We start from the raw sequence: 124,373 nt of genomic DNA, 5'->3' as shown, positions 1-124,373 counted from the left end.
CCTGGTGTTTATTTATACTTCTGCATTCGGGGCCAGGAATCCTGTCCCCCATTTTTTTCATGTTACAAGTCCTTTAGGGTGCCGTGAACACAGTCATGTTTTTTCCCTCCATCACATGGCCTTCAGTGACAGACGCTGGCATGTCTCCTCCGTTTTTTGCTGATCCATTTCCTCTACCACGTTGCCGATTCTCTGAGAAATGCACATTGGGCGTTTAAGGGATAATATAGCCAGGCATAGAAGCCACTATGATGTCCATCGACGACGATATGCATAAGAAAGCTGTTACATATACACAATGGAAATAGTTCAGTTCAATTCAGTCCTCAGTCGTGTCCGAATCTTCGAACCCAATTGATTCCCGGCATTCCCCCAGCTTTTCCCTGTCCATCACCAACATCCCGGCGAGTTTACTCAAACTCATGGCCATGGAGTCGGTGATTGCAATCCAGCCATCTCATCCTCTGTCGTCCCTTCTCCCCTGCCACAATTCCCTCCGAGCATTAGGTCTTTTCCAATGAGTCAGCTCTTCACATCAGGTGGCCGAAAGTATTGGAGTTTCAGCATTCAGCATCAGTCCTTCCAATGAACACCCAGGACTGATACTCCTTTAGAATGGACTGGTTGGATCTCATTGCAGTCCAAGGGACTCTCAGGAGTCTTCTCCAACACCAACGTTCAAAAGCATCAATTCTTTGGTGCTCAGCTTTCTTCACAGTCCAACTGTCGCATACATACATGACTACAGGAAAAACCATATCCTTGACTACACAGACCTTTGTTGGCAAAGTAATGTTTCTGCTTTTTCAATATGCTATCTAGGTTGGTCATAACTTTCCTTTCAAGGAGTAAGCATCTCTTTAATTTCATGGCTGTACATCACCATCTGCAGTGATTTTTGGAGCCCCAAAAATAAAGTCTGACACTGTTTCCACTGTTTCCCCATCTATTTCCCATGAAGTGATGGACCAGATACCGTGATCTTCGTTTTCTGAATGTTGAGCTTTAAACCACCTTTTCACTCTCCTTTTTCACTTTCATCAAGAGGCTTTTTAGTTCCTCTTCACTTTCTGCCATAAGGGGTGGTGTCATCTACATATCTGAGGTTATAGGTATTTCTCCCAGCAATCTTGATTCCAGCTTGTGCTTCTTCCAGCCCAGCATTTATCATGATGTACTCTGCATAGAAGTTAAATAAGCAGGGTGTCAATATCCAGCCTTGACGTAACTCCTTCTCCTATTTGGAACCAGTCTGTTGTTCCATGTCCAGTTCTAACTGTTGCTTCCTGACCTGCATACAGATTTCTCAAGAGGCAGGTCAGGTGGTCTGGTATTCCCATCTCTTTCAGAATTTTCCACAGTTTATTGTGATCCACACAGTCAAAGGCTTTGGCATAGTCAATAAAGCAGAAGTAGATGTTTTTCTGGAACTCTCTTGCTTTGTCCATGATCCAGCAGATGTTGGCAATTTGGTCTCTGGTTCCTCTGCCTTTTCTAAAACCAGCTTGAACATCAGGGAGTTCACGGTTCACGTATTGCTGAAGCCTGGCTTGGAGAATTTTGAGCATTACTTTACTAGCATGTGAGATGAGTGCAATTGTGTAGTAGTTTGAGCATTTCTCTGGCATTGCGTTTCTTTGGGCTTGGAATGAAAACTGACCTTTTCCAGTCCTGTGGCCACTGCTGAGTTTTCCGAATTTGCTGGCATATTGAGTGCAGCACTTCCACAGCATCATCTTTCAGGATTTGAAATAGCTCAACTGGAATTCCATCACCTCCACTAGCTTTGTTCATAGTGATGCTTTCTAAGGTCCACTTGACTTCATATTCCAGGATGTCTGGCTCTAGGTGATTGATCACACCATCGTGATTATCTGGGTCATGAATATCTTTTTTCTACAGTTCTTCTGTGTATTCTTGCCACCTCTTCTTAATATCTTCTGCTTCTGTTAGGTCCATACCATTTCTGTCCTTTATCGAGCCCATCTTTGCATGAAATGTTCCCTTGGTATCTCTAAATTTCTTGAAGAGATCTCTAGTCTTTCCCATTCTGTTGTTTTCCTCTATTTCTTTGAATTGATCGCTGAGGGAGGCTTCTTATCTCTTCTTGCTATTCTTTGGAACTCTGCATTCAGATGCTTATATCTTTCCTTTTCTCCTTGCTTTTTGCTTCTCTTCTTTTCACAGCTATTTGTAAGGCCTCCTCAGACAGCCATTTTGCTTTTTGGCATTACTTTCTCTTGGGGATGGTCTTGATCCCTGTCTCCTGTACAATGTCATGAACCTCTGTCCATAGTTATCAGGCATGCTGTCTATCAGATCTAGTTCCTTAAATCTATTTCTCACTTCCACTGTATAGTCATAAGGGATTTGATTTAGGTCATACCTGAATGGTCTAGTGGTTTTCCCTAATTCCTTCAATTTAAGTCTGAATTTGGCAATAAGGAGTTCATGATCTGAGCCACAGTCAGCTCCCGGTCTTGTTTTTGCTGACTGTATAGAGCTGCTCCATTTTTGGCTGCAAAGAATATAATCAATCTGATTTTGGTGTTGACCATCTGGTGATGTCCATGTGTAGAGTCTTCTCTTGTGTTGTTGGAAGACGGTGTTTGCTATGACCAGTGCGTTCTCTTGGCAAAACTATTAGCCTTTGCCCTGCTTCATTCTGTATTCCAAGGCCAAATTTGCCTGTTACTCCAGGTGTTTCTTGACTTCCTACTTTTGCATTCCAGTCCCTTATAGTGAAAAGGACATCTTTTTTGGGTGTTAGTTCTAAAAGGTCTTGGAGGTCTTCATAGAACTGTTCAACTTCAGTTTCTTCAGTGTTACTGGTTGGGGCATAGGGTTGGATCACTATGATATTGAATGGTTTGCCTTGGAAATGAACAGAGATCATTCTGTCGTTTTGGGGATTGCATCCAAGTACTACATTTCGGACTCTTGTTGACCATGATGGCTACTCCATTTCTTCTGAGGGATTCCTGCCTGCAGTAGTAGATATAATGGTCATCTGAGTTAAATTCACCCATTCCAGCCCATTTTAGTTCGCTGATTCCTAGAATGTCGACGTTCACTCTTGCCATCTCCTGTTTGACCACTTCCAATTTGCCTTGATTCATGGATCTAACATTCCAGGTTCCTATGCAATATTGCTCTTTACAGCATCAGACCTTGCTTCTGTCACCAGTCACATCCACAACTGGGTATTGTTTTTGCTTTGGCTCCATCCCTTCATTCTTTCTGGAGTTATTTCTCCACTGATCTCCAGTAGCATATTGGGCACCTACCGACCTAGGGAGTTCCTTTTTCAGTATCCTATGATTTTGCCTTTTCATACTGTTCATGGGGTTCTCAAGGCAAGAATACTGAAGTAGTTTGCCATTCCCTTCTCCAGTGGACCACATTCTGTCAGACCTCTCCACCATGACCCATGTGTCTTGGGTGGCCCCAGCACAGCATGGCTTAGTCTCATTGAGTTAGACAAGGCTGTGGTCCATGTGATCACATTGGCTAGTTTTCTGTGATTATGGTTTCAGTGTGTCTGCCCTCTGATGTCCTCTTGCAACACCTACCGTCTTACTTGGTTTTCTCTTACCTTGGACATGGGATATCTCTTCATGGCTGACCGTCTTACTTGGTTTTCTCTTACCTTGGACATGGGATATCTTTTCATGGCTGATCTGCTGCTCCTTACCTTGGACAAGGGTATCTCCTCAAGGCCACCCCTCTTGACCTTGAACGTGGAATAGCTCTTCTCGGCCCTACTGTGCCTCAGCCATTAAAAAGAATACATTTGAGTCAGTTCTAATAGGTGGATGAAACTGGAGCCTATTATACAGAATGAAGTAAGTCAGAAAGAAAAACACCAGTACAGTATATTAACACATATATATAGAATTTAGAAAGATGGTAAGGATCACTCTATATGCGAGACAGCAAAAGAGACAGATGTAAAGAACAGTCTTTTGGACTCTGTGTGAGAAGGCAAGGGTGGGAGGATTGAGAGAATAGCATTGAAACATGAATATTATATGCGAAATAGATCGCCAGTCCAGGTTCGATGCATGAGACAGGGTGCTCAGGGCTGGTGCACTGGGATGACCCAAAAGGATGGGATGGGGAGGGAGGTTCAGAATGGGCAACAGATGTATACCCATGGCTGATTCATGTAAATGTATGGCAGAAAACACTACAATATTGTTAAGTAATTAGCCTCCAATTAAAATTAAAAAAAATTTTTTTTAAGAAATAAAATAAAGGTATTTGCTCAAGACCGCAGAATGAAGTAGGTAGAGCCAATATCTCAGTCTGGGTCTTCCTGAGTTCCAAATCTCTGCCGTTTCCTCCCTCTGGAGGGGACTGGCTGTATGTCCTATGCAGCAGGAAGTTGGCTCGATCGTCCCAAGGTAAGACGTGAATGTTGTCAGAAGTCCACATGTGTGCTTCTCTGACAGCTGGTCCCTTTGTTTTTTGTAGGTGCACAGGTTTCATATTCCAGAAGGTTGGAAAACTGGCTGCAACGGCTGTGGGAGGTGGATTTTTTCTGCTTCAGGTCTGTACGGAAAATGTTCCTGGATGCTTGGCTGTAGCTGGGGGAGGTGCAATCTAGCCCTGGCTCTGTAACACTGAATAGTTTCATGTAATTTTTGAAAGGATGATGGCCTTTTGAGTCCAACTTATCAAGTATCATGAGATGGATTCTTTTGTCATTTATAACATGGGAACATGAGTATGTATTTCTTATCATCTCTCCCTTCCAGGGTTTTTAAGACTGCTTGAAAGATGAAGCAGGTGTGGTTTCAAAAATCCCCAGTGTGATGCAAGCGCCCTGTGATCTGACTTATTCTTAGACACTAAGCTGGTGAGACATGAGGGCTAAATGACCCTATGGTCAGATGGTCTGTGCTGTCCCTTGGCCTGGAGTTTGTATTTGAATAATTGCCTGCTGGTTCCCTGAGGCCACCCCTGTTTACTTGGTTTGCAAACCTGACTCCACATTGGAATAACCTGGGCGTTTGACACAACACCGAGGCTTGGGGCCTGGCCTACCCACCTCCATCTGATTTCAGAGCCTGTGGGCTTCCCTGGAGGCTCAGCTGGTAAAGAATCTGCCTGCAGTGCAGGAGCCTGGGTTCAGTTTTGAGTTGGGAAGATCTAGGGGAGGGCAGGGCAACCTGCTTTGGTGTTCTGGCCTGGAGAATCCCCATGGACAGAGGAGCCTGGTGGGCCACAGTCCGCGGGGTTGCAAAGAGTCGGACGGGACTGTGCAACTCAGCCCAGCACCAGCATGCTGGTCTATTGGAATATTTTCCAGCTTCTGAGGTACAGCTGAGCTGGCGAATGCCTGCTCTGTAGGAGCCATAGTTCGTAGACTTGTGCTGGGATCCCATTTTAGCAGGTAGTCCCATGTGAGATTCGCAATTTGAGTGACTTCTCCCAGTGGGTCAGGGTTCACCAGGGATTCAGCTGTCATTGTCCTGGTGTCGAAAGGGGTGAGAGTAAGGAAGGATGGTGACAACCCGGAAGGAAACAAGGAGTGAGGAGGTGCTCGTCATTATCTTTCCTGGGTGATCACAGACCGTGTGGCAGGTGGGACACAAGGGTCTGTCAACAGGGTAGTCACAGTGTGGGGAGAACAGGGCTTGTCATTTGACATAAGGATCCAGTTTCCTCTCATCTCTGGATGGCTGTCCTAGCTGCCTTTCGCGAATGTCTTCCTTTATTTGCACCACTGCCTCTATCATACGTGCAGATTCATCTATGGGTGGATTGGACTCTGTGTGCTTTGCTGGTCCTTGATAGTTAGCAAGACAGGTTCCTGCACGTATTCTTCAGGGTCATTGTGGCAGCCTCTGTACCTTCACTTCTCCCATTTAAACGTTAGGACAGTTTCCTTGGTGTGTATGCCCAGAAGTGCGATTGCTGGGTCATATGGCAGTTCTCGTGTACCCCAATGTACATTGCAGCACTGTTTATAATAGCCAGGATATGGAAGCAACCTAGATGTCCATGAGCAGACGAATGGATAAGAAAGCTGTGGTACATCCACTCAGTGGAGTATTACTCAGCCATTAAAAAGAATACATTTGAATCAGTTCTAATGAGGTGGATGAAACTGGAGCCTATTATACAGAGTGAAGTAAGCCAGAAAGAAAAACACCAATACAGTATACTAATGCATATATATGGAATTTAGAAAAGATGGTAACGATAACCCTGTATGTGAGACAGCAAAAGAGACACAGGTGTATAGAAGAGTCTTTTGGACTCTGTGGGAGAGGGCGAGGGTGGGATGATTTGGGAGAATGACATTGAAACATGTATATTATCATATGTGAAACGAATCACCAGTCCAGTTCTGATGCATGATACAGGGTGCTCGGGGCTGGTGCACTAGGATGACCCAGAGGGATGAGATGGCGTGGGAGGTGGGAGGGGGGTTCAGGATGGGGAACACATGTACATCCATGGTGGATTCTTGTCAATGTATGGCAAAACCAATACAATATTATAAAGTAAAATAAATAAATAAAAAATTTAAAAAATATATTAAAATTAAGTCACAGGCTTGTGAATTCCTTTCAGAGACTTTGTTTCCATTTTGATTGGAATTGCATGGGAACCATGTAGATAATTTGGGGAAGAATTAAAATCCTTTATGAGACTGCATCATCTAGGTGTGAACACAGACTGTCTCTCCATTTTTTTCGGTCTTTTGTAGCGTCTTTGCCTAGAATTTTATTTTTTCCGTATAAATCTTGTCCATCTGTGGCTCAGTTTTATTCCTTATAAGAGCTTGCCTTGCTCTTATGCCTTTCCTCAGCCACTCACCCTTAGTCCTAAAGCTCTCTCGGTTGGACTCAGAATGATACAACTCCTGATGTTGGACATCATCTTATGTGTTTATCTGCTGTCCAGAGCTCCTTTTTGGTGAAGTATCTATTCAGGTCTCTTGCCTGTTTTTTGATTATGTTTTCTGTTACTGTTCTTTTTATTCTGGCCTGTTACTCTCTGTGTCCATCTCTTCTGTGTGTCTTCTCCAATATCCCACTGTCTTGATTGCTGTGAAATCAGGTAGGGTGATTTGGCTGTTCTAATTTCTTTGTCTTCTCATACAGATTGAGAAGCAGCTTGTTTAGATAGCTTTAAAACAGCTTGCTGGGGTTGGGTTTGCAGTAACTCTGGCCTAATCTGGGGCTTCCCTGGTAGCTCAGTTGGCAGAGAATCCACCTGCAGTGTGGGAGACCTGGGTTTGACCCCTGGGTTGGGAAGATCCCCTGGAGAAGGGAATGGCTACCCACTCCAGTATTCTGGCCTGGAGAATTCCATGGACTTTATAGTCCATGGGGTCGCAAAAGTAGGACACGACTGAGCGACTTTTACTTTCTTTCACTGGCCTGATCACTTCTATTTTGAGTCTTCCATTCTGTGTACATGGCCTGCCCCTCCATTTATCTTGGTCATCTTTGAGTTCTTTCGTCAACATTTTGTCGTTTTTAGCATAGATATATCCTCTATGATTTTTGTGTAGATTTGCACCTAGCATTCAGTTATTTTGCAACTCTTGTAAAATCTTAACTTTTATTTTCCATTTCCAGTTCATATTGCTAACATTAACATTGCTAATACAGTTGATTTTGTGTATTCATCTTAATAGTGTAGATCCTGGCTACATTCACTTTTGGAGGTGTAGGAATTTGGGGGTTTTGTTGGACTCTTTGAAATTATATAGAGAAACATGTCAACAAATAGTGACAGTTTTTTTTTTTCCTTTCTCACCTGGATGCCTCTTATCTCTGGATATAACCAAACCACTCTCTTACAAAGCTGCCACTTAACCCTCTCAGGAAGAGTGTGGTAGGAGTGTCCATTGCCCTATCTCCTTCCCAGCACTGCATTTTCAGTAGTTTATCTATCTCCAATCTGATAAAAAGTTATGGTACCTTGTTAACTGTAATGTTAATTTCCTTGATTACTTACGAAGTTGAACTTCTCCCTTATGTTGGCCACTGTCTTCTGTGAGTTGCCTTTTATCTGTTTTTCAAGTGGGTTTCTTTCTTACTGATCTCTAAAAGAATCTTACTTTTTATCAGTATTAATGTTTGTTTTTTTTTTTTTTATTGATGTGTACTGCAAATACTTTCTCCAGCCTGGTTTGGGTGATGGATTAGTTGGTGGTGCCATTAACTAGAAGACTTAAGGGCGAGCAGCAGTGCAGGAGAAGACTAAGACAGTGGAGAAAAATTTCAGTATCAGATATTTTGAGCTATCCAGAGAGGTACAATCATCCAAAATTGGAAGGAGAGAAGTCTTATGTTTGGAGGGTTGGCTGTTTCTTTGTTCCCTGGGTAACACTAGTCCATCAGGAAAAGTCACGCCTGAATCAGTCTTATCCTTTTCTCACATTCGTGATGAAATGCGTCTCACTAAGTCTGTGTGTGTGCCTGTCTTGAGTAAGGGAAGTAGTCATATTCTGTAGGTATATTTGGATGGCTTCTCTCTGTGCCGCTTAAAAGAAATCACTCATGAGGAGTCTCTTTGGGGCCAGGTTCTAGAAGATTTCTGAGCAGAAGTGATTACTACCTAACAGCCTTGCTCTGTTCACATGGTCAAGAAAATCTAGCTTATGTTGGCTTTAAGGTTTCTTTACCTTATCTCTCTACTTACAGTTCTGATTTTCATTTACCATTGTATTTTTTAAGCTAACTTAAAACTTTATCGAGGTGGGTAAGAGTTAAGGTAAAAGAATTGCCAGTAGTCATTGAAGGCCTGTCAATTTCAGGTGCCAGGGATTGGGCCTTGCACATTGGACAGATGATGAGGAGCTGTGGAGCGAATATCATGGTTGTACCAAAAACTGGATGGCATATGTCTCCAAAAAATAGAAACTCAGAAGGGTTTTTGATAAAGGAGTTAAGTAATTTATCCTGAACAAGAGAAATAACCAGCCTGTGTTTCTCCTCTCTTGCGGTCATTTTTGACACTAAAGCTTGCAAACCATACTGGCTACATCAAAGTGGACTGGCAGCGTGTAGAGAAGGACATGAAGAAGGCCAAGGAACAGCTGAAGATCCGCAAGAGCAACCAGATACCTACAGAGGTCAAGAGCAAAGCAGAGGAGGTGAGGCTTCATTTTATTTCTGTGCAGCCTAAGGGTGTAGACAACTTTGTCTGTACAAAAATGGAGAAGACATACCCGTATGTCAGCCTGGGATGGAATATCTTTACCTCAGAGGCATTTTCAAAGGGACCAGTAGAAGGTTTGGTGACTTATTGGGGATGCAGGCACACATGTGGGTTGATCATCCCTTGAACTAGTTCTTGTCAGGAAGTGAGGAGGATGAGGATGTATGTTTTACTGTATGTTTTACTCTGATCATTTTTATGGGTTTCCCTGGTGGTTCAGATGGTATAGCATCTGCCTGCAATGCAGGAGACCCAGGTTCGATCCCTGGGTTGGGAAGAGCCCCTGGAGAAGGAAATGGCAACCCACTTCAGTACTTTTGCCTGGAAAATTCCATGGACAGGAGCCTGGTAGGCTACAGTCCATGGGGTCGCAAAAAGTCGGACATAACTGAGCAACTTGACCTTTCTGATCATTTTGAGTTATATTTTTGGGTCCATACCCATCTCTGAAGTGTCCAGAGTATGTAGCCCAGGGGTTGGTAAGCTTTTTTGTAAAGAGTCAGATGATACGTATTGTCAGCTCTGTACGCTGGGTGGTCTCTGTCACAACTATTGAATTCCAGGGTGTAGATAAAAATAGCCAGAGACGATGGGTAAGCAGGTGGGTGTGGCTGTGTTGCACCGAAATTATATTAATAAAATTTGGCCCTTGGGCTGTAGTTTGCTAATCCCTGATCTGGTGTACAAAATCAGGTCAGATTATATTGGCTGGTACTGGAGGGACAGGAGAAGACTGTCTCTTTTGAAAGATGTATTATATTTTGTTAGGTCTTTATGATCTTTAGAAAATTCTCAAATACTGCAAATAAGTAAAGGCACTTAACTGGAGGAAGTAGACCAGGATCAAGATGTTAAGAAGGCGCCTGATTAATTCTGCAAGGACCCAAGAGACCAGGAATACATCAGCAAATGTTTGCAAGTTGGAAAGCAGTTAGACGAGGCATAGATGACTTAGCAGAATATGAAAATACTGGACAGCTCTGTGTGGTGGTAAGTGCTTGGCCAAAGCTGTCCATTGCTGCCATGCTACTCAGATATAAAAGATAATGACATTTGGCCATTTGCAGCTACACGGATGGACCTGGAGATGATCATACTGAGGGAAGTAAGTCAGAAAGAGAAAAATCCCCTATGATAGCACTTATCAGTGGAATCTGAGATATGACACAAAGGAATATCTCTATGAATAGAGAACAGACTGGTGGGGGAGGGAAGGGGAGTGTGGGATTAGCAGCTACAGATTATTAAAAACTATTGGTTTCTTTGGATGGGTACCAGCCCGGGCCTATTGTATAGTACAGGGAACTGCATCCAGTCTTCTGGGATAAACCGTAATGGAAAAGAATATTTTAAAAAAGAATATATGTGCACAACTGAGTAACTTTGCTGTGTCTAACTTTGCCCAACATTGTAGAAAACCTGTACTTTGGTAAAATGAAAAACCAAAACAACGAAGCTATCCATTGCCCAGAGTGGCAGGTGGCCTTTGTAGGGGGCTCACATACTTAGATAGTCCTTCCCCCTTCCATCCCCCTCAAAGTCAAGGTTACAAAAGTTGCACTTTTTTCACCTCTAAATTATTTTTTATTCGGACATGTACAAAAATAATGCATGGTTATCAAAAGCTTCTTTAATGATACAGGAATGTAAACAATAAAAAATAATATTGTTCATATTTGATTAGAACCTCCTGGTGACTTAACAGTGAACACTTGTAAACTAATGAGAAGGTTTGGAATCGGTTCATTCATTCTCTGAGTTTTTGCTTTCCTCTTCTGAGGGAGGGTGGCTGTTCTTGCAGCAAGTCTATTGTCAGTGTGTAGCAACCAGGAGGCCATCAGGGATTTCAGCGTGAACAGTTGCAGTCAGATGGTGGGATTCAGAGCCAAGGTGTAACAAGTTGAGGCTCATTAGTAAAAAGCATGAATGCAAGCAGGTGTTTCAGAAAATGGTATGATTGTTTTCATCCCCCCCCCCCAGGGCAGATGGCAAGAGACAGTGCCTCTAATAAGGAGGCCAGGGAGGGGGTACTTAGGTTCAGGAAATAAGTAAGCTAGGCTGCAGGGTGTGTTCCCGGTAAGCACTTTTCTAAGGTGGTGTTTGCGTGTGGGAGAAGAGGGTGTCCGTCTGCCCTGCTCAGCCAAGTGCAGTTTCGGATGGAGGTTGATTGTGGGCATATGCGGGAGCAGTAGGGCTCCGAGTCTCAAACAGGCGGGACCTTTCACTGGAGGCAGGAAGCTGTGGGAATCAGAGAAAAAATCTGATTTCAGAGGAGGGTGTCTGGCTAGACCCGGCAGATCGTGGGTGGGAGGAATGCGTGGACGGGTTGGGAGGAGAGATCTCTGCCAGCAGCTTAGCCTAAGACCCGTCAGTTCACCTTCAGATCCCCATCCTCCCCAATAACAGCGTCCTCAGCTGAGTAATCCACTGTGCTGTCTTCTGTTCCTAGGTGGTGTCGTTTGTGAAGAAGAACGTTCTAGTGACTGGTGGCTTTTTCGGAGGCTTTCTGCTGGGCATGGCATCCTAGAGGGGATGACTTCACCACCAAGAGTCCTACATTTGCCAACCAGCAGCCTCTCCCCTCCACCCTAGTACAGAAAACTCCTCCTCTTCCTCCTCCCTGTCATGGTGTATCTGAGTGGCTTTGTAGGCATCTGGTGGTTCAAGTTGAGAACGGCCCCACTGTGAGCTTGACGGCAATGGAAGAGACCATAGATGTTAGCGCTTATCTAGCACACTCCCCTGGGACTAATCTGTAGGTCAGCAAGTATATTCCTTTCTCGCGTAAGATACTTACCAGAACATAGGACAAGATGACACACCGAGTGGATCTTCAAAGGTTGCCCCACACTTGATTTGGAAAAGACTTTGCAAGCAGATAAGATACCTCGTTAAGTTTTGCATGGAAAGGAACTGAATACACTGGCCTTTAAGCTTGAAAGATTTGCAATTGTGGTGTCTACTTTCTCTTTTAGTAGATTTGAGATTACAGAAAGAGAACTACTCTTAGTGTGTGACAGTTGAAAAATCCGAATATGGAATGAACTTGTCCTAAAGTGACATACGATGAGCTGAAGCTGTGTTTGGTGGGAAGGCCTTTGGGGAAACCAAGCAGTCGATAACATTTAGGATGGTCAGACTTAGTGAATCATTTAAAGGCATTCAGATATTATCTAGGGATGTTTTCCACCACACAGGGTAATGCATCTCATGGCTGTTTCCAAAGGGTTTATTGATGGTAAAATAAGTGACTTTAGGTGTAATAGGGAAGAAGCTCTTGGGTTTTTATTTAATAGAAAGGGTTTGAAGCTTTGAAATGTGAACTTTTCTTTACTTCCAGTCAAAACGTCAGGGGTAACCCATAGCTCCTCTGTGTCAATTCTGTTTCTTTATTCAGAGTTTTAAAATGGTGGCATTGCCAAGCATTAAAAATTTAGAACAGTAGCATCAGAGGTATCTACTGTCTCATGATGACCCCAACTCTTCGAATTTATCTTTAGAATTCAAGTTTATACACACACCCATCCTTAGAAACAAGACATTTTTCTGTAATGACCTTTTACCGTCTGGAATATGCAGTGCAGAAAGGCAAGGCTGTGTCTTCACTTGTATACATGGAGTCAAGCACTTAGTAGATACTCAGTCTGTTGAATATATGAGTAATGAGGTCATAGAAAAGTAGGTGGAAAATGGGGTGATCAGCAGGATTTTTGAGACTTGATGAGTTCTGAGAATGCTGAAAACTCGGAATTACTTCTTAAACTTGCAGGTGATCCCTTGCAAAATGTATGTTTTCAATGCCTTCCTTTTAAAATATTTGCCTTGTAACTTGAATTTGGAAATTGTAGCTACTAGCGAATGTGTGGAATTTTTTAGAATTCATCCGTTTGCATTTTTCTCCTTATTGTAATATTTTAAGACAACATTAAGTAGTTTTGCTTGTAACATATGTGGATTATATACAAATCATAATGGTATGAGCCACAGTGTCCTATATTTTTGTATAAGAACTCAAAAATTTTTCACTTTTTCTTATGCTTAGACATATGTAAACATATAAATGTTCAAATATATATGAAAGTACAGTGACTCCCATGGACCCACCTATAATGATCATCAAAATACAGTTTTATCAGTGGCTTTGAAACAAATAGCAGATGTGTCCCTTTATTATATTTTCATATGTGTCTTAAACGGTAAGAACTCTTCTTAAAAATCATAAATACATGGATCCACTATTAGATTCATGTGACCCCACCCACACCAATGGAATACTGGGGCTGCAAAAACTGAAGTGCCCTGTGCCCCTTTGGGTTACAGGTGGGGGTGGGTGGCCTGTCTCTGGTTTCCCTGTCATCCCTGGTATGGTTGAGGTCAGTATTACAAGTTGCTCTCATCATAGTACAGTGAGAATGGCCTGGCCTTCTGCCTACTGTGTGGGGCTACCACTGGTAGCTGTGCCAAGTGGGTGCTGACGTTGGAGAGTGGTAGGGCTCTGGTGCACAGCACTGGTGGCACTTAGTGGAATCCCCGCAGGCCTTTAGGGGTGCCTCTAAATGGATGCTTTTGAACTGTGGTGTTGGAGAAGACTCTTGAGAGTCCCTTGGACTGTAAGGAGATCCAACCAGTCCATCCTAAAGGACATCAGTCCTGAATATTCATTGGAAGGACTGAGGCTGAAGCTGAAACTCCAATACTTTGGCCACCTGATGGGAAGAGCTGACTAATTGGCAAAGACCTTGATGCTGAGAAAGATGGAAGGTGGGAGGAGAAGGGGACGACAGAGGATGAGATGGTGGGATGGCATCACCAACTCGATGGACATGAGCTTGAGCAAGCTCTGGGAGTTGGTGATGGACAGGGAGGCCTGGTGTGCTGCGGTCCATGGGGTCTCAAAGAGTCGGACACGACTGAGTGACTGAACTGAGCTGAACTAAATGGAGGCCTTGTTGCCAGCAGCTTGGTTTCAGATGGTGAAGTGAGGGTGGTTTTCCCCCAGAGCAGCTTGCCGCCCCTTCCTGCGAAACATGCCAGGACTAGGCAGCTGCACCCATTGATGCTGTGTTTGCCCGTGACTGGCAAGGCCTGTTTAACAAGGCATGTGTTTTCCTCCAGGGCCCAGAATCCAGTATTGTGCTGGGCCTCCTTTTTAGTGATGGGGGCTGAAGAGACGGCAACTTCTCTTGAAGCCTTTCCAGTTGTCCCTTTGACCAGGTTTGGGCATCTGCTCCCCATTGCTCAGAGCTTCCTTCCCTCTGTCCTGGCCTGGCCACCTCTGACAGCTGCCGGCTTTTCTCCCTTTTCACTCCTCACCCCTGAGCCCCCTTGTGCGCCTGCTGTTCCTGCCACTCTTGGGGTACCCTGGGACCAGCTTGGATGAGGAGCTGTTCACAGAGGAGGGGAAGAGGGGTCCAGGGTTCACTTTCTGGCTACTGCCTGCTCAGGGCTGACAGATAAGACTCCTGTGTCTTCATTCTTGCTAAGGCTCTGTATCCTCATGGCCGGCATGGCTGAAATTGGAGCAACCTGACTGTGATGCACATCGCTGTGATTATTATAACATGCAGATAAAGATCCCTCCCACCTCCCGTCTGGGTCACGTGTCTGCTCCCACATCCCGACACTTGGCCTCAGGGACATTGATCAGTAGGACGGGGTGGGAGATTCACTCTCACGTGTGGCCTGTCACCTGGGTAAGAGCCCTGCCTAATGGACCTGCCAGGACCCAGAACATGATGAATGACTTCCATAATTCTAGCTTACATGGTTTTGAAAACACTTAACTATTGTCAAAGTGTCCCCTCCATCATCCTTCTGGTTTTAAGACTGGGCTCTTACTTTGAACATCTACTTTTTTGTAGTTTGGGAAATGCCATCCATTGGATTTTAAAAATTGTCTTAGGGATAGATTGGCAAGATCTGAGTATCATTGGTATTCCATGATGATCTCAGTTTCTTCTCTGAGGGAAACTTTCTTAAGGCCAGTTTTGGACCCTACAGACAAAATTTGAGTCCTCCCCTTTCTGGGGAGGTCTCCACCAAGTTACCAGCTTCATTTCTTTGTCATGGTTCCAAGTCTGGGGCTTGCTTGATCACGTATGCAATAGTGGTGTGATCTCTTGGAGAGATGGGCAGAAAATCAAATCATACAGTGTGGCGTATGTCTGTGATGTTTGATACTTCTTAAGCATCTTACTGTGAAAGTGCTGTACTCAATATGCCAGCAAATTTGGAAAGCTTAGCAGTGGCCACAGGACTGGAAAAGGTCAGTTCTCATTCCAATCCCAAAGAAAGGCAATGCCAAAGAATGCTCAAACTACTGCACAATTGCACTCATCTCACACTCATCTCACATGCTAGTAAAGTATTGCTCAAAATTCTCCAAGCCAGGCTTCAGCAATACATGAACTATGAACTTCCAGTTATTCAAACTGGGTTTAGAAAAGGCAAAGGAACCAGAGACCAAATTGTCAACATCTGCTGGATCATTGAAAAAGCAAGAGAGTTCCAGAAAAACACCTATTTCTGCTTTATTGACTATGCCAAAGCCTTTGACTGGATCACAATAAACTGGAAAATTCTGAAAGAGATGGGGATACCAGACCACCTGACCTGTCTCTTGAGAAACATATATGCAGGTCAGGAAGCAACAGTTAGAACTGGACATGAAACAGATTGGTTCCAAATAGGAAAAGGAGTACATCAAGGCTGTATATTGTCACCCTGCTTATATGCAGAGTATATCATGAGAAACACTGGGCTGGAGGAAGCACAAGCTAGAATCAAGATTTCTGGGAGAAATATCAATAACCTCAGATATGCAAATGACAACACCCTTATGGCAGAAAGTGAAGAAGAACTAAAGAGCCTCTTGAAAGAGGAGAGTGAAAAAGTTAGCTTAAAGCTTAACATTCAGAAAACCAAGATCATGGCATCCAGTCCCATCTCTTCGTGGCAAATAGATGGGGAAACAGTGGCTGACTTTATTTTTCTGGGCTCCAAAATCACTGCAGATGGTGATTGCAGCCATGAAATTAAAAGATGCTTACTCCTTGGAAGTAAAGTTATGACCAACCTAGATAGCATATTAAAAAGCAGAGACATTACTTTGCCAACAAAGGTCCGTCTTGTCAAGGCTATGGGTTTTCCAGTGGTCATGTGTGGATGTGAGAATTGGACTGTAAAGAAAGCTGAGCATCAAAGAATTGATGCTTTTGAACTGTGGTGTTGCAGAAGACTCCTGAGAGTCCCTTGGACTGCAAGGAGATCCAACCAGTCCACACTAAAGGAGATCAATCCTGGATGTTCATTGGTAGGACTGATTCTGAAGCTGAAACTCTAATACTTTGGCCACCTGATGCGAAGAGCTGACTCATTTGAGAAGACACTGATGCTGGGAAAGATTGAGGGCAGGAGGAGAAGGGGATGACCGAGGATGAGATGGCTGGATGGCATCACCAACTCAGTGGACATGAGTTTGGGTAAACTTTGGGAGTTGGTGATGGACAGGGAGACCTGGTATGCTGCGATTCATGGGGTCACAAAGAGTCGGACACGACTGAGCGACTGAACTGAACTGAAATGTAGTAAAATGTTTCATTAAATTGTTTTATTATTAACACAAGACATTGAAATGATTTTATGAGAATGTAGCCCTATTTTCCGGGTCTCTTAAGGCATCATTTCTCCAAAGGAGAATGTTCGCCTCCTTAAGAGATACTATCTGCAAAATGGGGTTTGCTGGTAGAGTTGGCAAGTATTACATATAATTGTCCTTTCCAGGGAATCATACTTCACATGAGCATATGAGAAGCTTTAGCCTTGCAGGAGAGAATCTTGTTGATTTTTGTGGAACTTGGTATTCCCCAAATTTAGCTTACCAGGCAAGCATTTTTTATCCATTACAGCAATTCTTAGAAATGCTGATTTAAAGAACACTTGGTCTCAAACAATAGTGGTGTTTCAATATCAGGGACTATCTGTTCACAGCAGTGTAGACTCTAGCATACTAAAAAAGGAGAGGAAGGATCCTCCCTGTTTTGGCTTGAAATCCTAATCCCTTAATACCCAAGGTGATGGCATTTGGAGGTGGGGCCTTTGGAGGTGATTAAGTCATGAGCGGAAGGTCCTCATGAGTGGAATTAGTGCTCTTATAAAATAGACTCCAGAGAGCTCCCTTGTCCCTTCACGTGAGGATATGGTGAGAAGGCTGCCATCTATGAATCAGGCAGAGGGCCATCACCAGACGCTGAATCTCAGCACCTTTATCTTGTATTTTCTGCCTCCAGAACTTGGAGAAATAAATGTAAATAAATGTTGTTTAAGCCACCCAGTTTATGGTCTTTTGTTACAGCAGCCTGAATGGACTAATCTTTTGCTTAAAAAGTCATTGTTTTCCTTTTGGGGGGTGGGTGGTAGAGGGATGATGTTTCTAGCACCTGAGGAAAGCAAATGGCCTGTTCAATACTGCTCCCCCTTCAACCACTGCATGAAGTCAGACAATTGTCAACAGGCTTCCTTCAATAGCCTTATGTTAACACCATCAGTATCCACTGGAATATGTTTTGATTATAAGGCCATAGAGTGTAGGTAAACCACTTAAGACTTCTAGTTTGGTCTGCCCGGTTTCCAATGCACTGTTCCCTCCAGTTCTCTCAGAAGACTCACTGAACAAATTTGAAGTGGCTTCTTCTGACTAGGCACTTAAAATGGGGGAACGCAGAAGTGGAAAGAGGTGTTCTGATTGGCATCTGGAAGGACACATGGCTCAATTATTGGCCATGGAGTCACACAGGTGATGGGCTCAATCCCACAAAACTGCACCCACTTGTTCAGATGCCTATTCCAAACCCCGGTTGTCACCCTCTGCTTCTGATCAACTAGCTGCACATCTGAGGTTCCCAACAATGCCTCCTTGGGTTCAACAGATTTATAGAGCAGCTCACAGAGCTTGGAGGATATTTCACTTCAGTGTTTACCAGTTTATTATAAAGGATATAGATGGACAAGCAGCCAGGTGAAGAGGTACCAGGGTGAGGTCCAGCTGGCTCTGACACACAAGAGCTTCTGTCCCCACAGAACTGCAGTGTGTTCCCTCCCAGCATGTGGATGCATTCTTGTTCAACAAGGAAGCTCTCAACCCCATCCTTTTGAGTTTTTAAGGAGGCTTCATTACACAGTGTTAAAAAACACATGGACTTCCCTGGTGGTCCAGGGGATAGGAATCTACCTGCCAATGCGGAGGCCACAGGTTTGATCCCTGGTCCAAGAAGGTTTGACATGCTGCTGAGCAACAAAGCCTATGGGCCTTAACTACTGAGCCTGCACTCTGGAGCCCAAGAGCTGCAACTATGGAGCCTGCATACTACATCTGCTGAAACCCATGCGACTAGAGCCGGTGCTCTGCAGTAAGAGAAGCCATAGCAATGAGAATCCCATGTACCACAATGAAAAGCAGCCCCTGCTCACAGCAACTAGAAAAAGCCTATGTGCAGTAATGAAGACTCAGCACAATTAAAAATAAATACATAAATTATTTACAAACTTATATATACCCAATATCAGTCAGTTTAGTCTCCCAGTTGTGTCTGACTCTTTGTGACCCCATGGACTGCAGCACGCCAGGCTTCCCTGTCCATCACCAGCTCCCAGAGCTTGCTCAACCTCATGTCCATGGAGTTGGTGATCCATCCAACCATCTTATCCTTTGTCGTCCCCTTCTCTTCCTGCCTTCAATCTTTTCCAGCATCAGGGTCTTTTCTAATGAGTCAGTTCTTTGCATCAGGTGGTCAAAGTATTGAAACTTCAGTTTCAGCATCAGTCTTTCCAATGAATATTCAGGACTGATTTCCTTTAGGAAAAGAAAAGCTATGGTCAACCTAAATAGCATATTAAAAAGCAGATACATTGCCAACAAAGGTCAGTCTAGTCACAGTGACTAAACTGACTGATATTGGGTATATATAGGAGTTTTAAAATAATTTATGTATTTATTTTTAGTTGTGCTGAGTCTTCATTATTGCACATGGGCTTTCTCTAATTGCTGTGAGCAGGGGCTACTCTTCATTGTGGTGCACAGACTTCTCATTGCTATGATAGTAGGAGACTTTAACACCCCACTCATATCAATGGGCATATGTTTGAGACAGAAAATCAATAAGGCAACAGAGATTCCTAAATGATAACAACAGAACAGTCACAGTCAATTTATATTTTCAGGACATTACATCCAAAAAAATCCCAGAATACACATTCTTTTCAAGTGCACATGGAACATTCTCTAGGACTGACAAAAAACTAGGGCACAAAACAAGCCTCAATAAATTTAAGAGTATAGAAATTATCTTTTCTAACCACAATGACATGAAACTAGAAATCAACCACAGAAAAGGAAATGAGTAAAAAAATGATTACATGGAGGCTAAACAACATGATAACTAAAAAACCAATGGGTCAACAATGAAATCAAAAAAGAAATTAAAAATTCCTTGAGGCAAAGAACCATGAAAACATAGCCATACAAAATCTATGGGATATAGCCAAAGCATTCCTACAGGGAAGTTCATAGCAGTACAGGCCTTCTTTAAAAACAAGTAAAATCTCAAACAACCAAACTCACCACCTAAAAGATTTAGAAAAAGAAAAAACAAAACCTAAAAGCATAAGGAAGGAGATAATAAAGATCAGAGAGGAAATAAAGATTTCAAAATTTAAAAAGTCAATAAAACCAAGAATTGGTTCTTTGAAAGGGTATAGGAAATTGACAAACCTCTGACTAAGCTCATCAAGAAGAAAAGAGAGAAAATAAATAGACAAAATAAGAAATGAAAGAGGAAAAACTATATAACTCATACTGCAGAAATACAAAAAATCCATAGAAGACTATGAGCAATTATATGCCAATGAATTTGACAACCTAGATGAAATGGACAATTTTTTAGAAACATACAGCCCACCAAAACTGAATCAAGAAGAAATAGAAAAAGAAAAAGACAACTTGAAAAGACCAAGCATCAGAAATGAAATAGAATCTATAATAAAAACAAATCCAAAACACTCCCTACAAACAAAAGTCCAGGACCAGATGGCTTCATAGGTGAGTTCTACCAAATATCCAAAGAAGCTCTTATACTGATCCTTCTCAAAGTTTTCCAAAAGACAAGAGGATGGGACACTTCCAAAATCATTTTATGAAGCCACCATCACCTGATGCTGAAACTAGGCAAAGACACTACCAAAAAAGAAACAGTCCAATATCTTTGCTGAATGTATATGCAAAAATTCTCAACGAAGTATTAGCTAACTGAATCCAGCAACACAAAAAGAAAAATCATACACCATGACCAAGTTGGATTCATCCCAGGGTCACAAAGATGGTTCAGTATGCACAAATCAATCAATGTGACACACCGCATCAACAAAGAGCAAAAACCATATGATCATCTCAATAGATGCAGAAGAAAATGAAATAAAATTCAGCATCCATTTATGATTAAAACTCTTACCAATGTGGGTATAGAGGGAACATACCTCAACATAATAAAAGCTATTTGTGACAAACCCATAGCTAATCTAATACTCAATGGTAGAAAGCTGAAAGCCTTCCCACTAAAATTTGAAACAAGACAAGGAAACCCTCTTCTCTTAACATTATATTTGAATTCCTAGCCATAGCAATCAGATAAGAGGAAAAAAAAAAGTATTCAGATTGGTAGGGAAATGGGTAAAACTGCCACTGTATACAGGTGACATGATATATACACGCAGAAAACCCTAAAGACTCCACACAAAACCTACTAGAACTGATCAACAAATTCAGTAAGGTAGCAGGATATGGAGAAGGAAATGGCAACCCACTCCAGTGTTCTTGCCTGGAGAATCCCAGGGATGGTGGAGCCTGGTGGGCTGCTGTCTATGGGGTTGCACAGAGTCAGACACCACTGAAGCGACTTAGCAGCAGCAGCAGGATTTAAGATTAACATACAGAAATCAGTTGCAGGGAGTGGAGGAGGGAGCAGGGCAGGGTGGGGTGAGGGGGAGAAATTGTTTGTATTTCTTTACACTAACAATGAAATATCAGAAAAGGAAGGTAAACAATCTGTTTTAAAATTACATTAAAAAATACTTAGGAATAAACCTAACCAAGGAGGTGAAAGACATATGCTGAGAACTAAAAGAACATTCTTTTAGTTCCACTTCCCTGGTGGCTCAGTGATAAAGAATTCCCCTGCAATGCAGGAGCCATAGGAGACGTGGGTTCGATCCCTGGGTCCAGAAGTTCCCCTGGAGGAGGGTGTGGCAACCAACTCGAGTACTCTTGCCTGGAGAATCCCATGGACAGAAGAGTCTGGTGGGCTACAGTTCATAGGGTCACAAAGAGTTGGACACGACTGAAGTAACTTAGCACAAAAAAATTTTAATAGAGGAAATTGAAGATGATTCAAGGAAATGGAAAGATATCCCATGCTCTTGGATTGAAAGAATTAATATTGTTAAAATGGCCATACTACCCAAAGGAATCTACAGATTTAATGTGATCACTATCAAACAAATTACCCATTATATTCTTCACAGAACTAGAACAAATAATCTTAAAATTCATTTGGAACCATAAAAGACCCAGAATTGCCAAAGCAATCCTAAAGAAAAAAAAAAAAAAAGTAGGAGGCATAGCCCTCCCAAACTTGAGAAGTATTACAAAGCTACAGTAGTCAAAACAGCATGATATTGACATAAAAACAGACATATAGATCAATGGAACAGAATAGAGAGCCCATAAATAAACCCACACACCTATGGTCAATTGTGTAAAATGTGTACTCAGTCACTCAGTCGTGTCTGACTCTTTGGGACCCCATGGACTACACAGCCTGCCAGGCTCCTCTGTCCGTGGGATTCTCCAGGCAAGCATACTGGAGTAGGTTGCCATTTCCTTCTCCAAGGGATCTTCCCAACCCAGGGGTCGAACCCAGGTCTCCTGTGTCTCTTGCATTGGCAGGTGGATTCTTTACCACTCAGCCACCTGAGAAGCCCTAATGGTTAGTTCATCTTCAACAAAGGAGGTAAGAATACACAATGTGGAAAAGACAGTTTCTTCAGGAAGTGGTGCTGGGAAAGCTGAACAGCCACATGTAAATCAATGAAGTTGGAACACACCCTCTCACCATATATAAAAATAAACTCAATGGCTTAAGGACTTAAAGATAAAACGTGACACCATAGAACTCCTCAAAGAGATCATAGGCAAAGCATTCTCTGACATTAATTATTTCAATGTTTTCTTAGGTCAGTCTCCCAAGGCAATAGAAATAAAAGCAAAAATAAACAATGGGACCTAATGAAACTTATAAGGTTTTGCACAGCAAAGGAAACCACAAACAAAATGAAAACACAAGCTACAGACTGGGAGAAAATATGTGAAAATGGTGCAACCAACAAGGGCTTAATTTCCAGAATAAACAAACAGTTCATACAACTCAATAAGAAAAAACAAATGTCCCAGTTGAAAAATGGGGAGAAGATCTAAATAGACATTTCTCCAAAGAAGACATACAGATGGGCAATAGGCACATGAAAACATGATAAAAAAGATGATCAACATTGCTAATTATTAGAGAAATGCAAATCAAAACTACCATAAGGTACCACCTCACATCAGTCAGAGTGGCCATCATTAAAAAGCCTACAAATAACAGGGAATTCCCTGGCATCCCAGTGGTTAGGACTCCACACTTAAGGGAATGGGTTCAACCCCTGGTTGGGGAACTAAGATCCTGTAAGTCATACAGTGTGGCCAAAAAAAAAAAAAAAAAGTCACAAATAACAAATGCTGGAGAGCGTGTGTAGAAAAGGGAGCGAGAGCCCTCCTGTACTGTTGGTGGAATGAAAGTTGGTACAGCTGCTATGGAAAACAGTATGGCAGTTCCTCAAAAAACTAACAATAGAGCTACTATATGATCCAGCAACACTCTTGGGCATATATCCAAAAAATATGACAACTCTAATTTGAAAATATACATGTACCCCTATGTTCATAGCAGTGCTATTCATAATAGCCAAGACGTGGAAACAATCTAAACATCCACTGAATCGATAAAGATGTGATACTTACGCAGTGGACTACTACTCAGCAATAAAAAGAAATGGAATTTTGCCATTTGTAGCAACATGGATGAACCTAGAGATTATCATACTAAGTGAAGAAAGTCAGGAAAAGACAACCACCATATGATATCACTTATATGTAGAATCTACAATATGGCACAGAGGAACCTATCTGCAAAGCAAGAGACTCATGGACACACAGAACAGACCTGAGGTTGCCAAGGGTTGGGGATGAGACTGGGAGTTTGGGATTCGGTAGATGCAAAACTATTATATTTATGATGGATAAACAACAAGGTCCTAATGTATAGCACAGGGAACTATATTCAGTATCCTGTGATAAACCATAAAGGAAAAGAATATGAAAAAGAATGTATATATGTGTATATCTGAATCAGTTTGCTGTACCACAGAAATTAACACATTGTAAATCAACCATACTTCAATAAAAATTAAAGAAATAAGGAAAAACTGAGACTAGCCTTGAAAACTCCTTGAGCAGATAAAACCTGTTAGTCACACAAGCAAGGCTTAATTTAACTTTGGGAGACTAACCTGACCTAGGTCATTTCTTGATTATGCTTCTGAAAATCGTAAGACAAAGTTGAACTGTTTTTCAAGGCTGATATGAGGTAACCACTGACCAATTCCCTACCGTTTAGGAAAATTCTAATAACATAAGCAATCACTGTGAAGCAAAAACAGTCACTGCTCTCATGCTATGTAAACTACTTTATAACAGTACACCCCTGGGCCTCATTCCATGTTTTGGTTTAAGTGCTCTGTGTTTACAAACTGTCTTTTTGGTGTGTGTGCAATAAACATTCATTAATTACTATAGTGATAGTGAAGTCGCTCAGTCATGTCCGACTCTTTGCAACCCCATGGACTGTAGCCTGCCAGGCTCCTCTGTCCATAGGATTTTCCAGGCAATAGTCCTGGAGTGGATTGCCATTTCCTTCTCCAGGGGATCTTCCCAACCCAGGGATTGAACCCGGGTCTCCTGCATTATAGACAGACGCTTTATCCTCTGAGCCACCAGGGGTCATTAATTACTGCTTTGATGATTAATTGACTTTATTTTTCTGTGATTTTTTGGGTAAATTATTTATTCATTTATTTAAGTTGTGCTGGGTCTTCACTGTTGCGTGGGCTTTTCTCTAGCTGCGGCAAGCAGGGGCTACTCTCTAGCTGCAGTGCACGAGTTTCTCATTGTGTTGGCTTCTCTCATGGAACACAGGCTCTAGGGCACTCAGGCTTCAGCAGCTGTGGTACATGGACTTAGTTGCTCCTCAGCAAGTGGGATCTTCCTGAATCAGGGCTTGAATCTGCATCTCTTGCATTGGCAGGTGGATTCTTATCCACTTCGCCACCAGGGAAGTCTTTCTGTGATCTTTTAATAAGTCACAAAGATCACCATTGATTGTGACATGTCACAAATGATTAAATCATTGGTCATTGGTGATTGAACTTAGTCTTATTCAGCCTCTCACCCATCTTCCCTCCTCAGAGGTCAGGGTGGGGGTGGAAACTGAAAGTTCCAACCCTCTAACATTGCAGTTTGGTTCCCCTGGCAACCAGCCTCTATCTGAAAGTTATCTAGGGGATTTCAAAAGTATCCTCATTAACATAACCAAAGACACTTTGATTGCACTTGTTCTGTCGCTAAGTCCTGTCTGATTCTCTGTGACCCCATGAACTGCAGCACACCAAGATTCCCTGGTGTGTGTCTTCCAGAGTTTGCTGAAACTCATGTTCATTGAGTCGGTGATGGCATCCAACTATCTCATCCTCTGTTGCCCTCATCTCCTCCTGCCCTCAGTCTTTCCAATGAGTCAGCTCTTTGCATCAGATGGCCACAGTATTGGAGCTTCAGCATCAGTCCTTCCAATGCATATTCAGGGTTGATTTCCTTTAGGATGGACTGATTTGATCTCTTTGCAGTCCAAGGGACTCTCAGGAGTCTTCTCCAGCACCACAGTATGAAAGCATCAATTCTTCAGTGCTCAGCCTTCTCTATGGTCCAACTCTCATATCTGTACATGATTACTGGAAAAACCATAGCTTTGACTATACGCAGTTTTGTCGGCAAAGTGACATCCCTGCTTTTTGATACACTGTCTAGGTTTGTCATAGCTTTTCTTGCAAAGAGCAAGTGTCCTTTAATTTCATGGCCGCAGTACTGTCCTCAGTGACTTTGGAGCCCAAGAAAAGAAAATCTGTAACTGTTTCCACTTTTTCCCCATCTCTTTGCCATGAAATGTTGGGTCTGGATACCATGATTTTAGTTTTTTGAATGTTGAGTTTTAAGCCAGCCTTTTCATTCTCCTCTTTCACTCTCATCAAGAGGCTCCTTAGTTCCTCTTTGCTTTCCCTGATTGCACTTATCACTTAGGAAATTCTAAGAGTTTTAGGAGCACAGTGCCAGGAATGGAGATAAAGACCAAATATATATTTTGTTATAAAGAAAGAAGCTCTTTTGCCCTTTCCTATTTGCCCATTTCTGGTTCCCTTGTAACTTTAAAAGAACCTGATCATAGGAATGAGATCACCAGGCAATTTAAGCAAACTCCTGACTTATGTTCTCCTGAATGGACACCATGCCTCGCCTAACTTGTTGATTCTTTTCCTAGACAGAAGTAGGTAGGCCCCCGCCCCCAGTAGCCCCCATAAGTAATCCTGCCAGCAAGATAACATCTGAAGAGTCAGCTAGTCTGCACACAAATGAGAAGGATGCAGAAGCCAACCTCCTGCTTCAGTGATTCCCTGAGATACTTCCCCCTTTTCCCTTTAAAAACTGTCATGGCTGATCATAATCTTCAGAATTGGAGTGAGGACAAGAGTCCACCTCCTCGCCAGCTTGCCTGCTTTTCTACTGACACTTGACCCTCCATTATCACCTTTCAAACAAGCAGTCAAGTCTGCCTCTAGTAACAAGAAAGCAAAATATCACATATATCAAACCAAAAATGTTCACTGAAAAGATTTATTTTAGCAGCTCAAGTTTATCCCATTCTACACATTTGTTCAATATATTTATATTTGTTCTGCATAGATGGCATATTAACTTTTATAGTTGACTTTTTCATTGGATATTTGCTGCTACCTGGCCTGAAGAAAGAGTCAGGCGGATAAATAAAACCCGCATGGTGGAAACGTAGAGCAGTGTTTCGGTTCTCGGTAGAACTTTACTGTGGTGTGCACTTCAGTGTCTGCTTTTCTTCCTCTTCTTTCTCAAATCCTGAGCAGATGAGAGATCTTCCCTTGGGATATCGAGCACAACACTTACGCAGTTCTTCGATGACAGCCTGACACTTAGATTCCATGTAGTTGTTGGCTGAAAAACAGACAGGCAGACCCTAGTCATGATCTCATAGGACTCAGGCACAGGGACATTGAGACCTGAACTTCCCAGTCCTTTTCACCTTAATGTACCTACAGACATGGAAGAAAGAGGATGTAATCATATCCACTGAATTCTTTCTGATTTAGAGACCCATCGACAGCTTAATAAGGAAGAAAAGTATGCTTTACAAAGAGCTCAGAAGATATTTTCACATCTAATTTCCTTTTCTTTAAGGCTGATTACTTATGTGTCTTTTTCTAGGGCAGCAGTTTCTAACCTCCTCTTTTTTTTAGGGTAGAGTCACTAATCCCTTGCACATTAGTTTGCACTCAGTTTAAGGTGGCTGCTGGATGTTCCCAAACAACCTTTGCATTAGGGGTTGAGAAACTGCAGACTCAGCCTTTTTAACAGCTGAGCTAAGAATAAGTTTATTTGGGGGCTTCCCAGGTGGTACTAGTGGTAAAGAACCCACCAGCCAATGCGGGAGACATAAGAGATGCAGGTTCGATCCCTGGGTTGGGAAGATCCCCTGGGGAAGGGCATGGCAACCCACTCCAGTATTCTTGCCTGGAGAACCCCATGGACAGAGGATCCTGGTGGGCTATAGTCCATTGGGTCGCACAGAGTCAGACATGACTGAAGCAACTTCCCATGCATGAGCTAAGAATGGTTTTTATAGAAGGTTGTAAACACACACCCACGCTCACCCACACCCACAGCCACATACACCCACCCAAAGACCTCCTGACCTCCAAAGCCTAAAATGTTTCCTGTTAGGTCCTTTATATAAAATATTTGCATATCCCTGCCAAAGATAGACCCTAAGTCTAGGAGGACTTGATCTAAAGGTTCTAGGTAAGCTGTAGTTGATTTGAGTCCCCTACTACTAAAATGGGGTGCATGGGAGTTAGTCTGGGATAGGAAAGACAATTCTGATTAGCAAGAGTATGGTTGGGTGGCTAAGTCCAGGTTTGGACCCAGACCAAAGGAGTTCCAATCATCACTGTGCCCCTTTTAGTTCTGTGACCCTGGACAAGTTACAAAGCTTATATCCATCTCGGGTGAAAGGATTAAGTCAATGTTATTTAAAGCCCTTTCAATTGCAATTGTCATACACTATTTAATGGTCTCTATTTCAGTCCTTCCAGCTCTCACTGTAGCAAGCGGGTGTTGCTGCTGCTGCTAAGTTGCTTCAGTCATGTCCGACTCTGTGCGACCCCATAGATGGCAGCCCACCAAGCTCCCCCGTCCCTGGGATTCTCCAGGCAAGAACACTGGAGTGGGTCGCCATTCCCTTCTCCAATGCATGAAAGTGAAAAGTGAAAGTGAAGTCACTCAGTCGTGTCCGACTCCTAGAAACCCCATGGACTGCAGCCCACCAGGCTTCTCCATCCATGGGATTTTCCAGGCAAGAGTACTGGAGTGGGTGTAAGCAGCTTTAATTTGATGTGTGTTCTCCTTTAGCCATATGATGCTAATTCAAATCAGGAAAGAATCAGAATCACCTAAGAATTTATCTGGGAGAAGAAATTGTGAAGAGCATTCTTCGCGGGCAGGCGGTGGATGACCTGGGCCCGTGGTAGTGAAAGCATGGAGTTCTAACCACTGGACTGCCGGGGAATTCCCCTTCCTTTTACGTCAATTTGGAGAAAGGAAAGAAAAGGATGAATAATATGGCATTCTTATTTTCCATTAACATTTCAGATTAAAAGATTTAAAAAATATTGCTTGCATCATAAATGGAAAAGTCCAAGAATCAAAGTTAAAGGTCAATGGAAATACACAAACAAGGGTTTTCTTTGGTGGTGAGTCTTTGGGTGAATTCTGAACATTTTCTGTTCTTTCATTTTTATGTTTTCATGGGCATCCATGTCTATTACTTTAATAATGGGAAAAAAATGATCAAAAAAATCAGTTTTCAAATTCAGATAGCCTTGTAGCTTTCTGCTAGTAATCACTGGCTGATTTAAAAAACTAAAATCCTCTAGCATTTGGTCCAACAAAATGGACAAATCGTATCAAATATGCTTTAGCTGGTGGCTCAGAGGTTAAAGCATCTGCCTCCAATGCGGGAGACTGGGGTTCGATCACTGGGTCGGGAAGATCCCCTGGAGAAGTAAATGGCAATCCACTCCAGTATTCTTGCCTGGAGAATCCCATGGACAGAGAAGCCTAGTAGGTTACAGTCCACGGGGTCGCAAAGAGTCAGACACGACTGAGCGACTTCACCTCACCTTACCTCATGCTTTAGCTGAAATCAACTTTTGCCTTTAAGAGTTAGTTGCTGAATCCCAATTGTATTTTCACCCCACACCTTCTAACCTGATTGCTCTTAAAAAGTGAGTTGTCGGCCACCAAAGTGAGTTGGTAAAGTATGACCAACCCATTTAGAACTGCTGCTGCTGCAAAGTCGCTTCAGTCATGTCCGACTCTGTGCAACCCCATAGACAGCAGCCCATCAGGCTCCCCCATCCCTGGGATTCTCCAGGCAAGAACACTGGAGTGGGTTGCCATTTCCTTCTCCAATGCATGAAAGTGAAAACGAAAGTGAAGTCGCTCAGTCGTGTCCGACTCTGTGAGACCCCATGGACTGCAGCCTACCAGGCTCCTCCACCCATGGGATTTTCCAGGCAAGAGTACTGGAGTGGGTTGCCATTGCCTTCTCCACATTTAAAACTAGTCTTTTTTAAAAAGGACTTTGCTCATCTTAGTGATTCTCAACTCTGGCTGTGTATTAAAATCACCTGGTTAACTATTTCGATTGAGTCCTACCCAGACCCCAGTTGCAGAGAGTGTGATTTAATTGTTCTAGGCAAGTTTTTGAAGTTCTCCAGGTGATTCTAAATGTACAACCAGGATTTGTTAACCCTAAGCTTCGGTCACATTGCTTTATTTTCTGCCATCTTTGGTGATATAATGAGGAAAATCTTGAGGATAAATTACAGAAATATTATATTCTGAGTGGAGTTAGTATTGTCTGATGATAAAAAGAACACTTGGTCTCTTGTTAGTTCACAGATAAAGTGGAAACATAGAAAAAGCATTTAACGTACTACCTTGTAAACATTTCTGTATTTCACAGGCTTGTTTCTGGCACGGATCCTTCTGCGGCATATCCAGAAAACTAAAATAAGAAAAATGATTTTTATTTTGTTTTTTATACATAAAGACTTTAAAGCCCCTCTAGATGGAATTTTCTTCTGAGACAAGCAGTATGCTCTTACAATTGCTGGAAAACAATTACACTAAAATGTTCTCGTTCAGAGGATGAATATGCTGTATTTGTATAATATTCCATTTGGTTTGGAAGATTATAAATAGCTTGGGAAAAAAACCCTGAATACAACTCATTTTGACCACTGTTAACCAACATTGGGCTAGAGAAGCCAGAGCTGCAACCTGATGGCTCTATGACTTACAGAACCACCTTCAGAAATGACTTAACTCCTTGAGCCTTTTCCCTTATTATTGATGTGTAAAATAGGGATCATACCTACCTGAAAGCATTGATGGAAGGATTAAATGTCATAAAGGCAATAAACTGCATAGAAGGCAGTAAGGACTGAACACATGATAGCTATTATTCCTGAGATTTTTTATCAAGTAAAACCTTACTTTTAATGTACATAAAGTGCTATGAGTATTTTAACTCAGGAAATGTCTTTATCGGGTAGTGAATCAGCAATATTCGGTGCTATTACTTCCTGAGAAAGGTGCTAGGTAAGCAGTTAAAATTTTTCATGGAGTTCTTACAGAAACCAACTTCAAATATTTGAAACCAGAGAATAAACTTAAGTGCCCCTGATTCTGATCAACAATTTCTAATAATGTGAAGACACCATTTCAGAAAGGAAAAAGGCCCAGGAGCCTTGGTAGCTATTTCATGAATGCAAATAATCTCCTTTTTCTCTTTTTTTCCCCTCAGAGCCCCCTAAGTTCTCAGTAGATCTGAGTTAGGTCAGTACTGGGATGGGAAACACTGGCGCAAAATCTAGGATATTTACAGGATGGGAGAAGGAAAGGCAGGTGAATTGCTGCAGGGCAAATTAGCGACAAAGAGATGCTGATGCTGCTAGCAGTTGCTCTCTTCTCTCTAAATCAGTACCAAGTCCTTGGTGATCGGGGCATCTGTTCTGTAGCAGGTGCTGACTTTTGTGGGATTCATCAGATCCCAGGTCCAGCAGATGATGTCCATTAACAGGTCTATGGCAATTTCCAAAGGAGTCAATGGCAAGTTACGTATCCTAACTACATGCTTGTGTTGGCTTGCTTTCTACCTGCATAACCCTTCCTCTGCAGTTCCACTTTCCGTGTTCTTCATGGCCCTTTCTAAACTTCTGTGTTCTTGAGCAGTTTTTCACCCCACACCCCCCCACCCCAGGCCCACAGGTGGGTGCACTGCAGTGGTGAATGTCGTGATTGTCATTTACTGAACAGAACAGTGGAGCATCTCTTCCTAGAATCCCAGCACCTGGCGGGGGGGGGGTGGAAAAGAAAAGATCATTAACATCACCACAATCAGAGCGAAAAAGAAGCAGCAGGGTAGGGACGGGGGAGAGAGAGAAAATACGTACCCGGTTAATCATCAGGCAAAAGCTTAAGCAACAGTTCCTGTACGCCCCTGACCTGCCAGAAAAAGAAAAGTTTATAGAGTACTCTGTAATAAGAGGCCCAGGACAATGAAAAAAAAAAAAACCATGATTAAGCAACAGGCCTACCATTAAATGATGCTGGATTTGCCACAAGCGAGAGTTGTTGTCCATGTAGCGCTCCTCGGGGTAGAGTTGCCACATGAGAGGTAGCTGGGAGGTGAGAAGGTGGCTTGGCCTGGCTGCGTCACCTAAAGGAACCTGAACTTGCTGAACTCGGGCCCTTAGGAAGCTCGTCTCCTGGTGGAGAGAAGCGATCACACAGAAAACCAGAGACTTCAGGATGGTGCGACGGATGTACTTGAAAGCAAAAAATCGATCAAGAAATCCGCAAAGGAGAAACAATTACCTCTTCCAGGACGGCCACCCATGTGCGCTGGTACTCGTCGCGGTAGACACCCTCTTGGTGAACCCAGAGGCGATCGGGTGGGGCCCCCACATCCTGTCCTGCCATCCTGGGCTTTGGGGTCCAATGCTAGCCCTGCTTTTCTCCACCTAAGCCTGCAGCACCCGTGCACAGGACACAGGTGTGACTTTGGGCCTTGGATTGAACACACCCATGAGCCAGGGGACCTGGTACTAGCAACCACCAACTAGAAGCCAACCTCTTTGACGCCTACTTGCGCCATCTACACTGAACCCGGGGCATCTGAAGCTCGTGGCTGGTTTGGAACTCGGGGCGGAACCTTGGGTGAGGCTGCTGATGGCGAAGCACTCAAGAACTCGGGGAGGGAAGGGGTTCTGGGGGCATGTAGGAACAGTGCTACAGGAAGCCAGGGGTGGGGGGGTTGGTCTCGCAGTCTTTGCATTCCACAAACAGCATCGGGCAAAATGTAGTGAGCCATGGAGTATGCACAGCAGTGCACAGAAGGACACATTTATTGGGGCAGGAAAGCAGTAGAACAGACGCATGCATGCCATCCGTCCCCAAGTAAAAGCCCTTTCCAAGCAGTTTCCATCTTAAAAGGTAAGACTGTGCAGGTCAAATCATGTAATCATGTGTGTGGCTTTCTAAATGGCAATCAGAATTTTGTTTTAGAAGGCAAATGAGCTATTAAGCAGTTTTCTTAGAAAGCTTACTTATAGGGGCTAGGCATTTCCAAAAGGCAGTTTTCTTTTTAGGGAAAATACATAAGGTCATATCATGGAATGTTTCAGTTCCAAGAGACTCTGGGATCATGATGGTTAAGAGTTGAGAGACAGCAAACGAGAGTTACCCATCTCGTTTCATTTTAATGCTTCGGGGTGTCACAGGAGCCCATTTCCCCACAGACGGGTGGCTTTACATTCTGTTTTCCCAAGTTAGAAAAGCAGAAAAGCTCACCTGCTCTTTGAGAGGTGTAAGCGAAGCACACCTTTGGGGCCAAATCTTCCATAACACAAACTCAGCTCTACTGTAAGGATCCTCTGCCCACTTCTGGATCAGATTTCAAGGTCTCACAATAACTCGACCTGCACTTTGCAGGAATGAACCTTTGGGGGCCAGATTACAGCATCATGGGGTGGCTTCCCTGGATGTCTACATTGGGCAGGGTGCAGATATGCCATTGGGGGATCCACTACAAAAAAAACAGAGGCCTTCTATTCCCTCTGGGTGACCATTAGGTAGGAGAGGGACTGCAATATGGCTTGGGAGGTTGCTAAACCCTCAAAATGAGACTGTCAAGAGCAAACAAGAAGCCAGAACACAGGGTGAAGTCTGAGAGGAGAACTAACTGAGCTGAACCCAGCCTTTGCCAGAACAAGCTGAGTCTGATTTGTTGTTTTTCCTTAACATTGTTGGTTTACGTTCACTGAAAGGTAGGTGGAAATATGTTTCAGAGAGGGAGGAAATGGTTTGAGTGGCGTGAATGATTTAAGAGCATCACAGTTGCTTTGCCCATTGTACCCTGAGTGGGCCTGACTCTGAGCCTATCATATCTTTTGTCTTATAAGTAAGTGTTAGTTGCTCAGTCGTGCCTGACTCTTTGCGACCCCATGGATTGCAGCCCATCAGGCTCCTCTGTCCATGAGATTTTCCAGAGAATCTTCCCAACCCAGGGATTGAACCCAGGTCTCCTGCATTGCAGGCAGATTCTTTACCGACTGAGATACAAGGAAAGCCCTTTGTCTTATATGGCTCTCTTATTTTAAACTCATCAAAGGCAGAATGCCTTCTCCTTAACCAAATCCCGATTTCTCTCAGTGGCAACACAGCCTCTCCGGATCCTGCAGACTCAAAACTTATGACTTATCCTGGACTTCCTCCTCTTCTTCAGTGGGTACATCCCACCTGTCACCAATGCCAACCAGCGCCACTACCACTATTATTTGAGACCAACTTCACCCCGATACCAGACTCATTGTGTCTAGTGCTGTATCCATGTTCTCCCTGTCCAGTTCAGTTCAGTGGCTCAGTCGTGTCCGACTCTTTGTGACCCCATGGACGGCAGCACACCAGGCCTGCCTGTCCATCACCAACTCCCGGAGTTTACCCAAACTCATGTCCATTGAGTTGGTGATGCCATCCAACCATCTCATCCTCTGTTGTCCCCTTCTCCTCCTGCCCTCAATCTTTCCCAGCATCAGGATCTTTTCCAATGAGTCAGCTCTTCGCTTCAGGTGGCCAAAGTATTGGAGTTTCAGCTTCAACATAAGTCCTTCCAGTGAACACCCAGGACTGATCTCTGTTAGGATGGACTGGTTGGATCTCCTTGCAGTCTCCCTGTCCACTCACCTATAATATGCCTTCCCAGGCCTCTCTGCCTATCTCAGCGCTATGACCACAGAGGGTACATGTCTGCCTCCTTGATGAAAACATCTTGCCTCTGATGACTACTGAACATTTATGTCTAAAATTCACATTTTGGCCACTAATTATAAATCGCTTTGCATTTCGCTCTGCTTATTTCACAAGTCCTGTCCCCGCCCCACCCTGATACAGTATTATAAACACCTAGAGAGAAGGAATAACACAGTACCGGGGCACTGTGAGCCTCAAATACTAGTCAGTGTTCCTGGGAGTGGATGGACATGGTTTGCTGAGTAGACAGACAAAAGGCCATATAAACATGGGTAGAGCATGGTTCATTCTCTGGGTTGATTAGATAGCTGTTTGTTATTTTGTTCAAAGCCTTTTTTTTTTCCATTTCGCAGACACAACTATTCTGCCTCTCTTCCCTATCCCCCACCCCACAGCTTTGGAAAGGAGTGATCCAAGAAAAGAAAAACAGTAAACAGGAATGTCAAAAAGAGAGTCAAGTCAGAATTTTGATACAGAAGAAATCGGCGTGTTCCCCTGCCCCCCCTTAAAGTAGAAACCCAGTGTTGAGGGTTTTAAGGCCATCTCAACTTCACAGGTAGGTCCTGGCAACAACTAACAGATTGCCACACTGACATTTACATGTTTTGAAGGAAAAGCAAACATTTACTGGTTACCTTGACTTTGAAAGGAGATACTTCCAGCAGAATAGAGGGCCAACCAATTGGATGGGCTAAGTTAGGAAGAATCACTACCAAGAGGCCTGTGAACCTCTGCAAAATATTCTGAGAGGAAAGGCACCACATGTACTGCTGTGACCCACAGGACAACATGCTTGGCATCGGTGGGGTGAGCCTGGGGACAAGCCCCAGCACAGAGCCCTGGACTCCCACTCAGAGACATGTGACGGCCCAGTGGAAGGCAACTGCAGGGATCAAGGGACTGAGAAGCTGCCCTGTGAATGCAAATCAACAAGAACCTCAGCTGGGAAACACAAAGTCTCAGTGAGAGGGATTAAGAGCAAAGCCCCCAGAATCACCAGAGAAGCCAATGGCACCCCACTCCAGTACTCTTGCCTAGAAAATCCCATGGACGGAGGAGCCTGGTAGGCTGCAGTCCATGGGGTTGCAGAGTCAGACATGACTGAGCGACTTTCCTTTCATTTTCACTTTCATGCATTAGAGAACAAATGGCAACCCACTCCAGTGTTCTTGCCTGGAGAATCCCAGGGATGGGGGAGCCTGGTGGGCTGCCATCTATGGGGTCGCACAGAGTCGGACACAACTGAAGCAATTTAGTAGCCCCAGAATCACAGGTTGTATGAATGGAACACAGTCTCCCTAGAGGTGATCCTTGGAATGCTGGCCCCTAATTTTTTCTTGGTCAAGTAAGTTTGGGAATCTTAGGGAAGCATAAAGCACCTAAGGATAATAAAAGCTCTGGCAAGTTATGCAGTCACGAAACTTTAACATTTCCCCCAATTTATCTGACTAGAGAACATTCTTCTCTGTATGACACTTGTGCATAAACTTCAGGGCCCTGTGAACTAAGATGAATCTCTGAAAACCTCAAGATAAACTTAGGTACAAAGTGCAATACAATACATGGACCATAACCCTGTTCCATTCAACTCAAGGAATACTACCAGATACAAATTCAAGTGGACTCAAACAAGTGTTTACAGGGACTTCCCTGGCAGTCCAGTGGTTAAGAGTCTGTGCTCCCAATTCAGGGCTCACGGGTTCCATCCCTGGTTGGGGAACAAAGGTTCCTGCATGCCTCACGGTGTGGCCAAAAAAAAGTGTTTATATTCCTTTATTACCCATGAATGTAGGGCTTCCCTGGTGGCACTTGTGGTAAAGAATTCACCTGCCAATGCAGGAGATACAAGAGACATGGGTTCGATCCCTGGGTGGGGAAGATCTCCTGGAGGAGGAAATGGCAACCCACTCTGGAATTCTTGCCTTGAAAACTCCATGGGCTGAGGAGCCTGCCAGGGGCTCCATGGGGTCGCAAAGAGTCAGACATGACTGAACGACTGAGCATACCCATGAATACACTAAAAAAGATTGCCCCCATGGGGGTTACCTTGATGGTAACCTGAATATGACCAGGGACCACACTGGCCTAGATAGAATATTTCTTAGTAAGGTGGTTTGTAAACTAAATAGATGATAGATCACAAAGAAGGACTTCCTTAGGTATGTAAGTAAAACCATTATTTTTCATGTATAGAATGAATTATTGTGTCTTTTTAAAAATTTACAATTTGGTTTAACTTCCAGGTGTTTGAACAGCTTTCAAACATGAATCAGTCGAATACACTTATTTTATTTGAAGTGAATTAATAAACTCATCTAATTACAATGAGTGAAGTTATTAATATCAAGAATGCCAGCCCTGGAGTCAGCCTGGTCTGTATATGAATGCTGGTTTTGCAACTTACTAGCTCTGTGACCTTGGATAAGTTAAGCTCTCTACACTCCAGCTTTCTAAAATGTTAAATGATAAAAGAACATATTGATCATGATTGTCAGCACTTACTTAGCAGTTTCTACATGTCTTATATATATTGACCCTTGCCATCTTCACAATCACTCATTAGATACTACGATTACCTTCACTTAAAGATGACGGAAGTAAGGCACAGGGAAGTTAGCTAACTTGTATGAGGTAACACAGCTAGGAAGTTGCAGACGCCGGTTCCAACTGGGGCAGTTTACACATATGAGACAGAGATGCTTTGTAGTTTAGCACATAATAAACTTTGATATAAATATCGGTAGGTTTTTTTTTTCTACTCCAATTAAACTTTAGAGCTGTCTAATGTACCCATGAGCATTATAAAAGAGAATGTCAATGTTGAATGTGAGATTGAGGAACACCAACCATAGACAAAAGGAGTTTTTCTTCTCTTTTAGTGCTGCCTAAAAGTGGTTGTAAACGGAAGAAGTCCCATCAGAAAACAATAATAACAGCCATTCGTGCACCATCAGCGCAGGGCACACTAGCCGCGAAGAGCAATTGAAAAGAATATATGCTGTAAAATCGAAGCTTAAAAGCAAAATCGGATAGGTCGAATGTAATTGCACACTTGAAATGTCGCCCCTGCTTCACCATGAGCAAAATGAATAGTGGAAGGATCTGCAATATGATTCTTAAACTTTAGGTAAACAATAGAGGTTGCTGGCATATATGTTCCTGATAGTTCCACGGGACGTTGGCCCTATTTGTGGGGAGATTGGGGTTGGAACTGACTTGGGAGAAGAGCAAAGCATCAACACGTCCTCCAGCAGCACCCTGGGCGTGTTCCCTTTCCAGTACTGGCCTGTTCGCCTGGCTCCCACACTACACACGAAACCGGTCAAACCAACAGGCACTGACCGGCCGTAGCGGCAGCACAGCATAGATTGTCTTTGATTTAGACTCGTTCAAGAACCCGCGTGTAATTTCTAGCCTTGGCAGGTGGGAGATGCATACTTTCCCTTATGGCGTGTTTATCACACCTCCAAAGAAAATGACTTTTACGTATAATTTCACCGGGTCTGATATCACCGAGACAAGGCGAGCTGAGGAAACTCGTGAGTATCTGTGGCGATCTGAGACACATCTGACCTCGAATCGAAACTTGAAATCCCCTTTCCCTTTCCCTGTATCGAACACAGAGATACCTAAAAGCCTTCGGAGAAAGTAGCAGCCACCAAGCTTAGGAGTGATACTTTTCAGATACAGTGTAGCACTGTTTCTGCCAAGAGGTTACTCACATGAATATAGTGTTTCTTGGGCTAATTAATCCGCCTCAAGAGCAGCGAGGCTACAACTTCAGGTCACCCACCCCGGGCCACTCAAGCCGAGATCGGGACGTGAGCCCGGGGCGAGCCGAGGCGCATTCCGAGCCGAGGTCACCGAACCGAAGTTACCGGCCGGTTACCGGAAGTGGTCCAGTGAAAGAGTGGTCCCAAATTCAAGGCCCCTAACTTGGAAACAAAATAAAAGAAAACCTTAACTCGGGACCCAATTTCCAAAGAGCGTCCCCTGGGCGCGAGAAGGCCGGCGGGGGCAGCGATGCCGCTGGCGGGAGGTCCCCGGAGCGTGTAGGCCGCGCACGGCTCTTCTCGGCGGGAGGGCAAAATGGGCGCCGGCGAGCAGGAGGCGCTGGCCCGGTCGTCCGCCCGTTCCTCACACACCACGTCCGCCCGCGGCCCGACAGCGCCGCCTCCCTGCCGCCCCCGAGCCCGGCCCCACGTCCTGCCGGCGGCCGGCCACCGCCCTCCGCCCCAACGGCCACGCCTGCCTCAACCGGCGCGGGCGTTTCCCAGGTGCCGCTGGGCCGGCCCCGCCCCCGCGCCCCAAGCTCCGCCCCCGCGCGCCCGCCCGCCCCGCGCCCCAGGCCCGCCCCAAGCCCTGCCCCCACTCGCCCGCCCGCCCACCCACCCCGCACCCCAGGCCCCGCTCCCACGTCCCAAGCTCCGCCCCGCGCGCCCTCCCGCCCCGCCCCGCCCCGCGCTCCAGGCCCAGCCCTCCACTGAACCCGCCCGGCCCGGCTGAGCGGCGGGGTGGCCAGGGCCGAGCTGGCCGGAGGCGGACGTGAGCGGGCCGGGCCAAGATGGCGGTGCAGGTGGTGCAGGCGGTGCAAGCGGTCCATCTGGAGTCAGACGCCTTCCTTGTGTGCCTCAACCACGCTCTGAGCACGGAGAAGGAAGAGGTGATGGGGCTGTGCATTGGGGAGGTAAGTCAGCCGACCAGCCTAGCCAGGACCCTGCCGAGCGGTCCCCCCACGTCCCCGGGCGGCTGCTGGCCGCGCCCAGGGCTCTGGAGGCCACAGGCCCCCTCGGCTCATCCTTGGATAGGTCCTCCCCCTTGCCTCTGCTCGCTGAAAGCTTCTGGAGCCTTCCACTAGCCCCCAGCGGTCCCCATCCAGCCTTTGGGAGCGGCGGGGGCGGGGGAGGGAAGATTTGCATTTTCTCCTGGGTGTGCTCAGTCCTGGCCGACTCTTTGCGACCCGGTGTATTGTAGCCCGCCAGGCTCCTCCGTCCGTGGCATTCTCCAGGCAAGAATACTGGAGTGGCTTGCCATTTCCTCCTCCAGGGGATCTTCCCCACCCAGGGCTCGAACCTGGCTCTCCTGCATCTCCTACATTGGTAGGCGGGTTGTACTGTGTGGCTTTTCTTTAGATCTGGAGTTACCACCCCAGTGACCAAACCCGCGAGTCAGACCAGAAAGAATCTGTTATAATGAGATGTATTAGGAAGCATGCGTCCACGATTAGGGCCTTCACTGTTCCCTCTAGGAGTCATTTTGAGGGCATCAAACAACCTAAGACAGGTGAGGCTTTCCAAGACTCCCAAATTTCCGCTGTGTTAAATATTGCAGAGGGCGAAAGAGACCAAGCTTACTTGTTGATAATCCAAAGAGTTGTCCAGGCTTTCATGCTGATGTACAGGAACCTATCACCCGATTTTCATTTTATCTGCATCATGTACCTCTAATACAGTTAATGTGATCAATAATCTTTTCTGCTCTTTCCCACTCTAGTTAAATGATGACTTAAGGTAAGACTCTATTTGTTTATTCCTATCTTTTGATCTCTCTGTTACTGTTAACGCCAAATTATTACAGCTTTCCCAGTATTTTGGACTGGTTGTATTCTAACTTACCGTGATGACTCTGGAGCTCCCTCAATAACCCAGTTTCAATTCCACCCCACCTCTGAAAGTTGTTTTCCACCTGACTTTCTAGTTAGGAGGATTGGCAGTTGAGATATGGATGTGAAAAATATGGTTGCGGGAACCAAGATCCTAAGTGAAAGTTCTTTGGGGCAGATGGCTTGCATGGGAAGGGGCTGTGTCCCTCTATTAATCCATTTCTCTGTCTACATTGTCAGTGGCTTTCTGCCTCCCCCTGGTGGACCCTACAGTGATCTCCAAGATCTCCAGCAGCTTGAATGCTTTTGGCGGTGAAAGCTTTGGGTTACCTTTATTGAAATGTCAAAGCATAGCAGAATTTCTCCTCGGCAAACTCAAGTGCTTAATATCCAACATTATAGGACTTTAGCTTTGATCATGAAAACTATGTGCTTGCCACTTAAGCATGTGTCTCAGACTCCTCCTAACAGTCATGAGCACAGCTCTATTCTCAGTTTATTTCCCTCCTCTTCCACTGTCTTTACTGTTTCATTGCAAAAACTGCTAATCCTGTTACTTTGCTTTGAGACCTTTTTTTTTATATTCCCAAGCTCAGTTCCTTTTTTTCTAATTTATCCCCAAAAGGAATGACCCCAAATTTACATATACTGGAACTGAAATGCGCACAGTTGCTGAAAAGGTACGTGTGCTCTCATTTTGCATGATGCAAACTTGCACTCGGGGATGGATTTCTGTCTGTTTGATGGTCTCAGCCAGGGATGAACCTGCTTCCTGCAGACCTTCATTTGTGGCTGGCAGTGGGGGGTGGGTGGGTGTTCTCTCTAGTAAAGTCAGATGAAGAATCTCCTCACTAGGAATGGGACCTATTCTTCACAGGAAATTTTTCCTACTCCATCGAAATGAGTAACTGCCGTCAGCTCTCCTCCTCGCTGGCCTCTGCTGGGTTTGTGGCCCTTCTCCCATCTTCCTTGAGACTTTGGCTGGTTCGCATCCCTGTTATCTTTTTATCCCAAGTCCCAACAGTCACTCAGGCAACCCCTCTCTGCTTACAGGAAACCTGTCTGTACTTCTGCCCCACCTTTTCTGTTATTCTCCATTTTTTGTGGTCGAGTATCATGCTTCTCAACCTAATTGTGCTCTTCAGTTCAGTTCAGTTCAGTTCTCAGTCGTGTCCGACTCTTTGCGACCCCATGAACTGCAGCACGCCAGGCCTCCCTGTCCATCACCAACTCCCGGAGTTTACCCAAACTCATGTCCATTGAGTTGGTGATGCCATCCAACCGTCTCATCCTCTGTTGTCCCCTTCTCCTCCTGCCCTCAGTCTTTCCCAGCATCAGGGTCTTTTTCCAATGAGTCAGCTCTTCACATCAGGTGGCCAAAGTATTGGAGTTTCAGCTTTAGCATCAGTCCTTCCAGTGAACACCCAGGACTGATCTCCTTTAGCTCTAGGACCAGTTAATTTCCCCCCCAAGTGTGTTGCAGACCACCACTTCTGTAAAATACAATAAAAGTGAATTCTGTCCTCCCATGAAGCAGATGATGAAGGTGATAAAAGCTATCAGGCAACAACTCCATCTAATTATTATCTGCACGTACAGTCCTCTCCATGTTAAACCACTTTGCCTTGCTTCTTCCCATAATTAGGAAAGAAATCTACACCTGTCTAAAGCTGTAGCTTCTTCACAGACCTTGCTTCTCAAATAGCCTTTCTCTCTTTTGAGTCTTCAGCCTATTCCTGTGATCTGGCTTTTTTCCCTTAGAATACAGCTGTGCTTCAATTACTGTCTTTTTCAGAAAGGATGGAAAAATAACATCTCAATTCTGTCTGTTCCTGTAGTTAGCTGCTTTTGTGTCCTTCCTTTAATAGCTGTGTCCACCTATTCCTTCCTTCTCTCCCTCTCATCATTTATGGAGTTTTCCTCCTCTGCCTCAAATATGGTATTCTCCAAGTTTCTGCCTTTACCTCCTCTTCCCAGAATGTCTTCTTGGCCAACATGAACTTCCCTATGGCTTTACCTTCAGCAGACATTGAGGTTAGACAGATCTGTCTGCAAACACTTTCTCTGATACTTATGGTGTGACTTTGGGCATGTGACTTCACATCTGTGAGCTTTGCTTTCCTTATCTCTAAAACAGGGATAATAATAGCTGCCAGCTTCCTAGAATTGAGAGAGTTGGATCTACGTAATAATGTGTGTAAAACATCGTCTGCAGAATGGGTATTCCAGTAGTACCAACCTCCCTGGGTTATGGGGAGGGTTCAATTAAGTTAATCCATGAAAAGCACTTTTCCAAATGCCTGACACGTGGTGGGTAGCCAGTAAATGTTGGCCATTCTGACTGGTTGCTAATGCTTGGTAGATGCTAGTTAGTATAAATTACCCCATGCTCCAGAACTTCATAGTCCACTGCCTTCTGGACATCCATGTTTAGTGTTCAAAACTTTCCTCTTCCCCAAACCCTCTCCTCCAACATTCCTCCTACCATAGTTCCCATACCTAGCCGCATCTTGGAATTACGCAATAGTCGCTACAGAATCCCAATTCCGACTCGGTTTTTGGTGAGACCTGTGTTGCGGCTGTCTGCAAAGCTCCCCAGGTGATTCTCACGTGCAGCCACGTTTGGGAACCACAGCGTCTCCACGGTCTCCTTGCTGGGAGTCTGTCCTCCCTGTAGGCTTTTCTTGTGACTGCTTAGGATGTGATCTTTTGAGAACAGCACTCTGCTACAAGTCTGCTGAAAAGGCAGTGGGTTTTCTATTTTTTTTTTTTTTTTAGGATGAAGGCTTCTTAGTGAATCAGTCAGGATCTTTCCTGACCTCATATCTGTTTCTCTCCCTACGTGTCTCTAGGTGGGTTCAAGTTCTAACCATGGCAAGTGATGTCAGTTTCCAGATGATGCTGTGCTGTTTCACTTCTTCTGTCTGCTGGGTATTATGTCTGGACTGCTTGCTTATCCTTCTCTGTTTGGCTGACTCCCTTTCCCTTGTGGTTCAGTGCAGATGCCTTAAAGGAACCTTCCCTGATTGTAGCATATCGATTAGGGTATATCAGGGATGTTGTCTTCGAGTTGTTGCCCTGCCTGTCTCTCTTCCTGGATGTGACTATTGTATCCTGTTTATCTTTGTATACTTTAGCCCTCATGCAGTGCCTCACATGTCGTACAGACTTGATAAACACATTTTGTTTGAATTAGCATACCTCCCCTGCAGTAGGAAATTAGGGTTACCTGCCCAGGATCCCTGGAGTGCCATGCAGGGGTGCAGACTTGCTGGAAAGGGCCAGATAGTAAATATGTTAAGCGCTGAGGGCCATACAGTTTCTGCTGTAGTTCCTCAGCTCTGCCAGTGTGGTGCAGAAGCAGCTACTGGAAGATAAATGAATGAACATGGCCAGATTTGGCCCGAGGGAGACCAGGCCAGCCATAGTTTGCTGACCTTTGATCTGTACGAAGGCAGAAGCGCAGAAGGAACTGGAAAAGGGTAGGGGCTGATCTAGTCCAGCTGGAATATCTTCTTTCCTGTGTGACTATGACCATAACAGTCTGTTCCTCAATCCCTTCAGCTCCTTGTGACTTTCGGAGACGTCTGTCAGTCCTCTGTGACCTCTGTGCTTATTTTGTTTTCTTTTTGAGACCTGGGCTGGTCTCACCACCCTATGCTAAACTTCTTTTTTTCGTTCCTCTTAGGCACTAAACCTTTCTCTTAGTAGAGAAAGAGAGAAAATTCACCCTGGGCAGCAACTCCTGTTAAAATAGTTTAATGATGTAATTTGATTTTTTCAGAGTCCATTTCCTCATCTTGAATTCTCTGTCAGTTTGTACCATGCACATTTGATATGAAACTTCATGAGTTGAGCAACCTTGTCTGTCTAGTTTTGTTGGCATGGAATATCTTTTTTCCATCCATTTATTTTTAGCCTTTCTGTGTACTAATATTTGAAAGTGTGTCTCTTACTGGCAGCCTGTAGTTTTTTTTTTTTTTTAAATCTAATCTGATAATCATTTGAACTATACTGTTTAGTCCAAATACATTTAATGTAATTATATATATATATAACATGCACACCAGACAGATCTATAGATATATATGTTATAACTGTCATATTTTTGCTTTCTATTTGACCGTCTTTCTTTTTTTTTTCTTTCTCACCTTCCTTGCCTTCTTTTGGATTCATCAGTATATTATTTCCCTGGGATCCTCCATTAATTAGATATAACAGTTTTTACTCTTTTTGTTGTTATTATCCTACATATTGCAATAGGCATTCTTGATTTGTTAATATGATACAAATTGCTGTTCTTAATATTTCCATGATAACAGTATAACTTTGAATATTGAAATTTCATTTACATCTTCCCACCTTTTGGATTACTATTTGTGTGGATTTTATTGATATGCTATTTAAGCCCCACATGACATTGTCATGCTGTTCTGTACAGTTAGCTGTATTTGTATTTACTCATATTTTACCCTTTACACTGTTCTTTACTTTGTCATACCTGAGATTTTCTTTTTCTTTTTAGCGTTTCTGGGCTGATAATGATCTCTCAGTTTTTTTGCACATGAAAATGTCACCCATTCTCTTTATACTTGGTTGTTTCTGTTCCAAAGTCAGCTCTTGCCTTGTTGCTCCTTGGAAGGTTAAATTTATTTCTGTCTCTAGTTTGATTTTCTTTTCTTTTTTGTGTTAAACGTAACATTGGTTTATTTGGCTGCACTGGGTCTTAGTTGTGGCATGTGGGATCTTTAGTTGTGGCCCACTGGATGTTTTTCATTGTGGCATGTGGAATCTTTAGTTGCACCATGTGAACTCTTAAGTTGCAGCATGTGGTATCTAGTTCCGCAACCTGGGATTGAACCCAGGCCCCCTTTATTGGGAGTGCAGAGTCCTAGCCCCTGGACCACCAGGGAAATTCCCTGATTTTCTTTATTGTATACTTTGTGCCTGCCAGATACTGTACGGTGGCTGGGGTTAGAAATAACTAAAACATGTTGCTTGCCCTTAAGGAGCTTGTGTTCTAGTAGTTGTTGTTGTTCATTTGCTAAGTTGTGTCCAACTCTTTGTGATCCTTTGGACTGCAGAATGCCAGGCTCCTTTGTCCTCCACTGCCTCCTAGCATTTGCTCAAATTTCATGTCTCTTGAAACTCCAATACTTTGGCCACCTGATGCGAAAAGCTGACTCATTGGAAAAGACCCTGATGCTGGGAAAGACGGAAGGTGGGAGAAGGCAAAGACAGAGGATGTGATTTTCTGGTAGTTCAGCTCAGTCACTCAGTCATGTCCAACTCTTTGTGACCCCATGGACCGTAGCACGCCAGGCTTCCTTGTCCATCTCCCAGAGTTTACTCAAACTCATGTCCACTGAGTCAGTGATGCCATCCAGCCATCTCATCCTCTGTCGTTGCCTTCTCCTGCCTTCCATCTGTCTCAGCATCAGGGTCTTTTCCAATGAGTCAGCTCTTCGCATCAGGTGGCCACTGTATTGGAGTTTCAGCTTCAGCATCAGTTCCTCCAATGAATATTCAGGACTGATTTCCTTTAGGATAGCTTGGTTGAATCTCCTTGCAGTCCAAGGAACTCTCAAGATTCTTCTCCAACACCACAGTTCAAATGCATCCATTCTTCACTGGTCAGCCTTCTTTATGGTCCAACTCTAGTAGAGGAGGAGATTGTCAACAAATAGAACACATGTAAGCTCTAATAGATATGTGTGTGCAATAAGCGAAGTTGTGTGGGAGGGGAGAGGGACTCATTTTTTATAGGATGAGCAGAGAATTTAAAGTCTATGAAAGAGTTCATGAGGTGAAAAAAAAAAGGCATGAAAAGGAACCACAGGTGAAGCACAGTAGCCACACATGCCTTAAGGCAGCTTTGCTGCACAGTATAGGGTCTATCACTTACTTCAAATGTCTCAGATTTCACCCTCGTCCTTGCAGTGTCTGGCAATTCCATACCCACCTGTTCTCCTGAAACTGTTCAACCATTTCATCGTTCTGCTTTTGACCCCTCTGTCTTCCTTCCTCAATCCTTTTACTGTACCCCATCCTAAACCATGGGTACACCCCGGGATTCACCCTGGACCTCTGTTCCCTGTCCTCAAATAATTCCTTGCCTTGATTTCCAGACTCTCATCTGAGTTCAGCTCATCTGAAAACGCTCTCATCTTCCCTCTCCTAGACCCTTTCTAAGCTTAGATGTGCCTCCTCTGTTCTGAGTTTCAACCTTGACAGTTTCCTGGCCTGCATCACTTAGGCTGCATAATCTCCAGAATCTTGCAGATTCTTCTTAATGATTCTCCAGTCTGTTTCTTCCATCTTGGACATACACACAGGCTGGTACTTTACGGTCAAGCGATCTGAAATAGTCTCCTTCCTTGGATGTCATCCTGCAGACCACGGCTTGCTACCTGAGACCTTGTATATTTCCATCTAACATTTCTCAGCCTGTCTGCCATTCCACCTCAAGTTCTTGATTTCAATCAGTTGGCCAGTTTGTCTCCCAAACATCTTACTGACATTGATTTGGCATCTATGGAAATTCTGTCTATTTGTGTGCATACACACAACAATTAGGAGATAAGATACACTTGGCTGCCTTTTCTGGAAAGCTTTCTTTTCTTTCTTTCTTTTTTTTTTTTCAATATAAATGACTCGTTTTCTCTGCACTTCTGTAGCATTTATTTACTGCATTATTTTAATGTAGTTTCATGTATGATTCTTGCTGTGAAACCGCATGTTAGGTGGTCGGCGCTCAGCCTTGTATTTTTGAACATAGTTGGAAATCAAATGATTATTACTTGATTGTTGCAAAAGTCCTCCCTTGATGTAAATCTCACATTTTGTTTGGAAATGTGTATATTGAGTTTGGATATATTTGAAACATTCCATCATGCATGAGAAAAATCCCAGTTTTCTAAGATGGCAACTTTTTAACCTGATAGTGTAATACAACGTGTCCTCTAGTTGCAGGAGGAGATAATTATTGGAGAGAGACAGAAGTAAACATTTCTGTGGATTTTCCTGTAGGTTGACACCGTCAGAATTGTTCATATTCATTCTGTCATCATCCTACGACGTTCTGATAAGAGGAAGGATCGCGTAGAAATTTCTCCAGAGCAGCTGTCTGCGGCCTCAACAGAGGCAGAGATATCCTTATTGGTCAGTAAGAAGCGTTTATGTGCTCTGAGGCTTCCAGGTTCCTCTGTTTGCTCCTTTTCTGCCTGAGGACTGTTTCCTAGTTCTCACATTTACCCCTTAGATCCAGTTACTTGGTTAAGTGATCAGATGGGGCATTTGCTTCCCACAATTGTGGATTCCACAGGTCAACCATAACAAGTCAAATTTGCATTGGTGGTTTTAGTAATTTATCATTCCTTTGGAATAAGTTAATCTTCTAGTCAATTGAAAAGTAATTTTGAAAACTAGAAAACATGCATGGTAGAAACTTTTAAAAGGTATAATAGTGTATACAAAATAAGTATTTCACTGCAGCTTCCATGCCCCATTTCCCCAAGCATTCCTCCCTGGACATAACCAGGACTATCACATCTTCATGTGTCTTTATGGTTGAATTCTTTGCATACAGAAACATATAAGAATGTTTTCTTTTTTTACAAAGTTTTGAATACATATGGTAGCTGTAATGATACATAACAGTGTACCTAGAGAATTGTCCACCGATATAGAGATACCTCACTCTTAAGCCTGCATAACACAGCCCTGGATGGTTGGGGTGACCTCATGAAGATGTTGAGGTTATTTTCAGCCTTTTACTGATGGTGCTGCAGTAGAAGCATGGATTCCTAACCACCAGACCACCAGGGAATTCCCTAAAAAGTCATCTTAGACTTAGTTATGTAGAAAGGTCTGTTGGGTTTCAGTGTAAGACATTTGCAGGAAAATGAACCAGCAACAGAAGGGGACAGCTTTTTCTTTTCAGCTGAGTTCTTATCTCAAGTTAGAGCCTCAGATAGTTACAGCATGTGGGCTTAGTTGCTCAATGGCATGTGTGATCTTCCCGGATCAGGGATCGATTCTGTGTCTCCTGCACTGGCAGCCAGATTCTTCACCACTGAGCCACCAGGGAAGCCCCCACATGACTTTTTCAAAATTTTGCACTTCTTAAGAGAATGAGGATAGGTTGGACCAGAGAGAGAATAGAGGATTACTTAAGTTAATCATGTGATATCCAAATACATAGCTAAACTGGATTAAGAGGCTATAACTGTATCCAAGAATGGAAACCAAATGATTTCTGCTTTTTTTTAAAAAAAGGAAACACGTTCGTCTTTAGATGAAAAGTGTGGGAAATTTTGGTATTGACCTTTGACCTTTTTAGACTTGTTGACATTAAATTGTAATGGGTTTATTTGAAACTTTAAGATGCTGTCTGAGCCCTTATTAACAGCATGGATTTTGTTTCCACAAGTTGAAAATACCTTGACAGACACACAGGTTGGCTGAACTGACGGGTCGCCCCATGAGAGTTGTGGGTTGGTATCACTCCCATCCCCATATAACTGTTTGGCCTTCACATGTTGGTAAGTATTCTGGGGTTGCAGTGTTTATTGTTTTTAGAAATGAATATCATTTTTCCTTCTCCGCTACATGGCTTATGGTTTCTCCAGGGGATCTTCCCGATGCAGGGATCAAACCCTGGTCTCTAGCATTGCAGGCAGACTCTTTACCATCTGAGCTACCAGGGAAGTCCTCTCTTTAAGCAGATGTCCTTATTTTCATTTTGCAATTTTTAAAAGTACTGATTTATGTCATATCAATTTGTTGTTCACAGAGATAAAATTTCAGCGCTCCATTTTGATACTGTTCAGGAAATCAGGACTAAAACCTGATAACTGGCTGATATCCAAATATAATCTTATCACTAATAATAAATAAACTGTAACTGAAAATTGCTGATTGTGCCTGTCCAGTACACTCCCATTCGGAAGAATCAAAGATGTGAAGGGGGACATTTACAAACTTGATGTTTACCTTTTCTTTTCAACGTATATATCATCCTAGCTCTTGGTACTCTGAACCTACCTTCTCACCCCTATGATTAGTATAATTTAACAAAATTGTTTTCTCTCCTTTGATTTTTATCCCTTGTCTCTAATCGTGGTCATCTTTTGTCTGTACCTGACTCTTTGGAAAGATGTAGAATAACTTAACTTGCAGAAATGAATGTTTTCTCCTCTACCCGGTGAGTTAGAGGTCTCCCCCCTCACGTCAGTTAGGAGTAAGCAGAGCTGAGGTTTGAACCAGATCTGTCTCCTAGGTCTGTGGTCTCTCCACTGTGAGGTTCTCGTCCTAGCCATAGCCATCAGTGGATTAGAACACTTCTGTGTTCATCTACCCCGTGACATGAATTCCCCCAAATTAGGAGTCGTGGTTCTTCATGTCATGAAGGCTACCTCTCAGTCACCTGGAAGAGCTTTTCTAAAATGTACCTGCTCTAAATTTATCTTTCCTCACCCTGTTTGTTATTGCCGCAATACCAGAGAGTGGATCGAAACAGTTTGTTCAATGGAAGAGAAAAAGTTGGAAGCTGGAACCTGTGGCAACAAGAATAGTGCTATTTTTAACTTTGATTTTGACATAATTTCAGACTTGAAGTTGATAAAATAGTACACAGAATTCCTGAATACTCTTCCTCTAGATTTGCCAAATGTTAACATTTTGAAACGTTTGCTGTATCACTGTCTACATACATGTATGTATATGCATGTGTATGTGAGAGTAAGTTGCAGACCCTAATCCCTCTTTACCCCTAAGTACTCTTTTGGTGTGACTCTCTTAAATACAAAGAATTCTCTTACATAGTCACAGTGTGCATTTATCAAAATTGATAAATTAATATTGATATCCTACAATTATTGAAATTACTGACATCGTTCAAATTTTTTCATTGGCTTATCGAACTGAGCATCTGGAATTTGCTGCATGCTGGCAACTGTTACAGTATTTGCAACTATTTACGTTGTATTAGGTATTATATTAGAAGAAAACTGCAACCCACTCCAGTATTCTTGCCTAGAGAATCCCAGGGAGAAAGAGGCCTGGTGAGCTGCCATCTGTGCAGTCACACAGAGTCAGACACGAGTGAAGCAACTTAGCAACAGCAGCAGAAACAGGTATTATATTAATAATAGATAATTTAAAGTATATGGGAGAATGTGCCTAGGTTATATGCAAATATTGCACCATTTTATTGAAGAGACTTGAGCCTCTGCAGATTTTGGTATCTGCCCTGGGAGTTGAGTGTCCTGAAACAAATCCCCTGCAAATACTGAGGGATGACTCTATATTGCATTTTTGTCGCATGCTTATTACAATACTGAAAAAAGATGCCACAGTATTCATCAGTAAAACTCTTTTAAGGACAAAAAGAGAGTACAATTGAATATCTAAAGTTGCAGGGTGGACACCATTTGAATGATTAACAAGAAGAATCCATTAGGTCTCTCAACTGCCATCTCAAATGGGTTTGTGTGGTCGAACTGTGAGTAGAAGTAAAGAAAAAATCATCTCCCAGCTAAACTGCTGTATACAGCTTATCTGCAAACAGCCATTTCAGAATTGAGTCAAACAGTGGCCCTGTATTAGCAGGCCTTGGAAAAAAAATGAGTGATGAATTTTTAAAAAAGGTTGATTTAAAGTATGTACAGTACATACATTTCATAGGGAAAGAATCCTTAGCTATGTTAACAAATGAAAAGAGTAAATGACATTTTTTTTTCCATTCAAGAAAAGGAAGAGAGAGAGAAGGCTGTGAGAATGGGGTGTGTTTGTGTGTAACAAGAATTGTAATGCTGTCACGCCTACTCCTCACCCCATTGTAGTATGGCTCCTAGCCTATTACTGTTGAAGTGGATCGTAGGTACCAAAATCACCAGAGACATCCAAGTTGAAAATCTAGGCAACATTCTAAGTCTCCATATTATGTAACAACCACTCTCTACTTCTTGAAACACTTTTCAGATAATCATGAGGGCTGTGTGGCTCTTAAGGGAAGAAACTAAGCCCACTCAGAGCTGAAAGGCCACCTCCCAGACAAGACAGCTACTAAGTAGCAGAGTCAGTATCTGAACAGAGGTTTCTGTGAATTGGGGGCCTTGGATTCCCCAGGGTCTGCTTTGTCGGTGAAGTGGGAATGCTATTTATGAAAACAGGAAATGGAAAAGGAAGCTTAAGTTTGGTGGTGAGGAAAGAGACAATTGAGTTACATCGTACCCGTGCAACTAACTGACCCAAATTTTACCTAAAGGGCATGGTTTCCAAGGGGCTTCCCTGGTGGCTCAGATGGTAAAGAATCTGCCTGCCATGCAGAAGACCTGGGTTCAATCCCTGGGTTGAGAAGATTCCCCTGGAGAAGGGAAAGGCTACCCACTCCAGTATTCTGGCCTGGAAAATGCCATGGACTGTATAGTCCATGGGATTGCAAAGAGTCAGACACGACTGAGCGACTTTCACTTACTTACTCACGGTTTCCAAAAGAAAAAGAGAAGCAGTTGAAATACCGCAGCCTATATCATAAGTCGCATGAGACTTGGCACTGTTTTTAAGTCACTGTTGCATTCGATTTCCTGTCTCTGGAAGTGCATAGTAAGAGGAGAAATGTGACTGTAGGTATGTTCTTAATTTTGAAACCTGCTCAATTGTTTTGTAAGAAATGAAGCACTGTTAGAGTGATGTCATTGTTAGTTAATTTATCACCAAAGTTGCTGGATCCCATCAACCTCCCATGACAAACATAGGCTATGGTTTTAATTAAGCAGTTTTCTATAACCAGTCAATTAAAACATTTACATTTTCCTAAACAAACATTTTTTTCTAGAAATTACAAGTCAATGCTCCTCAGAATCATCAACAGGTTTTTTTTTTTTTGATATTACATTTCCATACTCTTCTTAGCAAACCGCCTAAGATGGAAACTCCGTTGGGACAAGAGCCAGAATAAGTGAAGGTGGAACCAAAATTTTATTATAATGGGATGGCTAACTCAGGGCTCGTATTCTAAAGACAAATTGTGCATATCATCTCTCATCTTCTGTCATTTACTCTCAACTTGCCTGAAACAGAGACCACAGGCCCTAGAATAAAGGTTTTTAAGAGAATGAGAGATTATATATGTGATTGTTTCACACCAGGAAATGGGAAGTGGCATTCTGTTGTGCCTTGAGACCCTCTGATGCTGAAAGAAAAACAGGACAACACAGGTGCAGGAAGTTCTCTTAGACTGCCATCCTTTAGACTAAAGTGTATCTTTTGGGTTCGGCCTTTTGGTTGTAATTGACAAAGAATTAAGGTTATCTGATGAGAAGACATACATCAAGGTAAAGGGTGAAGAGTTTTTATGTTTTAAGGTGCATGATTAGACCTCATGGAGAAGGTAACAGGGAATCCAAAACCTGCAGGAAGTAAGAATGGGCCTTGCAAATATCTTGGGGAAGAGCATGCCAGGCAAAGAAGAATAGTCACTGCAAAGGCCCCGAGGACGAGCATGGCTAGAGTATGTGATACAAAGCAGGAACACCAGTGTGGTTGGAGCTGAGTGATCGAGGGGGACACTGGTGGGAAGTGAGGGTGGGGAGGTGATGGGGGGACTGTGTGAAAGGTTGCTGCCACGAGCCATGACTGACACCAGGATGCGTGGCCCCCAGACCAGAGGAAATCGATCCAGGGCCAGTGATGAGGCTTGATCACTCAGAGCTTTTTGTGTATAATACAGCGTTATTAAAGTCTAAAAGAGACGGAGAAAGCTTCTGATGCAGACATCGGAAGGGGGCAGAAAGAGTGCCTCCTCGCTACTTTTTAGCAAGGAATTATACCTATTTTCCAGTAGTCATGTATGGATGTGAGAGTTGGACTATAAAGAAAACTGAGCACTGAAGAATTGATGTTTTTGAACGGTGTTGTTGGAGAAGACTCTTGAGAGTCCCTTGGACTGCAAGGAGATCCAACCAGTCCATCCTAAAGATCAGTCCTGAATGTTTGTTGGAAGGACTGATGTTGAAGCTGAAATGCCAATACTTTGGCCACCTAATGCGAAGAACTGACTCGTTGGAAAAGACCCTGATGCTGGGAAAGATTGAGGGCAGGAGGAGAAGGGGACAACAGAGGATGAGATAGTTGGATGGCATCACTGACTCAATGGACATGAGTTTGGGTAAACTCCGAGAGTTGGTGGTGGACAGGGAGGCCTGGCGTGCTGTGGTTCATGGGGTTGCAAAGAGTCGGACACGACTGAGTGACTGAATGAAACTGAACTATATACCTATCAGCAAGTTGCTAATCAGAGAAAGGAAACCAAAACAGAGCGGCACCAGGCACCTCACCCACAACATGCATCTTGAGATCGCACTGGCAAAGGGTGATTCATCCCTGGGCCATAAAACAGTTGCCAAGAATCTTGAAGACGGGCCAGTGTCCAAGCAGATACATAGTTCCTTATGATAGCTTCAGAAAGACACTTCCATGAGAAAAATGCATTGCTGAGCTCAAGGTTTGAGATGGAGTTAAGTTCACGCAGAACCAGGTGTTGCCATGACAACACAGGATGAGAAGTTTGTTTCCTCCTGCCATTTGGGGACCTCTGGCCTCCCTACTAAGGCCATGAGCACTCTCCCCTGGAAGGATGGAGTTGCTGCTGATTGAGAAGGGGATGCATTTGGTATAGCAGATCCTGTGGAGGAAATCCAATCTGTGCTTTCAGACATGTTGAGTTGCAAATATGTGGTAGGCAAGTGACGCTCACCTAGTCTGGCTTTTGGCCCATAAATCATCTATGTCAGGAGTTCCCTTTTCACTTAGGAAGATGGAAGGTAGAAGTCCTGATCCAGATAAAAAGGTATAAATGAAAGTATCTTTAAGAACATCTGAGCCTCAGTGGTGGCTCAGAGGTTAAAGCGTCTGCCTGCAATGTGGGAGACCTGGGTTCGATCCCTGGGTCAGGAAGATCCCCTGGAGAAGGAAATGGCAACCCACTCCAGTATTCTTGCCTGGGGAATCTCATGGACGGAGGAGCCTGGTGGGCTACAGTCCACGGGGTCACAAAGAGTCAGACACGACTGAGCGACTTCACTTTCACTTTCTTTAAGAACATCTAAAACAAGGTAAGTGGGCATAAGGCACCAGATGAAACCATGCTCTCTGCACCATTTTGCTGGATCTTTTGTATCCATAAATAGTGGTCTGAAGGCTTTAGACCTTTCATCTTGGCCTCTGTTCAGTGTTTGGTAATTTTTAATCCTTTCAAACGTTATTTGGTGTTTATGATTTCCTTTTCAAAAATTACATAACCATTTAGTGAGATTTTGTTTCTATTCCCTGGAATGCAGTGTTTAATTCTACTGTAGTCACTTTTTAGGAAAAAAAACTTTTTTATTTTGTTTTGAAGTATAGGCGATTAATGGTGTGATAGTTTCAGGTGGACTGCAAAGGGACTCAGCCATACATATACATGTATCCATTCTTCCTCAAAGTCCCCTCCCATCCAGGCTGCCACATGACATGGAGCAGATCCATGTGCTATACAGTAAGTCCTTGTTGGTTATCCATTTTAAATACAGCAGTGTGGACATGGCCATCCCAAAGTCCTTAACTATCCCTCCCCCTGTCCTTTGCCCTGGCAGCCATAAGTTTGTTCTCTAAGTCTGTGAGTCTGTTTCTTTTTTTATTTTAAGTTTTTATTTTGTATTGGGGTATAGCTAATTATACCATCTGTTCATTTCAGTTGCTAAGTCATGTCCGACTCTTTGCGACCCCATGGACCGCAGCACACCAGGCCTCCCTGTCCTTCACCAACTCCTGGAGGTTACTCAAACTTGTGTCCGTTGAGTCGGTGATGCCATCCAACCATCTCATCCTCTGTCATCCCCTTCTCTTCCCACCTTCAATCTTTCCCAGCATCAGTGTCTTTTCAAATGAGTCATCTCTTCGCATCAGGTGGCCAAAGTATTGGAATTTCAGCTTCAGCATCAGTCCTTCCAGTGAATATTCAGGACTGATTTCCTTGAGGATGGACTAGTTGAATCTCCTTGCAGTCCAAGGGACTCTCAAGAGTCTTCTCCAACACCACAGTTCAAAAGCATCAGTTCTTTGGTGCTCAGCTTTCTTTATGGTACAACTCTCACATCTACACATGACTGTTGGAAAAACCATAGCCTTGACTAGACGGACCTTTGTTGACAAAGTAATATCTCTGCTTTTTAATATGCTATCTAGGTTGGTCATAGCTTTCCTTCCAAGGAGTAAGTGTCTTTTAATTTCATGGGTGCAGTCACCATCTGCAGTGATTTTGGAGCCCCTAAAAATAAAGTCTGTCACTGTTTCCACTGTTTTTCCATGTATTTGCCATGAAGTGATGGGACCAGATGCCATGATCTTAGTTTTCTGAATGTTGAGCTTTAAGCCAACTTTTTCACTCTCCTCTTTCACTTTCATCAAGAGGCTCTTTAGTTCTTCACTTTCTGCCATAAGGGTGGTGTCATTTGCATATCTGAGGTTATTGCTATTTCTCCCGGCAATCTTGATTCCAGCTTGTGCTTTCTCTATCCCAGGGTTTCTCATGGTGTACTCTGCATATAAGTTAAATAAACAGGGTGACAATATACAGCCTTGGCATACTCCTTTCCTGATTTGGAACCATTATACCATAGGCTGATAATATAGCTGATCATACCATATGGGAAGACTATAGCCTTGACTGTATGGACCTTTGTCAGCAGAATAACGTCTCTGCTTTTCAACACACTGTCTAGGTTTGTCATAGCGTTTCTGCCAAGAAACAGGTGTCTTTGATTTCATGGCTGCAGTCATCATCCCCTTATGTTTGGCATGCAGTAATGGGGCTGGAGAAGACAATGGCAACCCACTCCAGTACTCTTGCCTGAAAAATCCCATGGATGGAGGAGCCTGGTAGGCTGCAGTCCATGGGGTCGCTAAGAGTCAGACACGACTGAAGCGATTTAGCAGCAGCAGCAGCAATGGGGCTGGATGCCATGATCTTAGTTTAATATTTAGTTTTAAGTCAACTCTTTCACTCTCCTTTCACCCTCATCAAGGAGCCCTTTAGTTCCTCTTTGGTTTCTTCCATTAGAGTGGTATCATCCACATATCTGAGGTTGTTGATATTTCTCCCGCCTGTCTTGATTCCAGCTTGTAACTCATCCAGCCTGGCATTTCTCATGATATGCTCAGCATATAGGTTAAACAAACAGGGTGACAGCAGACAGCCCTGTCGTACTTCCTTCTCAATCTTGAACCAGTCAGTTGTCCCATACAGGGTTCTAAACGTTGCTTCTTGATCCTCATACAGGTTTCTCAAGAGACAGGTAAGATGGTCTAGTATTCCCATCTCTCTAAGAGCTTTCTACAGTTTGTTATGATCCACACAGTCAAAGGCTTTGGTGTAGTTAATGAAACAGAGGTCGATGTTTTTTTGGAATTCCCTTGCTTTATGATCCAGCGAATGCTGGCAATTTGATCTCTGGTTTCTAAATCCAGCTTGAATACCTGGAAGTTCATGGTTCACATATTGTTGAAGCCTAGCATGTGAGATTTTAAGCATGACCTTACTAGAATTGGAGATGAGTGTAGTTGTCTGATGGTTAACATATTCTTTAGTACTGCCCTTCTTGGGAATTGGGATGGCGACTGATGCTGAAGTTGAAACTCCAGTATTTTGGTCACCTGATGCGAACAGCTGACTCATTGGAAAAGTCCCTGAGGCTGGGAAAGATTAAGATGAGATGGCTGGATGGCATAGCCGATGGAATGAACATGAACTTGGGCAAACTTTGGGAGGTGGTGAGGGACAGAGAGCTTGGCATGCTTCAGTCAGTGGGGTTGCAAAGAGTCAGACATAACTGGGTGACTGAACAACAGCAACAGTAGCTGATTCACAATGTTGTGACAATTTCAGCTGGACAGCAGAGGGACTCAGCCATATACATGTATCCATTCTCCCCCAAACTCTCCTCCCATCCAGGCTGCCACAGAATATTGAACAGAGTTCCCTGTGCTATAGAGTAGGTCTTTGTTGGTTATCTATTTAAAATACAGCAGTCACTTCTATACAATAGTTTCCTAGGTAATAGTTCAACACTGCCATTCTTTATTTTATTTTTTTGAATTTTTTTTTTACTGCCATTCTTTAATATCAGGTCTAATATATTCACTTCTTTAGAAGCTGTCCATGAAAAGTTTATTCTCAGAAATCTTTTTTGTCTCCTTTCCATGCCTTTTTATTTTCTTTTGGAGTCTTTCTACAAGAAATAATCAAGTGTTTGGGGGCTAACAGAAGTTTTCCATCTTCTTTCTACACTCCGTTTCATAGCAGGGCTAGTCATGGGCTAGGCAGCCTAGAATCATTAGTACATTTTATTATTTAATTGCCGACTCCCATAGTATTTCCCTAACAAATGAAAAAGCTTTTACTTTGACAAGAGTATTGTCATTCCAATATATCCCCATTGTCCTTTTAGAATCTGAATCTTGGGTATCTTTATATTTTCACATCTGGGAGATAGAGTTCACTGACAGTGGATTTTTATCTTTGTTTCTTTGCAGATGTCCGCACACAAGCCATGTACCAGATGATGGATCAAGGCTTTGTAGGACTTATATTTTCCTGCTTCATAGAAGATAAAAATACAAAGGTATTGTGTGTGCGTGTCTCTCTGTGGATGTAGGCATGTAGGCATGTGCAGGTATAAATACACACACAGAATAGAGAAAGATCTTTGGGAATTTGCATAGTATGTCCAGGGAAGGTTTTAATGAGGAAGGTCATTGAGTCAGGAGCTGAAGACTGAGGGAGCAAGTCTTGCGGATTTCTTGGGGGAAGAGCATTCCAGGCAGGGGAAAAAGCCAGTGAAAAGACCCTGCGGTGAGCATGGAACGTTTAGGGGGATATCGAGGAAGTCAGCGTGGCTGCAACACGACCCTCTGTCCCAGCTTGCCTCCATCAATCCCAGTTTCACCCATTGCCCCGAGTCTCCTATTCAGGCCACACCTTTCCTTCTTGGAAGTATCCTGGTTTGGATAACTCATGTGCTCATCCTCCAGTGAGGTCTGGGGTGGGGGGTGCTGGTGGGGACATAGGGAAGGAGGGGGTGCAGAATCCATGACATCCATGAAACCAGTTAGGGAGAAACTGCAGTAACTGGCGAAGAGAGAATGGACATTTGACTACAGCAGTAGGAGTGGAGTCAATGAGAAGTGGCCAGATTCTGTGTATTTTTTGGTGGCTAATCATAGTAACAAGTGCCACCATTCATCATGTATTGTATGGCACTTAGTCATTATGTGTTTGACATAAATATGCTCAGACCCTGACAACAGCCTCTGAGGGTTATTATTATCCATATTTTCTGGATAAATAAACAAGCTCAGAGTAGTTAAGCAGCTCAATCAATGGCTAGTCTTGCCATTCTCGGGGAAGATCCCCTGGAGAAAGACATGGCAACCCACTCCAGTATTCTTACCTGGAGAATCCCATGGACAGAGGAGTCTGGCAGGCTATAGTCCATAGGGTTGCAAAAAGTCAGACACGACTGAAGCAACTTAGCACACACGCCATTCTCTATTTAGAGTGCCTCTGTTTGAGTTTTATGTTCCGATCAAGAGCTTTTACTATGTCACTGCAAATGAAAAGAAAATTTCACGCTGCAAGTGTGAATTTTGCCAGCTCACCAAGTGTGTTCTATTGTTTAGTACATTAGTTATAGTCTCAGGATCTATGTTCATAGTGAATACTCTTCATTATATCACTCTTGTGAAAACATTAAAGTTCAGTATCTTGAACTTCATAGTTCATTTGAAATGCTTCTGGCTTTGGCACTATAAATTTATTTACTGTCGTTATAGATAGTTACAGAATCAGTTTGTTAGTTTCCAACAGAGGAGTCTGAATGGTCTCCTCAGTTTCTTGGGTCTCGCATTTGTGACCATTTCTCTGCTGTCATATGAGCAGATGTTTCATTGTAGCCATTTCATGTTGACTGAGGATTTTATCCTTCTTACAGAAGCTGATTTATGCATATTCCATCTTTAGAAATCTCTTCTAACTTTCCAGTCCCAGAGGGGCATTTGAGTTTTAGCTTACAGTCTGTTAGGTTGCTGTACTTTTTTCAGTACTAATCCTCTGTGTGACTTTTATTTCTTTTTTTCTTTCTGTTTTTTTTTTTTTTTTTTTTAAGACTGGACGGGTACTCTATACTTGCTTTCAATCCATACAGGCCCAAAAGAGCTCAGAGTAAGTATGACAGAGATATATGTATGTATTGGTGGGTTAATCTCCAGTCCAGGGAATTGATTGTTTTGTTTTATTTTATTAATATTTCTCTCATTAGTAAGATGCGAAGAATTCTGTAGTCTACTTATACTTACTAACATCTCTGTGAGGAGTTAGCATCTCTTTAGTATCTTGGATACTGTGGATCTACAAAGCTAGACTAACATAAGCAGTCTGGACATTGCAATTACATCATTACAGCCCTGTCCCAGATTTCCTTTCCAGTATTATTCTAAACTGAGTTGCACTGTCAACTTTTCCTTTCTCTGATGAATTGTGAAACAAAGACTGAGTATGCAGTCTTACAGATTTGTATAAGCTCTTGTGTTTCCTGTGCCATAAACTTGATTTTAGACTTACAGCATCTCATTGAAATGTTTACCTAGCTTACTTCCTTCATTGAAATTTAGTTCAAGCTAAATTAGCAAATACAGTATCTACTGTATCCCATACACTGTGGCATGCACCAAGCAGGCAGAGATGAAAGCCACGTTCAATATCTCATTGGGAGACAGAAGCAAAGAATGCTTCAGATTTTTTTCTTATAGTATTGGTCAATTTCTTATAATATCATTGTTTGAAAGAGCAAAGACCTGGGGAAAAGAACAGATGTCTCTCAGTACAGTATAATAGAATAATATTCAGCTATTAAAAATAGGAGGAAGCTCAGGAGTGATACATAAACATCTCCAAGATACATTGTTAAATAGTAAAAGGCAAGATACAAGAATAGTATTTATAGAATGCTATACCATTCACGAATATCTGGACCAAATCACATCAGTCACCGCATCAGAGAGGAAGTGGGAAGACTTCATTGTATTTTTACATGGGTTTGGAATGTTGAATCATACACAAGGGTTACAGTTTTCATCACAGTAATAGATGTATGTGTATAAAAATACAGAATGGTACACATTTTATGATCAATAGTCTTACTCCTCAGGAGGAATGACTTCTTTCTCCAAATCTTGTTTTTAGTTCTTCTGATATTTCCTTTGATATCTCTAAATAACATACTTTTGATACTCTTTCTTGATTTACTAATTTTAGATATTAACTCTTCTTCTCACAAAGGAGGATTTAGCCCAGTGATACCACCCCATCTCCATTCTGCCCAGTGTAGTTATATTCTTCCTTTCTGTTCTTCTGTTGTTACTTTTCTAACCTTAAGTAGTTTGCTGCTTTACTTATCCTATCAACAGCAGATAGCAGACACTATCTTTTGACTCCCTACTGTTACTGACAGATTGAATCAGTATTCAGAAACATCTCAACAAAGACAATTCCAAGACCAGAGGACTTCACTGGTTAATTCTGCCACCCAGTTAAAGAAAGATTAACACTAATCCTTCTCAAACTCTTTCCAGAGGCCAAAGATGATATTGGATTCAGTGTGGTAGTATTTTGTTGAGGATTTTTGCATTTGTATTCATAATAACATTGTATAAGTTTTTGTGATATCTTTGTCTAACTAGTTCTTATGATGAACATCACTTGTATGCCAGGGTAAATCCCACTTAATCATCATGTATTATCTTTTTAATATGCAAAATCCTCAACAAAAGACTACCATACTGAATTCAACAGCACATAAGAAAATCAGTTGATTAATACTCCACGTTAATAGAATAAAGAGGGGAAAAAAAAAACACATGATGCACAAAAAGCATTTGACAAATTTAAAAGTCATAATAAAAACACTCAAAAAACTAGGGACCTAGGGAACATGTCTCAGTATTTATGGACTTTTATGAATCCCACAGTTAACATTTTACTCAATGTTGAAAGGTTGAAAGATTTTTCCCATAAGATCAGGAACAAGATGAGGTTGCCCACTTTTATCACTTTTATTCAACATTTTACTAGTAGTTCCAGCCAAAACAATTAGGCAGAAACAGAAAAGGCATCCAAATTGGAAAGTAAAAAGTAAAACTATTTGCTGGTGATGTGATCCTATATATAGAAAATGTTAAAGAAACACCCCAGAGCGACTAGAGTTGATAAACAAATTCAGCAAAGGTGCAGTGTTCAAAATCAGTTGTATTTCTATATACCAGCAATGAACCATCAAAAAAAGGACACTTTAAAAATCTATTATGGTGGCATCCAAAATAATAAAATACCTCGGAAAAAAATTAACCAAGAATGGAAAGACTTAAAAAGTTAAAACTAGGATACATTGCTGAAAGGAAGAATAACCTAAATAAATTAAAGACATCCCTTATTCATTAATCAGAAGACATAATATTGTGAAGATGACAGTACTTACCAAAGATTCAGTAAAATCCGTACAAAACTCCAATGACCCTTTTTCCAGACATGAAAAAGATAATCCTCAAACTCATGAAATTCCAAAGTGTTCTGAAGAGTCAAAATATCAAAAAAGAAGAATCAAATTTGAGGAATCATACTTCCAGATTTCAGAACTTACTACAAAGTTTCACTAACTAAAGTTTGTGGATCTGGCAAAAGTAGAGACATAGAGACTAATGAAGTAAATAAAGCTGCTTATCTATGGCCAGTTGGTTTTCACCAAAGATGCTGCTGTCATTCAATGAGGAAAGAAGAGTTTGTTCAAAAAGTGGTGCCGGAACAACTGGTTATCCACATACACTAGGTATAAAAATTAAATCAGTGACCTAAACAGAAGAGCTAAAACTATAAAATGCTTAGAAGAAAACATAGTGCTAACTTTTCATGAGAGAAATTTTCTATAAAGAAAGCTGAGCGCCGAAGAATGGATACTGTTGAACTGTGGTGTTGGAGAAGAGTCTTGAGAGTCCCTTGGACTGCAAGGAGATCCAACCAGTCCATCCTAAAGGAGGTCAGTCCTGGGTGTTCATTGGAAGGACTGATGTTGAAGCTGAAACTCCAGTCCTTTGGCCACCTCATGTGAAGAGCTGACTCATTTGAAAAGACACCAAAGAGCTGACTCATTTGAAAAGACACCAAAGAGCTGACTCATTTGACTCATTTGAAAAGACACTGATGCTGGGAAAGATTGACGGCAGGAGGAGAAGGGGACGACAGAGGATGAGATGGTTGGAGGGCATCACTGACTCAATGGACATAAGTTTGGGTAAACTCCGGGAGTTAGTGATGAATAGGGAGGCCTGGCATGCTGAGGTTCGTAGGGTCGCAAAGAGTTGGACATGACTGAGTGACTGAACTGAACTGAAATTTTCATGACATTGGATTTGTTAATGGAATCTTGACTTCCCTGGTGGCTCAGAGGTTAAAGCGTCTGCCTGCAATGCAGGAGACCTGGGTTCGATCCCTGGGTTGGGAAGATCCCCTGGAGAAGGAAATGGCAACCCACTCCAGTACTCTTGCCTGGAGAATCCCATGGACAGAGGAGCCTGGTAGGCTACAGTCCACAGGGTTGCAAAGAGTCGGACATGACTGAATCGTATGGAATGGAATCTTATATATGAACACCAAAAGCATGGATAACAAAAACAGATAAATTGGATTTCATAACTTTTTTGCATCAAATGACATTATCAAGGAAGTCAAATGACAATAGAATGGGAGAAAATATTGTAAATCTGATATCTGAATGACTCTAGTATCCAGAATGTATAAAATGACATCTTAAAAATTGGCACAGGACTTGAATAGATATTTCTCCAAAGTAAATGTGCAAAAGGTCCACAGGCACATGTCAAGATGCTCAACATCATTAATCACTTGGAAAATGCAAAGCAAAACTATAATGAGATCCCACCTTAATCCATTGAGTTGACCATAATATTAAAAATGGAGAATAACAAGTGTTGATAGAGATGTGGAGAAATTGCAACCTTCAGGCATTGCTGGTGGGGAATGTAAAATGTTGCGGCTGCTGTGAAAAAGTATCGGGGATGTTTTCCAAAAAGTTAAACACAGAATTCTCATATGACCTAGCAACTCTATTCCTAGGTATATACCAAGAAGAATTAAAAACAGGTACTCAAACACTTGGACATGAATATTCATAGCAGCACTGTTCACAATAGCCAAAAGTTGGAAACAACCCAAATGTCCGTCAACTGATGAATGGATAAACAAAATTTAGTATTGGTATATGCATTCAGGGGACTATTATTCATCATAAAAATATGAATGAGGTACTGAAACATACTGCAATGTGGAACGATCTTGAAAACATTAATGCTAAGTGAAGGAAGCCAAACAAAACAGGTCACATATTGTAGGATTTCATTTATATGAAGTATCCAGAATAGAGACAGAAAAACTGGTGTTTTTCATGGGTTGGTCAGAGGGAAGGATGGGGAGTAGTTGCTTTAATTGATATGGGATTTTATTCTGGGGTAATGAAAATTTTTTAGAACTACATAGAGGTTGTGGTTTTATAACACTGTAAATGTACTAAATTCTATTGGATTGTTGCCTTTAAAATGGATAATTTTATGTTATGTAAATTTCACCTTGATTTTTAAAAATCGGCAAAGGACCAAATTGCCACTTCTCCAAGGAGGATATACAGTGACCACAGAGACAGCTGCCCAACATCATTAGTCTTTAAGACCCGTAATGAGATACTAGGATGGCTGCGGGCTTTCCTTGTGGCTCAGATGGTAAAGAATCCACCTGCAGTGCGGGAGACCTGGGTTCAATCCTTGGGTCGGGAAGATCCCCTGGAGAAGGGAAAGGCTACCCCCTCCAGTACTCTGGCATGGAGAATTCCATGGACTGTATAGTCCATGGAGTTGTAAAGAGTCGGACATGACTGAGTGACCTTCACTTTCTTTCACTTTCACTTTCCTGGCTTGCAGATGGTTGCCTTCTCATTGTGTCCTCACGTAGCCTTTCCTCCATACATGTGCATGCCTGTTGTTACTTTGCATGTCCAAGTTTCCTATTCTTATAAGGGCAGCAGTCAGACTGGACTTGGACCCAACCTTAACTGTCATTTTATTTTAATTACCTCTTCAAAGGCCCTTTCTCCAAATGCAGTCACCTTCTGAGGTACTGGGGCTTAAGGTTTCAACATTTGAATTTGGGTGGAGGGGGGGGGTACAATTCAGACCATAACAGGGAGTGACTGCTTAACAGGTATGGGCTTTCATTTGGGGGTGATGAAACTATTATAGAATTAGGTAACGGTAATGGTTGCACAATATTGTGAATGTACAAGTACCTGAATCACAGACTTTAAAATGGTTATAGTGGTGAATTTTATGTTCTCTGAATTTTACCTCCAAAAAACAGAGCTGGAGAGACCTGTAGATTAAAAGGTCTATCAATCATAATAGTCCTAGAAGTAGAGTTAGGTGCTGAAAATCCCCCTCTGCCCACTTCTATTTAACTTTGTGCCTGAAGTCTCAGTGTAATAAAGCAAGAAATTAAAAGCATATGGATTGGAAAAAATAAATTGATCCCCATTTGCATAAGACATGGTTGTCTGCATAGAAAATCCCAAGGAATTTATAAAGAAGTTCTTAGAACTAATAAGTGATTTAAGTGATGTCAACAGGATGCAGCGTCAACACACAAAGGGAATATTTCTATATGCTAGCAATAGAAAATTAGAAACAAATTTTTAGCACAGTAATACAAAAAATGAAACAGGTGTAATATGTATCAACATCTATCAAATCTACATGCTGAAGACCACAGAATATTGATGAAAGATATCAAAGAATAACCTAGTTAAATGGAAAGACATACCATGTTTATGGACTGGAAGACTCAGCAGATTAATAGTCAAGATTTCAGTTCTCAAAATAATCTATAGATTTAGAACAATAGTCAAAAGTTCAGCAAGAGTATTTGTAGATACAAAGTGATTCTAGTGTTTATATGGAAAGGCAAAGGAAGTTGAAAACCTTCATTTTGAAAAAGAAGAATAAAGTTGGTGGAATCACACTACCCAGCTTTAGGACTTATTATGAAATGATAATAAGACAGGGTGGTATCGGTTAACAGATAAACACCTAGATTAGTGGAACAGAATTGTGTTAAGAAATAGACCCCTACAAAGATTTTTGACAAAACTGAAGAGCTATTTAGTAGAGAAAGGAGGACAGTTCGACTACCATATACAAAATAAATGTCAATCTAAATCTCATACCAAACAAAAATTTAAAGGAATCATAGGTCCAAACTGAAAACAGTATGGACGTTTTGGGGGAAAAGATAGAAAATCTATAGAATATTGGGCTTGCCAACAATTTCTTATTCTTGGAACTGAAAGCATTTTCCATGAACTCATTTGCAAGAGAAAAGCAAAGTCACAGATGTAGAAAACAAACTTCTGGTTACCAGGGGGAAAAAGGAGGGTGCAGATAAATTGGGAGATTGGGATTGACATATACATACTACTATATATAAAATGGATAACTAATAAGGATCTACTATACAAAAACTAAGATCATGGCATCTGGTCCCATCACTTCATGGCAAATAGATGGGCAAACAATGAAAACAGTGAGAGACTTTATTTTATTGGGCTCCAGAATCACTGCAGATGGTGACTGCAGCCATGAAACTAAAAGATGCTTGCTCCTTGGAAGAAAAGTTATGACCAACCTAGAGAGCGTATTAAAAAGCAGAGATATCACTTTGCCAACAAATGTCTGTCTAAGTCAAAGCTATGGTTTTTCCAGTAGTCATGTATGAATGTGAGAGAGTTGGACCATAAAGAAAGGTGAGTGCTGAATAATTGATGCTTTTGAACTGTGGTGTTGGAGAAGACTCTTGAGAGTCCCTTGGACTGCAAGGAGATCCAACCCCTCCATCCTAAAGGAAATCAGTCCTGAATATACATGGAAGGACTGATGCTGAAGCTGAAACTCCAATACTTTGGCCCCTGATGCGAAGAACTGACTCATTGGAAAAGACCCTGATGCTGGGAAAGATTGAAGGCAGGAGGAAAAGGGGATGACAGAGGATGAGATGGTTGGATGGTATCATTCAACTGGATGGACATGAGTTTGAGCAAGCTCTGGGAGTTTGTGATGGACAGGGAAGCCTGGCGTGCTGCTGTCAATGGGGTTGCAAAGAGTTGGACATGACTGAGTGACTGAACTGGAAAACTGAAATTGGATACAGCACAGGGAACTCTTCTCAGTCAATACTCTGTAATGACCTATATGGGAAATGAATCTTAAAAAGAGTGGACATATATATATATATATATATATATATATATATATGTATATATATATATGTATATATGTATGTATATGTATATATATATATTTAACTGATTCAGTTTGCTGTACACCTGAAACTAACACAACATTGTAAATCAACTACAATAATTTTTTTAAAAAACATTTTCCATAAAAGAAATATGTGAACACCTCATCAAAATTAAAAACTCTACAGAATGAAAGAAACTAAATGAAAACAGTAGCTACAGTAGGAAAATATTTCAAATCATTTATATGATGAAAGACTTGTATCTAGAATATACAATGCACTCTCAAAACTCAACAATAAAAAAGGAAACAACCCAATAAAAAATGGGCAGAAGATATGAGCAGGTACTTCACCAAGAAGTATGTAAGAATGGCAAGTAAGCACATAAAAAGATGAACTGAACATCATTGTTCAGGAAAAGATACTGAACTCTTTAAGTACTGGGGAAGTGAAAATTGAAACTGCAATGAGATACCCCTACATACCTGTTGAGGTCCTTTAATGGACCAGAGCCTGGTGATCTGGAGTTGACGATAAGAAAGTAAAAGAGAGAAAGAAGCTGATATTCCTTGGTTTATGCAGAAAACCAATAAAGCTCTTGACACAGAGCTTGCACTGCTTCACGTAGGCACCAGGCGCCCTCTCAAGGGGGTGAAGGCACAGTGCACCTTCTCAAGAGTGTCTTAGAAGCCCAGGCAAGAAAGTGAGCTCAGCGGGTTTCTGCACTCCAAAGAATTAGCCTGAGAGAGAAAGAAAGAAAGAAAGACACGGGGACCCAAGCTCTGATGGAGCAAAGGTGTTTTATTCAACATAGTGTGGGTATATATATTGTCTTACAAGGTAGCTATTTTCAGCATAGATAAAAATCAAAAGTCCAGACTTAGTTATCATAAGGCAATCCATATCAAAGAGAGAGGGTTGTACATAATCACTTTTACCATATGGTTTATAAAAAGGAAGAGAGTCATAAATAGGTATTTATCACTGTATGGAAAAACAAACGAAGGAAATGCATGCATTCTCAGCCATGGGAGCAGCTTGCCAACTCCCCTTAATTCCTGAATGTTTAGGAATTAATAAGGAACAGAAGATTCATGACAGATCGAAAACAGCACACAGGAAGCCGCCTGTTAAATGCTTCCTGACAGTTCCCCCTATTTTATTATATTTGTAAAAAAGGTCCTGACCAATTGAGTTTGTTTAGTATTAACCACCCTTATAGAAAGGCAGTGATAAACAACAAATATAATTACCAAAACAATCACCAAAGTTACAGTTCCAGACCCGATGTTGTGTGTAATACTTTGAAACCATCCTCGTGGGTCTAGCCCAGATAATTGATCAGCTAGTTGTTCAGCTAAAGTTCCCAAGTTAGTGGAAGAGGGCAGACGTTTAGAAAAAGTTTCAAAGATTTCCTTTTGCAGTAATTGTACATTCAGAGAGGCATTATCATGTATATTCTGTAAATGAAATGTGATTTGTTCCCAGTTGTAGGCACTATGATTAAAATGAACAGGAGTAACACAAAAATTGAGTAGCATTCCAATCACATTTTAGTATCACTTGTTTTTCCAAATTTATTAATTGATCTCTGACCCATTTGATGGCTGTTCTTAGTTCCTGTATTTCCACTTGAATATCCTCATCCACCTGGGCCTGAGTAGCCCACATATTATGAGCATCTTCAGTCCAATTTTGGATAAAATTATGTGTTTGAATTGAGGTATGTAAAGCAGCACCGGCTATGGCAGCAGTGGTGCAAATAGCTATTAACCCCAAAATGCCAAGAATCAGCCATTCAACGAATTGTTTAGATCGTTGGAGCAGTTTAGTAAGTAATCTGGAAGCAAGGCCAGCCATAGGACCTTCTTCCCAGGGTTGTTGAAGATTTATTGGTAACCACAAATTACATTGAGATCGAAGAATCAAAAGGGAATCATTTCTTAAAGAGAGGAGTTAAGACAAGTATATAGTTTGCAATTAATGCAAGTTACAGAACGTAAAGTCTTATTAAATTATCAATTTCCTATGGCTATAGCAAAAGGAAGTGGGACACAGGCCTGTATAAAATATGATTGATTATAGCGAAAGAAATAGTTACTATGACCATGACTGGTCCCTGTGAAATGTCTGGTCCAAGTTCCAAGTTCTTCAGTGCTCACAGCAAGTTTCCAAATGTCCCATTCTTCAGGCCCACTCTGTTTATTGAGGATGATCCTAGGATGTGGTGGGGCTAATCTACCGGCAAACCACCCAAGAAGTCCTTTGTCATGGTAATGCTCCATCGTAGCGTCGTCATTAATTTTCCATGCCACTTGAGTAGCATAGTCACACACAGAGCAGTGAACATCTTCTGAGCAGTTAGATAACCATGTACCATGGGGTCCCCAATCAACAGTTATATGATTAGCTACAAACATTAATTTTTCTGATTTGGCTTGACATTTGTCCCAACAAACAGGAGTATATGTAAAGTTTTTATAAGTAAACCCTTTGCATAATGTTCTATGTTCTTTCCCTAACTCTTTCCCTAAAGTCTCAGTACTGTAAACATGGTTCACAGACAAAGAAAGGGCAGTAAATAATCCAAGCAACGTCTGAAAATCCTTTCTGGGAGGCAGGGCAAAAGCCCAAGTTTGTCGGCTGATGTTTATGCATAATTCTGCTGGGCCTATGCACAAAGGAAGGACTTCATAACCTAGAGAAATATTAATTAGTTTTTCTTCTTCTTCAGGGTGTGAGGGCCCTTTAATGTTCCAGGGAGAAGGCATATGTATAGAGTCATTAGTTGAAATGATTGGTCCTCTCTCTGTCCATTTGACCACCTGTAGTAGAGGGGGGTTGGGTATTTAAGCCCAGGAAGTATGATTAATTAGAGCTCGAGCGGGTGAGGCACAGGTCAAGAGACTGAGCATTTCCAGGAGAATGTATTCAGGACTCCGAGGCATTCATTGTTGAGAGACCAAATTTTCAGCTCAATTAGTAAGGGTTTTTATTTGTCCCCAAGTGGAGAGATCATAAGGGTGATGCCACCAAGGGCAGTGCTTCCTGGAGATCTTTAGAGCCACCATGGCCCGTATTGGAATTTCTTCCTCCTGGGGTCCTTGTCCTGTCTCCATTTTGAAGGCCAGGGGCCTACTTGGGTCAAATCTTCCGAAGAGGAAGCCATGTGAATTCGTTGGATCCATCTGAGGAAATACAAGCATACCCCTTTCCCTGTAAGATTAGTTTCCCAGATTTCCGTTGTTTTGTTGACCCATTGTCTTGGTACCAAATGGGCAGAGGAAGAGAAGTGTCCTTCAATTCCTCGAAATGCTTTTCTGCTCTTGTTAAGATATCTCCCTGTGGTAAATTTAAAAAATTTAAAACAAATAAAGCTGTATTAACAATAGTTATAGGTTTAGAAAATATCTTATGTTGGAATCTGGTAAAGTCAGCTTTAGATAAGGAAGACAGTAGTGTTCCTTTGTATTCCCCGTTTTTTAATTGCCATAAAATCTGAGATGACATCATAATTTGAATTTCTCCTTTATAATCTGAATCAATTACTCCAGAGTGAACAGTAATTCCTTTAGAAGTCAAACTAGATCGGCCAAGTAAAAGACTGAAGGTTTGTGGGGACAGGGGTCCAAAAAAGTCCGGTAGGCATTCTAGAGGGGACTGCTTGAGGGTAAAGGAGAAAGTCATTTAGGGCTGGTATATCCACGGCAGCACTGACAGATGTTGAGGGTTTGAGGGAAAATATGGAATTTGCCCCTGGTTTTTGTTGAAGGGGACCTGGGGAGTCCCCTGCTTGGAGTTTCCCAGAATAGGTTTCCCTTCAGTGTCAAATTTAGACTTAGAATCTGACCCAGTGCATTCCTCTAGGGCAGCGAGGGCAAATTTTTGGAGGTTTTTTATTAGCTTTCTTAGGGAAGTCCCTTTTTAAATGGTTCTTATCTCCACATGTAAAGCATCCTTCATTTCCCTTTCTTAAGGCAGCAACCATTGCTTCAGCTAGCATTTGACTCTTTTGAGTTTCTGATCCTAGATTGCGGCAAGCCTTCAAATAATCAATAATAGTCCCTGTCTCATGAATCGGAGCTATAGCCTTTTGACATTCCTGATTTGCATTTTCATAAGCTAGTAATTTCTCTATTTGCCTTTTGGCTTCTTCTCCAATTACAGTATGGGAAATAGCAGTTTCTAATCTAGCTAAAAAATCAGCATACGTTTCATTCAGTCAGTCAGTTCAGTCGCTCAGTCGTGTGCAAGTCTTTGCGACCCCATGAATTGCAGCATGCCAGGCCTCCCTGTCCATCACCAACTCCCAGAGTTTATTCAAAACTCATGTCCATCGAGTCAGTGATGCCATCCAGCCATCTCATCCTCTGTCATCCCCTTCTCCTCCTGCCCCCAATCCCTCCCAGCATCAGGGTCTTTTCTAATGAGTCAACTCTTCGCATGAGGTGGCCAAAGTACTGGAGCTTTAGCATCAGTCCTTCCAGTCAACACCCAGGACTGATCTCCTTTAGAATGGACTGGTTGGATCTCCTTGCAGTCCAAGGGACTCTCAAGAGTCTTCTCTAACACCACAGTTCAAAAGCATCAATTCTTCGGCGCTCAGCTTTCTTCACAGTCCAACTCTCACATCCATGCATGACCACTGGAAAAACCATAGCCTTGACTAGATGGACCTTTGTTGGCAAAGTAATGTCTCTGCTTTTGAATATGCTATCTAGGTTGGTCATAAGTTTCCTTAGGCCCCTGCAATATTTTAGCGTAGCTACCTGTAGGTTCCTCTTGAGGAGTAATTTGATTCCAAGCTTCAAGGGCCACTGTTTTTAATTTAGTTCATGTAACAAAGGAGGGTGCTGTATTTGAGCTTCTATAACGTCAAATTGTCCTGTACCAGTTAGCATTTCAAAAGTAATTTGAGTTTGGGGAGCACCAGCTCGAGCATTTCTGTTAGCATGATCTCTGGCTGTATCATGATACCACGTTATCCACTGAAGATATTCTCCTGGTTTAAGGAAAGCTTTTATTAAAGTTCGCCAATCATGGGGAATAAAATCTCCAGTAGAGGATGTTATAGAATTTAGAAGTGCTTTAGTAAAAGGTGAATGTGGGCCATACATAGTTATAGCTTTTTTAATTTGTTGCATGTGAAAAAGGTTAATAGCCTCATAATGAAGTATTATGTGCCTTTGAGCATCAGGATTTCTAAAACCTGGAAAGGCAGAGAAACCATCGGTTTCAGAGACTTGTGATTGCAAAGCTAGCAATTCAGAGAGCCTCTGTCGTGAAGGAGAGTGAGTAGGTAGCAGATTCTTACAATTAAGAGTATGTGGTAAAAATTTATTGTTATTCAGAAAGGTGTTGTCGGTTTTAATGTCAAAAGGTGTCTTAGGGGAGTCGTTGCCAGAATCATTAGGTTCTAGCAAGGGAGAGACTTTGGGATTTGTGCCTGCTAGCAGGGGAGGAGTGCTTGGAGTAACCGGGGCAGGGCTTGTAGGAAAATTCTGAAATATTTTATGTTGTTCTAATCGGGCCTTTTGTAAGGTTTCGTCATCTAATTCATATTCATGTAATAAGTGTTCTGCCTGTTGCCGAATATTAGGAGGGCTAGGATTACCTTGAAATAGAAAAATCACAGCTTTAATGAGGGCCCATAGGGGCCAAAAATCTATCGGGATATTTTTTCCCTGTCTGGCAGCACGTTCAACTTTCTCTTTGACCTGGTGCCAAATTTCTAAATCAAAACTACCTTCATCAGGGAACCAAGGGTTACATTCAACCACCGTCTGAAGGCAAGCCTCTGTTCGCTGGCGTGAAACTGAAAGTCCCTGAACTTTAAATAAGTGATGAAGTAAAGTAGCAAAGTGATGGGGCTTTCCAGCCATTTAACCCATGTCTTAGTACTTACCGACCTGAATAGGTCTTCGAGTCACTCTGCCCGAATCTGCCACGTGTACCAGGCTCCTGTTCTGGGCGCCACTTGGTGAGGTCCTTTAATGGACCAGAACCTAGTGTTCTGGAGTCAATGATAATAAAGTAAAAGAGAGAGAGAAAGAGGCTGATATTCCTTGGTTTATGCAGAAAACCAATAAAGCTCTTGACACAGAGCTTGCACTGCTTCACATAGGCACCAGGCGCCCTCTCGAGGGGGTGAAGGCACAGTGCACCTTCTCGAGACGGTCTTAGAAGCCTGGGCAAGAAAGTGAGCTCAGTGGACTTCTGCACTCCAAAGAGTTAGCCTGAGAGAGAGAGAGAGAAAGACAGACGCAGGGACCCAAGCTCGGATGGAGCAAAGGTGTTTTATTCAACATAGTGTGGGTATATATACTGTCTTACAAGGTAGCTATTTTCAGCAAAGATAAAAATCAGAAGTCCAGACTTACAAGTTATCATAAGGCCATCCATATAAAAGAGAGAGGGTTGTAAATAATCACTTTTACCATATGGTTCATAAAAAGGAAGAGGGTCGTAAATAGTTACTTATCACCATATGGAAAAGCTAACGAAGTAAATGCATGCATTCTCAGCCGTGGGAGCGGCTTGCCAACTCCTCAATTAATAAAGAACAGAGGATTCATGACAGATCGAAAACAGCACACAGGAAGCCTCCTGTTAAATGCTTCCCGACACATACCCATTAGAGTCACTAAAATAAAACCAACAGTGCCAAATGCTGGCAGTGATGCAGACTAGAATTCTCATGATGCTGGTAGAAGTGCACTATGGTATTGTCACTTTAGAAAACTCTTTGACAGTTTTGTATAAAGTTTAATGTACACTTAATGTGTGACCCAGGAGTCTTACTCCATAGAGAACTGAACACAATTTCACACAAACCCTGTTTGCACATGTGTATGTATGTATGTGTATATATTTAATTTATTCATAATTGCCACAAAGTGGAAGCAACAGAAATTCCTTCAATAGGTGAATTGATTATGAAAGTCTAAGACTTCTGTTGAAGAACTAATCAGCAGTAAAAAGGAATGAACTTAAAAGAAATTTACATTTAATTGCCTGCCCAGGGTCTTAGTTGTAGAATGCAGGATCTTTAGTTACCACATGTGAGATTTAGTTCCCTGACCAGGGATTGAATCCAGGCCCCCTGCATTGTGAGCTCGGAGTCTCAGCCACTGGACCACCAGGAAAGAACCAGGAATGAACTTTTGGTAACAAGCAACAACTTGGAAGAATTTCAGAGTCTGAGTAAAGGAAGTGAGTCTCCAAAGGCTACCTACATTGTGATTGCACTCATATGATAGTCTCATATCAAAATTAAGAAATAGAAAACTTATTCAGTCTAATTATCAAAGTAGAGACTGAAAATTGTGATTAAGGATCTATGATTTTAAAAGACAGCCAGTTTACATGGCTTTACAGCTCAATTCTAACCTTTGAAAGATGGATGGGTCTAATTCAGTTTCTGCATTATCACAGACAATATGAAAAGCTTAAAAGTTCCTCCATTTTTAAAACAGCTAGAATAATTTTAACACCAAAACCTGGTTCGAGATAACATAGAAGAAAACTATTGACCCATCTCATATATAGATGTCAAACTTTAGGGAAAAAATCAAGAATTATAACTGTATTAGGGAACAATCCACAATGACCAAGTTCAGTTTAATCCACATATATAAAGTCCATTCAGCTTCAGGAAATTTCAAGGTAATTCAAGATGTTATATAATTCTTTACATCAACAAACTAAAGGAGAAAAAGCACATGGTTAGATCAATAGATACTATGGAGACATCTGCTAAAAGTCATCCAACCAGTCCATTCTAAAGGAGATCAGCCCTGGGATTTCTTTGGAAGGAATGATGCTAAAGCTGAAACTCCATATAATATGTACTCTTTTGAGTCTAGTTTCTATCAATCAGTATTATGTTTGTTAGGTTCATCCATGTGGTTACATGAAGCAACGATTTAGTAATTCTCATTGCTGTATAGTGTTCCACTGTGTGAATATACCATACTTTGTTTATTCATTCTTTTATTGAGAGATAATTTCAGGTTTTAAAAGGCTTTTACAAAAAAAATAAAAAATAAAAGGCTTTTACAAATTATGCTGCTATGAATATTCTTGTGAACAGATGTACATTTACTGTATATTTCTGTTGGGTACATATCTAGGAGTGAAATGCATATGTATATATGTATATATTCAGCTTTAGTAGATAATGCAGCAGTTTTCCCAAAGTGTCTTTATTGCTTTTCACTCCTAACACCAATGTTGGAGAGTTGCTTCCTGCACATTCCTGCTAATACTCAGTAACATCTGTCTTGTTCGTTTTTGCCATTCTGGTAGAGTATTGCACTGTGGCTTTATTTTGCATTTTGTTGGTCACTTGTAAAGTTGAAAACTTTGGTTTTTTTTTTTAGTTCTAGCATTTTATTATATGAACAGCATCTGTCTTACACACATATGTGGGCTTCCCTGGTGGCTCAGCTGGTAAAGAATCTGCCTGCAATGCGGGAGACTTGGGTTCGATCCCTGGGTTAGGAAGATCCCCTGGAGAAGGGAACGGCTACCGACTCCAGTATTCCAGCCTGGAGGATTCCATGGAATATAGTCTACGGGGTCACAAAGGGTCGAATGTGACTGAGTGACTTTCACTATACACATATATAGTCCTTGAATTAAACTCTGTGTTCACAACCCCCAGATAGATTAAGCCCTATGTTCCTAACCCCAAAATTAAAGTCAAATAATTAGGATGTTTTGGTTCAGGTCCATAACATGTGATAACAATTTATTAGGTTGTGTTAGTTAAAATTACATTTGGTTGAGAACCAAGTAAATTTTTTAAAAAATAATGCCTTTAGCAAAGTTAAAGTTTAAATCTCCATCATGGGAAAAAAAAGTAAACAAGTTGACTGTTTTACCTAGGTAAATGTGTACTCAGTCACTCAGTCGTGTCTGACTCTTTGCGACCCCATGGACTACACAGTGTGCAAGGCTCCTCTGTCCATAGGCTTTCCCAGGCAAGAATACTGGAGTGGGTTGCCATTTCCTTCTCCAGGGGATCTTCCTGACCCAGGGATCGAACCCATGTCTCCTGTGTCTCTTGCACTGGCAGGCAGATTCTTTATCACTGAGCCACCTGGGAAGCCTGAAATATGAATTAACTATCAGCGCAGTCAAGGAATAGAAATATCCAACACTTCTGAAGTTTCCTTCTGTTGTTTTTGTTTTGTTTCATTTAATTTTGTTTTCATGGTAAGAAGACAGCATGAGAGCTACCTTCAACAAAATTTGAAATTCACAATACTGTATGTCCACTGAATAACTACGCCTCTTTCCCCTACCCACATCCACTGGCAAGCAGTATTGTATGCTCTGCTTAGACTATCTTAGATTCCTTATATAAGTGGAATCATGAAGTATCTGGCTTTCTGTGATGGCCTGTTCAATTGGGTACAATGTCCTCCATATTCATCCACGTTGTTGCAAATTGTAGGATTTCCTTGTTTTTTTAATATTGAATGATATTCCTACACACGCACACATATATATATATTAAACTTTATAATATGTATGCATATGACAGTTTGATCATTCATCTAGATAAAACTTGGGTTGTCTCCATACCTTGTTTATTGTGAGTAGTGCTGCAGTGATCATGAGAGTCCAGATATCTCTGAGATCCTGATTTCATTTCCTTTGTATATATGCCCAAGAGTGTAATTGCTGGATCATATGGTAGCTCTTTCCTTTTCTCCTTTGCTTTTCGCTTCTCTTCTTTTCACAGCTATTTGTAAGGCCTCCCCAGACAGCCATTTTGCTTTTTTGCATTTCTTTTCCATGGGGATGGTCTTGATCCCTGTCTCCTGTACAGTGTCACGAACCTCACTCCATAGTTCATCAGGCAGTCTATCTATCAGATCTAGGCCCTTAAATTTATTTCTCACTTCTACTGTATAATCATAAGGGATTTGATTTAGGTCATACCTGAATGGTCTAGTGGTTTTCCCTACTTTCTTCAATTTAAGTCTGAATTTGAAATAGATGGGGAAGCAGTGGAAACAGTGTCAGACTTTATTTTTTTGGGCTCCAAAATCACTGCAGATGGTGATTGCAGCCATGAAATTAAAAGACGCTTACTCCTTGCAAGAAAAGTTATGAACAACCTAGATAGCATATTCAAAAGCAGAGACATTACTTTGCCGACTAAGGTCCATCTAGTCAAGGCTATGGTTTTTCCAATAGTCAGGTATGGATGTGAGAGTTGGACTGTGAAGAAGGCTGAGTGCTGAAGAATTGATGCTTTTGAAGTGTGGTGTTGGAGAAGACTCTTGAGAGTCCCTTGGACTGCAAGGAGATCCAACCAGTCCATTCTAAAGGAGATTAGCCCTGGGATTTCTTTGGAAGGAATGGTGCTAAAGCTGAAACTCCAATACTTTGGCCACCTCATGCGAAGAGTTGACTCATTGGAAAAGACTTTGATGCTGGGAGGGATTGGGGGCAGGAGGAGAAGGGGATGACAGAGGATGAGATGGCTGCATGGCATCACTGACTCGATGGACGTGAATCTGAGTGAACTCCGGGAGTTGGTGATAGACAGGGAGGCTTGGCGTGCTGCGATTCATGGGGTCGCAAAGAGTTGGACATGACTGAGCGACTGAACTGAACTGATGGTATCTCTGTTTTTAGTTTTTTGAGAAACCGCCATACTGTTTTTCCCAACAGTGGCACACAAGGGTTTATTCTAATTTCTCCAACTCACTGCCAGCACTTACCTTTTTTAATATTAGTCATCCTAACAGATGTGAGGCAATATCTTGTAGTTTTCATTTGCATTCCCTGATGAATAGATAAATTGATTACCTTATACCTGGTGGACTTTTGTATGTCTGGAGATTTCTGTCCAAGTCCTTTTTCAATTTTTAATTGGATGTGTGTGTATGCTCAGACGCCTACTCATGTCTCTTGGCGACCCCATGCACTATGGCCCTCCAGGCTACTCTGTCCATGGGGTTTCCCAGGCAAGAATACTGGAGTAGGTTGCCATTTCCTTCTCCAGGGGATTTTCCTGACCCAGGGATCGAACCCACAGCTCCTCCATCGGCAGGTGGAATCTTTACCACTGAGTCACTTGGGAAGTCAGTTGGATGACTTTTATTTTTGCTTTAAAGTTGTAGGAGTTCATTTTTTATTAGTTTTTATTAGAGTATAGTTGACTTACAATATTGTGTTAGTTTCTGCTGTATAGCACAGTGAGTCAGTTATACATATACATATATCCACTCCTTTTTAGATTCTTTTCCCATACTATATGGCTTATTACAGAGTATTCAGTAGAGTTCCCTGTGGTATGCAGTAGGTGCTTACTGATTATGTATTTTACACATAATAGTGTGTATATGTTAATTCCAATCTCCCAACTTATTCCCCCACCCCCGGCACCACCCACTTTCCCCCTGGTAATCGTTAAGTTTGTTTTCTACATCTGTGACTCTGTTTCTGTTTAGGAATTCCTTATATATTTTGGGTATTAACTCTTTAGGAGATATGTGGCTTGCAATTTTTTTTTAATTTTTATTGCAGGATATTTGCTTTACATGTTGGGATGGTTTCACTTGCAAATATTTGATGCCAGTTCTTAATTTTAAATACATATTATTTCCCCCCACTTTGGAGCTCTTTGTATGCTGTTTAAGAAAATTTCTCCTACCTAAAGTTCATTCGGATGTTGTACTTTTTACCTCGAAGTTTTATTTTTTCACCTTTCACATTTAGATCTATAACATCTGGATTTGATTTTTGTCTATGGTCTGAAGCTGGGGGCAAGATCAACTTTTTTCACATCACGTTCAGTCAGAATTGTTTATTGAAAAGACCATTTCTTAGTCATCAGTCATGCATTCATTTATGTGTTCATGTTACTGAATTCTTGGTTCTATTTGTCTCTCCTTGTGCCAGTACTACACTGTCTTGATTACTGTAGCTTTACAACATGTCTTGCATTTGATAATGTATGAATCTTCCAACTGTGTACTTTTAAATGTTGCCTCAGCTATTCTTAGTCCTTTGCATTTCTACATAAATTGCAGAATTTAGCTTCTCAATATCCCCAGGAAAAAGACCTGCTGGGATGCTGATTAAAATTGCCTAAATATATATAGCTCAATTCAGGGAAACCTGACATTTTTGAAGTGAGGTCTTCCACTCCATGAGCATGTTATATCCCTCCTTTTGTGAGGGTATTCAGTTCCTCTCAGTAATATAATTTTCAGTATAGAGGCCTTGCTTGGATGTATTATTGCACATCCTTTGTTGGGTGTATTCCTAGCTATTTGATGTTTGTTTTAAAACTACTGTAAAGCTATCATAAATGGCATCATTTTAAAAAGCTTATTTTCTACTTTTTGGCTAGTATATATGAATTCAGTGGATTTTTGTAAGTTGGTCTTGTGCCTAGTGACCAACTTAAATTTACTTATTAATTCTAATTGTGTGTGTGTGTGTGTGTGTACAGATCAGTCATGTCCAACTCTTTGCAACCCCATGGGCTGTAGCCCACTAGGCTCCCTCTGTCTATAGGATTTTCCAGGCAAGAATACTGAAGTGGTTTGCCATTTCCTTCTCCATGGGATTTTCCCAACCCAGGGATCGAACCCAAGTCTCCTGCATCTTCTGCATTGGCAGGCAGCTTCTTTACCACTGGCACCACCTGGGAAGCCTTTTGTATACTTTTCTACACACATAATCAGATCATTTGTGAATAATCACATTTTCTTTCTTCCTTATCTATATGCCTTTTCTTTATTTTTTATTGCCTTACTAAATTTGCTAGAGCTTTCAGGGATAGTATTAGGCAGCCTTGTTTATTCTCACATTCAGGGAAATGGGTTTTAATAATTTACCAGTAAGTGTGATGCTTGCTGTAGATTTTCAGCAGATACTCATTATCTGTTTAAGAGAATTCTTCTCTTAGCTATACCGTGAAAGTTAAAGTTACTCAGTTGTGTCTGACTCTCTGTGTCCCCATGAACTGTGTAGTCTATGGAATTCTTCAGGCCAGAATACTGGAGTGGGTAGCTGTTCCCTTCTCCAGCATATCTTCCCAACCCAGGGATCGAACCCAGGTCTCCTGCATTGCAGGTGGATTCTTTACCAGCTTGAGCCACAAGGGAATCCCCCACTATACCTTAGCTATATATATATTTTTTATCATTGTAATAGTTGTATGTGCTGGCAAAGGCTACATCAGACTGGAATTTCTCTTTATTAATCACCTCATCCCATCTGAGGGTGTAGATTTTTCCCTTACTATTTAAATTATATTTATTTATTTTTGGCTGCACTGGGGATTAGGCTTTCTCTCATTGTGGCAAGCAGGGGCTACTCTTTGAATGCAGTGTGCGTGGTTTCTCTCATTGCAGAGCAGGGGTTCTAGGCTCTCAGGCTTCAGTATTTGCAAGACATGGGCTCAGCAATTGTAGCTCACAGACTCTAGAGCACAAGGCTCCATAGTTATGGCACACAGGCTTATTTGCTCCACGGCACATGGCGTCTTGAGGAGGGTGACTGTCAATCTCAGGGTCTTCCCTGTAGCTCAAATGGTAAATAATCTGCCTGTGATGCAGGAGACCCAGATTCAATCCCTGGGTCGGGAAGATCCCCTGGAGGAGAGAATGGCCACCCACTCCAGTATTCTGGCCTGGAGAATCCCATGGACAGAGGAGCCTGGCAGGCTATAGTCTGTGGGCTTGCAAAGAGTTGGACATGACCAAGTGACTAACCCTATGTGGGATCTTCCCGAATCAGGATCGAACCTGTGTGTCCTACATTGGCAGGTGGATTCTTTACCGCTGAGCCACCAGTGAAGCCCTTCCTCACTATTTAAATCTCTTTGTTTTTTTTCCCCCGGGGTTTCTCTGAGTCAATTATGGTAATTTATATTTCCTAGAAAATTGTCCATTCCCTCTAACTTTTCCATTTTCTTGGCTTGAGGAAATATACATATTTTAAAAATATTTTTATTTAAAAATATTTATATTTATTTTATTAAATAAACATTTAATCGTTTATTTTTCAAACGTTTCATTTTCTTTGTAGCATTTATCACTGTGCTTTGCTGTGGCTTCAGTCATGTCTGACTCTGTGTGACCCCATGGACTGTAGCCTGCCAGGCGCCTCTATCCATGGGACTCTGCAGGCAAGAATACTGGAGTAGGTTGCCATGCTGGCATTAGGTTCTCTTGATCAACTCAATTTCTTTCTTTTTTAAAAAATATTCTATTTTTCTCTTTAGCAGTTTCTTCATTTTATTTTCTGGATGTTTTATTATTGCTGTGTTGTTGTTCTTATTTTTATCTTATTCTAAATTCTTGAGGTGAAAACTAAGTTTATTTTCTGTCTCCCTTGTTTTCTGGTTTTATTACCTCTTCAACTTGAGAGTTATTTAGAAATACATTTAAAAATTTCCAGGTGTGTGGATCTGCACTGGAGTTTGAGGGGATATTTTTTCTTCTTATGTTAAGTTTTAACAGTATGTGATGGTAGCTGTCCCCTGTGTGATATCAGCATTATGGAAGTTTTTTGGTTATTTCCTTTGTTACCTAGAACAGGGATCCACAAAATATAGCTTGTAGGCCACATGGGCCTGGTGCCTATTTTGGAAATCAAGTTTTCTTGGAATACAAACATGCCCATTTGTTTACATACTACCTATGTTGCGTGCTGTGGCCCATGGGGTTGCAAAGAGTCAGACACGACTGAGTGACTGAACTGATGACTAATTTCCAGTTAACAACTGGAAAGCTGAATGATTGTAACAGAGACCTTGGGGTCCACACAGCTTAAAAAATTTACTATTTGGCCTGTCCATGAAAAGGTTGTTGCCTGACTTAAAACATGGTCAACTTTTGTAACTTTTTCATATGAATTGAAAGATATGTGTATTGTCTTGAGTCTAAGTCCCTTATAGCCTTGTATGACTGTGTATGTGTGGGTTTATTCCTATACTTGGGATTCCCTGGTAGGTCAGACAATAAAGCATCTGCCCACAATACAGGAGACCCAGATTCGATCCCTGTGTCAGGAAGATCCCCTGGAGAAGGAAATGGCAACCCACTTCAGTACCTTTGCCTAGAAAATTCCATGGATGGAGGAGCCTGGTGGGCTACAGTCCATGGGGTCGCAGAGTTGGACACGACTGAGCAACTTCACTTTATTCCTGTACTTTATTCTGTTCCATTGGTCTATTGTCTGTTTCTTATGCCAGTACCATAGTCTTCTGATTACTGTTACTATTATACAGATCCTCATTTCCTTCCTCATTGAGAGAGATGTATATAAACCTCCCATTGTAACTAAATTTGTTTACTTCCTATAGTTTAATCATGGTTAGCTTTATGTGGGCTTCCCTCATGGCTCAGCTGGTAAAGAATCTGCCTGCAATGCAGGAGACATGGGTTCGATCCGTGGGTGGGGAAGATCACTTGGAGAAGGGAACGGATACTCACTCCATTATTCTGGCCTGAAGAATCCCATGGACAGAGGAGCCTGGTGGGCTACAGTCCACGGGGTCGCAAACAGTCAGACACGACTGAGCAACTAACATACTGACTTTGTGTATTCTGAAGCTGTATTGTTAGTGTATAAAGAATGGATAAAGGTTCATAACTTTTTATATTTTTTCTTCCTAAACTATGAAGTGTCTTTCTTTGTCCCATCTATTTATATATATATATTTAAGTATACCTTAAATGCTTTCTTTGTAAAGAATATTATTATTTGATTCCTGTAGCTGTTACACAGTAATAGTTGAACCTCTTAGGATGCAACTATATATATATTAGGAAAAATAATAAATAAAATTAAAGGAGAAAGATTCTTACTTGGGTAGAAGATGTCTGGAGATAGGTGTTCCGGGATTCTACAATATTATCAGACTCCTACCTTCTGCTTCACCATCTTGGTGTATGGTTTCCATCCTAAGGTCCCCTCGTGGTCCCCGAGACTTCTGGAGCTCCAGCCAGCACATCTCCATTGAGGGACAGAAGGAAGAGGAAAGGTAGGAGGACAAAAAGGATCTGGGCCCAGGTCTGCTGGTTTCTAATAAGTAACCCTCCCAGACAGTCCCAGAAAACAATTCCATTTTCATCTCCTTGGCAGAATTTGGTCAGGTCCCCACGCCTGATCTCCCAGGGAGGCCTGTCAAGATACCTCTGTCCTGGCTGAAACTTGGCCTTCTGTTACCAAGGAGATTTTAATTGGTGCAGCCAGCAATCTCTGTCACTCCTTGTTTGCATGTTGCAGTTCTTGTCAGTGTCCTTTCCTGTTATTACTTTTTTTTCCATCTCTTTATTCTCAGCCTTCCTCAGTTATTTTGCTTTGGGTATGTCTCTTGTAAATAGAATGTAGCAAGATCTTGAGTTATTTGCTTTTAAGCAATCAGAACATCTGTCTATTATTAGGTGGATGCAATGCATTCATTTATTATTATTGATACATGTGGCAATATGACTACCATTATTCTTTCTGCATTCTTTTTGTCATACATCCTGCTTAATTGTTTTTACCTGTCCTTCTCTTTGTTACTCTGATGGAGTTTTCCGTTACCTGTTTTTTTTTTTCAGTTTTAGAAATTGTCCTTACTGTTTTTATTCGTTTAGTCATTACTCTTCATGTTTTACAACATTGTTTTGAAATAACTGCATATTTACAGAAAGTTGCAAGACTAGTACAAAGGATTCCTGTGTACCTTTTACCCAGCTCCCTCAAATGTCAGAATTTTATCATATTTCCATTATCTTTTTTCTTTATACTGATGCATTATTTTTCCTGATCCATTTGAAAATAAGAACACAGGCGAGTTATTCTGGGAAAATGTCCTTTGTTTTGGGTTTGTTTATGTTTTATCATAATTAGACGGAGATTATGCAATTTTGGCAATAACACCACAGAAGTGATATTGTGTTCTTAGTGATTTGTTTTAGGAGGCACATGATATCAATTTGTCCCATCATATGTGACTGGAGCCTTGCATGTGCTTAAAGTCTTTGAGGTTTTTCACTGTAAATTTTTACCATTGAAATTAGTAAGTATCTTGTGGGGAGTTTTAGCATTCATTAAATGAGTCTTTCCTAATTATTTATTACTAAAATGGTTATCAAATGCAATGGTCTAATTCCATCATTCCACCTACATTTACTAGTTAGCATTCCACCGCAGGGAAGGTCTTGTTCTTCTTGCTATTTGTTTATTTATTTACATTAATAAATCCAGTTGTAGACACCTGGATTCTTATTTTACTAATAGGTTTTAACCCATTATTGTCACCAGCTATTTTGAGACACTCATTGTTTCAGAATTGGCCATTGGAAGCCCCTCCTATGTTCTCTTGACATGTTCCCACCATTCTTTGAGTACTACCTGATATTCTAACACAAGAAGATGTTGCAGCTTCATCTCCTCCTTTTCTTGCATTCAGTCCTGGATTTAGCATTTCTCCAAGGAACGCTGGTTCTTTTTATTTTTTAAGCAGTTTTACTCAGGTATAATTTACATAAACTACATGTTTACAATTTGATAAGTTTTGACATATACATACCTATACATAACATCACCACAGTCAAGATGATAAAGACATCCATCATCCTTCAAGTTTTCTTTATGCCCCTTTGTAATTCCTCCCTCTTGCCATTTCATGTCCCTCCTCAAACCCCAGGAAACCCTGGCTTGTTGTCACTAAAGATTACTCTGCATTTTCTAGAAATATGCATATATGTAGAGGCTCAACAGTAGAGAATCCACCTGCAATGCAGGAGATGCAGGAGACATGGGTTTGATCCCTGGGTCAAGAAGATCCCCTGGAGGAGGAAATGGCAACCCACTCTAGTATTCTTCCCTGGGAAATCCCATAAATATAGGAGTCTGGCAGGCTACAATCCATGGGATCACAGAGTCGGACATGACTGAGTGACTGAGCATGCACACACACACATAGAATATGTACTGTTTGTTTCCTTTCAAACAACAGAATTATTTTGAAATTCATCCATGTTATAGGATGTATCAATAGTTCATTATTTTCATTATAGAACAGTATTAAATCTTACAGCTAATACCACAGTTTCTTTATCCATTCACCTGTTGATAGACATTTGAGTTACTTGCAGTTTTTGTCTATTACAAATAAAGCTGCTTTGAACATTAGTGTGCAAATCTTTGTATGGACATATACTGTCTCTTCCCTTGTGAAATACCTAGGAGCAGAATGGCTGAAGCATATAGTAGGTGTATATTTAACTTTTTCAGAAATTACCAGGCTGTTTTCTAAAATAGCCTGCTGGGATTTTTTTTATTGGGATGATATTGACTCTGTTGATCATTTTGAAGAGAATTGATCTTAAAGATACTGAGTTTTCTAGTCCATGAACATGGTATATGTCTCCATTTATTTAGGTCGTGAATTCTCTCAACAATTTATGGTCATTTTCAGTGTATAGGTCTTGCATATCTTTTGTCAGACTTATCCCCACATATTACATGTTTTTACCTACTGTTCTTTGCTGCTATACAAAATACATTTGATTTTTGTACATTGATTGTATCCTACAACTTGGATACATTCACTTGTTAATTTAGTAACTTTTTCTGAAGAGTCTGTTGGATTGCCTATTAATACATAGATCATCATCTGTGATTAAAGGAAGTTTTACTTCTTTCTTTCCAATCTGGATGTTTATTTTTCTCACTGCATTCAATGAGAGCTTTAATAAACTGTTGAATACAGTTTAAAGACAGCGAGAGCAGTCATGGTAGCCTTCTTCTTGATCTTTGGAGAAATCAGCATTTCAGCATTAAGTATGATGTTATTCAGTTGCTAAGTCCTGTCCGACTCTTTGCGACCCCATGGACTGCAGCACACCAGATTTCCCTGTCCTTCACCAACTACTAGAGTTTGCTCAAACTCATGAACATTAAGTTGGTGATGCCATCCAACCATCTCATCCTCTGTTGCCCCCTTCTCCTCCTGCCTTCAGTGTTCACCAGCATCAGGGTCTTTTCCAGTGAGTCAGCTCTTCGCATCAGGTGAACATGGTATTGAAGCATCAGCCTCAGCATCAGTCCTTCCAATGAATATTCAAGGTTCATTTCCTTTAGGATTGACTGGTTTCATCTCCTCACAGACCAAGGGACTCACAGAGTTTTCTCCAGCACCATAGTTGGAAAGCGTGAATTCTTTGGCACCCAGTCTTCCTTATGGTCCAACTCTCACATCCATACATGACTACTGAAAAACCATAGATCTGACAGTACAGACTGTTGTCAAAGTGATGTCTCTGCTTTTTAATATGCTATCTAGGTTTGCCATAGCTTTTCTTCTAAGAAGCCCAAGGAGTCTTTTAATTTTGTGGTTGCAGTCACCATCTGCAGTGATTTTGGAGCCCAAGAAAATAAAGTTTGTCACTGTTTCCATTCTTTCACCATCTATTTGCCATAAAGTGATGGGACTGGATGCCATGATCTTTGTTTTTTGAATGTTGAGTTTTAAGCCAGCATTTTCACTCTACTCTTTCACCCTCATCAAGAGGCTCTTTAGTTCTTTTTCACTTCCTACCATTAGAGTGGTATCTTCTGCATATCTGAGGTTGCTGATATTTCTCCAGGCAATCTTGACTACAGTTTGTGCTTCATCCAGCCCAGCATTTCACATGCTGTACTCTGCATAGCAGTTAAATAAGCAGGGTGACAATATACAGCCTTGACATACTCCTTTCCCAATTTTGAACCAGTTCATTGTTCCATGTCTGGTTCTAACTGTTGCTTCTTGGCCTGGATACAGGTTTCTCAGGAGGCAGGTAAGGTGATCTGGTATTCCTACCTCTTAAAAAATTTCCACAGTTTGTTGTGATCCACACAGGCTCAGATGATAAAGAATCTGCCTGAAGTTCAGGAGACCTGGATTTGATCCCTGGGTTGGGAAGATCCCTTGGAGATGGAAATGGCAACTCACTCCAGTCTTCTTGCCTGGAAAATCTCCATGGACAGAGGAACCTGGTGGGCTGCAGTAAATGGGGTTGCAAAGAGTCGGACACGACTGAGTGACTGAGCACGCACACAGTCAAAGACTTTCACGAAGTCTATGAAGGAGAAATAGATATTTTCCTGGAACTCCCTTGCTTTTTCTATGAGCCAATGGATGTTGGGAACTTGATCTCTGGTTCCTCTGCCTTTTCTTAATCCAGCTTGTACATCTGGAAGTTCTTGGGTCACATGCTTTTCAAGCCTAGCTTGAAGGATTTTTTTGAGCATGACCATGCTTGCATGTGAAATGAGTACAATTGTGCAGTAGTTTGAACATTCTTTGGCATTGTCCTTCTTTGGGATTAGAATGAAAACTGATCTTTTCCAGTCCTGTGGCCACTGCTGAGTGCTCCAAATTTGCTGGCACATTGAGTGCAGCACTTTAACAGCATTATCTTTTAGGATGTGAAATAGCTCAGCTGGAATGGCATCACCTCCACTAGCTCTGTTCATAGTAATGCTTCCTAAGGCCCACTTGACTTTACACACCAGGATGTCTGGTTCGAAGTTAGTGACCACACCATCGTGGTTATGCAGGTCATTAAGACATTTTTGTTTAGTTCTTCTGTGTATTCTTGCCACCTCTTCTTAATCTTTTCTGCTTCTCTTAGGTCCATAACATTTCTGTTCTTTATTGTGCCCATCTTTGCATGAAATTTTCCCTTGGTACCTCTAATTTTGTTGAAGCTATCTCTAGTCTTTTCCTATTCTATTGTTTTTCTCTATTTCTTTGCATTGTTCACTTAAGAAGGCTTTCTTGTCTCTCCTTGCTATTGTTTGGAACTCTGCATTCAGATAGATATATATTTTCTTTTCTCCTTTTCTTCTCAGACAACCATTTTGTGTTCTTGCATTTCTTTTTCTTTGGGATGATTTTGGTCACTGCCTCCTGTACAGTGTTACAAACCTCCATTCATAGTTCAGGCACTCTACCAGATCGAATCCCTTGAATCTATTTGTCATCTCCACTGTATAATAGGGGTTTTATTTAGGTTATACCTGAATGGACCAGTGGTTTTCTCTGCTTTGTTCAGTTTAAGCCTGATTTTTGCAATAAGGAACTCATGATCTGAACCACAGTCAGCTTCCAGTCTGGTTTTGCTGACTTCTCCACATTCGACTGCAAAGAATATAATCAATCTGATTTTGCTGTTGACCATCTGGTGATGTCCATGTATACAGTCATCTTTTGTGTTTTTGGACAAGGGTGTTTGCTATGACCAGTGCATACTCTTGGCAAAACTCTGTTAGCCTTTGTCCTGCTTCATTCTGTACCCCAAGGCCAAACTTAACCTGTTACTTCTGGTTATCTCTTGACTTCCTACTTTTGCATTACATTCTGTATGATGAAAAGGACATCTTTTCTGCTGTTAGTTATATAAGATCTTGTAGGTCTTCACAGAGCCATTCAAATTCAGCTTATTCAGGATTAGTGGTCAGGGTGTAGACTTGGATTACTGTGGTACGCCTTAGAAACAAACAGAGATCATTCTGTTGTTATTGAGATTGCATCCAAGTACTGCATTTCAGACTCTTTTGTTGACTGTGAGGGCTACTGCATTTCTTCTAAGGGGTTCTTGCCCGCAGAAGTAGATACAATGGACGTTTTATTTAAATTAGCCCATTCCTGTCCATTCTACTTCACTGATTCCTAAGATGTTGAAGTTCACTCTTGCCATCTCCTGTTTGACCACTTCCAATTTACTTTGATTCATGGACCTAAAGTTCCAGGTTCCTGTGCAGTATTATTCTTCACAGCATCAGCCTTCACTTTCACCACCAGACTCATCCAAACTGAGCATCATTTCCGATGGGCCCAGCAGCTGCATTCTTTCTTTCAGTTCAGTTAAGTTCAGTTGCTCAGTCATGTCCGACTCTTTGTGACCCCATGGACTGCAGTATGCCAGGCTTCCCTATCTATAACCAACTCCCAGGTTTACTCAAACTCATGTCCATTGAGTCGGTGATGCCATCCAACCATCTCATCCTCAGTAGTCCCCTTCTTTTCCTGCATTCAGTCTTTCCCAGCACCAGGGGCTTTTCAAATGAGTCAGCTCTTTGCATCAGGTTGCCAAAATATTGGAGTTTCAACTTCAATATCAGTCCTTCCAATGAACACTCGGGACTGAACAACTTTAGGATGGACTGGTTTGATATTCTTACAGTCCAAGGGACTCTCGAGAGTCTTCTCCAACACCACAGTTCAGAAGTATCAATTCTTCGGTGCTCAGCTTTCTTTATAGTCCCACTCTCACATCCATACTGGAAAAACCATAGCCTTGACTAGATGGACCTTTCTTGACAAAGTAATGTCTCTGCTTTTTAATTTGCTGTCTAGGTTGGTCATAACTTTTTTTAAAATATAAATTTATTTATTTTAATTGGAGGCTAATTACTTTATAATATTGTATTGGTTTTGCCATACATCAACATGAATCCACCAGAGGTATACACGTGTTCTCCATACTGAACCTCCCTCCCACCTCTCTCCCTGTACCATCCCTCTGGGTCATCCCAGTGCACCAGCCCCAAGTGTCCTATATCATGCATTGAACCTGGACTGGCATTTGTTTCGATATTATACATGTTTCAATGCCATTCTCCCAAGTCATCGCACCCTGTCCCTCTCCCACAGAGTCAAAAAGACTGTTCTATACATCTGTGTCTCTTTTGCTGTCTTGCATACAGGGTTATCGTTACCGTCTTTCTAAATTCCATATCTATGCATTAGTATACTGTATTGGTGTTTTTCTTTCTGGCTTACTTCACTCTGTATAATAGGCTCCAGTTTCATCCACCTCATTAGAACTGATTCAAATGTATTCTTTTTAATGGCTGAGTAATACTCCATTGTGTATATGTACCACAGCTTTCTTATCCATTCATCTCCTGATGGACATCTAGGTTGCTTCCATGTCCTGGCTATTATAAACAGTGCTGCGATGAACATTGGGGTACACATGTCTCTCAATTCTGGTTTCCTCGGTGTGTAAGCCCAGCAGTGGGGTTTCTGGGTCATATGGCAGTTCTATTTCCAGTTTTCCAAGGAATCTACACACTGTTCTCCACAGTGTCTATACTAGTTTGCATTCCCACCAATAGTGTAAGAGGGTTCCCTTTTCTCCACACCCTCTCCAGCATTTATTGCTTGTAGACTTTTGGATAGTGGCCATTCTGACTGGCATGAAATGGTACCTCATTGTGGTTTTGAATTGCATTTCTTTGATAATGAGTGATGTTGAGCATCTTTTCATGTGTGTGTTAGCAATCTGTATGTCTTCTTTGGAGAAATGTCTGTTTAGTTCTTTGGCCCATTTTTTGATTGTGTCATTTATTTTTCTGGAATTGAGCTGCGGGAGTTGCTTGTGTATTTTTGAGATTAATTCTTTGTCAGTTGCTTCATTTGCTATTATTTTCTCCCATTCTGAAGGCTGTTTTTTCACCTTGCTTATAGTTTCCTTTGTTGTGCAAAAGCTTTTAATTTTAACTGGTCCCATTTGTTTATTTTTGCTTTTATTTCCAATATTCTGGGAGGTGGGTCATAGAGAATCCTGCTGTGATTTATGTGGGAGAGTGTTCTGCCTATGTTCTCCTCTAGGGGTTTCATAGTTTCTGGTCTTACATTTAGATCTTTAATCCATTTTGAGTTATTTTTCTGTATGGTGTTTGAAAGTATTCTAGTTTCATTCTTTAACAAGTGGTTGACCAGTTTTCCCAGCACCACTTGTTAAAGAGATTGTCTTTTCTCCATTGTATATTCTTGCCTTCTTTGTCAAAGATAAGCTGTCCACAGCTGCATGGATTTATCTCTGGGCTTTCTATTTTGTTCCATTGATCTATATTTCTGTCTTTGTGCCAGTACCATACTGTCTTGATGACTGTGGCTTTGTAGTCTACTATAGGCACAGTCTACTGAAGTCAGGCAGGTTGATTCCTCCAGTTCCATTCTTCTTTCTCAAGATTGCTTTGGCTATTCGAGGGTTTTTGTATTTCCATAGATATTGTGAAATTATTTATTCTAGCTCTGTGAAAAATACTATTGGTAGCTTGATAGGGATTGCATTGAATCTATGGGTTGCTTTGGGTAGTATACTCATTTTCTCTATATTGATTCTTCCAATACATGAACATGGTATAGTTCTCCATCTATTAGTGTCCTCTTTGATTTCTTTCACCAGTGTTTTATAGTTTTCTATATATGTCTTTAGTTTCTTTAGGTAGATAAATTCCTAAGTATTTTATTCTTTTCGTTGCAATGGTGAATGGAATTGTTACCTTAATTTCTCTTTCTATTTTCTCATTATTAGTGTATAGGAATGCAGGGGATTTCTGTGTGTTGGTTTGATATCCTGCAACTTTACTATATTCATTGATTAGGTCTAGTAATTTTCTGGTGGAGTCTTTAGGGTTTTCTATGTAGAGGATCATGTCATCTGCAAACAGTGAGAGTTTTACTTCTTTTCCAATTTGGATTCCTTTTCTTTCTTTTTCTGCTCTGATTGCTGTGGCCAAAACTTCCAAAACTATGTTGAATAGTAGTGGTGAGAGTGGACACCCTTGTCTTGTTCCTGACTTTAGGGGAAATGCTTTCAATTTTTCACCATTGAGGACAATGTTTGCTGTGGGTTTGATATATATAGCTTTTATTATGTTGCGGAATGTTCCTTCTATTCCTGCTCTCTGGAGAGTTTTTATCATAAATGGATGTTGAATTTTGTCAGAGGCTTTCTCTGCATCTATTGAGATAATCATATGGCTTTTATTTTTCAGTTTGTTAATGTGGTGTATTACATTGATTGATTTGCAGATAATGAAGAATCCTTGCATCCCTGGAATAAAATGCACTTTGTCATGGTGTATGATCTTTTTAATGTGTTGTTGGATTCTGATTGCTAGAATTTTGTTAAGGATTTTTGCATCTATGTTCATCAGTGATATTGGCCTGTAGTTTTCTTTTTTTGTGGCATCTTTGTCAGGTTTTGGTATTAGGGTGATGGTGGCCTCATAGAATGAGTTTTGGAGATTACCTACCCCTGCAAATTTTCTGGAAGAGTTTGAGTAGGATAGGTGTTAGCTCTTCTCTCAATTTCTGGTAGAATTCAGCTGTGAAGCCGTCTGGACCTGGGCTTTTGTTTGCTGGAAGATTTCTGATTACAGTTTCAATTTCTGTGCTTGTGATGGGTCTGTTAAGTTTTTCTATTTCTTCCTGGTTCAGTTTTGGAAAGTTGTACTTTTCTAAAAATTTGTCAATTTCTTCCTGGTTGTCCATTTTATTGGCATATAATTGCTGATAGTAGTCTCTTAGGATCCTTTGTATTTCTTTGTTGTCTGTTGTGATCTCTCCATTTTCGTTTCTAATTTTATTGATTTGATTTTTCTCCTTTTGTTTCTTGATGAGTCTGGCTAATGGTTTGTCAATTTTATTTATTCTCTCAAAGAACCAGCTTTTGGCTTTGTTGATTTTTGCTATGGTCTCTTTTGTTTCTTTTGCATTTATTTCTGCCCTAATTTTTAAGATTTCTTTCCTTCTATTAACCCTGGGGTTCTTCGTTTCTTCCTTTTCTAGTTGCTTTAGGTGTAGAGTTAGGTTCTTTATTTGACTTTTTTCTTGTTTCTTGAGTGCCTGTATTGCTATGATCATTCCCCTTAGCACTGCTTTTACATTGTCCCACAGGATTTGGGTTGTTGTGTTTTCATTCGTTTCTATGCATATTTTGATTTCTTTTTTTTATTTCTTCTGTGATTTGTTGGTTATTCAGCAGCGTGTTGTTCAGCCTCCATATGTTGGAATTTTTAATAGTTTTTCTCCTTTAATTGAGATCTAATATCACTGCATTGTGGTCAGAAAAGATACTTGGAATGATTTCAATTTTTTTGAATTTACCAAGGCTAGATTGATGGCCCAGGATGTGATCTATCCTGGAGAAGGTTCCATCTGCGCTTGAGAAAAAGGTGAAATTCATGGTCATAACTTTTCTTCCAAGTAGTAAGTGTCTGTTTATTTCATGGCTGCAGTCGCCATCTGCAGTGATTTTGGAGCCCCCCCAAAAAAAGTCTGCCACTGTTTCCACTGTTTTTCCATCTATTTGCCATGAAGTGATGGGACCAGATGCCATGATCTTAGTTTTCTGAATGTTGAGCTTTAAGCCAACTTTCTCACTCTCCTCTTTCACTTTCATCAAGAGACTCTTTAGTTCTTCTTCACTTTCTACCATAAGGGTGGTGTCATCTGCATATCTGAGGTTATTGATATTTCTCCCAGCAATCTTGATTTTAGCTTGTGCTTCATCCAGCCCAGCATTTCTCCTGATGTACTCTGCATATAAGTTAAATAAGCAGGGTGACAGTATGCAGCTTGACTTATTCCTTTTCCTGTTTGGAACTAGTCCATTATTTCATGTCCAGTTCTAACTGTTACTTCTTGACCTGCATACAGATTTCTCAAGAGGCAGGTCAGGTGGTCTGGTATTCACATCTCCTGAAAACTTTTCCAGTCTATTGTGATCCACACAGTCAAAGGCTTTGTCATAGTCAATAGAGCAGAAATATATGTTTTTCTGGAACTCTCTTGCTTTTTTGACGATCCAATGGAGGTTGTCAATTTGAACTCTGGTTCCTCTGCCTTTTCTAAAAGCGGCTTGAACATCTGGAAGTTCACAGTTCACATATTGCTGAAGCTTGGCTTAGAAAATTTTGAACATTCCTTTGCTAGCGTGTGAGATGAGTGCAATTGTGTGACACTTTGAGCATTCTTTGGCATTGCTTTTCTTAGTGATTGGAATGAAAACTGACCTTTTCCAGTCCTGTGGCCACTGCTGAATTTCCATATTTGCTTGCATATTGAGTGCAGCACTTTCACGGCATCATCTTTTAGGATTTGAATTTGTTCAACTGGAATTCCATCACCTCCACTCGCTTTGCTAGTAGTGATGCTTCCTAAGGCCCACTTGACTTCACATTCCAGGATGTCTGGCTCTAGGTGAGTGATCACACTATTGTGATTATCTGGATCGTGAAGATCTTTTTTGTACAATTCCTCTGTGTATTCTTGTCACCTCTTTTCAATATCTTCTTCTTCTGTTAGGTCCATACCATTTTTGTCCTTTATTGAGCCCATTTTTCATGAAATGTTCCCTTGCTATCTCTAATTTTCTTGAAGAGATCTCTAGTCTTTCCCATTCTGTTGTTTTTCTCTATTTCTTTACAATGATCACTGAGGAAGTCTTTCTTAAGGTGTTTATTCTTTCTGTAGCTGTTAGTAATTGCCCTTCGCTCTTCCCCAGTTGCATATTGGACACCTTCTGACGTGGGGGGCTCGTCTTCTGGAGTCATATCTTTTTGCCTTATAGTACTCATGGTGTTCTCATGGCAAAATACTGGAGTGGTTTGCCATTCCCTTTTCCAGTGGACCACATTGTTTCAGAACTCTTCACTGTGATCTGTCCATCTTGGGTAGCCCTGTATGGCATGGCTCATAGGTTCATTGAGTTATGTGAGACCCTTCACTATGAGGGGGGCTGGGATCTATGAAGGTGGAGTAGAAATTAATCAAGTGAAAATAGGGGGGAAACTCCAGGTAGAAGAAACAGCCTGACAGCAAAGGATGCTTTGTGTTCTAACACAGCAGATCTCAAATTTTGTTGCACATGTGATTCTTTTGTTTGCATTTTGAATGGGTTTGTTTTTCCCACCATGACTCTTTTAGTTGTATATTTGAAGGCTATTATTTCTGTATTAACATTTTTTATGATCCTTAATTATTTCATTCCTTGGGTTAATTTTACATTTGATTCTCTAGAGCTTTCCGGATAAATATATGTCTCACCTGTAAATAGAAATTGTTTTACTTCTCCAGTTCTTGTGCATCTGATTGACTGTCTTAGGTGCTACTGCATTGCCTAGTATCTCCTTTATATTTATATAACACTGGAAAATAGTAGACAGTCTTACTTTGTTTCTCATCCTGGTGTAAATTCCTATAGTATTTCACTATTAAATAAGAAAGCTGAGTGCCAAAAAATTGATGTTTGAACTGTGGTGTTGGAGAACACTCTTGAGAGTCCCTTGGACTGCAAGGAGATCCAATCAGTCCACCCTAAGGGAGATCAGTCCTGGATAGTCATTGGAAGGACTGATGTTGAAGCTGAAACTCCAATACTTTGGCCACCTGACACAAACAGCTGTGTCACTGAAAAGACCTGGATGCTAGAAAAGATTGAGGGCAGGAGGAGAAGGGGATGACAGAGGATGAGATGGTTGGATGGCATCACCAACTCAATGGACATGAGTTTGGGTAAACTCTGGGAGTTGGTGATATACAGGGAGGCATGGCATGCTGCAGTTCATGGGGTTGCAAAGAGTAGGACACGACTGGAGTGATACATATGGTTTCCTATTAAGAAAATTAAGCAACTGAAGGTGGTGGAGTAGATGGACGTGCGTTCATCTCCTGCGAGAACACCAAAATCACAACTAGCTGGTGAACTACCATTGACAGACAGGAGGATGTTGGAACCCGCCAAAAAATAAATACCTCATATCCAGAGACAAAGGAGAAACCACAGTGAGATGTTAGGATGGGTACAATCGTGTTACAGTCACACCACATATCTGCCAGAGAGTCTTGTGCTGTGCTAAGTCACTTCAGTCATGTCAGTCTCTTTGCGACCCCGTGGACTGTAGCCCACCAGGCTTTTCTGTCTATTGGATTCTCCAGACAAGAATACTGGAGTGGGTTGAGCTCTTCCTGAACCAAGGATCAAACCATAGAGCCTATAGCCCTACCATGAAGACTGCAGACTCCAGGACTGGGCCGCCTCATGCCAAACTATAGGGAGGGAACCCAACCCCACACATCAGCAGAAAATTGTATTAAAGATTTACTAAATATGATCCTGCCCACCAGAGTAAGACCCACAGCCAGCCCCTCACGTTAGGAAGCTTGCACAAGCCTCTTATCCTCATCCATCAAAGAGCAGACAGATTGAAAACCACAATCACAGGAAAGGTGCCAAAATGATCACATGGATCACACACTTATGTAACTCACTGAGACTATGAGCCATGCCACGCAGAAGAGCTGGCAAGAATACACAGAAGAACTACACAAAAAAGATCTTCATGACCCAGAGAATCACAGTGGTGTGATCACTCACCTAGAGCCAGACATCCTGGAATGCAATGTCAAGTGGGCCTTAGGAAGCATTACTATGAACAGAGCTAGTGGAGATGATGCCATTCCAGCTGAGCTATTTCACATCCGAAAAGATAATGCTGTTAAAGTGCTGCACTCAATATGCCAGCAAATTTAGAGCACTCAGCAGTGGCCACAGGACTGGAAAAGATCAGTTTTCATTCCAATCCCAAAGAAAGAGAATGCCAGAGAATGTTCAAACTACTGCACAAATTGCACTCATTTCACTTGCTAGCAAGGTCATGCTCAAAATCCTTCAAGCTAGGCGTGAACAGCATGTGAACCAAGAACTTCCAGATATACAAGCTGGTTTATGAAAGGGAGAAGAACCAGAGATCAAATTTCCAACATCCATTGGCTCATAGAGAAAAGAAAGGGAGTTTCAGAAAAACATCTATTTCTCCTGCTTTGACTACGTGAAAGCCTTTGACTGTCTGGATCACAGCAAACTGTGGAAAATTTTTAAGGATCACCTTAGCTGCCTCCTGAGAAACCTGTATGCAGGTCAAGAAGGAACAGTTAGAACCTGACATCGAGCAATGAAGTCGTTCAAATTTGGGAAAGGAGTATGTCAAGGCTGTATATTGTCACCCTGCTTATTTCACTTCTTTGCAGAGTACATCATGAGCAGTGCTGTGCTGGATGAATCAGAAGCTGGAATCAGGATTGCCAAAAGAAATATCAGCAATCTCAGATATGCAGGTGACACCACCCTAATGGCAGTAAACAAAGACGAACTAAAGAGCCTCTTGGTAAAGGTGCGAGAATGAAAATGCTGGCTTAAAACTCAACATTCAAAAAACAAAGATTTGGTATCCAGTCCCATCATCTCATGGCAAAGAGATGGGGAAAAAATGGAAACAGTGACAGTTTATTTTCTTGGGCTCCAAACTCACTGCAGATGGTAACTGCAGCCATGAAATTAAAAGATGCTTGTTCCTTGGAAGTAAAGCTGTGACAAACCTACACCATGTATTAAAAACCAGAGACATCACTTTGCCAACGAAGGGGCAAATAATCAAAGCTCTGGTTTTTCCTGTAGTCATTTATGAACGTAAAAGTTGGACTATAAAGAAGGTTGTGTGCCGAATAATTGATTTTTTTGAACTGTGATGTTGGAGAAGACTCTTGAAAGTACTTGGACAGTGTGGAGATCAAACCAATCATTCCTAAAGGAAATAGATTCTGATTATTCATTGGAAGAACTGATGCTGAAGCTGAAGCTCCAATACTTCAGCCATGTGATGTGAAGAACTGACTCACTGGAAAAGACCCAGATGCTGGGAAAGATTGAAGGCGAGAGGAGAAGGGGACGACAGAGGATGAGATGGTTGGATGGCATCACCAACTCAATTGTTTTGTGTTTGAGGAAACATTGGGGGATGGTGAAGGACAGGTAAGGCTTTTGTGCTTCATTCCACAGGGTCAGGAGTCAGACACAATTTAGCGACTGAACAGCAAATTAAGAAAATATCCATAAATCCTTTATAATTACCTTTTTTTTTTTCTGTGTTTATTCAGGAATGACTGTTGAGTTCTGTTAAGCTTTTTAGGACCTATGAAGGTAATGCAGGCTTTCTTTAGATCTATTAATATGGTATATTATATTGATAGATTTCCTACTATTGAACCAAGCTTGGCTTCCTGGGAAAATATCCTGTGAGGTTTTCCTAATGTGTTATTGGGATGTTTTTGCCAATAATTTTAGTTTTTGCTTTTGCATCAAGTCATAAGTGATAACTTTTTGGAATTTTTTTGTATTATTAGGTTTAGATTTCCATATCATGCTTTGTTGGGATAGTTCCTCTGTTTCTTTTATGGCAATAGATCTATTTATGCCTTTTTTCCTAATGAGGTCAATTTTTATTGACCTGTATTTTCTTAAGAACTTATTCATTTTGTCTCATTTTCAATTTTTTTTTGCACAGAAATCTATCTACCAGAGAGTCTCTTATGGTATTTTAAATCTCTTCTATTTCAGTAGTTACCTCCCCCTAGTCATTGTTAATTTCCCCCAAAACAATCATTTTTATGTATTAGTTTGTTTGTTCCTACTCACATTCTCACAAATTTTTACTTTATCTTTCATTATTTCCTTTATGTTTCTTTTTTCAAATCTTCTGAATTTTATTTCCTTATGTTTTATTTTGGTTATTTTCTTGTACTTTATCTTAACCTTTAGGGTTTGGAATTTATTTAATGTATTTTTTGTCTTTCATTTTCATTGATGTAAATGCTTAAGGCTGTGAATTTCCACTAGTCTCAGCTTTAAGTATATCCCATGCTAGGATAGTAGCAGTATTTTATTTTCATTATTTGTTAAAAAGTGGTTTAATTTTGGTTTTCATTTTACCCACCCATTGTATTCCTGTCTATTTGGTATTGTATTCCTTCTATTTGGTATCTATGCTATAGCTTTTCTGAAATGGTCCTCATCCATAATATCCAAAAAAAAAAAAAAAAAAACCCTCAAACCTGAAGCCCTTCATTGTTTGCCTGTTTCTCCAGCCATTTCCTGGCTAACACTCATCTTTAGAGGACTAAGCTCAAATTTAAGAATTCTTCTCTGATACCTGTCAACCTTCAATATCAACCCAGTTACGTACTCCTTCTGAGAAGTAAATAGAATCCCTTCAGCTATAGACTTCAAAACTCTATTCTGAGTTATGAGTTCTAGCAAACTCTAGAGCTTCTTCATAACCTTAGTTTGGTTTGTTGATTTTAGCTTTTCAGTGCAAGTGTAACACAGAGACAGAAAAGCATACTAATTATGTGTCCAGCTCAATCAGTTTGCATAAAGATACCTACACAACGTCAACACAGGTCACGAATGTGCCTATAAAGCTAAAATATATATCAGGAAATAGAAACTTACTAGCTCCCCAGAAGCTCCCTGTGTATTGCTAAGCCTTTGCTCCTTTCCAAAGGGAACCATTATGCTGATTTCTAAAAATACAAATTAGTGATTCTGTCTCATAATGGCTGCTTTAAAGTTTTGTCAGATATTTCCAGCATATGTTTCATTTTGCTTTTTTGTGTCTGTTCATTATCTTCTTCCATGCACGATGAGATTTCTGTGGTTCTTTATATGTTGAGTAATTTCAGTTCCTAGTTTGATTATTTTGGATATTACATTGTAAGTTCTTAAGTCTTGTTTATATCCATGGCTTGTATGGTATTTTGAATTTTGGTGTCCTTCCCTAATCCACCTGTTATTATTTGCTTTGCAGAGTTCACAAGTAGCTAGGCCTGGAATTCTGTCTGGGTTTTAGAGTTGAATTCAGTGCAAGATAAGGATAGTATGTGTTTATTTCATCTTGTGTGTGAAGTCATCCAATGTTTTGAGGTTTAATAATATACTTACAAATACCCTATGAATCAAAGAATAAGTCAGAAGGGAAATCAGAAAATATTTTGAGCTGAACGATCATTTTTGTAAAAAAGGAAAATTTGGGATGCAACTAAATGGCTACTTAGAGGGACATTTATAGGTTTTTGGTTCTTTCAAAGAGAGCAATCAAATTAATAAGCCCCCAGGAAGACCAATCAAGGAAAAAATACAGAGCATAAACTTACAAATATAGAGAATGAAAAAGGGAAAATCACTTGTAATCTTACATATTTTGAAAGGATAAGAAAATATTATGAAGAATGTAAGTTAAATGGATTCATTCCTAGAAAAGCACAACTTTCCAAATCTAACAAAATACAGAAAATCAGAGCATATGCAGAATACATCATGCAAAATGCCAGGCTGGATGAAGCTCAAGCTGGAATCAAGATTGCCAGGAGAAATATCAAGAACCTCAGCTATGCAGATGACACCACCCTTATGGCAGAAAGTGAAGAGGAACTAAAGAGCCTCTTGATGAAAGTGAAAGAGGAGAGTGAAGAAGCTGGCCTAACAGCTCAACATTCAAAAAACTAAGATCATGGCATCTGGTCCCATCACTTCATGGCAAATAGAAGAGGAAAAAGTGGAAGCAGTAACAGATTTTATTTTCTCGAGCTCCAGAAGCACTGCAGACGGTGACTGCAGCCATGAAATTAAAAGATGTTTGCTCCTTTGAAGGAAACCTATGACAAAATGAGACAGCATATTAAAAATCTAAGATCACTTTGCTGACAAAGGTCTATATAGTCAAAGTTATGGTTTTTCCAGTAGTCACGTATGGATATGAGAGTTGGACCATAAACAAAGCTGAGTGCTAAATAATTGATGCTTTTGAATTGTTGTGCTAAGATCACTAATGTGTTATAGTCTATCAAATGTTTAAAGAAAAAAACAATAACAATCTTATTCACACTGTTTCAGAAAATTGAGATATGGGAAGACTTTGTATGCAGTCAACATAACTCTTACCTCAAAATCTAGCAAGGGTAATTAAAGAAAAGAACATCTGGAACATACTCATTTACAACTAAGATGCCGACGTCCTGCCATACCCAGTATACAAAAGTTAACCTAAAATGTGTCAAAGACCCATATAGTGAAGCTAAAAGTATAAAACTCATAGATTTAAATCTTTGTGACTTTGGACATGGTAATGGTTGCTTAAATATGTCACTAAATGTACAAACAATACTTTTTTTTTAAAAGATAAACTTGGTAAAAAATTCAAAATTTGGTACACTGAAGGACATTATGAAGAAAGTGAAAAAGTCCACACAGAATAGGAGAGAATACATTTAAATCATATATTTGATCATGGTATAGCATCCAGAATATGTAAAGAACTCTTACTCTAAACAATTAAAAGACAAGCAACTCAATTTAAAAACAGGCATTTAACATGGAACTGGAAGTCCTAGTCAGAGCACTAGGCAAGAAAAGGAAATAAACAGCATCCAAATTGCAAAGGAGGAAGTAAAATTATCTCTGTTGACAGATGACATATAATATGTAGAAAGCCTCAAAGACGCCACTAAAAAACTATAAAAAGTAATAAATTCAACAAAGTTGCAAGATATTAAATCATACAAAAACATCTGTTTTGTTTGTATACACTAACAATGAACAATCCAAGAAGTAAATTAAAAAGACAGTCCATTTACAATAACATCAAAATGAATAAAATATTTAGGAAAAAACCTAACCAAAAAGTGAAAGACTTATACAATGCAGACTACAAAGTGCTGCTGAAGAAAAGTTAAAGAAGACACAAATAAATAGACATCCCATGTACATGGATTGAGTAAGTTGATACATTATTGACCAGAGATGTATCAGTACAACTTTTGTTACCCAAACATTATTGAGTGGAGTGTTTTAATATTCATTTGCACAACAAATCACCAGCCACAGGCATTAGTTTCTGCAAAAATCCCCAGGTCAATAGTGTGTTAATATTAAGATGTAAATATTACTCAAAGTGATTCACAGAATTAGTGCAATCACTATCAAAATCCCAACAGCGCTGGTTTTTGTTTGTTTACAGAAATAGAAAAACCGATCCTAAAATTCATATGGAATCTCCAGGGACCCTGAGTGGCCAAAACAATTTTTAAAAAGAATGAAATTTGAAATCTCACACTTCGTCATTTCAAAACTTATTAAAAAGCCTCAGGAATCAGAACAGTGTTGTACCAGCATAAAAACGGACATAAAGATCAAAGGAGCAGAATAATAAGTCCCAAATTAAACTGTCATATGTGGTCAAATGATCTTTGACCAAGGTTCCAAGAATACTTGATGTGATGGACTTCCCTGGTGGTGCCATGGATAAGAATCCACCTGCCAGTGCAGGTGACATGGGTTCGATCCTTGGTCTGGGAAGATTCCACATGGTTTGGAGCAGCTGAGCCCCTATGCCCCAACTATTGAAGCCCTTGTGCCTAGAGTCTGTGCTTTACAATAAGAGAAACCACCCCATCGAGAAGCCTGCACACCGCAAAAACAAAGAGTAGCCTTTGCTCAACACAGCTAGAGAAAAGCCTATGTGCAGCAACCAAAAACAAATAAATAAATTTACAAAGAGAACGTTAATTAAAAAAAGAACATGATGGGAAAAGGACATTCTCTTCAATAAATGACGCTAGGGAAACTAGAGAGTTGCATACAAAAGAATCAAGGTGGGTCCCTACCTTATACAATATGCAAAAATTAACTCAAATGGAATAAAAACAGAAATGTAAGACCAAAAACTATAAAAGTCCCAGAAGAAAATGAGGAAAGCTCATGAAATCTAATTTGGCAATGACTTCTACTAGGGGACTTCCCTGGTGGCTCAGATGGTAAAGTATCTGCCTACAATGTGGGAGACCAGGGTTCAATCCCTGGGTCAAGAAGATCTCCTGGAGAAGGAAATGGCAACCCACTCCAGTATTCTTGCCTGGAAAATCCCATGGATGGAGGAGCCTGGTAGGCTACAGTCCATGGGGTTGCAAAGAGTTGGACATGACTGAGGGACTTCACTTTCACTTTCACTCCTAGATATTACACCAAAAGCACAGGTTACTAAAGGAAAAACAGACAAACACACTACATTAACCTTAAAAGCTTTGATCATCAAAGGAAATAATTGAAAAGGCAACCTACAGAATGGGAGAAAATATTTTCAAATCCTGTATCTGATGAGGTTAATATCCAGAATATATAGAGAATTCCTACACCTGAATGACAAAATAATTTAAACATAGACAAAGGGCTTAAGTAGACATTTCTCCAAAGAAGATAAACAAATGACCAACAAACCTGAAAAGATGCTCAACATCACTAATCATTTAAAAATGCAAATCAAAACCACTGTGAGACATTACTTCACATGCATTAGGATGGCCATTATCAAAAACACAGTAAAGAACAGATGTGTGGTGAGGATGTGAAGAAGCTGAAACCCTTGTGCTCTGTTGGTGGGAATGTAAAATGGTGTAGTCGGTATGGAAAAGAATACAGAAGGTCCTCAAAACAAAACAAAACAAGAACTGCCATATGACCAGCAAAGTCTCTTGTGTATATCCAACAGCATTGAAAACAGAATCTCAAAGAGATATTTGCACACCCATGTTCATAACAGCATTATTCAAAATAGCCAAGATTATGGCTCAGATCATGAGTTCCTTATTGCAAAATTCAGACTTAAATTGAAAAAAGTAGGAAAAACCACTAAGCCATTCAGGTATAACCTAAATCAAATCCCTTATGATTATGCAGTGGAACTGAAAAATAGATTCAAAGGATTAGACGTAGTAGAGTGCCTGAAGAACTATGGACAGAGATTTGTAACACTGTAGAGGAGGCAGTGATCAAAACCATCCCAAAGAAAAAGAAACGCAACAAGGCAAAATGGTTGTCTGAGGAGGCCTTACAAATAGCTGAGAAAAGGAGAGAGGCAAAAGGCAAAGGAGAAAAGGAAATATATACCATCTAAATGCAGAGTTCCAAAGAACAGCAAGGAGAGATAAGAATGCCCTCCTCAGTGATCACTGCGAAGAAATAGAGGAAGACAATAAAATGGGAAAGACTAGAGATCTCTTCAAGAAAATTAGAGATCCCATGGGAACATTTCATGCAAAGATGGGCACAATAAGGGACAGAAATGCCAAGGACCTAATAGAAGCAGAAGAGATTAAGAAGAGGTGGCAAGAATACACAGAAGAAATGTACAAAAAAGATCTTAATGACCCAGATAACCACGATGGTGTGATCACTCACCTAGAGCCAGACATGCTGGAATGTGAAGACAGTGGGCCTTAGGAAGGTGATGGAATTCCAGTTGAGCTATTTCAAATTCTAAAAGATGATGCTGTTAAAGTGCTGCACTCAATATGCCAGCAAATTTGAAACACTCAGTAGTGGCCAGAGGACTGGAAAAGGTTACTTTTCATTCCAATCCCAAAGAAGGGCAATGCCAAAGAATGTTCAAACTACCACACAATTGCACTCATTTCAGATGCTAGCAAGGTCATGCTCAAAATCCTTCAAACTAGGCTTGAACAGCATGTGAACCAAGAACTTCCAGATGTTCAAGCTGGATTTAGAAAAGGCAGAGGAACCAGAGATCAAGTTTCCAACATCTGTTGGATCATAGAAAAAGCAAGGGAATTCCAGAAAACCATCTGCTCTGGTTCATTGACTATGTGAAAGCCTTTGACTTTGTGGATCACAACAAACTGTGGAAAATTCTTAGAGAGATGGGAATACCAGACCACCTTGCTCGTTTCCTGAGAAACCTGTATGCAGGTCAAGAAGCAACAGTTAGAACCAGACATGGAACAAACTGGTTCCAAATTGGGAAAGGAGCACATCATGGCTGTATATTGTCACCCTGCTTATTTAACTTATATGCAGAGTACATTATGTGAAATGCCAAGCTGGATGAAGCACAAGCTGCAATCAAGATTTCCAGGAGAAATATCAGTAACCTCAGATATGCAGATAACAACACTCTAATGGCAGAAAGTGAAGAGGAACTAAAGAGCCTTGAGACGAAGGTAAAAGAAAGTGAAAGTGAATTCGCTCAGTCATGTCTGACTCTTTGCAACCCCATGGACTGTGCCTATCAGGCTCCTCTGTCCATGGGATTTTCCAGGCAAGAGTGCTGGAGTGGATTGCCGTTTCCTTTTCCAGGGGATCTTCTCGACCCAGGGATCGAACCCAGGTCTCCCGCGTTGCAGGCAGACGCTTTACCGTCTGAGCCACCAGGGAAGGTAAAAGAGGAGAGTGAAAAATCTAGCTTAAACTCAACATTTCAGAAAACTAAAATCATGGCATCCAGTGCCATACTTCATGGCAAATTGTTGGAGAAAAAATGGAAACACTGAGACAGACTTTATTTTCTTGGGCTCCAAAATCACTGCAGACGGTGACTGCAGCCATTAAATTAAAAGATGCTTGTTCCTTGGAAGAAAAGCAATGACAAACCTAGACAGCATATTAAAAAGCAGAGACACCAATATGCTGATAAAAGTCCATATAGTCAAAGGTATGTTTTTTCCAGTAGTCATGTATGGTTGTGAGAGTTGAACCATAAAGAAGTCTGAGCGCAGACAAATTGCTGCTTTTGAACTGTGTTGTTGGAGAAGACTCTTGAGAGTCCCTTGAATAGCAAGGGGATCAAACCAATGAATCCTAAAGGAAATCAATCCTGAATATTCATTGGAAGGACTGAAGTTTAAGCTCTAATACTTTGGCCACCTGATGCGAAGAGCCAACTCATTTGAAAAGGCCCTGATGCTGGGAAGGATTGAGGGCAGGAGGAGATGACAGTGACAGAGGATGAGATGGTTGGATGGTATCATCGACTTGATGGACATGAGCTTGAGGAAACTCTGGGAGACAGTGAAGGACAGGCAAGCCTGGCATGCTGCAGTCCAGTGGGTTGCAAAGAATCGGGCATGACTGAGTGACTGAACAACAAAAAAGACATGGAAACAACCTATATATACTTCATTTTGTGAAGAGATATTTTGAATGACATTTTTTTAAACTTCCATGTACAGATGTTCGTTGATAGCATATAGAAACTGATCTGTGTCTGTGTTTATCTTGTACTTTATGACCCTGCTAAACTCATATAGTCATGTTTTATGCAATAAAAGGAACACATACAGGATTTGTATGTTGAATAATTCAAAAACTCATGAATAAAATCAAAGATATAAATCAATAGATTTACTATGTTCATGGGTTAGAAGAGTCAGAGCAGCAAACATATCAATTCTCTCCAAAGCTATAGATTTAATAGCAATCAAATTCCCAGCAGAAAAAAATATAATTGTGGTTTAATACTGTATAGTGTTTTGGGTATTTCTTTTATATGCATAGGTCTTATGAGCCAATAAAACTTTCAAAGTAAAAAAAAAATTTTTGAGATCAGACCTGCTATTCTAAAATTTTATGAAAGGGCAAAAGAACCTTAATAGCCAAAAAGATCTGGTGAAACATTATAAATTTGGAGGAATCACATTCCCAGATACTGAGCTGCTATTAAGCTATAATAATCAAGACAGGTGGCATTGGTGAAAGGATCAGAGATCCAAAGAGCAGAAGAGAGATTATTGAAAAATACCCTCTTTTACAAAGATGCTAATTGACCCCATTCATGAGGGCTCCAACCTCATGGCCTAATCACCTCCCAAATGCACAGATATTGGAGGCCACATGAAGACGGAGACAGAGACAGGAGTTAGGCTGCTAGAAGCCAAGAATCTCTTCAAGCCACAAGAATGTGCCTGTGGCCAGGAAGGGTTTCCCATCTAGAGCTTTCAGATGTGCAGCCATAATCGGTTTTTGGGGGTGAGGTGATGGGGGAATAATAATGGTTTTCTACATATAAGATTAATGCTTCTGCAAACAGAGAGAGTTTGACTTCATTTTTTCCAGTTTGGATACCTTTATTTGTTCTACTTGCAGAATTGCTCTGGCTCAGAGATCTAATGTTATTTTGAAGAGAAGTGGTAAGGGGGCCAGATATATTCTGCTGGGTGGGAAAGAGAGAGAAGGGAGCTAGATTTTATGTTCAGGTACCACCCTGGGCCAATGAAGTCACATAGTGCCAGGGACCCTCAATTTTGGATGCTCCATTGAACCCACTGTTAGGTGGAGATTAGGTGTATTCAGGGTGAGAAGTATTTAGAGGTAGATTGGTTGGCCTTGGAGTAACAAGCCTACTCTAGCATGAAAATGGAAATATTTGTATATTATGTACCTATTTCCTTCCAGGGGAGAAAATGGGAAATCAGGTGAACACTGAATTAGAACAAGTGATTATTTATATAAGTAATCCCTTCCACGTAACAAAACTGATGGAGCCATTGAAGAGTCTCTAGTTCCTCTTCCCCCAGGCTTTGTGATCAGTGTGTTCCACCTCATTGGCAACTTTCTGAAAACAATATTAATAAGCTGTTTCCCTTGTCTGGGGAATGAGTATAAGGACTTTATTTTCTATGAGAATACTGGCTCTGCAAATGTACTTCCAAATTGCTCCCCACATGAGCTCAGTTTGAACCATATCCCCTTTGGAGTTACTAAATGAGTCATAGGAATGTTTAATGTTTGAAGCATACCGTGTCCAAAAATTTCTATTAAAACTATAGAAAACTTCCGATTATGACAACTCAGCATTAAAAACTTACCAACTTCTTGGTATATATCCAAAGGAAGTGAAATCAGGGTCTCAGAATAATATCTGGGGTCCCATGTTCATCGCAGAATTACTCACAGTAGTCAAGGAATGAAAACAACCTAAATGTATGTCAGTGGATAAATGGATAAAGAAAATGTGGTATATGTCTGCATATGTGTATATACGTACCATTTTCAACAACATGGATGAACCTCGACTACATTATGCTGAGTGAAATAAGTCTGAGAAAGACAAATACTGCAATGCATGTACTCACTTGCCAGGCTGGATGAAATACAAGATGAAATCAAGACTGCTCTGAGAAATATCAACAAGATGCCTGTGTGCTTAGTTGTGTTTGACTCTTTGCAAGCCTTTGGACTATAGCCAGTCAGGCTCCTCTGTCCATTTACTTTTCCAGGCAAGAATACTGGAGTGGGTTGCCATTTCCTTCTCCAGGGGATCTTCCTGACCCAGGGATCGAACCTGTGTCTCCTACATTGCAGACAGATTCTTAACCTGCTGAGCCATTGGGGAAGCCCATCAACAAGATGATACAACTCTAATGGCAGAAAATGAAGAGGAACTAAAGAGCCTCTTGGCAAGGGAGAAAGAGGATAGTGGAAAAGCTGGCTTAAAACTCAACTTTCCAGAAACGAAGATTATGGCATCCAGTCCCATCACTTCATGACAAATAGGATAAAAGTAGAAGCAGTGACAGATTTTGTTTTTTGGGCTCCAAAATTACTGCAGGTGGTGACTGCACCCATGAAATTAAAAGACCTCTTGCTCCTTGGAAGGAAAGCTATGACAAACCTAGACAGCATATTAAAAAGCAGACATCACTTTGCTGACAAAGATCCATATAGTCAAAGCTATAGTTTTTCCATTAGTTAAGTACAGATGTGAGAGTTGGGCCATAAAGAAGGCTGAGCACCAGAGAATAGATGCTTTCAAATTGTGGTACTGGAAAAGCCTCTTGAGAGTCCCTTGGACAGCAAGGAGATGAAACCAGTCAATCCTAAAGACAGTGAACTCTGAATATTCCCTGGAAGGACTGATGCTGAAGCTGAAGCTCCAATACTTCGGCCACCTGATGTGAAGAGCCAACTCATTGGAAAAGACCCTGATGCTGGGAAAGATTGAAGGTGGGAGGAGAAGGGGATGACAGAGGATGAGATGGTTGGATGGCATCACCAACTCAATGGACATGAGTTTGAGCAAACTTGGGGAGATAGTGAAGGACAGGGAAGCCTGTTGTGCTACAGTCCATGGGGTCACAAAGAGCTGGACACAACTGAGCAAAGAACAACAAAAACAGTGCTCTTACATGTGGAATCTAAACCCATCAAACTACTAGACACAGAGAGGAGAATGGTGATGGCAGGGGTGGTAGAGGGGAAAATGAGGAAGTGTTGGTATAAGGGTACGAGTTCGGGAGATCTAATGTCAACATGGTGAGTATCTACTTGAAATTTGTTAAGGGAGATCTTAAATGTTAAATCAGCACAAAAATGGTAATTATGTGAGCTGATAAATATGTTAATGCACTTGAGTGTGTTGATCGTTTCACAATGTGTGTGTGTATATATATATATCATAATGTCAATTTGTATACCTTAAGAAGTATAGGTATATAAGACAAATAAGAATTATATATATATATAATTTGTCTGGTGGCTCAGACTGTAAAGTGCTGCCTGCAATGCGGGGGACCCAGGTTCAATCCCTGGGTTGGGAAGATCCCCTAGAGAAGGAAATGGCAACCCACCCCAGTACTCTTGCCTAGAAAATTCCATGGATGGAGGAGCCTGGTGGGCTACAGTCCATGGAGTTGCAAAGAGTCAGACACGACTGAGTGAATTCACGTTCTTTCTTTCTTTCTTATATAGTTTGTCAATTATTTGTCAACTATACCTCAATAAGGTCAGTTCTGTTCAGTCGCTCAGTTGTGTCTGATTCTTTGCAACTGCATGGACTGTAGCTTGCCAGGCCTCCCTGTCCGTCACCAACTCCCAGAGTTTACTTAAACTCATGTCCATCGAGTTGGTGATGCCATCCAACCATCTCAGCCTCTGTCATCCCCTTCTCCTCCTGTCTTCAATCTTTCCCAGCATCAGGGTCTTTTCCAGTGAATCAACTCTTTGCATCAGTTCAGTTCAGTCCCTCAGTTGCGTCTGTTTGCGACCCCATGGGCTGCAGCATGCCAGGCCCATCACCAATTCCTAGAATTTACTCAAACTCATGTCTATTGAGTTGGTGATGCCATCCAACCATCTCATCCTCTGTCGTCCCCTTGTCCTGCCTTCAAGATACCTCAATAAAGCTGGAAACAAAAACTGACATGACCCGACCTGGTTGTCTTCCAGATATGAGAGAATTGAAATCCCAATTCATATTGTACCTCACGTAACCATTGGGAAAGTATGTCTTGAGTCAGCAGTTGAGCTGCCCAAGATCTTGTGCCAAGAAGAACAAGATGCGTATAGGAGGATCCACAGGTAGAGACCCTCACTGCTCATCTTTCTACTTCTCAGGACCTGGTCCCCATTCCCTCCCCTCCTGTCATCTTTGGCAGCTCAACCTGCGAGCCCCCTTTGCTTTTTTGCTCTCTTATGAAAAAGCTTTACAGTAGTTTGCAGTCATCAGGTTTCTCACTCTGTATGATAACAGTCTCTTTACCACTTGTTTCTCTCCTGGTACACTTTGCATCCTCCTGGGGCAAAGATAATTTTTTAGTTGCTAAAAAAAATTAACATCTAAGTTAACCCCTATGTGACACCTTCAGTGAGAGACAGTAATTTCCAGATTATTTCTTTGAATTACTTCAATGTTTGAAATGAAAGTACATACCCCCAATCATGAAAAATTTAACAAGAATGGAAAGTTAAATGATTCATATTTATCTGTTCTGGCAGCAGACTGGTGCCAGCCAGATTAGATGAACTGATGCTCTGCTACTAATCTATTTTATCCTATCCCTTTAGCCTTACACATCTGGACTCAGTAACCAAGATCCATAATGGCTCAGGTAAGATTTTTTTCCCTAAAGTATAAGCAGTAAAATACTCACATGACCGAAGCAGATTTAGCTGAAGTAACTGAATTGGTGAGTACAAATTACCCTGGAGTGTTCTTTCTCAAGAGCTTTGCCACTTGCTAAGCCTGCCCCCACAACTTTTCTATTGAACCCTGCAGACAACTGAATACTATACATGCCACCCAAAGGAAGACTGGAATGTTTGCAGCAGCATTATTTGCAGTAGCCAAAAAGGGGAAACACCCAGCTGTCTGTCAGTGGGCAAATGGATCAACAAAGCGTGATCCATCCATACAACAAAGTATTGCTCAGAAATGAACAAACTACCGATACATGATGGAGAAGGAAATGGCAACCCACTCCAGTATTCTTGCCTGGAGAATCACATGGACAGAGGAGCCTGGCAGACTACAGTCCATGGGGTCGCAAGAGTTGGATGTGACTTAGCGACTAAATGATCAAATCATCACATGAACAACCTTGATGAATCTCAAAACCATTATGCCAAGTGAAGTGTCATGTAAACTTACGTACTTTATAGTTGCATTTATATGAAATTCAAGAATAGGCAAGAGTAATGGGGCTTCCCTGGTGGCTCAGAAGGTAAAGAATCCACCTGCAACATGGGAGGTTGGGGTTTGATCTCCGGGTTGGGAAGATCCCCTGGAGAAGGGAACGGCTACCCACTCGTTATTCTGGCCTGGAGAAACCCTATGGACAGAGGAGCCTGGTGGGCTACAGTCCAAGAGGTTGCAAAGAGTCAGACATGAGTGAGTGACTAAGCACAGCACAATCTATGGTGACAGCATAGATTATGGATTAGTGTGAAGAAGTCTTGAAAATTGGGGAAAGATACCCTTTTGGAGGTCTTAGCCCTTTCGCTATGAGAGTGAAAAGCTGGTTATCTTTCTGCTCTCTGCATAGGCAGGCTTCCCTCTGGATTATGGGTCCAGGGATGTTCAGGGTAGCCTCCGAATAGGTATCTTCCTTGCTCAGTTATCCTGCTTTCCCCTGGCTGCCCATCCAAAGCTGTCTGCCAGTTCTACTACTATACATTTTCTATGTTCTCCTCCTTCCCCTTCTTCCTGTACTCCCTGGTGTGGGGCTGCTGATGGTGGAATGTTGTCCTTGTGTTTTGTTTCTGTTGAAGTATTTACCAAGAATCTGTGCAGTCAGATGTCAGCGGTCAGCGGACCTCTACTACAGTGGTTGGAGGACAGACTGGAGCAAAACCAACAGCATGTGCAGGAGCTGCAACAAGAAAAGGAGGAGCTTCTGCAAGAACTTTCTTCTCTAGAATAAAGCAGGAGACAGAACAAGGTAAAATGCTTTTCTTCCAATTTGTGTTAAACACGGTCTGCAATTTCACATACAGGATGCATAGGAAAATGAGGGAGCAGCTCTTTTTATACCCTAATGGGTATGTCTTATGCCTGCAATAAACAAACAAAAGACATCTTCCAGAAAGTTTCATTTAGGGCTTAATGAACCCTCCTACCTGGAATTGGCCTACCCAGAGCAAATGCAGGGTGATTTAAGAAGAATATGAAAGCTTTTTAAAGACTGTGGAAGGTACATTGGCAAGGACATTCTATAATAAAATGTCTGGGGAGTATATCTCAAATGTTCATTTCCCCCTGGAATGAGCTAAAGGAAGAAGAGTATTTCATGTTTGATTTTGTAGTTAGGATGCTTATCAGTTCAGTTCAGTTCAGTCGCTCAGTCATTTCTGACTCTTTGTGACCCCAAGGATGCTTATATTGGACAAGTAAATAAGTACATGAGGGTCAGTGGAAAGAAGTGACTCTACCTTTACTTTTTGCCCCCACTGACAGGCATATATCTCGTGTCTTCCTTCCTGATCTCTAAAATAGGTATTCTGAGATACCTAGGAAAGGTTGAATCTATGTGGGTGCTCTTTATGAGCAAAAACATGAGTTCTGGCATATTTGACTTTGAAGCAAATTCCTATTGAGCAGATCCTAGACCCTAAGAACTTCTAATATAATATAAATGTGTTTTTCCAGAAACATTTAGGACTTAGGATGTAACAGAAACCACACTTTAAAAAGTTCTGTTGCATCCTTCTTACTATGTGTAACCACAAATGATAAGTGTGTCTTCAGAAAAGAGCCAAGCCTACCTCATGCTAGAAATTACAGTGGGAATTGAAGGCGTTAGAAAGATGACAAAGAAAGTCCTAATCCCAACAGTAATGACAAAGTGTTGGTTTTTGTTTTTTCTTCCTGTTTCTCCCTAAATATTGCTTTTCACATTTCAAAGTATAGTCCAGAACTACCTGTACCATAATCATTTGGATGTCAGACTTCATCTCTTAGGAGCAGAACCCAGAAAAGGTCATGAACTTTCCTAGGGCATATGTAGTCTAAATGTTGTATTTTCCCTCATTTCCCACAGCCAGAGTGCTTCTCTATTCTTTTCTTTCCCTGTAGGAAGGATGAAAATATCCAGGAATAAAATTAATTAGGCTAAATCCATTTTGAAGAAGAAAAATCGGGGGGACTCATGTTACCTGACTTCAAGATTTACTATAAAGCTGTAGTGATCAAGACAGCGCAACTGATTTTGACAAAGGTACAGAAGCAATTCAACGGAGGAAGGATAGTCTTTTCAACAAATCATGTTGGTGCAGTTGGCAAAGAAAAGGAACTTTGACCTAAACTGTATACAATATACAAATTTGAAAATGTATCATGATGTTAGGTGTAAGATGTAAAACTATAAAACCTTTAGGGAAAAAAAATCATAGAAAAATTTTTAGGATCTTGGGCTAGGCAACAAGCTCTTGGCCTTCACCCCAAAAGCACAGTCCTAAAAGGAAAAAGTTGATACACTGGACTTTATCAAAAGAAAAAACTTCTGCTCTGCAAACAATTTAAGAGGAAGATGTTATTGACAGAAATCACTTGCAAACCATTTATGGCGATGAATCCAGAATATATTGTATAAAGTCAAGAGGAAAAAATAATACAATTAGAAAATGAGCAGAAGACATAAATAGACATAGCACTGAAGAGGGAATGTTGATGGCAAGCAAGCATAGGAGAAAATACTGAATCTTATTAGTAATCAGGGGATGCAAATTAAAACCACAAGGAATTATGACTATGTACTTATCAGAATGGCTAAAGAAAATAATAATGAAAATGGGGACTTCCTGGCAGTTCAGTGATTGAGACTCTGCCTTTCAGTGCTGGGGGCATGGGTCTGATCCCTAGTTGGGGATCTAAGATCCCATATGCCTCAGGGTGTGGCCAGAATTTAAAAAAAATAGTGACAATAGCAGATGCTGTTGAGCATACAAATTGGAGATCTCATACCTTGCTGAATGGAATGTAAAATGGTAAGCCACTCTGAAAAAGTTTGGAAACTTCTAATAAACTTAAACATGAAAGTGTTAGCTGCTCAGTCATGTCTGACTCTTTGGACCCCATGGACTGTAGCCTGCCAGGCTCCTCTGTCCATAGGGATTCTCCAGGCAGGAATACTGCAGTGGGTTGCCATTTTCTTCTCCAGAGGATTTTCCTGACCCAGGGATCGAAAGTTAAACATACATGTATTTTATTACCCAGCAACTGTTTATCTGGACATCTATCCCAAAGAAATGAAAGCCTATTTTGGCACAAAAACTTCTATACAGATGTTATTAGCACTTTCATTTGTAATAGCTCCAAATGAAACAACCCAGATGTCCTGCAGTTGAGTGTGCAGTTAAACCAACCATGCACACCATGGGATACTATTCTGCAATGTAAAGAAACAGAATATTGATACACACAACTTGGATGGACCTCAAGTGTATTACGATGAATGAAAAAAGTCTCAACAGGTCACCTACTGTATGACTGCATTTGTGTAACATTCTAAATTCTTGAAATGAAAAAATTATAGAAATTAAGAATAGATTAATGGTTTCCAGGGACAGGGACTGGAGGGGGTATGAGATATGGGTAATTATAAAGGGTAACAACACAAGCGGTTCCTTTGTGCTGATGGAACAGTTCTGTTTCTTGATTGTGGTGCTGATTACATGAATGTGTATCTGTGCTAAAACTATATAGAGCTACACAAAAAAACCCACAAATGAGTGCATGTAAAATCTGGTGCAACCAAATAAGGTCTGTAGTCTAGTCAGCAGTATTGTACCATTGTCAATATGTTGGTTTTGAAGTTGGATTATAATTATGTGTAAGATCTTACCCGGGGGAAACTGGGACTCCCTGTACTATTTTTGCACCTTCCTGTTAATCTCTAATTATTGCAAAATAAAGAGTTGTAACTTTTAAATAAGGAACTAGGAGGTATGGTACATACTTTGTGAAACAAGAGTGATAAAAAGAAAATCTGAGGGGAATAGGATGATTTGAGTATTTTTACAGGCTAGCCTTCAGCATGTGTCCCTTCTAAGCTATTTACACTGATGCAGTTATGACCATTTGAAATTCGTTTTCTAACCTGATAATCTGAGTTGTAATTTGTAAAACAGGAATGTGGGGAGAGGAGGTGGGTACTCGGAAATGTCAAAGTACATGCCATGTCTGAGGAAGCAGGGCTGGGATGAGGGCCTTGTTTGGGGCCAAATGATGTAGCAAATAAGTAAATATATTGACGGAAATGGAAGCCAGGTTTGTCAAGTGTCAGAGAAATGACTTACAAACATGAATGGGGGAAGGATAAAATGAATCTTACGGTCTTGGATTGAAATTGGAAGTATTAATGTGAAATTTTTTTCCAGGGAAAAACTTATATATACACAGATATAGGGCTGTGTGCACATATAGATGCATGTATTTCCTAGCACTGTCCATTCAGATTAGAAGAAATGATACCCCAGTAGCTATGAGCACATCGAGCACCCAGATATTGGTTCTCACTAAATGTAACCAGGGCCCCCACTGAGAGAAATGGCTGATTCTGGAGCTGGACCAGAGAAAGTATGAGATAAGCCCAGACCAAAGTTCCTTTGTTAATGCTGACAAAAGGCCACTTAAAACAACTAGTAAATTCAGAGCAGTGTTTATTGGTACCAGCAGGTTTGTAGCCTCCCCACAAATTTCTCTCTCCTGTACCTTAACTTCAGCCTCTTTCAGAGATGACACTTTGATCAGCTTCCAGCCTGACAGTGTGAGGTGTTCTATAGACACTCCCTCCCCTGTGAAAATGATAAAAATTATCCTTAAATTATTAAAGTCCCTGGGAGTAGTCTGAGGAGCAAACAGAAACTCAAGAAAATCCACAAAAATTCCCTAAGAATTTCTAGTATTCAAATTGAGATCTCTTAGGGGTAACACACTGACTGGAACCACCGACCCTGGCCAGGCACCATAGTACCCATTTGCATGAATTATTTTAGGACAGGAGGTAGTGGTAAGGAACACAGAACTAACAAGCCACCACCAACCAGAAGAGTTCAGGAAAAGGTCAAAAGGAGATGCCACATGTCCCACCACCTCCCAGAACCCTTGCTGGAATCCATCTTGGCTGAGCAACGTGTGTGCCATCAGGAAGGACCCTGAGACAGAATAACTGGCCAAAGACAATCCAGAAATTAATCCCATCACCATAAAACCTGAGACTGCAAGCCAAGTGACAGAACAGTTGTTCTCCTGGGTTCTCTGCCCAGGTGCCCCTTCCTAATAAAGTCTCTTGCTTTGTCAGCATGTGTGTCTCCTCAGACAGTTGATTTCCAGGCATTAGATAAGAGCCCTCTCTTGGGCCCTGCAACAGATCTCCTCCCTCCTTTCCTTCTCCTAGTTCAGTAAAGAGGAGATTCCACTCCAGACTTGTGCAGCCAAGAACACAGGGTTCAACCTACCCCTAGCGTCCAGCTGGAGGGCTTTCTTCCCGAGAAACAGGACTTAAGCATTTCTTATCCTGCCCCCAGCTCCCTGTTGCTTTGGCTAAGTCCTAGGAAAGTGATTGAGACATGGGAGGAGACTCTAACTTGGATGTGGAGCACTGAGATCAAGGTGGTGATTCTGTGCCTGAAAAAACCTCAGGCTACTGACCCTGGCCCTGACCATTTAGGTCCTAGAGCTGGGGTATCACTCAGAGAAGTTGGCCAGTGTCCCCATGTGCTGTCCCAGAATCTTGGTGCAGAGATTTTTGCATAGGGAGAGACACAGGCTATAAAACATGCTCCTAATCTCTTCCCAGAAAACTAACCAGTCTAATCACATGGACCACAGCCTTCTCTAACTCAATGGAACTATGAGCCATGCCATGTAGGGCCACCCAAGACAGATGGGTCATGGTGGAGAGTTCTGACAAAACATGGTCCACTGGAGAGGGAATGGCAAGCCACTTGAGTATTCTTGCCTTGAGAGCCTATGAACAGTATGAAAAGGCAAAAAGATAAGACACTGAAAGATGAACTCCCCAGGTTGGTAGGTGCCCAGTATGCTACTGGAAATCAGTGGAGAACTAACTCCAGAAAGAATGAAGAGACGGAGCCAAAGCAAAAACAACAACCAGCTGTTGATGTGATTGGTGATGGAAGTAAAGTTCAATGCTGAAAAGAGCAATATTGCATAGGAACCTGGAATGTTAGGTCCATGAATCAAGGCAAATTGGAAGTGGTCAAACAGGAGACGGCAAGAGTGAACATTGACATTTTAGGAATCAGCAAACTAAAATGGACTGGAATGGGTGAATTTAACTCAGATGATCATTGTATCTACTACTGTGGGCAAGAATCCCTTGGAAGAAATGGAGTAGCCATCATAGTCAACAAAAGAAGGTGAAATGCAGTACTTGGAAGCAATCTCAAAAATAACAGAATGACCTCTGTTTGTTTCCAAGGCAGACCATTCAATACCATGGTAATCCAAGTCTGTGCCCCAACCAATAATGCTGAAGAAGCTGAAGTTGATCGGTTCTATGAAGACCTCCAAGAACTTCTAGAACTAACACCCCCCCAAAAGATGCCCTTTTCATTATAGGGGACTGGAATGCAAAAGTAGGAAGTCAAGAGATACCTGGAGTAACAGGCATGTTTGGCCTTGGCGTACAGAATGAACCTGGGCAAAGGCTAACAGAGTTTTGCCAAAAGAATACACTGGTCATAGCAAACACCCTCTTCCAACAGCACAAGAGAAGACTCTGCACATGGACATCACCAGATGGTCAACACTGAAATCAGATTGATTATATTCTTTGTAGCCAAAGATGGAGAAGCTCTATACAGTCAGCAAAAACAAGACCGGGAGCCGACTGTGGCTCAGATCATGAACTCCTTATTGCCAAATTCAGACTTAAATTGAAGAAAGTAGGGAAAACCACTAGACCATTAAGTTCAGTTCAGTTCAGTCAGTCAGTCATGTCCGGCTCTATGCAACCCCATGGACTGCAGCACGCCAGGCTTCCCTGTCTATCACCAATTCCTGGAGCTTGCTGGAACTCATGTCCATTGAGTGGGTGATGCCATCCAACCATGTCACACTCTCTCGGCTGCTTCTTTTGCTTTCAATCTTTCCCAGTATCAGGGTCTTTTCTGATGAGTTGGCTCTTCCTATCAGGTGGCCAAAGCATTGGAGCTTCAGCATCAGTCCTTCCAATGAATATTCAAGGTTGATTTTTTTTAGGATTGACTGGTTTCATCTCCTTGCAGTCCAAGGGACTCTCAAGAGTCTTCTCCAATACCACAGTTTGAAAGCATCAATTCTTCGGCTCTCAGCCTTGTTTATGGTCCAACTCTCACATTCATACATGACCACTGGAAAAACCATAGCTTTGACTATATGGACTTTTGTTAGGAAAGTGATGTCTCTTCTTTATAATATGCTGTCTAGGTTGGTCAAAGCTTTTCTTCCAAGGAGCAAGCTTCCAAGACGCATGGTGTCTCCTTTTAATTTCATGGCTGCAGTCACAATCTGCAGTGATTTTGGAGCCCAAGAAAATAAAATCTTTCACTGTTTCCACTTTTCCCCCTTCTGTTTGTCATGAAGTGATGGGGCCAGATGCCACGATCTCAGTTTTTGTCAGCTTTTCACTCTCCTCATTCACCTTCATTAAGAGGCTCTTTAGTTCTTCTTCACTTTCTGCCATAAGGGTGGTGTCATCTGCATATCTGAAGTTACTGATATTTCTCCTGGCAATCTTGATTCCGGCTTGTGATTCATCCAGCCCAACACTTCTCATGATGTACTCTGCATATAAGTTAAATAAGTAGGGTGACAGTATATAGCCTTGACATACTCCTTTCCCGATTTGGAACCAGTCCATTGTTCCATGTTTGGTTCTACCTATAGCTTCTTGACCTGCATACAGGTTTCTCAGGAGGCAGGTCAGGTGGTCTGGTATTCCCATCTCTTTAAGAATTTTCCACAGTTTGTGGTGATCCACAAAGTCAAATGCTTTGGCGTAGTCACTAAAGCAGAAGTAGATGTTGTTCTGGAATTCTCTTGCTTCCTCTATGATCCAAAGAATGTTGGCAATTTGATCTCTGCTTCCCTCTGCATTTTCTAAACATAGCTTGTACATCTGGAAGTTCTTGGTTCATGTACTGCTGAAGCCTAGCTTGAACGATTCTGAGCATGACCTCCTTGCTAACATGTGAAATGAGCAAAATCATGTGGTAGTTTGAACATTCTTTTGCACTGCCCTTCTTTGGGACTGGAATGAAAAGTGACCTTTTCCAGTCTTGTGGCCACTGCTGAGTGTTCCAAATTTGCTGGCATATTGAGTTCAGCACTTTAACCTCATCATCTTTTAGGATTTGAAATAGCTCAGCTGGAATTCCATCAACTTCACTAGCTTTATTGGTAGTAATCCTTCTTAAGGCCACTTGACTTCACACTCCAGGATGTCTGGCTCTAGATAAGGGACCACATCATCGTTATCCAGGTCATTAAGATCTTTTTTAGGTTCTTCTGTGTATTCTTGCCACCTTAATCTCTTCTGCTTGTGTTAGGTCCATACCATTTCTGTCCTTTATCATGCCCATCATTGCACAAAATGTTCCCTTGGTACCTCCAATTTTCTAGAAGAGATCTCTAGTCTTTCCCATTCTATTTATTGATTTCCTCTATTTCTTTGCATTGTTCACTTAAGAAGGCTTTCTTTTTTTTTTCTTCAGTCTGTGATATTAATTTTATTATACATGAGAAAGGTTCACAGGAAACTTAAAGTTTTTCAGGTTTACTGTGACATAGCTAACAATAATTTATAGGGGTTTGAAATAATATTCTCTTTTATTTTCAGGATATTTTGGTTTTATTTCAGTTGTACTATGTGTTATCTATCCAACATGTTTACCAGAAAGAATGGTTTAGATGACATAACAGAGAAGGCAATGGCACCCCACTCCAGTACTCTTGCCTGGAGAATCCATGGACAGAGGATTCTGGTAGGCTGCAGTCCATGGGTCACTAAAAGTCGGGCATGACTAAGCGACTTCACTTTCACTTTTCACTTTCATGCATTGGAGAAGGAAATGGCAACCCACTCCAGTGTTCTTGCCTGGAGAATCCCAGGGGCGGGGAAGTCTGGTGGGCTAACGTCTATGGGGTCGCACAGTCGGAGACGACTGAAGCAATTTAGCAGCAGCAGCAGCAGCAGATGACATAAGTCACTGGGAAGAGAGGAATGCATTTGCCAAAATGAATGTGAACACCTTAAGACAATAGGACATAGGTATATTGCAATCAAAGATTTAGAGACAAATGTGAATCTCCTAAAGTACCTACTTTTTTGGCCAAAGTAGAGCAGCAACTCGCCCTTAAATTCACCTACTCTGATGAGACAGTTAACGTTGAATATTGAAATTGTTTTTTCAAGATAAATGTCTCACGTTATTTTTTCCTAGGGTAGGATGAGTTCACCCTATTTTAAAGAAAGGACAATCTGATACTTTCTCTGACACAGAGCAAGGAAAATATGGTAGAACCAAATTAAAGTTTGCCACAAGATACCAGCCTAGCTATTCATGCTTTGCTGTGGCGGACACTTTCTTTGGATCTAACATATTTGTGGGTTTTTTTCTTTTCTTTTCTTTACAATAATGTACTGGTTTTGCCAATTCATTGACATGAATCTGCCATGGGTGTACATGTGTTCTCCATCCTGAACCCCCTCCCACTTCCCTCCCCATACCATCCCTCTGGGTTATCCCAGTGCACCAGCCCCAAGCGTCCTGTATCATGAATCGGAACTGGACTGGCGATTCATTTCACATATGATAATATACATGTTTCAATGCCATTCTCCCAAATCATCTCACCTTCGCCCTCTTCCCACAGAGTCCAAAAGACCGTTCTATACATCTGTGTCTCTTTTGCTGTCTCACACACAGGGTTATCGTTACCATCTTTCTAAATTCCATATATATGCATTAGTATACTGTATTGGTGTTTTTCTTTCTGGATTACTTCATTCTGTGTAATAGGCTCCAGTTTCATCCACCTCATTAGAACTTATTCAAATGTATTCTTTATAATGGCTGAGTAATACTCTGTTGTGTATATGTACCACAGCTTTCTTATCCATTCATCTGCTGATGGACATCTAGGTTGCTTCCACGTCCTGGCTATTGTAAACAGTGCTGCGATGAACCTTGGGGTACATGTGTCTCTTTCAATTCTGATTTCCTCAGTGTATATGCCCAGCAGTGGAATTGGTGGGTCATAAGGCAGTTCTATTTCCAGTTTTTTAAGGAATCTCCACAGTGTTCTCCATAGTGGCTGTACTAGTTTGCATTCCCACCAACAGTGTAAGAAGGTTCCCTTTTGTCTGCACCCTCTCCAGTATTTATTGTTTCTAGACTTCTGGATTGCAGCCATTCTGACTGGCATGAAATGGTACCTCATTGTGGTTTTAATTTGTATTTCTCTGATAATGAGTGATGTTGAGCATCTTTTCATGTGTGTGTTAGCCATCTGTATGTCTTCTTTGGAGAAATGTCTGTTTAGTTCTTTGGCCCATTTTTTGATTGGGTCATTTATTTTTCTGGAATTGAGCTGCAGGAGTTGCTTGTATATTTTTGAGATTAGTTGTTTGTCAGTTGCTTCATTTACTATTATTTTCTCCCATTCTGAAGGCTGTCTTTTCACCTTGCTTATAGTTTCCTTTGTTGTGCAAAAGCTTTTAAGTTTAATTAGGTCCCATTTGTTTATTTTCACTTTTATTTCCAGTATTCTGGGAGGTGGGTCATAGAGGATCCTGCTGTGATTTATGTCGGAGAGTGTTTTGCCTATGTTCTCCTCTAGGAGTTTTATAGTTTCCGGTCCAACATTTAGATCTTTAATCCATTTTGAGTTTATTTTTGTGTATGGTGTTACAGTGTTCTAGTTTCATTCTTTTACAAGTGGTTGACCAGTTTTCCCAGCACCACTTGTTAAAGAGATTGTCTTTTCTCCATTGTATATTCTTGCCTCCTTTGTCAAAGATAAGCTGTCCATAGGTAGGTGGGTTTATCTCCGGGCTTTCTATTTTGTTCCACTGATCTATATTTCTGTCTTTGTGCCAGTACCATAGTGTCTTGATGACTGTGACTTTGTAGTAGAGCCTGAAGTCAGGCAGGTTGATTCCTCCAGTTCCATTCTTCTTTCTCAAGATTGCTTTGGCTATTCGAGGGTTTTTGTATTTCCATACAAATTGTGAAATTATTTGTTCTAGTTCTGTGAAAAATACCGTTGGTAGCTTGATAGGGATTGCATTCAATCTATGGATTGCTTTGGGTAGTATACTCATTTTCTCTATATTGATTCTTCCGATACATGAACATGGTATATTTCTCCATCTATTAGTGTCCTCTTTGATTTCTTTCACCAGTGTTTTATAGTTTTCTATATATAGGTCTTTAGTTTCTTTAGGTAGATACATTCCTAAGTATTTTATTCTTTTCATTGCAGTGGTGAATGGAATTGTTACCTTAATTTCTCTTTGTTTTCTCATTATTAGTGTATAGGAATGCAAGGGATTTCTGTGTGTTGGTTTGATATCCTGCAACTTTACTATATTCATTGATTAGGTCTAGTAATTTTCTGGTGGAGTCTTCAGGGTTTTCTATGTAGAGGATCATGTCATCTGCAAACAGTGAGAGTTTTACTTCTTTTCCAATTTGGATTCCTTTTATTTCTTTTTTCTGCTCTGATTGCTGTGGCTAAAACTTCCAGAACTATGTTGAATAGTACTGGTGAAAGTGGGCAGGCACCCTTGTCTTGTTCCTGACTTTAGGGGAAATGCTTTCAATTTTTCACCATTGATGATAATGTTTGCTGTGGGTTTGACATATATAGCTTTTATTATGTTGAGGAATGTTCCTTCTATTCCTGCTTTCTGGAGAGTTTTTGTCATAAACGGATGTTGAATTTTGTCAAAGGCTTTCTCTGCATCTATTGAGATAATCATATGGCTTTTATTTTCCAATTTGTTAATGTGGTATATTACATTGATTGATTTGTGGATATTGAAGAATCCTTGCATCCCTGGGATAAAGCCCACTTGGTCATGGTGTATGATCTTTTTAATGTGTTGTTGGATTCTGATTGCTAGAATTTTGTTAAGGATTTTTGCATCTATGTTCATCAGTGATATTGGCCTGTAGTTTTCTTTTTTTGTGGCATCTTTGTCAGGTTTTGGTATTAGGGTGATGGTGGCCTCATAGAATGAGTTTTGGAGATTACCTACCTCTGCAAATTTTCTGGAAGAGTTTGAGTAGGATAGGTGTTAGCTCTTCTCTCAATTTCTGGTAGAATTCAGCTGTGAAGCCGTCTGGACCTGGGCTATGGTTTGCTGGAAGATTTCTGGTTACAGTTTCAATTTCTGTGCTTGTGATGGGTCTGTTAAGATTTTCTATTTCTTCCTGGTTCAGTTTTGGAAAGTTGTACTTTTCTAAGAATTTGTCAATTTCTTCCTGGTTGTCCATTTTATTGGCATATAATTGCTGATAGTAGTCTCTTAGGATCCTTTTTATTTCTGTGTTGTCTGTTGTGATCTCTCCATTTTCGTTTCTAATTTTATTGATTTGATTTTTCTCCCTTTGTTTCTTGATGAGTCTAGCTAATGGTCTGTCAGTTTTATTTACCCTTTCAAAGAACCAGCTTTTGGCTTTGTTGATTTTTGCTATGGTCTCTTTTGTTTCTTTTGCATTTATTTCTGCCCTAATTTTTAAGATTTCTTTCCTTCTACTAACCCTGGGGTTCTTCATTTCTTCCTTTTCTAGTTGCTGTAGGTATAGAGTTTGGTTCTTTATTTGACTTTTTTCTTGTTTCTTGAGGTAAGTCTGTATTGCTATGAACCTTACCCTTAGCACTGCTTTTACAGTGTCCCACAGGTTTTGGGTTGTTTTGTTTTCATTTTCATTAGTTTCTATGCATATTTTCATTTCTTCTGTGATTTGTTGGTTATTCAGCAGTGTGTTGTTCAGCCTCCATATGTTGGAATTTTATTTGTTTTCCTACTGTAATTGAGATCTAATGTTATTGCATTGTGGTCAGAAAAGATACTTGGAATGATTTCAATTTTTTTGAATTTACCAAGGCTAGATTGATGGCCCAGGATGTGATCTATCCTGGAGAATGTTCTGTGTGCGCTTGAGAAAAAGGTGAAATTCATTGTTTGGGGTGAAATGTCCTATAGATATCAAGTAGGTCTAACTGGTCTATTGTATCATTTAAAGTTTGTGTTTCCTTGCTAATTTTCTATTTAGTTGATCTATCCATAGGTGTGAGTGGGGTAATATGTCTCCCACCCTTATTGTGTTATTGTTAATTTCCCCTTTCATACTTCATAGCATTTGTCTTATATATTGCAGTGCTCCTATGTTATGTGCATATATATTTATAATTGTTATATCTTCTTCTTTGATTGCTCCTTTGGTCATAATGTAGTGTCCTTCTTTGTCTCTTTTCACAGCCTTTGTTTAAAAGTCTATTTTATCTGATACGAGTATTGCTACTCCTGCTTTCTTTTGGTCTCTATTTGCGTGGAATATCTTTTTCCAGCCCTTCACTTTCAGTCTATATGTGTCCCTTGTTTCAAGGTGGATCTCTTGTAGACAACATATATAGGGATCTTGTTTTTGTATCCATTCAGCCAGTCTTTGTCTTTTGGTTGGGGCATCCAAGCCATTTACATTTAAGGTAATTATTGAATAGTGTGATCCCTTTGCCATTTACTTTATTGTTTTGGGTTCAAGTTTATACTCCCTTTCTGTGTTTCCTGTCTAGAGAAGATCCTATAGCTTTTGTTGGAGATCTGGTTTTGTGGTGCTCAATTCTCAGCTTTTGCCTGTCTGTATAGCTTTTTTTTTCTTTTTTTTTTCTGTATAGCTTTTGATTTCTCCTTCATATCTGAATGAGTTCTTTGCTGGGTACAGTAATCTATGCTGTAGATTATTTTCTTTCATCACTTTATGTCCTGCCATTCCCTCCTGGCCTGAAGAGTTTCTGTTGAAACATCAGGTGTTATCCTTATGGGGATCCCCTTGTGTGTTATTTGTTGTTTTTCTCTTGCTGCTTTTTTACGTTTGTTCTTTGTGTTTGATCTTTGTTAATTTGATTAATGTGTGTCTTGGGGTGTTTTGCCTTGGGTTTATCCTGTTTGGGACTCTCTGGGTTTCTTAGACTTGGGTGATTATTTCCTTCCCCATTTTAGGGAAGTTTTCAACTATTATCTCCTCAAGTATTTTCTCATGGCCTTTCTTTTTGTATTCTTCTTCTGGGACTCCTGTGATTCGAATGTTGGGGCTGTTAACGTTGTCCCAGAAGTCTCTGAGATTGTCCTCATTTATTTTAATTTGTTTTTCTTTTTTCTCTCTGTTTCATTTATTCCTATCATTCTATCTTTTACTTCACTAATCCTATCTTCTGCCTCTGTTATTCTACTGTTGGTGCCCTCCATAGTGTTTTTGATCTCATTTATTGCATTATTCATTATATATTGACTTTTTTTA

The 124,373-nt window shown here is 41.1% G+C and overlaps 4 protein-coding genes across 9 annotated transcripts; 2 read left to right on the top strand and 2 right to left on the bottom strand.

Moving 5' to 3' along the window:
• Window positions 1–4,476: 4,476 nt before the first annotated feature.
• On the top strand, window positions 4,477–13,339 carry LOC102171414 (FUN14 domain-containing protein 2; the record flags this gene model as incomplete). Its single annotated transcript, XM_018045041.1, is given in 3 exon segments — window positions 4,477–4,552; window positions 8,990–9,121; window positions 11,636–13,339. Coding segments are annotated over 3 exon segments (286 nt in total), but the record flags the coding sequence as incomplete, so codon positions are not given.
• Window positions 13,340–26,261: 12,922 nt separating this feature from the next.
• CMC4 (C-X9-C motif containing 4) lies at window positions 26,262–38,287 on the bottom strand. 4 transcript variants are annotated; one of them, XM_018045039.1, is made up of 6 exons: window positions 37,789–38,287; window positions 31,354–31,524; window positions 31,210–31,261; window positions 31,066–31,106; window positions 29,692–29,759; window positions 26,262–26,626 (listed from the first exon to the last, which is right to left on the bottom strand). In XM_018045039.1, the coding sequence occupies exons 4-6, from the start codon at window positions 31,083–31,085 to the stop codon at window positions 26,478–26,480; spliced, it is 237 nt and encodes a 78-aa protein (XP_017900528.1). In that variant the 5' UTR covers window positions 31,086–31,106; window positions 31,210–31,261; window positions 31,354–31,524; window positions 37,789–38,287; the 3' UTR covers window positions 26,262–26,477. The 4 variants fall into 4 exon arrangements, with proteins under 4 accessions (XP_017900528.1, XP_017900529.1, XP_013831808.1 ...); XM_018045040.1 differs by lacking the exons at window positions 31,066–31,106; window positions 31,210–31,261; window positions 31,354–31,524; XM_013976354.2 differs by lacking the exons at window positions 31,066–31,106; window positions 31,210–31,261; window positions 31,354–31,524; window positions 37,789–38,287 and adding an exon at window positions 30,640–31,052.
• On the bottom strand, window positions 26,500–33,730 carry MTCP1 (mature T-cell proliferation 1). Its single transcript, XM_018045038.1, has 6 exons — window positions 31,634–33,730; window positions 31,354–31,524; window positions 31,210–31,261; window positions 31,066–31,106; window positions 29,692–29,759; window positions 26,500–26,626 (listed from the first exon to the last, which is right to left on the bottom strand). Exons 1-3 carry the CDS (start codon window positions 31,736–31,738, stop codon window positions 31,214–31,216), a joined length of 324 nt encoding a protein of 107 aa, XP_017900527.1. The 5' UTR covers window positions 31,739–33,730; the 3' UTR covers window positions 26,500–26,626; window positions 29,692–29,759; window positions 31,066–31,106; window positions 31,210–31,213.
• A 285-nt stretch (window positions 38,288–38,572) lies between the features above and the next one.
• BRCC3 (BRCA1/BRCA2-containing complex subunit 3) lies at window positions 38,573–113,834 on the top strand. 3 transcript variants are annotated; one of them, XM_018045034.1, is made up of 12 exons: window positions 38,573–38,753; window positions 39,560–39,576; window positions 40,294–40,348; window positions 46,698–46,817; window positions 48,124–48,211; window positions 57,243–57,331; window positions 58,874–58,929; window positions 82,067–82,141; window positions 108,789–108,920; window positions 109,407–109,450; window positions 110,610–110,779; window positions 111,913–113,834. In XM_018045034.1, the coding sequence occupies exons 1-11, from the start codon at window positions 38,631–38,633 to the stop codon at window positions 110,759–110,761; spliced, it is 951 nt and encodes a 316-aa protein (XP_017900523.1). In that variant the 5' UTR covers window positions 38,573–38,630; the 3' UTR covers window positions 110,762–110,779; window positions 111,913–113,834. The 3 variants fall into 3 exon arrangements, with proteins under 3 accessions (XP_017900523.1, XP_017900526.1, XP_017900524.1); XM_018045037.1 differs by lacking the exon at window positions 82,067–82,141 and having other exon boundaries at window positions 111,913–113,774; XM_018045035.1 differs by lacking the exons at window positions 39,560–39,576; window positions 40,294–40,348 and having other exon boundaries at window positions 111,913–113,774.
• Window positions 113,835–124,373: the final 10,539 nt, after the last annotated feature.

This window comes from Capra hircus, unplaced genomic scaffold, assembly GCF_001704415.2.
Source record: "Capra hircus breed San Clemente unplaced genomic scaffold, ASM170441v1, whole genome shotgun sequence".
Taxonomy (NCBI): domain Eukaryota; kingdom Metazoa; phylum Chordata; class Mammalia; order Artiodactyla; family Bovidae; genus Capra; species Capra hircus.
This window is presented reverse-complemented; position numbering and strand designations above follow the sequence as displayed.

Coding starts and splice junctions, on each gene's coding strand:
- CMC4 (XM_005700532.2), bottom strand. CDS start 30,763: ATGCCCCGATCACCAAGGACTTG. Junction 29,760..30,740: donor CCCCGATCACCAAGGACTTG/GTACTGATTTAG, acceptor TTCTTATTTTAG/TTTTCTGGATATGCCGCAGA. Junction 26,627..29,691: donor AATACAGAAATGTTTACAAG/GTAGTACGTTAA, acceptor TCTGTTTTTCAG/CCAACAACTACATGGAATCT.
- MTCP1 (XM_018045038.1), bottom strand. CDS start 31,738: ATGGCAGGACAGGATGTGGGGGCCCCACCCGATCGCCTCTGGGTTCAC. Junction 31,525..31,633: donor GGGTGGCCGTCCTGGAAGAG/GTAATTGTTTCT, acceptor TCTCTCCACCAG/GAGACGAGCTTCCTAAGGGC. Junction 31,262..31,353: donor AAATCCAGCATCATTTAATG/GTAGGCCTGTTG, acceptor TTTTTCTGGCAG/GTCAGGGGCGTACAGGAACT.
- BRCC3 (XM_018045034.1), top strand. CDS start 38,631: ATGGCGGTGCAGGTGGTGCAGGCGGTGCAAGCGGTCCATCTGGAGTCA. Junction 58,930..82,066: donor CAGGCCCAAAAGAGCTCAGA/GTAAGTATGACA, acceptor TTCCATCCTAAG/GTCCCCTCGTGGTCCCCGAG. Junction 82,142..108,788: donor GGACAGAAGGAAGAGGAAAG/GTAGGAGGACAA, acceptor GTTGTCTTCCAG/ATATGAGAGAATTGAAATCC.